This window comes from Puntigrus tetrazona, chromosome 2 (assembly GCF_018831695.1).
Source record: "Puntigrus tetrazona isolate hp1 chromosome 2, ASM1883169v1, whole genome shotgun sequence".
Taxonomy (NCBI): Eukaryota; Metazoa; Chordata; class Actinopteri; order Cypriniformes; family Cyprinidae; genus Puntigrus; species Puntigrus tetrazona.
The window spans coordinates 6,217,139-6,361,317 of NC_056700.1; the positions used below are offsets into that span (position 1 = coordinate 6,217,139).

A 144,179-nucleotide genomic window follows, 5' to 3' on the forward strand; every position below is an offset into this window, starting at 1 on the left:
TGTTTTCCTTTTCGGTCACGTGACTCATCAGTCTGTCCAACGAGCTGCTTTGGGAGCTCCTGTTTACTGCTTGGTCCATCTCATAACGACCTACAGATAAAAGCTGAAAACAGCTATACCTGTGCTTAGGCTTGTAAAACAATGGACTAACGAAACAGAGACAAACTTACAAACCTGTTTCTCTCTCACCTTTGGGACTGTCTTTGAAGCTGCTGCCACAGAAGCGGTAACATCATATATCAGTTTCTGTGAGGACATATGCATTCCTACCAGGACTTATTTAACTTATAACAACGACAAACCATGGTTCACTGGTAAATGGCGTGCTGTTCTCCAAATGAGGTTCGCTTCCCAAAATACACTTTTAGACTGAACTGAGTGTCTTTCAGGGTTTGACTCTTTTTGCACAATGGCACAGTCTGCCAACGAGGCTGTCCTTGGTGGTTCAGTGGTCCATCTCATAACGACCTGCAGATAAAAGCTGAAAACCGGGTTCGATTCCTGGCCAATGCTGTAGAAGCATTGACTATGCAGTGGCAGAGACAAACACAACCTGGTTTAGCTATCACCTTAAAATTGAACCTGAAATTAAGTTCTACTCATAAAATACCTGCGAATGTCCTTGTGTTTTTTTAATTTAATGCATTGGTCAATATTACCTTCCCGATAGAGACTGGAAGAATTCTATAACCTGCCACAAACCATGGTTCACCCGTGTCCGATTCGTGCCAATTCTGAAATAAAAAGGTTTCCATTATTTCAGAATTATTAGTCTTTAAAACTCTTCTTAACGCTAAAGCATGTTTTGCTTAAGGAACTTTTGTTTTCCTTTTTGGTCACGTGACTCATCAGTCTGTCCAACGAGCTGCTTTGGGAGCTCCTGTTTACTGCTTGGTCCATCTCATAACGACCTACAGATAAAAGCTGAAAACAGCTATACCTGTGCTTAGGATTGTAAAACAATGGACTAACGAAACAGAGACAAACTTACAAACCTGTTTCTCTCTCACCTTTGGGACTGTCTTTGAAGCTGCTGCCACAGAAACGGTAACATCATATATCAGTTTCTGTGAGGACATATGCATTCCTACCAGGACTTATTTAACTTATAACAACAACAAACCATGGTTCACTGGTAAATGAGCGTGCTGTTCTCTGAAATGAGGTTTCCTTTTTTCAGAGTTATTAGTCTTTTAAACTCTTCTTAACGCTAAAGCATGTTTTGCTTAGGGACTTTCGTCATCCTTTTTGGTCACGTGACTCATCAGTCTGTCCAACGAGCTGCTTTGGGAGCTCCTGTTTACTGCTTGGTCCATCTCACAACGACCTACAGATAAAAGCTGAAAACAGCTATACCTGTGCTTAGGATTGTAAAACAATGGACTAACGAAACAGAGACAAACTTACAAACCTGTTTCTCTCTCACCTTTGGGACTGTCTTTGAAGCTGCTGCCACAGAAACGGTAACATCATATATCAGTTTCTGTGAGGACATATGCATTCCTACCTTACTTATTTAACTTATAACAACGACAAACCATGGTTCACTGGTAAATGAGCGTGCTGTTCTCCAGCGGGGTTAAGCTTCCCAAAATACACAGACTGAACTGAGTGTCTTTCAGGGGTTTGACTCTAGCACAATGGCACACCCCGCCCACCAGGCGGTCCTTGGTGGTTCAGTGGTAGAATTCTCGCCTGCCACCTACAGATAGACCGGGTTCGATTCGGCCAATGCTGGTAGAAGCATTGACTATGCAGTGAGACAAAGAACACAACCTGGTTTAGCTATCCTTAAAATTGAACCTGAAATTAAGTTCTACTCATAAAATACCTGCGAATGTCCTTGTGTTTTTTTAATTAGCATTGGTCAATATTACCTTCCCGATAGAGACTGGAAGAATTCTCGCCTGCCACGGGAAACCCGTGTCCGATTCGTGCCAATTAAATAAAAAGGTTTCCATTATTTCAGAATTATTAGTCTTTAAAACTCTTCTTAACGCTAAAGCATGTTTTGCTTAAGGAACTTTTGTTTTCCTTTTTCAGTCACGTGACTCATCAGTCTGTCCAACGAGCTGCTTTGGGAGCTCCTGTTTACTGCTTGGTCCATCTCATAACGACCTACAGATAAAAGCTGAAAACAGCTATACCTGTGCTTAGGCTTGTAAAACAATGGACTAACGAAACAGAGACAAACTTACAAACCTGTTTCTCTCTCACCTTTGGGACTGTCTTTGAAGCTGCTGCCACAGAAACGGTAACATCATATATCAGTTTCTGTGAGGACATATGCATTCCTACCAGGACTTATTTAACTTATAACAACAACAAACCATGGTTCACTGGTAAATGAGCGTGCTGTTCTCTGAAATGAGGTTTCTCTTTTTCAGAGTTATTAGTCTTTTAAACTCTTCTTAACGCTAAAGCATGTTTTGCTTAAGGAACTTTTGTTTTCCTTTTCGGTCACGTGACTCATCAGTCTGTCCAACGAGCTGCTTTGGGAGCTCCTGTTTACTGCTTGGTCCATCTCATAACGACCTACAGATAAAAGCTGAAAACAGCTATACCTGTGCTTAGGCTTGTAAAACAATGGACTAACGAAACAGAGACAAACTTACAAACCTGTTTCTCTCTCACCTTTGGGACTGTCTTTGAAGCTGCTGCCACAGAAACGGTAACATCATATAATCAGTTTCTGTGAGGACATATGCATTCCTACCAGGACTTATTTAACTTATAACAACAACAAACCATGGTTCACTGGTAAATGAGCGTGCTGTTCTCTGAAATGAGATTTCCTTTTTTCAGAGTTATTAGTCTTTTAAACTCTTCTTAACGCTAAAGCATGTTTTGCTTAAGGGACTTTCGTCATCCTTTTTGGTCACGTGACTCATCAGTCTGTCCAACGAGCTGCTTTGGGAGCTCCTGTTTATTGCTTGGTCCATCTCACAACGACCTACAGATAAAAGCTAAAAACAGCTATACCTGTGCTTAGGATTGTAAAACAATGGACTAACAAAACAGAGACAAACTTATAAACCTGTTTCTCTCTCACCTTTGGGACTGTCTTTGAAGCTGCTGCCACAGAAACGGTAACATCATATATCAGTTTCTGTGAGGACATATGCATTCCTACCAGGACTTATTTAACTTATAACAACGACAAACCATGGTTCACTGGTAAATGAGCGTGCTGTTCTCCAACGGAGTTCGCTTCCCAAAATACACAGACTGAACTGAGTGTCTTTCAGGGGTTTGACTCTAGCACAATGGCACACCCCGCCCACCAGGCGGTCCTTGGTGGTTCAGTGGTAGAATACTCGCCTGCCACGCGGTAGACCCGGGTTCGATTCCCGGCCAATGCTGGTAGAAGCATTGACTGTGCAGTGGCGGATGAGAACACAACCTGGTTTAGCTATCCTTAAAATTGAACCTGAAATTAAGTTCTACTCTTAAAATACCTGAGAATGTCCTTGTGTTTTTTTTTTTTTTTTTAATTAGCATTGGTCAATATTACCTTCCCGATAGAGACTGGAAGAATTCTCGCCTGCCACACGGGAAACCCGTGTCCGATTCCCGGCCAATTAAATAAAAAGGTTTCCATTATTTCAGAATTATTAGTCTTTAAAACTCTTCTTAACGCTAAAGCATGTTTTGCTTAAGGAACTTTTGTTTTCCTTTTCAGTCACGTGACTCATCAGTCTGTCCAACGAGCTGCTTTGGGAGCTCCTGTTTACTGCTTGGTCCATCTCATAACGACCTACAGATAAAAGCTGAAAACAGCTATACCTGTGCTTAGGATTGTAAAACAATGGACTAACGAAACAGAGACAAACTTACAAACCTGTTTCTCTCTCACCTTTGGGACTGTCTTTGAAGCTGCTGCCACAGAAACGGTAACATCATATATCAGTTTCTGTGAGGACATATGCATTCCTACCAGGACTTATTTGACTTATAACAACGACAAACCATGGTTCACTGGTAAATGAGCGTGCTGTTCTCTGAAATGAGGTTTCCTTTTTTCAGAGTTATTAGTCTTTTAAACTCTTCTTAACGCTAAAGCATGTTTTGCTTAAGGAACTTTTGTTTTCCTTTTCAGTCACGTGACTCATCAGTCTGTCCAACGAGCTGCTTTGGGAGCTCCTGTTTACTGCTTAGTCCATCTCACAACGACCTACAGAGAAAAGCTGAAAACAGCTATACCTGTGCTTAGGATTGTAAAACAATGGACTAACAAAACAGAGAAATACTTATAAACCTGTTTCTCTCTCACCTTTGGGACTGTCTTTGAAGCTGCTGCCACAGAAACGGTAACATCATATATCAGATTCTGTGAGGACATATGCATTCCTACCAGGACTTATTTAACTTATAACAACGACAAACCATGGTTCACTGGTAAATGAGCGTGCTGTTCTCCAACGGGGTTCGCTTCCCAAAATACATAGACTGAACTGAGTGTCTTTCAGGGGTTTGACTCTAGCACAATGGCACACCCCGCCCACCAGGCTGTCCTCGGTGGTTCAGTGGTAGAATACTCGCCTGCCACGCGGTAGACCCGGGTTCGATTCCCGGCCAATGCTGGTAGAAGCATTGACTATGCAGTAGCGGATTAGAACACAACCTGGTTTAGCTATCCTTAAAATTGAACCTGAAATTAAGTTCTACTCATAAAATACCTGCGAATGTCCTTGTGTTTTTTTTTTTAATTAGCATTGGTCAATATTACCTTCCCCATACAGACTGGAAGAATTCTCGCCTGCCACACGGGAAACCCGTGTCCGATTCCCGGCCAATTAAATAAAAAGGTTTCCATTATTTCAAAATTATTAGTCTTTAAAACTCTTCTTAACGCTAAAGCATGTTTTGCTTAAGGGACTTTCGTCATCCTTTTTGGTCACGTGACTCATCAGTCTGTCAAACGAGCTGCTTTGGGAGCTCCTGTTTACTGCTTGGTCCATCTCACAACGACCTACAGATAAAAGCTGAAAACAGCTATACCTGTGCTTAGGATTGTAAAACAATGGACTAACGAAACAGAGACAAACTTACAAACCTGTTTCTCTCTCACCTTTGGGACTGTCTTTGAAGCTGCTGCCACAGAAACGGTAACATCATATATCAGTTTCTGTGAGGACATATGCATACCTACCAGGACTTATTTAACTTATAACAACGACAAACCATGGTTCACTGGTAAATGAGCGTGCTGTTCTCCAACGGGGTTCGCTTCCCAAAATACACAGACTGAACTGAGTGTCTTTCAGGGGTTTGACTCTAGCATAATGGCACACCCCGCCCACCAGGCGGTCCTTGGTGGTTCAGTGGTAGAATTCTCGCCTGCCACGCGGTAGACCCGGGTTCGAATCCCGGCCAATGCTGGTAGAAGCATTGACTATGCAGTGGCGGACGAGAACACAACCTGGTTTAGCTATCCTTAAAATTGAACCTGAAATTAAGTTCTACTCATAAAATACCTGCGAATGTCCTTGTGTTTTTTTTTTTTAATTTAGCATTTGTCGATATTACCTTCCTGATAGAGACTGGAAGAATTCTCGCCTGCCACACGGGAAACCCGTGTCCGATTCCCAGCCAATTCAATAAAAAGGTTTCCATTATTTCAGAATCATTAGTCTTTAAAACTCTTCTTAACGCTAAAGCATGTTTTGCTTAAGGAACTTTTGTTTTCCTTTTCAGTCACGTGACTCATCAGTCTGTCCAACGAGCTGCTTTGGGAGCTCCTGTTTACTGCTTGGTCCATCTCATAACGACCTACAGATAAAAGCTGAAAACAGCTATACCTGTGCTTAGGATTGTAAAACAATGGACTAACGAAACAGAGACAAACTTACAAACCTGTTTCTCTCTCACCTTTGGGACTGTCTTTGAAGCTGCTGCCACAGAAACGGTAACATCATATATCAGTTTCTGTGAGGACATATGCATTCCTACCAGGACTTATTTGACTTATAACAACGACAAACCATGGTTCACTGGTAAATGAGCGTGCTGTTCTCTGAAATGAGGTTTCCTTTTTTCAGAGTTATTAGTCTTTTAATCTCTTCTTAACGCTAAAGCATGTTTTGCTTAAGGGACTTTCGTCATCCTTTTTGGTCACGTGACTCATCAGTCTGTCCAACGAGCTGCTTTGGGAGCTCCTGTTTATTGCTTGGTCCATCTCACAACGACCTACAGAGAAAAGCTGAAAACAGCTATACCTGTGCTTAGGATTGTAAAACAATGGACTAACAAAACAGAGACAAACTTATAAACCTGTTTCTCTCTCACCTTTGGGACTGTCTTTGAAGCTGCTGCCACAGAAACGGTAACATCATATATCAGTTTCTGTGAGGACATATGCATTCCTACCAGGACTTATTTAACTTATAACAACGACAAACCATGGTTCACTGGTAAATGAGCGTGCTGTTCTCCAACGGAGTTCGCTTCCCAAAATACACAGACTGAACTGAGTGTCTTTCAGGGGTTTGACTCTAGCACAATGGCACACCCCGCCTACCAGGCGGTCCTTGGTGGTTCAGTGGTAGAATACTCGCCTGCCACGCGGTAGACCCGGGTTCGATACCCGGCCAATGCTGGTAGAAGCATTGACTATGCAGTGGCGGATGAGAACACAACCTGGTTTAGCTATCCTTAAAATTGAACCTGAAATTAAGTTCTACTCTTAAAATACCTGAGAATGTCCTTGTGTTTTTTTTTAATTTAGCATTGGTCAATATTACCTTCCCGATAGAGACTGGAAGAATTCTCGCCTGCCACACGGGAAACCCGTGTCCGATTCCCGGCCAATTAAATAAAAAGGTTTCCATTATTTCAGAAATATTAGTCTTTAAAACTCTTCTTAACGCTAAAGCATGTTTTGCTTAAGGAACTTTTGTTTTCCTTTTCGGTCACGTGACTCATCAATCTGTCCAACGAGCTGCTTTGGGAGCTCGTGTTTACTGCTTGGTCCATCTCATAACGACCTACAGATAAAAGCTGAAAACAGCTATACCTGTGCTTAGGCTTGTAAAACAATAGACTAACGAAACAGAGACAAACTTACAAACCTGTTTCTCTCTCACCTTTGGGACTGTCTTTGAAGCTTCTTCCACAGAAACGGTAACATCATATATCAGTTTCTGTGAGGACATATGCATTCCTACCAGGACTTATTTAACTTATAACAACAACAAACCATGGTTCACTGGTAAATGAGCGTGCTGTTCTCTGAAATGAGGTTTCCTTTTTTCAGAGTTATTAGTCTTTTAAACTCTTCTTAACGCTAAAGCATGTTTTGCTTAAGAGACTTTCGTCATCCTTTTTGGTCACGTGACTCATCAGTCTGTCCAACGAGCTGCTTTGGGAGCTCCTGTTTACTGCTTGGTCCATCTCACAACGACCTACAGACAAAAGCTGAAAACAGCTATACCTGTGCTTAGGATTGTAAAACAATGGACTAACGAAACAGAGACAAACTTACAAACCTGTTTCTCTCTCACCTTTGGGACTGTCTTTGAAGCTGCTGCCACAGAAACGGTAACATCATATATCAGTTTCTGTGAGGACATATGCATTCCTACCAGGACTTATTTAACTTATAACAACAACAAACCATGGTTCACTGGTAAATGAGCGCGCTGTTCTCTGAAATGAGGTTTCCTTTTTTCAGAGTTATTAGTCTTTTAAACTCTTCTTAACGCTAAAGCATGTTTTGCTTAAGGGACTTTCGTCATTCTTTTTGGTCACGTGACTCATCAGTCTGTCAAACGAGCTGCTTTGGGAGCTCCTGTTTACTGCTTGGTCCATCTCACAACGACCTACAGATAAAAGCTGAAAACAGCTATACCTGTGCTTAGGATTGTAAAACAATGGACTAACGAAACAGAGACAAACTTACAAACCTGTTTCACTCTCACCTTTGGGACTGTCTTTGAAGCTGCTGCCACAGAAACGGTAACATCATATATCAGTTTCTGTGAGGACATATGCATTCCTACCAGGACTTATTTAACTTATAACAACGACAAACCATGGTTCACTGGTAAATGAGCGTGCTGTTCTCCAACGGGGTTCGCTTCCCAAAATACATAGACTGAACTGAGTGTCTTTCAGGGGTTTGACTCTAGCACAATGGCACACCCCGCCCACCAGGCTGTCCTCGGTGGTTCAGTGGTAGAATACTCGCCTGCCACGCGGTAGACCCGGGTTCGATTCCCGGCCAATGCTGGTCGAAGCAGTGGCGGATAAGAACACAACCTGGTTTAGCTATCCTTAAAATTGAACCTGAAATTAAGTTCTACTCTTAAAATACCTGAGAATGTCCTTGTGTTTTTTTTTTTAATTAGCATTGGTCAATATTACCTTCCCGATAGAGACTGGAAGAATTCTCGCCTGCCACACGGGAAACCCGTGTCCGATTCCCGGCCAATTAAATAAAAAGGATTCCATTATTTCAGAAATATTAGTCTTTAAAACTCTTCTTAACGCTAAAGCATGTTTTGTTTAAGGAACTTTTGTTTTCCTTTTCGGTCACGTGACTCATCAGTCTGTCCAACGAGCTGCTTTGGGAGCTCGTGTTTACTGCTTGGTCCATCTCATAACGACCTACAGATAAAAGCTGAAAACAGCTATACCTGTGCTTAGGCTTGTAAAACAATGGACTAACGAAACAGAGACAAACTTACAAACCTGTTTCTCTCTCACCTTTGGGACTGTCTTTGAAGCTGCTTCCACAGAAACGGTAACATCATATATCAGTTTCTGTGAGGACATATGCATTCCTACCAGGACTTATTTAACTTATAACAACAGCAAACCATGGTTCACTGGTAAATGAGCGTGCTGTTCTCTGAAATGAGGTTTCCTTTTTTCAGAGTTATTAGTCTTTAAACTCTTCTTAACGCTAAAGCATGTTTTGCTTAAGGGACTTTCGTCATCCTTTTTGGTCACGTGACTCATCAGTCTGTCCAACGAGCTGCTTTGGGAGCTCCTGTTTATTGCTTGGTCCATCTCACAACGACCTACAGAGAAAAGCTGAAAACAGCTATACCTGTGCTTAGGATTGTAAAACAATGGACTAACAAAACAGAGACAAACTTATAAACCTGTTTCTCTCTCACCTTTGGGACTGTCTTTGAAGCTGCTGCCACAGAAACGGTAACATCATATATCAGTTTCTGTGAGGACATATGCATTCCTACCAGGACTTATTTAACTTATAACAACGACAAACCATGGTTCACTGGTAAATGAGCGTGCTGTTCTCCAACGGGGTTCGCTTCCCAAAATACACAGACTGAACTGAGTGTCTTTCAGGGGTTTGACTCTAGCACAATGGCACACCCCGCCCACCAGGCTGTCCTCGGTGGTTCAGTGGTAGAATACTCGCCTGCCACGCGGTAGACCCGGGTTCGATTCCTGGCCAATGCTGGTAGAAGCATTGACTATGCAGTAGTGGATGAGAACACAACCTGGTTTAGCTATCCTTAAAATTGAACCTGAAATTAAGTTCTACTCATAAAATACCTGCGAATGTCCTTGTGTTTTTTTTTTTTTTTTTAATTAGCATTGGTCAATATTACCTTCCCCATAGAGACTGGAAGAATTCTCGCCTGCCACACGGGAAACCCGTGTCCGATTCCCGGCCAATTAAATAAAAAGGTTTCCATTATTTCAGAATTATTAGTCTTTAAAACTCTTCTTAACGCTAAAGCATGTTTTGCTTAAGGAACTTTTGTTTTCCTTTTCAGTCACGTGACTCATCAGTCTGTCCAACGAGCTGCTTTGGGAGCTCCTGTTTACTGCTTGGTCCATCTCATAACGACCTACAGATAAAAGCTGAAAACAGCTATATCTGTGCTTAGGCTTGTAAAACAATGGACTAACGAAACAGAGACAAACTTACAAACCTGTTTCTCTCTCACCTTTGGGACTGTCTTTGAAGCTGCTGCCACAGAAACGGTAACATCATATATCCGTTTCTGTGAGGACATATGCATTCCTACCAGGACTTATTTAACTTATAACAACAACAAACCATGGTTCACTGGTAAATGAGCGTGCTGTTCTCTGAAATGAGGTTTCCTTTTTTCAGAGTTATTAGTCTTTTAAACTCTTCTTAACGCTAAAGCATGTTTTGCTTAAGGGACTTTCGTCATCCTTTTTGGTCACGTGACTCATCAGTCTGTCCAACGAGCTGCTTTGGGAGCTCCTGTTTACTGCTTGGTCCATCTCATAACGACCTACAGATAAAAGCTGAAAACAGCTATACCTGTGCTTAGGCTTGTAAAACAATGGACTAACGAAACAGAGACTAACTTACAAACCTGTTTCTCTCTCACCTTTGGGACTGTCTTTGAAGCTGCTGCCACAGAAACGGTAACATCATATATCAGTTTCTGTGAGGACATATGCATTCCTACCAGGACTTTTTTTTTTTAACTTATAACTCAGATCCTTATAACTCAGATCCTTTCTGTTTATCAAAAACCAGTGAAACCTTTTCAGCTTATCTTTATATTCAGCCAGCAACAGTATTTCAATGTATTACAAACCTGGTTCTCTCTCACCGATTGGACTGTCTTTGAAGCTGCTGCCACAGACACGGGAACATCATATATCAGTTTCTGTGAGGACATATGCATTCCTACAAGGACTTTTTTTAACTTATAACTCAGATCCTCTCTGTTCATCAAAAACCAGTGAAACCTTTTCAGCTTATCTGTATATTCAGCCAGAAACAGTATTACAATATATTACAAACCTGTTTCTCTCTCACCGATTGGACTGTCTTTGAAGCTGCTGCCACAGAAACGGTAACATCATATATCAGTTTCTGTGAGGATATATGCATATCCAGGACTTTTTTTAACTTATAACAACGACAAACCATGGTTCAATGGTAAACGAGCGTGCTGTTCTCCCATGGGGCTCGCTTCCCAAATTACACCGACTGAACGGAGTGTCAGACGTCGCACGAGCGTGCTGTCTTTCAGGGGTTTGACTCTAGCGCAATGGCACATCCCTGCCACGTGGCAGAAGCATTGCCCGTGCAGACGAGAACACAATCTGATTTAGCTGTCCTTAAAATTGAACTGGAAATTAAGTGCTACTCGTAAAATACCTTCCAATGTCATTCTGTTGTTTTCATTTAGCATTGGTCGATATTACCTTCCTGAAAGAGATTGGTAGAATTCTCGCCTGCCATGTGGGAGTCCCCTTTCCGATTCCCGGCCAATGCAAAAAAAAGGTTTCCTTTATTTCAGAATTGTGAGTCTTTAAAACTCTTCATAACGCTAAAGCATGTTTTGCTTAAGGGACCTTCGTCTTCCTTTTCGATCATGTGACTCAGATCCTTTTTGTTTATCAAAAACCAGTGAAACCTTTTCACAAATACAAATTATTTGATCAAAGATCAGAACCCAGAACCTCTTTGACAGAAACCTGGCTAAAACCAGATGAATTCATTACTTTAAATGAGCCTACCCGTTTAAAAGGTAAAGGGGGAGGTGTTACTACAATTTATAACAATATTCTTAGTACTTCTCAGAGGGCAGGCTTTAAGTATAACTTTTGAAGTATTTGTGCTGCATATTTATCTAGAGAAACACGTGCTAGTAAATCCACTGTCATGTTTTTACTGGCTACTGTATACAGGCCATCAGGGCACAACACAGATTTCATTAAAGAATTTGCTGGTTTTCTAACTTTGTTAGTACTGGCTGCAGATAAAGTCTTAATTGTTGGTGATTTTAATATCCATGTTGATAAGGAAGAAGATGCATTAGGATTAGCATTCTTAGACATTCTGAACTCTGTTGGGGATGGACAACACGTGTCAGGCCCTCCTCATTGTTGAAATCATACTCTAGATCTAATATTGACACACGAAATGGATGTTAATATGGTTGAAATTCTGCAGCAAAGTGATGATATTTCAGATCACTATCTAGTCTTGTGTGAACTCTGTATGGCTAAACCTGTAAACTCTGCACCTTATTACGTATTAAGTATGGTAGAACCATCACTTCCACTACAAAAGAATGCCTTCTAAGTAACCTCTCTGATTTATCTCAAATCCTTAGCACATCCAATACAACACAAAAACTTATATAACAGAAACTATGCACTCACTTTTTTTCTAACACTTTAGATACAGTTGCTCCTTTATGCTTAGGAAAGATGAAAGAAAACAATCTGAATTTCATGGTATAATGAGAACATCCGCACCTTAAAGAGAGCAGCCCAGAAAGTGGAGCGCAGGTTGAAAAAAACTAAATTAGAAGTATTTTGTATTGCCTGGCGGGAGAGTGTTCTATCGTACAGAAAAGTATTAAAAACTGCTAGATCTGATTATTTTTCGTCTCTTTTAGAAGAAAACAAACACAATCCCCGGTAATGATTTCATGAATTACTTTACTTCTAAGATTGATACTTTCAGAGATAAAATTGTAACTATGCAACCGTCAGCTACAGTATCACATCACAAAACTATAGATCCCCTGAGGAACAAATGCACTCATTCTCTATTATAGAAGAAGAAGAATTGTACAAACTTGTTAAATCATCTAAACCAGCAACATGTATGTTAGACCCTATTCCATCTAAACTATTAAAAGATTTTTTTCCAGAAGTCATAGATCCTATTTTGACCATTATTAATTCATCATTGTCATTTAGGCTATGTCCCCAAAACCTTCAAACTGGCTGTAATTAAGATCAATCAAACCAATACAGATCAATCTCTAATCTCCCTTTTCTATCAAAGATACTAGAAATGGTAGTATCCTCACAACTATATTCATTCTTAGAGAAAAATGGTATCTGCAAGGATCTCCAATCAGGATTTAAACTGTACCATAGTACTGAGACTGCTCTTATTAGAGTTACTAATGACCTGCTTCTATCGTTATTAGTGCTATACTTTCTTAGTGCAGCGTTCAATACTATCGATCACAACACTCTCTAGAGACTAGAAAACTATTGTGGTGGGAGGAGCTAATGACAGAAAATACAAAATAAAGTGTCCAGGGAAAAGTGTCCAAAATAAACAGGGAAACTGGTGTCCTCGTTGTGCTGCAGGGGTAGTGCAGGTAGGGCAGTGTTCAAGGGGGAAGGGTCCAGGTAAGGGGCAGAGTCCGGCGGCCACACATGTCCCCTCTGTTGAGGGTCTTTTGGCAGGGCGCGAGAGGTGGTGGCTTCTTACCAAGGCTTCTCCTCCACTTCTTCCAAATGGCAGTCAGAAGGGATAAACAGCCCAGCATCCTGGCCCGTCAGTGGTACAAATGTGCAGTCGTCGCCGGGACTACGGGTCCGATTGTTCGCTTCTCTGGCGACGTGGCAATTCCCTCATGCTCCCTTCCTGGACCCACGAGGACACCAGCGTGCAGGCAAGGGGGAAGAGCCCGGTGTCTCAAGGAGAGGCGCGCTCAGCATTTAACTTCGCCGTTGATGAGGCTCAATTTACTTCAAGTGTGCCTTGTCACACGCTGCCAGACCTGTCCAATACCACGACCCTCCTCTCACACACACCCAAGCCTGGTGAAGGACGGCAAATAAAGGACGAGGTGATGGTAACACTCAGGCAGCCGACTCATCACACTATTTTGGCATTAGTGGAAGCACCTTAGCATGGTTCAAATCATATATATCTGATCGCTATTAGTTTGTAGCAGTAAATGAGGAGGTATCAGATCCCTCACAAGTGCAAGGCTCAGTGCTAGGGCCATTACTTTTCAACCTATACATGTTACCTCTGGGAGATATTATCAGGAGACATGGTATTAGCTTTCACTGCTATGATGATGATGATGATTTGACACAAACTGTAACATCGGACAATGCACAGATATCTTTACCAGCCCCAGTGAAACCACTAGATTGAAGAGACAGTGCTCTCTTGGATTCAGATTTTTTTTGTCCAAGGAGCATTCCTTCTCATAAGGATGAATTTGCAAAAGACTTGGGTAATTGAGACTGCATATATTACAAAAAAGGCAGATTTTGTTTGTAGAGCTCTTGTGGAAGCAAACCACTTCTGATTTTTGAAGGAATCATTCTGATATTCACCCTCCTACCTCCTGAAGGTAAAGTTTCCTGAATATTGCTAAACACCGGATCTGTGAAAATTTTCATTTGCTTCTCAACAAAATCCACAAAATCAAAGAATGTAATCTGATTGTGACTTCATTCCTTCAGTTCAGACGCAACAATTGTTCATTTATCTTTTAATTTAAAAGGAAGCTTTGATGTTAGAAGTGAGATTTAACTCATTCATGTAGTGAATGTAGTAATGTAGTAAAAAAAATATTTTCGTAGTTTAACTTGTTGATTTAAAATATGCTGTTTAACTTGAGAAAATAAACATGAAACAGTGTTAATGTTCATGAAAACATGTCTCTGTTTGGAGGGTTAACTGTGACATTTGTTTTGCAATGTAATGCTGACTTTGAAAATGTTTAGTTGATTTAATTACAAATTTAATGTTAAAATATATGTTATATTGTTACATTTGTATAATGAACATTGCCATTGCATTGAGAAATAATGAGAATGTGAAATATGTTTAATATCAACTCAAGCCAACATACATCGCTCTGCACCATCCAACAGGGGACCAATTCCCTTTAATTTAGTTAAATCACTGCTACATGCACAGACCCATTGATGTTTATGTTTAGCATTTGCAGTTTTGCCTGTGTAGGAAAAGTAATAGAATAACATTGCTGTCGACTGTTTAGAAAACAGTAATTCATAAGTATTTTTAAAATGCAGTGTCACACTTTAACATTTCAGTGAGGATCAATTAATTAAAAACATGAACTTACCGTTGGTACATAATACATCTGGAAAGTCTGTAAGTGAATTCCTTTGACTTTTTTGTTGCATTGCATACTGATGCTGGTTATTCAAAAAAGGCAAAACACTTGTTGTTTGCCTGTAACTCAATACATACAGAAGATCTAAATGAAATTATTTTGTTCAAGTGAAGAAAATTATTTAACATCAATGAACCAAACCTACATTTACACCTACAAAACTTAAATAAACCAGAAAGTGTTACCTTTAAGGCAAACACTGATTACACTGTTTGCTTGATTTACTTCTTGCATCGCAAATTTGATATTAAACTTTGCCATCTTACATGGAGTCTATGAGGGTCCCCTATTGGATAAGTAGAAGTCAGCCACAAGTTTTAAGAAGTCACATTTGGCGTGTGTTTAAAAAAAAAAAATCTCTGCCCATGAACTATTGCCACTATTTGTGTGTGATTGGTGTGTATATATATATATATATATATATATATATATATATATATATATATAGGTATTTTAAATGTAAGTTTTCAGCAGTATTAAGTGTTCATTGTCTCAATTATATGGTAATTTATACACAGTTTATCCTGTCAATGCTAAATTAACAGTTTAAGTAAAATACATGCATTGCTTTCCAGCATTTCAGACTTATTATTTTTTGTTTTTATATATAAACATCTAAAGTGCTGTCCATTTAAAACCAGACACAATTATAGATGCATAGTGTCACGAATGAGGGGTCTGAGGCGTGCGGATCCATTTGCAGACTTTTATTGAGCAAAGGCATGGTCAAAGCAGGCAGGCGTCAAAACACAGCAAACAGGAATATCAGAGGCAAGGCAACAACAGAATCCAAAAACAGGCAGAGGTCGGGTCAGGCAGCAAACAATCAAGAGTATCAAAAAACAGGCAGGGTCAAAACCAAGGAATCAATAACTCGGAAAACACAAGGAAACTCGGGAACAACAATAGTGCAGGCGAACAATGCAACCTGCAGGTGAGGGGCCTGCTACAGCATTTATAGTCCAGGAAGAGGAAGTAGCAGCAGAGGGAGTGATCACCGATCATCCAGAGGTAAGGGCTCCCTCTGCTGGCTTGGTGACACGTAGGTCCAAACTCAAAATTATATATTGATTAATTAATTATCACACTAAAAACTTTCATCTCCCTTTCAGTCAGTCACTCAGAGTCACGTCAGATATGACAGATGAATTGGGATCTCACTTCGAGAGACAAGTATACTTTGATTGTATTAAAATGATCCAATGAACATTGGCATGTGCTGATTGCATCCAACTGCAGCTGATCTCAGCATGAGTATAAATGAGCAGCAGTCAAACCTTCACCTCGTGGTCAGACCTCTCATTTCTTTGGACTGAATACCCCTGGAACAGGTCTCCAGGCATGCTGTGCTGGCATTCACGGATGCCTCCACAACCTGCTGGGGGGCCACATAGAACAGGCACACAGTGTCAGAACTGTTGTGAGCTGCACTTGCCAAAGAATGGAGACTCCATTCCCAGATGGTTCAGCTGATTTTGAAGTGTTTAGGAGCCACTCAGGTAGACCTGTTTGCTTCTCCAGAAACCTCTCACTGCCAGTTGTTTTTCAGGACAGCAGGTCCTGTTAGTGGCCAAAACTCATGCTCCTTGTGACAGCCCCTCTTTGGCCAATTCCTCTGAGGAACTTCTGACTCAGAGGTGACCCTAATTGACCCAGCCCAAGGGGTAGCTGACACCATTTCTTCAGCAAGGGCGCCATGCACAAGACGTGCCTATGCTTTGAAGTGGAGCCTGTTCATCAAGTTGTGTTCTTCTCAAAGAGAAGACCCATGGAATTGCCCAATCATCAATCATTTCAATCAATCATTTTTATTTATATAGCGCTTTTAACAACACAGGTTGCATCAAAGCACTAATCATGCAATCATGCTGACTTTTGCAGCATGGGTTGGAGCGAAGGCTTTCTTCCTTCATGCTTAAAGTTTGTGGCTGCAATTTGCTGCAAACTACAACCCCATAGATGGGAGGTATATGGATAAGAAGGACCTGATCATCATCTGAGCACTAAGATGCTACGTTGACCGGACACAAAGCTTCAAGACATCAGACCAGCTCTTTGTCTGTTACGGAGGGGAATGCCGTCTCCAAGCAGAGGATGATCCACTGGATAGTGGATGCCATTACCCTTGCCTCAGTTAATGGGCCCACTCAACAAGAAGTGTGGCATTGTCCTGGGCATTGGCTCGTGGTGCCTCTGTAAGAGCTAATTCATTTCTTGAAACCAAATATCTGCCATGCAATAAAACTAATCTGAGAAGAGATCTCCAAATGAACGAAGGATTTCAAAAAGAGAGCAAACAACACCCTCGTTCCCTGTTGTTTACGAAACCCCTTTTCACTTCTGCTCTTCCTGCCTCCCCTCTTACTGCCCAAAAGACTTGGCTCAAAGTTCATTAAGAATAAGGCATTATATACACCATGTGTCATATTGACCTGTTGTTTATATTTCACGTTTGGTCTCATTTTAAAGTTCTCCGTGTGATTGGTAAATTAGTCTCAATTTCACAGAAATCACTTGTATTATGGAAAAGATTAAAAACTTTGTAGAATTGCGTTCTGTTGAGAAGTGGGTGTGTCCTTCTTTAAGGTCTCTGAAAATGTGACCCTTGGAGCATGGGAACCTAAAAACCAAAAGGAATTTTTATGGTTTTACAACCGTTCTGAAAACCTCATGGTCTGGTCTGAGTATATAAGGAGAGTGACAAAACATGACAAGGCGTGATTCTGTAGCCCGTAGTGATCAACCCATAGTGTGGATGTGTCTCCATACACCACACTATGTACTTTCTAAAGGTCAGGTATGCATCTTTTACTCTAGGTTTATATTTGAGAATTTGATGTTTTGTATTGACATAAATGTAACTCTGAATTGGATTCTAAATGTTTGTGTAATTTGCATGATACAACTTTACCTGACTAATAATAATAATTATTATATTTGACTTATTACGACTCTCTGAATTTTTTTTTTCACGAGTAGATTATTGTGTAGTCCAGTGTGTCCATGGTATTGCGGCAGGACAGAGCATAAGTAATGCATGGTATGGCGAGGGCTAACCATTTTGAAGCTTTTGGCTACTCTGTTACTATCATTAACACAGTGAAGTTGTTTGGTATTTTGTGGTTAAATAATTAAATTTCCTCTTCGTTCAGAACATGCTGGTGGGTAGTTCACTTAAGACATTATAACCACACTTCACCCTCTGAGTAATGTTGGAACTGTCCAGCCATGTCGAGGGGTTCAAGTGAAATGGCCGCATGAATTCCTAAGCGACAATGGCTCCGCAATGAAAAAAGGACTAAATTAAAAAGTTTTCAAATATATTTCAAATATCTAAATTCTTGCACAATTGTACATTTGTAACCGAGACGTTGGTTCTATTAATGTGGGAATGCTAAAAGACATTCAGTTTACACAATTGTAAAATGTTGAGCTGTAAAATTGGCTCTGAGGTGCCCTGTTAGTTGTGTATGTAACGACGCCAAGGTCCCCTCATAGAAAGATAGGCAAGTACACACATACACACACTCTTTCAGTTGGCTATAACCCTTAAACCCTAAATGTATGAAAACATAGAATTTTGTTTTGGTTTTTTTCAAGTATCTGTTTGTCTGAAAATCTGTGTTAAGGGCATGCACCCACAATCGAGAAGTATTTTACTTTCTCAATAATAGTTAACAACATATAGTAATTACTGCATCTCCTCCTGTTCAACATATTTTCATGTAGTTTCATAAACCACATGCAACTGTAATTTTCAAACCGGTCTCACAGGTTCATTCCAGTGGACATGAGGTATCTTGCCCAACGAGTTATGCTGTTCTGCTCACCTTTCATTTGCCATGTTTACAAGGAGCAGACATCACAAAGACACCTACAGTCATTGATATTAAGACTCTTTCGTTTCACATCAACATGATTAGCAGGGGTTGTTTTATTTGAAAAAGGAGAGTGGAAAACCTCTGGACTATTTTGGTTTTTGCCAAAGGAAGGGGAGTCCAGGGCTTGACCAGGGCTGGTGTTTACAAAGACAGGAGAAGAAGAGGTTATGTGCAGTGGTTTGATTAAGACTCTGTTATCTCTGCTTCTGTACTTTACCATTAACTGTAAGTACAACCTCTCAGCCACCGTGCATTACAGTAGGGGGGTATGTGACATAATACATTGTATTACAGCATTTCAGTCAGTCTTTTAATCTAAGGTCATATTTCTGACCATCATTAGTATTACCAATTACAACAACATAACACTGTTTACAGAAATGGCATTGTATTTATTGGTCATGGATCTAAAATTGAGTTTAGCATTTGGAAACTGTTCTAATAATATATAAAACACATAGTACCAAATATTTGCATAGTTTTCTGATGCTTATTTACAATAATTACGCAGTCATATTTTTGTAAATTACAATAAATGTTAATATTTATCTCAACATTACCTTCTTTAGCTTTCATTGAAATTATCCTGAATGTTAATTTTGGCACTAGTATAATGATAGTTTGACTTCTAAACATGCTACTTAGTATATATGTGTGTGCATGTGTGAGTTTAACGTTTTACCAAATGTATGACAAATGTTAATACTGGTCATTCATTTAAGATTCAAGTTCACTATCCACAACTCTGAATGTCTCAATGCATTCTGTAAACATGATGCACATCCTGAAATGGAGCCTCTTGCAAGCACCCTGTTCCAATGTCAACTATTCTGTACAATTTCAAGGGTAAGCAACCCCCAACCCCCCTCTTCAAGACAGTTTTGAGAAAGATAATGTTGGTACTTTGTTGATTTTATAAAATAAAACAGAGTCACCTAAAGGCAGAATGTATTCCTAAGCATTTAGTCTCCACCCATCACTTCAAGCTACCAAGTTAAAGATCATGTCATCAAGCAGTTATTTCAAAAAGACTTTCTTAATTTGTCAGCTAAACAAAAGAATGAACAAATAAATACATACATACATACATAGTTAATGAATACGTAAAGGTTTTTTTAATTACAGTGTTAATTGTGACTCGTGTCTGATAAATTTAATTACTCATCTCTGTTTTTCAATGTAGGGAGTATGAGTTATACAATCTTAATGGAACATGGGTAGATGCTTTTGACTGCCAAGAGATCAGTGAAAACAGGTGTGACCTCACCCATGACTTGGCCTCCAACTCTGACTACAGTATTCGCATAAAAACGAACTGTGATGGCCAGAAATCATGGACACAACTACCAGCGACCTTCAACAGAAGAGAGAGTTAAGCATTGTTTTTACTAAATCTGAGAAATGAGAAATGTCTGAAATAGCTTAACTGGAACACATCCTTTTTTGTGTATTTTATAGCAGTGTTACTGGTTCCAAAAATGATGATGAATGTGGATGGGGATCCTATCCAGGTGGATTTCAACACAACTCTTCATGATCTGAATGTAATGCTTAAAGTCTGGAAGGAGGGGGCAGAACTGAATGTGAGAATCTTTTCAAAATTTAATTTTGTACCCATTATGTAATGTAACATGTCTGATGGATCTGCTAACAAATGCCTGTGAACCTTGATAAAGCGGACATAATATTTTTCTAGCTGTAAGTAACAGATGTAGCCTGTTTAGAGGATTGCACTTTTTTATAAAACCGTTACTAAAGATTCTTTTATTAAAGGCGGACATTACCGCCTTGATGTAACACTGGAAAAAAATTATAAAGCAATTCACTTTATAGGTAAGCCTTTGTGGATTGTTGAGCCTTAATGTTTTCAACCTGTCACAAAATTATCTGTGACTTCTCTTATTAAACAGAATTTTAATTATAGCATTCTTCAGTTGGACATTCAGTTATGTCAACTTCAGAAACATACTGTGAATACTACTAAATGGAAGATTAAAATTAAGGTAAAAATCATTTTTATTTTGACATAAGGTCATGAAGGATTTGTTGTTCTGTGGCTCCCTCATGTGGACAATATTACTATTATTATCTTAATTTCTGAAACACATTAATAAAAACAGGCAATATTTTTTTAATTATTACAAATGTTTAATGATTCCTGATGGCATACTCTAACATTAAAACTCAAATTTGATGATTTTAACAGTTAAATTAACAGAACGTTTTTTAATCAGCAATGATTGATTGTTGTGTCATTTGTTAAATGGTAATTTAAAAATTAAAATATAAAAAGAATAAAATAAAATAACAAGAATCTTTTATGACAATAAAAATTATCATTAGCAAAAATTAAACATTAATTTCAAAGTAAAGCACTTTAAGCACCTTGTATGAACCCTGGTAATATTGGTGAAAGAATAAAGAGCAATAACAAGCTTCAGGAGTTAGCGTTGAGAAACACATTGCAGATTTCTCAGCGACCGCAGAACATCTTATTTGTGAATGTGATATTGCTCAACTATGGCACTGACCAACCTTTTCAGCAGAAAAAAAAAGAAAACAGGCTTTATGAAAAGTGCAACCTATTGAATGGAGTGTGTATCTCTGTCACACATAGCCTTCTATTTATTTGTATAAAATACAATTTGTTGTCAGTACAAACTAAGACTTATTGTGACATGATGGATGTTGTGGCAGGCCTCCATTCATGTGATCAGAGCTTATCCATACCATTTTTCCATTGCTGCCCATCGAGGGAAAGAGAAGATGTGCTTCAAGGCAGAAGCACTATTAGAAGCCATTAACAAGAGCTGCAGCATTGACACACAATGTGTCATCATACCTAGTGAGTAATCACTGTAGGATGTAATCATTTGATAAAGGAAATTACTTTAGCTTGTGTCATTCCATCTCTACAAAATAAGGCATTGGAAAGACAACTGTGAAAAGTATAGGCAAGATTAAAAATACAGTAATATATAATTCTGAGCTTGTTCACATTAACATTGGATTTCTTTCTTAGAGCAGACATCTGACTATATGAAGCTGGTGATGGTGAGCATCGCTGTAGCTATAGCAGTTACCGTGGCTTTTATTCTGGGATGGCTGTCTACACATCTTGGTCCACAGATCAAACAAATCATTTGCCACCAGGAGAACATTCCCAATGTGCTGGTAATTGTGTTCAAAATTGTCTAGATATCTGAATAAGATCTTTTTTCTGTTATAATATAATTTACTTAGCACAACTGCAAACCAAGGTCACTGGAAATGTATGCCTGTGCCAACATTTCAGCAAAATGAATGATTACATTCTTGCACATCTTGTGTCTTATGGAAGTGATACCTATTCAAAAAAGTAAGTTGGTTCTGTTTTACTGCCTCTATTGTGAATTTCAGCTGGAAACTACAGTGAATTGTATATATTGGTACGTCTTTGAAGTTTTGTATAAATGTAGGTACAGGTACAGCATTTTTTTTCCAATGAGCACAGGTTTATCTATCTGACCTTGTTCAAAATACAAGCAAAAAAAAACACAACAAACCACCATTTCTAGATGTAATGACTTACATTATTTGGAAGAATGACTGCTTGATCTTTATTTTTCCAGCTTGATGACTGGACCACCAGAACACCCATCCTTTGTACTGATGTTTCACTGGAGCCCATAGATCCACTTTTGCTACTCCTCTCAGCAGAGCATCAGTGCACAACGGTGCAGTTTGGAGGGAACAAGTTAGACCAATGAGTTGGACTGCAGGACATAAGCTAACCAAAACAAAACAAAAAAATGACTGTGTGGTATATATATATATATATATATATATATATATATATATATATATATATATATATATATATATATATATATATATATATATATATATATATATATATATATATATATTGTACATTACTATCATATTAAAGGCTGCAATTAACAACAGAGCCCAAATGATCCACCTTTTATCTTCAAGGCATAAGTAAGGCAATCTACTGGAGTGTATAAAACAAGCCAATGCACATTGGGATGTGCTGATTGCATCCAGTTGTAGCTGATCACAGCATGAGTATAATTGAGCAGCTAGTGAAGTGCACATTCAGGTTTTCGCTGAGGAGCAAAACTGGTGACCTATCGATATGTAACTAGAGTTACATAACCGAGGCAATCCTTGGTCATTCTGTCATGTTGATGACCGAAGAATTGGGATCCCATACAAAATGCCATGGATGCTGCCCCTTCCAGTGTCATGTGGTAGCCTCCTCTGTCTGGCCAGCTATGGTTGTCATAGCACTACTGACTCAGTAAGACTGGGTAACATTGTGAACGTACCCTGTTCTACTTTGGACAGGAATACTGCGGAAGTCCCATCCTTCAGGAGGTTTCAGAACACTTACTCAAATGGACAATGTTTAATTGCATATGGAAGGTCTGCTGGGGTGCACAGGTTCTTAAGACTACCTGTGGAACTATACATATGGGATTCTTTCAGGTCACTCCATATGGACCCCAGCCCTCTACCAGTTCTCAAGGATTCAATTAGTGAGGGCCTGGCAACAGACTCTTCCACATCTGGCTGCTGAGGGGACAGAGGAGCTCAACAGGGTCTGGTGTATGGACACTCTGGAGCAGTTAAACTGGGCCTCTCAGTGTCTTTATTCATTCGAGTTGAGAAAACAAGAAGATATCGGCTAGACACAAGGGCTATAGAATCTAGAGAACATGTTAGCGGTTGCCCAGCTCGCAGCTCTTCAGATATCTGACAGCAAGGAGCCACAAGCCAATGCCAAGGACGACATTCTTTGGAGAGCAGAATGATCATAACCACTCTTATCCAAAGTGAAAAGCTGAATGTTCACTGCACCAGCTGGATGCAATCAGTAATGTCATTGGCTCATTTTTATACACTCAAAGTAGATTGGTCTCTATAAGAGATCCCGAATCGTTGGTCACCGATGGGACTAGGGAGTGACTGAATGAAAGGGAACATAATATAGGGTAGCTTTATGTTAACTTCTGAATGTAATTCTAAAATTATATTTCTCCTCATTTACACGTATATGTCTGACTTGTTTTCCTGACAGATTAGTTTAGCACATATCAGGGTCATATCATCATATCATATACAGAAAGTCTCCATGACAACCCATCAAAAAGTAGGATGTACTTCTCAATGTAATATGAATAGTATTATTAATAATACAAATATTATTATTACAAATTAAGGAGTAATCCCAGAATTTTGTGTTCTTTCTTTTAATTTTAACAATAAACATCTTTTGTGCAGCTCTTTGTTCAAAAAATCTAAATTTAATACACATTAAAGTTAGTGATTAATCCCTTCATTTGACTACCACAGTTTTTTTAATAATAGCTTTGGGAATAGTGCTTTTCTGCGCCCCCTCTTTGCTCTAGTGTTCTTATAGTGCCCTTATGTGCCCATTAGGCCTGTGTGGTAATCTGGCTAAGAGTGCAAATAATAATTGCTTGAACGTCAGTAGTATTTAGACTGAAGAAATTGGTATTGAAATATTTTGGGTGGTGTGTTAAATTGATCAGGTCACTTGGCAAATAGTTATTTATATGCAGAGCAAATTTACAGCGTTTCGCTGGCATCAAAACTTTCTGAACATATTGTAAAAATGGTTAAAAAAAGGATTTCAAAAGCTAAAACGTATGTAACCCTCATTCCCTGAAGAAGGGAACGGAGACATCACCTCAAATGACCGACAAATTGGGATCTCGCTTCGAGAGACCAATCTACTTCGAGTGTATTTAAACGAGCTAATGAACATTGGCATGCGCTAATCGCAGTGCTTCAGTTCTCAGTGCTTCTACCCTTTTGATGTGAGAACACAGAAGGATACTGGTTCCACACATAGACTATAAAATCTAGTGAACATGTTAGGGTGCGCCCAGATCTACAGATATCGCCATAGCGTTTACTGCAGATGCATCTTCACCACAGGCAGCTTAGGCACTGTTGTTCAAAGCCGACGAGTATCCAGAGGCCCACATCCACAAATAACCGCATCCAGAAATACAGAGGTGTACGTTGTCTGAAGCAAGACCCATGCTGTCTTCCAAACCGCGGCGAGTTTACCAGACGCAACGTCTTTAAAAAGACACACCCGCGAACGCCCTTTTAGTGCTGAGGCAATGAGGGGATGGTCACTTGCACACTGAAATACCTGTGACAATCTGATGTCTTGAATGCCTTTGAGTCTCGCTCCCTGTCTGTGGCAATGATTAGTGTATTGATCAGTTTCTTTCTCATCTGTTTGAATGAAGGCTGTTTTTTTCCATCTCCAGGAATGTAAGCAGCCAGCAGTGGGAGGCAGCACGTCTTATTTTTTGTGGTATTCAGTCCAGAAAGGTTTTTTAGTTTTCTCTTCCTAAACTGTTTGTGAATCGTAAAACTGATCAATGAACATTTTTTGATGCCTGAGTGTTGGAATGCCTTCTTCCTAGGTCTGGTCTTTGTCCCTCAGGGATCAAAACTCCTAAAACTAATTTAATTTACACTGAATACAGGATATTTTTGTTGTCTGAGACCATTAACGGAGATGTGCAAGGCAATTTTAACCCAGAACAGCATAAATCTGTAATCAAATAAGCATAAGCATTTTTTTCATTTACAGACCTCCCAGAACTCTCTGTTCTTTGCATACCACAAAACCACACATTTTCTCCTCAAACCAACACTCAAACTTCAATCAGTTCTTTCCAATTTCTATAAAAGCAAATATATTTAAGGTTACAGATAACTTCCTATAGGCCTCCTATATGTTTGATGTGCATGGAAATTGTATACCCGGGAGCCACAGCTTTTCTTTAGAAATATAGCACATAGTCTTAGAGCATGTACTTGACTAACTGGGGCCCAGGTCAGGAATCAGACAGCCAGGCTAAACTGTATGCTAACCACCTCATGTCACAAAAGTCAATTAATTATCAGCACATAGAGTCTCTTTCACCTAGATATCACACTATAAAGATTGTGTCTGTTCCCTGAAAACGAAAAATCATTGTCAATCTAATTTATGGGTAAGAATCTAACTGATTTTTTACAAATAAAAAACAATTATAATACAGAGAAACATATGACAACGCTTGGCTTACTTAATATCAGATCCCTTTCTATGAAAGCACTTTTTGTAAACGATATGATCATTGATCATAAAGTAGACATGCTTTCTTTGACATAGACCTAAAGCCAAATGATTACATTATTCATAATGTATAAATTAGTATACTCCCCCAATATTACTGTTATAAACATTAGCCACATCTACAGGGTAAAGGATGTTGCTAAGTTTATAGAAATATCTTCAGCATTACAAAGAAGTCATGTTTCAAGTGCAATTTGTTATTATTGGTGCTGCTTAATATAACGTTATCCAGAAAAAGGTTTTAATGATTGTAAGTTGCTTTTGATAAAATTAGGGATGCATGATAAACATTGCTTGATATATAATGCAAATTGCAATTGATGGCATTTATAGCCAATTACAGAACTGGCTTTACTGAAAAAATGTGCATTACATATCAGCCAATGTTTATTGTGCATCCCTAGATAAAATTGTAAATTGCTTTAAATAAAAGCATCTGCTAAATGACTAAATGTAAATAGAAATCACTTATGATGTTTGTGCTAGCTACAGGTCACCAGGACACCATGTAGGCTTTTTAAAAGAATTTGGTGATTTTCTATCTGTAGTACTGGCTACAGATAAAGTCTTAATTGTTGGTTAGGAACCTAGGCATTGTGTTTTTTGATAGTAATCTTTAGTGATTAATTATCACGATTAGCGGACAATCTTGATCAGGAACCCTTTTTAGTGTTTCCTTCTGCTGCAGCACGCAGACTGCTCCGGTGCTGATGTAATTTTTCAGGATTGTATCTGTGCAGAAATATTGAAAATAAAAGCATTAAGGAATCATTAAATGTGTTCTGTCTTGCGAAGGAGAGCAAAGTGGTTTTGGGTGGAGATTTCACAGACAGGAAGCAGCCGAGGGGGAGAGATCCTTCTCTGGGGCTTGCATTTTCTGCTGCTGGTAAACACCCACTAAACAGACAAGGAATGAGAAAATGAACCTATGAAACGTGACAGTACCCCTCCCCAGCCCATCTTACTCGTTGATTGTAATCATCAATAAGGGAGTGACCCAATATGTTCCTGGCAGGAACCCAACTTCTCTCCTCTGGAACGTAACCTTCCCAGTCCACCAAATATTGGAATCCACGTCCCCTTCACCTCGAATCCAGAATACAATTCTCTGAATAATTAGGTTCCCCATCTACAAATGCAGTGGTGGAGAAACCAGGGCAGGCGTATTAAGTTACAAATGAAAAACGGGTCTGATTTTGAATACATGGAAGACTGGGTGAATTCTCCTGTACGCTGGAGGAAGTTTAAGGCAGACTGCCACCGGGCTAAGAATCTTGGCAACAGGAAATGGGCCAATAAATTTAGGGGCTAATTTATTACAGACGGATCAGAGGGGAATGTTTTGAGTAGAAAACTTTACTTTTTGACCAACAACGTTGATGGTAGGCTTTGACCGATGGCGATCAGCTTTAGCCTTGGTGTGCTCCCTCACCCGGAGTAGAGTCTGACGAGTTCTAGTCCAGGTGCAGAGACACCTCTAGATGAAGGCGTGGGCAGAGGGAACCGCGACTTCGGATTCCTTACTGGGAAAATTAGGTGGCTGGTAACCTAAGCTACGCTCAAACTGTGAGAGGCCCGTGGATGACATCGACAATGAGTTATGCGCGTACTCAACCCATAACTGTGATCCACGTCAGTAACTGCTGTCTCCTTGACTGAAGGTAATTTTGGCAAGGGAATAAAATGTGTCTTCTTCAGGAACCGGTCCACTACGGTTAAAACAATGGTATTGCCCAGAAAGGGCGGGAGGGCGGTGATGAAATCTAGCGCAATGTGGGACCAGGGTCTCGAAGGAACAAACAGGGGTTGAAGTAACCCCTCTGGAGGTCGACTGGAAGTCTTACCACTACCACAAACTATATAGTGGATATAGTGAGAATCGTTTCACCAGAATCCACCAGAATCGTTTTTTTAACCAAAAAAATGGTGCGACTGATTCCTGGATGACAAGCCACGTTGGAAGAATGACCCAATCATGTCTGACCTTAATCTCTCCTCGGCTGCACTCGACCACCTGAATGCTGTCTTGATGGAGGTCAAGGCAGTCAGAGGCGTGACTAGTTGGCTGAAATTGCAAATGAAACACCGGTAAAAATTGTTGAACCCAAGAAATCTCTGCAGGGCCTTGTGAAAATCAGAGGTTGGCCAATTTACCACAGCCTTAATCTTATCAGAATCCATGCACACCACCTCAGGCGACACAATGTAACCCAAAAATGAAACCGACTATGCATGAAATGCGCATTTCTCTGCCTTGACAACAAGCCCATCCTCTAACAGCCTCTGAAGCCTCTGAAACCCTTGATGCCGACTGATGGGAAGCTTAATCCCACTGTTGTAGGCGTGAGTATACACGCAGGGCTAGTTTAACCAGTCCTTCAAAACTCAATTTTCCTGCGGATGTGATCCCCTAGTGCATGCAGGAAGATGTCCCACTGCCCCCGCTCATTCCATCCACCCTCGGCCAACCAGGGTTCAGAATTCGATAGAGTAATCAGAGACGTACCATTCAACCTGGGGGAGATTGGCAAGTCTTCTTGCGCCCTGCCACTGCACAATCAAAAATGGCCTCCATGTATGCCGACATCTATTGAAAATGAAGAACAGTGGTGATTCTCCCATACTGCCGTGCCTCATAATGCCACCTTGCCCATCAACAGGGTCAGTACACCAGTGCTACCTTGGACTCTTCAGTAGCAAATGTTTGTGGCTGTAGGGAAAAAAACATGGAACATTTAATCAGAAAAGCCCTGCACATATTGGGTTCCCCGCCATACCTTTCAGGAGTTGGCAGGCAAGGTTCAGGGCATGGTAATTTTGTCCATCCTGGTAATTCATACGTCCTGTGGAGTTTACAAGGAAGTTTTATAAGTCCATGTTTTCCACTGAATCCATAGTGGTCAGTTCCTAATGTCACAACAGACTAAGAGGATTCAAGTGCGGTTAAACAGAATTTATTGAAAAAGAATAATATGGCAATTCCAGGAAGTTAATAGTTTCCGAGTAGGGAAATCCAGGAACTGGAAAGCGAATCAACAAGAACCCAGAACACTGGTGTCCACACAGTGGAAAGGCAGCCACTAGTCCAGTGAATAGCGCACACAATAAATAGTGAATGTGTGAACGAGCCATAGCTGATCTCAATCAGCTGGCTCACTGAGGGCACACCCACTAATCAGACACAAAACAAGCAAGGAACGAGAAAATGGACCTACAAAACGTGACAATGATGGTGTATAAAATGTATTTTAGATAAAAAAATAAACAACAAATAAGAATAAAAAGTATTAACCAAGACCTACCAAGAGGTCACAAAACTTTTCCAATGTAAGCTAAATATTAATAGAACTTATATTATAATTTGGTAAAACAAATCAAAGTGTTGCACATTTTTATCAACTTTCACTTTTTAATACTTGGTTGCAAATCCTTTGCAGTCAATTACAGCCTGAAGTCTGGAACGCATAGACATCACCAGACACTGGGTTTCATCCCTGGTGACGCTCTGTCAGGCCTCTACTGCAACTGTCTTGCAACTGGTCCCTTCTTTTTCTTAGGGCATTTTCCCTTCAGTTTTGTCTTCAGCAAGTGAAATGCGTGCTCAATCAGATTCAGGTCAGGTGATTGACTTGGCCATTGCATAAGATTCCACTTCTTTCCCTTCAAAAACTCTTCGGTTGCTTTTGCAGTATGCTTTGGGTCATTGTCCATCTACACTGTGAAGCCCCGTCCAATGAGTTGTGAAGCATTTGGCTGAATATGAGTGGATAATATTGCCTGAAACACTTCAGAGTTCATCCTGCTGCTTTTGTCAGCAGTCATATCATCAATAAATACAAAAGAACCAGTATCATTGGTAGTCATACATGCCCACGCCATTACACAACCACCACCATGCTTCACTGATGAGGTGGTATGCTTAGGATCATGAGCAGTTCCTTTCCTTCTCCATACTCTTCTCTTCCCATCACTCTGGTACAAGTTGATCTTGGTCTCATCTGTCCATAGGATGTTGTTTCAGAACTGTGAAGGCTTTTTTAGATGTTGTTTGGGAAACTCTAATCTGGTCTTCCTGGGGGATTGACACACATACACCTAACTCTTGGAGAGTTTTCTTGATCTGATTGTTGTGAAGGGTGTTTTCTTCACCAGGGCAATAATTCTTCGGCCATCCACCACAGTTGTTTTCCGTGGTCTTCTGGGTCTTTTGGTGTTGCTGAGCTCACTGGTGCATTCCTTCTTTTTAAGAATGTTCCAAATAGTTTTTTGTCTCTCTAATGGGTTTGTTTTGTTTTTTCAGCCTAATGAAGGCTTGCTTTACTGATAGTGACAGCTCTTTGGATCTCATCTTGACAGTTGACAGCAACAGATTCCAAATGCAAATAGCACACTTGAAATTAATTCTGGACATTTCATCTGCTCATTATCATTGGGATAATGAGGGGATAACACACACCTGGCCATGGAACAGCTGAGAAGCCAATTGTCCAATTACTTTTGGTCCCTTAACAAGTGGGAGGCACATATGCAAACTGTTGTAATTCCTACACCATTCACCTGATTTGGATGTAAATACCCTCAAATTAAAACAGTCTGCAGTTAAAGCACATCTTGTTCATTTCATTTCAAATCCATTGTGGTGGTGTATAGAGCCAAAAATATTAGAATTGTGCCGATGTCCCAATATTTATGGACCTGACTGTAAATACCTTGGACTTTCTCCCATCGGACACTGAGTATTTTCTAGCATGTATCACTGTTTCAACTGATAGCTACAGAGCTTACAGAGCCAGTTCTATTTTCCCTAGTTAGTTTTCCTAGTCTGTTTTCCCTGTGTTTTGATTCTCGCCTGTGTATCTAGGGTTCTTCTCTTGTAGTGTTGCCTGCATTATGTTTGCACCTCGACTGGACTCTCTGCTGATTGTGTTTACTCTCATTTCCACATTTACTGAATAGACAGTTGTTGTTTTTTTTCTTTAAGAAAAATTAAGCAATGTGAACACTTGTATACTATACACTATAAGTGCCATACACTATAAGAACATCATGCTTGTGATTCAACAAATAGTCAAATACAGGAAATACATCAGATAAGCAGTTAAGTGATGTGATGATGAAACAAGACTTTTGTATTCCTACCTAACTAATTAGCAAATAATATGCATATTTTGATTGAACGTAATAATAATAATAATAATAATAATAATAATAATAATAATAATAATAATAATCACTTTATTATAATAAATTGTAGCAAATTAGGTAACACTTTACAATAAAGTTATAATTAGCTAACAATATGAGCTAAAAAGAGAATGCATTTATTAATCTTAGATATTGATAATTTTTGTATTTAATAATACACTATTAAAATGTAAAAAAATGTTTAGTCTGTAAATGATTTAATGATCCTGAGCCAACATGTACTAACAATGAACTAACAATGTTGTATTTTCATAAAGTTAATAATACATATTGTAACAGATGTAGGCCTATTGCTAATTGTTAGATTTTAACTGTCTTTACTGTATTTTTGACGAATGTATAGGCTAATGCAAATACTGGAAATAATAATAATAATAAACGGTTTAAAAAATTATAGTAATTTTAACTATAAAATTACAAATATTTTTCACAGAAAATATTTTTCTACACATTGTTTATTATTGATGTTGATGTAATATAACAATTTAAATGAGAATATTTAGCTATTGCTATTATCGGCGAAACGCATTTTAGCACTGATTTTACCGGTAAACAGTAGCGCCTTAATCCTTTTCACCATGAAACAAAACGTATCATAACCCCGTGATTTACAACAGTCTGAAAAAAATATACTACAATGTTTCTCACAACCTATTTAGTGAGTTTATTTTGCAGTGGGCTGTTCTGTAATCTATGAGCGTACGGGCTAGATCGCATGACATCATAGCTCCATATAAAGACCAGACCACCTGATGTGTTAAAAAAGGAGGAGAAACCAAGAGAGACGTCGTATCCCTGACGGTTCCTCCGGTGTGAAGATGGCGGTCCCAACTCAAAGCAGCCGGACCGGATCCGTTAGCAGTCTGGGAAACAGTCCAACCGCAACACCGGGCGGCTTAAACAACAACCACAAACTGTGGTGCTGTCATGAGCTTGATTTCAGATCCGGAATGAAGATCGAAGAGCTCAACCGACTCATCCATGAATTCAGTAAACAAGACCAACGGGAGTATGATGACCAGAGGGCACTGGAAATACACACCGCCAAGGATTTTATCTTCTCCATGCTAGGTAGCATCTTCTGTTTAAAATATTTTTTTAAATATCATTATTATTATTCATTACGTTCACCTATTTTTCGTTATTCAGTTTTATTACGTAAAAATGGTAGAATCTGATTAGAATTACAGACAGAAAATGCACGAATAGCTATATTTTACCCATAATTATGTGTCATAGGTTTTAGATAAAGAATATGAAATAGATTTATTTACTAATTATTGCCCTGCCCAAGGTGGGTCGTTACAATCCCTGCAGTGTGCTTTGTGCCAACATATAAGTATTTTACATGATCCAAACACTGAATTCAGTTTGGTATGCTCTTAAGCTGGTTTATGTTTGACCTGTTGTGCAATAATTCTCCCGTAGCCTCGTGAATGCATGTTACTGATCTGTTGTGTGACAGGATCAGAATGATTATGTCCATGATGAAACCCCCAAATCACTACATAGAAAAAGTGAAGAACAATTGCTTACCAGCTGAAAAATCAAATAAAATAAAAACATCAATAGTGCACAGGGCAGACATAAATGTATAAAAACTGGCTTTAATATCAATAACCATAATTCCTAACGTAATATCAAACCATTAAATATGTGTGTTTAATATGTAATAATTTGTTATTTCATATTAAATTATTTTATTATTTAATTTTTTTTCAGTGCTTATTTAAAAATATTCTGACACCGGGGTGGTCTAAGACAGATTTAATATTGTGACTGTTTTCTACAGAAAATCAATAGGGCTATGTGCTAGGTTTTTATTTCCAAACTAGGCGGAAGTGGGTTGAGGTAGCATTCAGGCTGTTGTGGGAACCTCAAATCCATTGAGGCAGAAGTAATGTACAGCTCTCTTTTTCTTTCTGTTCTCACACTTTCATTCACTGCCATTCAGCAAAGACTCATAGCAGGAGGCTGGCTGGCCTGCAGTGTCTGTGTATGCAAATGAGACAGATGGAACAAAAGTGACACTGAATATGTTTGAGAGTTGTAGCCTAATCTAGTCTAGATTTAAAGAATGAAAGGGAGGAGGGGTGAGGGAACAGGATAAAGGATGGAGCAGGATGAACTTAAAAAATATTTATACATACACTTCGCTCTGCACATTTTGTATGCAGTCATTACTGCTTCAGAAGTTTGTTTTATTTGACCGTAATGTTCCATTCAAAAGAACATTAAAGTGTGCAAGACGTGACTGCTATTCAAATTTCATGATTGCAGTTAAATCTTCACAAATGCTGCAGGTAGTAGTGTAGTGCAAGACAGTGTTCTTAAGTGAAGTATACTTCAGCTGATTTCCTGTGTGCAGGGAGTACAGAGCAGTGAACTTGTCAATTGGAACAAAGTTCATTCAAGAAGCTCTCTTCTAATCAGCTGGTGATTTAAATCACATGCACTAAAAAGAGACATGCAAAATATGCAAACAGAGTGGTCACAAGGAGCAGGATTAAGAACTGCTGAGTGTAAATACTTTAATGATATTATTTTCTTCCAGTTGTTTATTAAATTAAATTGTTTACTTATACTGCTATTAAGTAGTTCGAATTATTAGAACAGCTTTGAACGGTTTGATAAATTAAGATATGGACAGCAAAGATATATAATGCAGTATTATAACAAAATAGAAGAAAAAAAGCATTGTTTCTTTAATTTTATCCATAAAAATGTAATTGCCCCCACATTCTGGAAACTATTAAAATGGCTACCTTTCTGTAAAATGAATGCAGTGTTGAAAGGTGAAAAAACCAATACAGTACAAAATCTTGATGACTGAAAAAAACAGGACTTGGATCCTACTAAAATGTTGTGGGAGGACCTGAAAGAACAATTTATGCTTGTATGATCAAGTGAGCTTGACACAGATCAGTATGTGAATTTGAATTTTTTTTTTATAAGGAGAAGCTGTCATAGGAAATGTTCAAGAGAGATTAAAAATATACATTAAGTGGAAAAAGAAGACAAAGAACTTTAACATATTAAGTGATTTCAAGGGCACCGAGTCAAGCTGTCTGATTCAGAGAACAGCTATAAATATTTGAGTGCATCCCATTCCTCAAAGGAGACAGATAAATCTCAGCTTGGAGTGGGCCTGGATGGAGAAGAACAATTATGCATTCATGAGAACATTAAATAGCTGGCTGCATCTATACTCAGTAATTGATTGTATGTCTCCATCTGCGCTCTAAAAACTAGTATAGATGCACAATAGAATGGAAACAATTCTAAGGAACGTCACATTTCTCCATTATTGATCCTCCGCTTTTTTTTCAAGTGCTGGTGTTGACTTTCAGGTCCTCTTATTGATCCACTGAAAATAGATTCCAAAGGAGAGTGCTCTGCTGTCTGCAGTTAAGTAGAAGACTTTTGGTCACGTGAAAGGAAGTGTACAGTAGCACGGTGGTTTGAAAACGTGGAGGGGCAGCATTATCTTATAATGTTTAGTTAGGCTTTGATTAGCAAATGTAGAATGATTCAATTAAAAAAGTAATGCAATTTTATTCTGCTTGAAAAATGTAAACAAACAATGTACAATGCAACCAACAAGCACACTGATAATTTACAGTAGAGAAACCATGCTCTTCATATACATGTGTACATATATTAGGGCAGTCAGTCAGTCAATCAAAAAAAAAAAAAAAAAAAAAAAAATTATTACACCACTGACTTCCATTGTAGGACGAAAATACTATGTAAGTCAGTGTTGAACCAAAACAACCTGCTACAAGCTTTCTTCGGCAGAAAGAAATTCATACAGAGTTGGAAATACTCAAGCTTGAGTTTTTGGTTGAACAATTCTTTTTTAATGGGGTAGACATTACAAATTGCAGCTTTAGAAATATTTTATTTGTTTCAACATAAAATTAAAATTGATTACACATAAACATGTAAGCTACAACAGCCTAACATAAACTATGTAACATAAAAAAAGATCATACAATAAAAGTGATTGGTAACCAAAACAGCTTTGTTATTGTCTTCAAAATGCCTTCTTTTATGTTCCAATGAGACAAATTTAAAATGTATATATTTATACCCCTTAATAATAATAATAATATATATATTATATACAACAGCAAACAAAAAGTTAAAGAGACTTATGTTTTAGGCACCATATTGCCTGCTTTTGCTTTTTTTTGTTTTATTATTCCAAACATAGGCACAAGCAGTTTTGCGTCTCTGAGTAACATAACTCATTCTTAAATGAATCAACCAATTGAATGACTAGGTTCAATCACAATCGCAATGCTGCCATTGACCCTGGGTATGGCCCTCGGTCTAGGGACTATTTAACTACACATACGTTTCAAAACAGTCAATCCACTGTAAACTGCACACAGCTTGTCAATGAGTTTAGATAACTGATATACAATCCAGTTAATTAATATATGGTCAAGAAGTGTTTAAGGAAGCCATGTTCATATATAGTCTTTCCTGTGTTGAAATGCCCCCTGCTGGTTGGATAAGTTTTGTTAGACAAGTGATACATGTTTTTGAGTGATGAAAGCTTTAGGTGCAAACTAATAAACATGTTGTTCTCTAACATATCAAAGTCTCTGTCTCCATAACAAATCCGATTAGTTAATCCCAATGTTGTTCCAGGGTCAGCAAAGATGTTTATTCAGGAACATGTCATACTTCATAATATATATAGTTCATGTCAGACATCATAATTTTTTTTTCCTATTTCTTTTTTAACAACAGATTAAGTAAATTGTAAATTGTGATTTACAAGCACATAAAACATGCCGAAAATTATGTAAAGACATAACGTTGGAAATTTGTTTTAGGTGTCGCCAAGGTGCATCTGTGTCCTGCTGAAGCACATCAGATAAGAGATATTATGATTCTCCAAAAAACTAAAACTTCATTCAAATAAACTTTTTTCAGTCACCACACTAATACTGCATCCCAGCACACATTTTCTTCCCCATATTGATTGATGCTGAAGTTAATAGGTGTGTTCGACTTGAAGTGGAGCTGCAGCGACCGATCGGTTGCAATATTTTCAATTATATTCCACAGTCACTGAATCAATGATAAACTGACTTTAATTGAAAAATTTACTGTTTTACTGTTTACTGTTTTACTGTTTAAAAATTTACCTCTTTTTAAAGCAGAATTTTGTTTCCACTACTGACACTATTTTCATGTTTAACATTGTTAAACTGCTTTAACATAATTTGTATTGTATGTAGTGTTATATAAAAAAGATGACTTAACTTTGTTTTGTGTCTGTTTCAGGCATGGTGCAAAAGCTGGACCAAAAATTGCCTGTCGCAAATGAGTACCTATTGTTGTCTGGTGGTGTGCGAGAAGGTGTGGTAGACATGGATCTCAGTGAGCTTGGCATCTACAACCGTGGCTCCAACTATGACATGGCCTTCACCCTGTTGGTTCCTGCACTTAAATTGCACGACCGGAACCAGCCTGTCACACTGGATATGCGCCACTCAGAACTTGGTCACTCTTGGCTTAGCTTGCGACTTTTTGACGAGGGTACCATTAACCGTTGGCGGGACTGCTGCACGCTTACTGATCATCTGAATGGCACCACCAACTACTTTTTCTCACCTACACTGGTAGCTGACTGGTTTCAAGAAGCTGTTGGACTTGTACTTGCAGAGTTACAACGCAAGCCACAAAGGGGCACCCCACGAGTTGAGCGAGTTGAGCGCCACAACACACTACTCACTATCGTTTTAGGTGTAGGCAGCAGCCGCATGCTTTATGACATTGTTCCTGTGGTGTCTTTTAAAGGCTGGCCAGCAGTTGCTCAGAGCTGGTTAATGGAGAACCACTTCTGGGATGGCAAAATCACAGAGGAGGAGGTTATCAGTGGCTTCTATCTGCTGCCTGCCTGCTCAGCCTCTGGTTGCAGAAAGAATGAGTGGCGTCTTTCTTTTGCCCGCAGCGAAGTTCAGTTGAAAAAGTGTATCTCACCAGGCCTTATGCAAGCTTACCAGGCATGTAAGGCAATAGTTATTAAACTACTAGCCCAACCTACATCTATCAGTCCATATTACTTGCGTAGCATTATGTTGTGGGCCTGTGACCGACTACCTGCAAGCTATTTGTCACAGGAAGAATATGTTGCGCATTTCCTGCTAGGTCTCATAGATGACCTGCAGCACTGCCTTGTCAACAAGACCTGCCCTAACTATTTCATCCCACAGTGTAACATGTTGGAGCACCTGGGTGATGAGACTACTATGTTTCATGCTCGTAAGCTAGCGTTGGTACGTATGGATCCATCCGAGCACCTGCGCTCCATTATTGAGCAGGCCAAGACAGCCAACAGACTGACTCAGGAGATGCAGCGTTGTGGGAGTTCCTCAGGACTGCTCTCTCCACTTGCGGATCCCTCCATAGTTGATAACCAGCAACCAGATGACCGGCTGGCCAAGAAGCTACAGCAGTTAGTGACTGAAAATCCAGGGAAGTCTATCTCTGTGTTCATCAACCCTGATGACGTCACACGACCTCACTTTCGTATTGATGACAAGTTTTTCTGAAAAATATGGTCCATTTTCACTTCTCCTCGGCTATAATGGTGGAACCTGATGGGACACTTTCCAGAAACTGGAGCTACGTCCCTATGTCTTTAAACGTCAGAACACAGTATTTTTTGATGGAAATGTTCTGCAACAGCTCTATTGGACTTGCCTTATTAAGAGGCAAATCTATACCATTTGCATCTGCAAGCATGGTGGTTTTCATGTTTCGTCTAAGAATAAAAGTCAGGCCAAGTGGACAACGATTTACATAGTAAATGTAGTATATGTCCTCCAGGTGGTATGTTATTTTGAACCCATTTTAAATGAATGATATATTCAGACATTGTTGTATGTGTTTTGCTCCTGTTCTGACTACACTTTGCCGGCACCTTTATGTGTTATTGTTATATCAATATAATGCTGTTTTTAAACCTGTCCAGTTAACTTGCCTTGTTATGTATTTAGAAGATACAACAGAAGAATATGTCAGAGAAGACAAACCCTTTCTATATATAAGGGATTGAAATCATATTCCTTTTAAGTGCAATTAAAAAAAGAGAGGTTTGAGAGGTTCTTATATTGTCAAAAATTGTTATTCTAAGAATGCAGAAGGGGTGTGGGGCCTGTAACCCTAAAACTTTCTGATGTTGGAGAATAAAAGAATGTTGTTTTTATTTTATTTTATTTATGCATTGTTATTATTTTTTTATTGAATAAATTAAAGTGACAAGCAGCAATCCGATATAAGCCCACTTATCACCAGTGTTAAGGGTGTCGCTAACATAAAAATCTGTCATGAAGTTTGTACTTTACTGTAGCTCAAAAATTCTGGCTGTGTTGTTCTATCAGTAATTGAAGAATACTACATTGCTTTGACAATTGGTTTAGATATTTGCTTAGTTTGTTCAATATCAGTCCTTTAAAAATTTTAACGCAGAAGTAAAACTTTACAGCAAGACATAAAGCAAGACATTCAAAAACACTTTTGCATGTAGGACTAATTTCTTTTTCATCTCAAACCTTCGATGCTAATTTCAAAATGTCTTTTTAGGGTTACTAACAAGAGGCTTTGACAATTGACAATACAGTTATAAATAGAGTCTAATTCAGTTATTGGAGAGAGAGATTAACTGTAGTTAGTCTGTGAGACTGAGTTCAGCATCAGCGTCTCTACTAATAGCTAAATTGTAACTTTAGCTGTTTCAATAACAGAGACTTTACCACTTAAATAGAGATGTGCAACTGAGAGAGATCATGTAGCTTTCAGCTGTGAAACTGTTTTATAGTAAATCCACAGGGTAGCACTGACAACGAGTTTCTGTGTGCGTGTATGTCTCTGAGTGCGTATTAATACTATATTGTATGTGTTTCTATAAGGGAGAGTGCGGAAGAAAAAAAGCGCATGTTCCATCAATAATAAAACAATTTTGTGGAATAAACATTCTGCATTTTCATCTTGTTCTTAGGTTACTTTGCTGTTGTAGGATGTGAAATAAACCAGGTCCTTTCAAAGAACCTTTGAAATACCAGACTGATTTAAAAAATGAACGATAGTTTGGCCTCACATTTATCGCCACAGCATACTGCCACATTTTCTGCACTGTACTGTGCTTGTTTCATTCTGCTGTTCGCAGATACAGTGGACTCCCCAAACATGTAAAGTCAGCATATTTTGTGACATAATATCCTAGCCTGCACGTTTCCACATAACCACAACACCCCAGTTCATGATATTAACTAATTGAATCTACAACACAAATAGACATATCTGCTATAACCTGTTTCCATGGTATTTAATGTTGACGTGTACTATTAAAATGTTATGTACCCAGAGATCCTGAAAAAAATCTTTGAGAGGTCATTAAAACTGACCTTTGTATTTGAAATGTCTTTGAACCTCTCATATCAGAACATTGAACTAAAAAACGTGTAGCAGCATCTAGTTCTTTTTATAACAGCAGATGTAACATAAGCTGTTATTCCCATCACTGTACACTGCTGATGCTGCAATTCCTCATGTTTTGATCAATGGGGCCATTACAGTATTGTGCAGGGTTGTGTGCTATTCTGAACTGATCTGAGAGTCTTTTACATTCAATTTCTGAAGTTGAAAGAAGGATTTAATTGTAATTTGAATGTAAAGAAGTTAAAAAAAGGGATTTACGCATTTAATTGTCAATATTTCATTATGCCTTGTATTTGGGGTGGCTATCTAATGATTTCAGTTTTGTTATTTTACAGTACAAATAAGCAAAATACAAATTTACAAGAAACTAATCCAACACTGAAGTATTTGATTGAACTGATTGCAAATGCAAACTCTACACCCAACACATGAATTGCCAATTCATATACTGAACTCTGCATATCTTATTCAGAGTTTAGATATTTAAAGTCTAAATATATTACTTACGCTCGCTTAAATTCAGTCATACAAGGGAATTATTGACCTTAGTGTTCACTGTGCTGCATGCGCAGTGATTATTCAGAAGTCCGGTCTCTCAAACCGCACAAGCAAAGACTCTTCAGCACCACAATAAGTAAACATATCAGTCGAAAAAAATGTAATGCTCTCTCTCTCTCTCTCTCTCTCTCTCTCTCTCGATCGAATGTTCGGGGTACAAACTCTCTCATACTCATTCATCAACACCGCTGTGTTACGACTGCTCTCCGCTTTTAGACTACAGCGAGGTTCAGCACTCTCTCTCTCTCTCTGCCCTCTCGCAGAAGCATAGACGCATCCCGTAACTGCAACCACAAAAGATCAAGAGGTTCCTCCAAAACACACTACGACATGGATAAAGGAGATAAAGGTAAGAAACTTAAAGCCACTGAGGTGTTTATTATTATGCTGGGAGAGAGTGAATGCGCTCTAGGGCTGTTTCAGGAAAAGTGGACTGCGGATCTGGTTCGGGAAGTGTACGGAGCTTGATGTGATGCTCAATGCAGTATCCGGAATTTAAAAAGCTTGGCGAACTGCGAAGGCTACTGTACATTTGGCCATTCCTTTGGAAGGGATCATTGTTAATATTACATAGTTGGTGTTGAGTGAGGTGATCATGTAAAACATGAAGATTAGCGTTAAAAGTGTGTGCCAAGATACAGCGGCGACTGTCTGCTTCCTCCTGTGCAGATGCTGAGCAAGTAAAAATCCTGCAAGCGTAGCACACTGATGTAAGTTGGTATATATATATATATATATATATATATATATATATATATATATATATATATATATATATATATATATATACACATATGCATGTGTATATCAACTAGAGCTTGTGTTTCCTTGTGGGAAATTATTTCTGCCAACTAAGGGCTGGGCAAGGTGCTACTATAAAAAGTGCTGTCTGTCCACTTTTAGGGAATGTGTGTGATGGTGCATTTGTGGCACTGAATCTGCTAAAGAACAGCATATGATTTACAACAGAAATTCCAACAAAAAGCAGAAATTTCAACTCTCTCCATGGCCATGCAAACTGCAATGTCATTTAATAATTTTTGTAAAGACCAGTAATGTTACTTTTCACTGTAAACCCCTATGAATTCAGAATACTAAAAATATTTGTAGCCAATGATGGAAAATAGTTTAAGCAACTCAACTTTTAACAATCAAGTAAAAAAAAAAATAATAATTGCTTACTTTACTTTTAGTTCTAGTTTTACTTTTTTAAGTGCACTCTACTTAATATTATTGTTTACCATATGTAATGTTTTTAACATCTCAATTATTTAAAGTGTTACTTCATTAACTAATTAGTAGTTTTTTTATTTTTATTTTTATTCAGCATTTGTTTTTAAACGTTGTGACTTTGTGCATCTCTGAATGTCAAACACACTGGAAGATGATCGTAGTGTCCGTGATCACAACCTCAGCAGGAAAGGTTTGTATGGCTTTTGTATGGCTCACCCAGTTCCTCCTGGAATAAGCACATGAGGATGAATATGTAACTTTAACTCAAGACTAAAAGTAGACAGTTGAAGCCTTTACAGTTGAGGTCAAAAGTTTACATACACCTTACTCATACGCAAATATTATAGAAGGTTCAAACCCTCACTGATGCTCTAGAAGGAACACAGTGAAGATGTGTATAATTTTTGCATACAGAAAATACTTACCAGAAGACAAAATAATTTAAATTTACCCTGATGTTCAAATTTTAAATTTTACTTCTTAATGCATAGTGCTTCCTGGAATGTCAGTGAGCATTTGAACATTTTATTGGTTACCTAATATTTCCCAAAATTGTCTTTAATGTGAAAAATATGGATCTCAAAATCATACAGTCATTGTTAGAAAGGGTTTAGTATACAAAGATGCTGGAAAACCAAATAATTTGAGGAACCTGAAGGATTTTTCTGAAGAATAGCAGGCAGTTTAACTGTTCAGGACTTATGAAAAACTATCAATAAACTAACAAACAAACAAAACATAGCCGTGAATCATTCAGATGTCCACACAATATTAAGAATCACATAAGGGTCATTTTTATAAATTGAACTATTCTTTTTTTATTGTGGAATATATATCTGATATAAAATACAATATACATCTGATGTAAAATGTATTATTCAGGTGTCACATGTATGGACTCTTTTGTTGTTGTTTTGTCTTCTCCCATGTGTGTTCACCTGTGTGTAGTTAATTTAGTAATTTCCTGTGTGTATTTAAGTCCAGTGTGTTTGTATTCAGTTTGTCCGACTTCGTCTTTAATTCGTGTGGTTTTTGTTCGGTCTGCCTGCTTGCCTCTATATTGCTTTGTTCGCTTGAAGAGGATTAAATACTGTTAACGTTTATATTCTCGTTGAGTGCTCCTTCTATCACGCCGTGACATCAGGTCAGTAATAGAAAACATGTATTTTGTATGATCACTCTTATATTGGAAATATAATTAACATTTTTAATAATTAACACTTTTGACCTCAACTAGGTTTACTGCCAACATCAAATCTATTAATTCACTTAATTCTTATTTCATGTCTTGAAGAAAATTCTCCTCATACACACTGGGAGAGCACGAAGGGCTCATGTCTTGTTAACGTCACAAAAAAACATGTTAAACAAGCAGGGCAAGTTTTTTATATAGACAGTGATGGAGGTAGTTAGTGTTTGTGAATTTGCACTGACCTGAAGACGAAACTTTTGGAATGTCATGCAGAATCTGTGAAATATTGCTAGTGTATGTCCTGCTTTCTGCATGATATTTTTATTTTAAACAATGCAAATGCATTTAATTTAGATTTTTGCCACCTGGAAAAAGAGTAAATATTAAAGTAAATTTGCTTATCTAGTAAAAGTATCTTGTAGCAGCAACATGAAAAATGTAGGACTATGTTCACTGGAAAAAATGTTGGATAACGGTAACATTAGTGTCCTACTTTGACGTTAACATACTGCAAGCAGTTACACTACAATAACATTCAAAATGCTCATTCAAAAGCACTTGGTATATACTAAGCTTTCTGTAAAAACAGTGCTTTAAATGCTAATGAGCTTCTCCATAGAGTGTCAAGCAGCTTTGAATATGTGCTAAGTAGAACATATTAGAAAAGGCAGTTTGCAAAGATTCATAAAAAAAACAACCTTTTACTCACTTCTTCTGTAGACAAAGCTGGATCATGAATGATTCACATGAACCTAGTTGCATTCAGACAGATAGAGTATCAGCACATTCCATTAAAAAAATGAAACTAATATTATTTCTTTGCGTCTTCTGTGGCTCAGTTGTTGGGAGTAAATGATGACTACTATATTTATTACTATAAATGGTGATCTTATGTTTCACTGCAAGCTTTGTGCACACCTAAGAAACAAAACTCCTGGTGTTAAGTGAACACTGCTGGGAGTATTTGGCTGCTATAACTGCAATTTAGGTCTAATTAGAGAGATGTTTTTAAAAGTAATTTTTGTCCAAAACTTTTTTAAAAAGTTTTTCATTGAGACACAAACATCAAGAATCAGCGTGAGAATCACAATAATGGAGACCATCAAAAAAGCATGTTGTAGCCAATCAAAACTCATCCATGGCTCCCATCATACATAGCTGCATAAATAAATTGTGAGCATGACTGTTTTTTATTATTATTATTTTCTTTTATTTTTGCTGTTTTGTGACTTTTTAGTAGCTTGTTTTGTGATTCTCAGAGTTGATCTGATTCTTGAAGTCTTGAGTCTGTGCCTAAAAGAAATACTTTTTTTTTGATCGAACAACTTGTAAGAAATCATTTTAGCATTTATGGTAAATACGGAATATGTTGATGTAGAGTCACAAGGTTGTTGTAATTAATAAAAGTTAAGTAACAAAGAAATTTAATAATTCAGGTAAAATAATCAGTTAAAAGTTACTTTTAACACTTTGTAGGATGGAGCCTTATATACAGTGTTCATTTAACTCTACGATTTTTCTGTGTATATATACGCACACTTTCAACACCCATTTATTTTCAAACAACAACAAAAATGAATTTTGTATCCTGATGACCCCCTTAAAACAGAGAATAAAAAAGACCACAAGGAGATACTCTGATGCTTTTTGCTTCGTAGCGCTGCCGCCATTTTGGGGTGAAAATTCCAACTGGACAACAACACAGATACACAGAAACAGACAGAATAACAAATGAAAGAGAACTCAAAGTGGAATAAAAGAACACAGCATTGGGCAATCAACTGCAAAATGTGTGACAGTAAAAATATTGGCTCATTTTCTTAAAGACCCCAAAAAGTGATTATTCACAAAAGTGTACTTCAACTGTTTTTAGTTTAAATCTTTTAATGAACCTCGGGTCCTAACCATAGAAACCCTAATAATGATTTATATGGATATGTCAGTTTTATGACAGTTATATTGAGCTTATGCATCTTTACACATTTGTAATGGGCTTGGTACACAAGATGGCGCCGACGAGCTTTGGCAATGCGAGTTTGTGCATACTTCTGGTCTTGCATCTTTCGCATTTGCTGTAAGGGGAAACATCATATGAAACTTGCCTAAATAGGTATAATTAATGTTTTTCAAATGAAAAAAGTGGATAATGGTATTTTAAAGAATAAAATGAGAAAACATACTCCTTATATTGCACACCTCTATGTGGAAATTCAAGACACAATGCAGAGATTGCGTTGATCTCTTCATTCAAACACGAACCACTCAAATTTGCCAAACTGTACATTTTGGGAGAGTTAATTTGGTTCTGACTGCTATTTATAAGATCTTTTATAAAGATAAAGGTTTTTGTGCATTTATTTTCAGATAAAACAAATCTTTGAATTTATCATGTATTAGTTGTAGCCTTTTTTCGTTTACAGTATTCCTTTAACAAACATTAATATAAAGCAATAAAAAAATTATATTGTCCAACATTATAATTTTCTGTCAATAATTGAATTTCATATGTTAGTATTAATTCAGCATTTCATGATCACTAGTCTAGTGATTGCAATTGTTACTGTTGTCATCATTCAGGCTGTAAGCTAAGTCAGCTAAAAGTGGAGGGCCACATTGCTTTCACCCCAAAATGGCGGCTGCTGTTAAAATGGACAATTCTATTAGCTTTTACTTATTTTAAGTATAAGCTCTTTGCTTAAAAATAACACTACCATTTAAGAAGAAGAGTTTACTCAAAAATGTTGGGCCACACAAAAGTAAAACTAAATTAATTGTTCAGAAAATGTTCAATAGCTTAACAGACTTTAATTGCAGTGTTAAATTACACCGTTGAAACTTGCTTCAGATTTCTCGCGGTAAAAAACTCTAAAATCGCCAGTGTTTAGATTTAACATCAGTGAAAGGTATTTTACTGTGATGTGAGATGAGGTTATGCCACACTAATAATAAACAACAGTAAATTACTCTCAAGACTATTAAGGGAAATATCTGCAATATTAACTGGTAAATTACTGGTAACTAAAGGAATAAATGAAATCACCTTCTCTGTCCACCATAAAACTCTTTAGTCTGTAGCATTACATGAGCATTGGTTGTGAAATGCTACTGGCTCTTGTGTATCTCGTGACCGATCGCATGATTTTCGGGATCATTTTCAGTGATTTAAAACCATGTTTTTACTCTCTTTGCATAAAGACATTGTACAGCTTCAGAAGGACATGGAATGCAACGCAACTTGTTTGTAATGCTTTTATACCGCTTATAGTCAGTTTTTGCAATAAATACCCGTGACTGCACTCACATTTGCCTGTGTGTATTTTATTGTTCAGAACTCGGTAGGGTTAGGTACTTTAATGAGAATATAAATTCTATCTATAAATTTTATACAAACACATAAAAATCAATATTAAGACAAACAACTGATGACCTTCACATTGAAAAATGTTAAACGGGTACCCTGTGCATCAAAAAATGATGCCAAAGAGTCCTGACCTATGTCCTGATAGACTTAATCCCAAGTCGAAAACGCAGGAAGGCGACTCTCTCATTCACCGTAGTGAACTCCCACACATGGTGGATAAGCTGGGGGGCTGCCTCTCACTGTGAGCAGTTACTCACTGTAATGGTACTAAGACCGTAAAATACTGGCAACACTGTTGCAGATAGTCACTGTATTGGCATAGGCACAGTACTATACTGGCAACACTGTTACAAGTTAGTCACTGTTACAGATGCTTTACAGTAACTAGCTGGCAACAGTGTTGCCAGTTTTTTTACTCATGAAAAGCCTGGTAAGGTTTAACAGTGCAGGGTTAATTTTAAGAAAAAATGTGCTACCTAAAATGTATGTGACCCATACTTGGAATTTGTTCTGCACAAATCATATATTTTTATATTTCTTATGATTACTTACCAATCTACTTTGCTCTTGCACGGAAAAGAAGAGTGGGGTGAGCAGCAGCTCATTATCATAGGCATGCACTGAAATGGGTTGTTGTGAACAGAGCTGTATTTGACAATGTATATTGCAGACGTTTCATGACGACCCTAAAGAATCATACCAACTTATAGAAAATGCATCTGATTTCCACTTTAACACACAGCCTACACAAAATCAGACTTTCTTTAAGATCAGTCTGAGGTTAATTACAGATATAAAACAAAAAATAGTTTAATAGCTATGATACTGTTCTTTAAATGAAATTATTCTATAGTTATATGTTATAACTGGTATATTTAGCTGTATTGAGAGCTTTTGTTCTTATTCTTTGTTCTTATTCTTATTCTCTGACATCTTGTCAAAACAGTCACACAGAAAAGGCAGGGACAGAAATGTGCTAAGTGCTGTCATAGTGCAAAGGTTTTCACTGTCTTCTCAGCATCATTAAGCTTGTCATAAGTCTGTTGACCTACACATCTTCTTTGTCTTTTTTTCTCATAAATAAGTATGCTCAATCTAGTATGCTTTCTATCTTGCTAATTTAATTTCTAATATATTATTTACTAATATAATTTCTCCCTCATCTCTGCAATTTCTTCTGTTTGTCCAGCAGCAATGTTATTTCCAATGTGTATGTTTCATTGTCATGTTGTACATCATATTTATATCTATTTATTTGAAAGCTTAAGTATTGATAGAATAACAGATGTAAATTTAAAGAAACATCTTTACATGATTAATATGCATACAACAAAAAAAAATCAGAACCTTAAAAAATGCTTTGCTTTACATTTGTAACATTGTAACAGGACTGTCCTTAAATGTGCTAATAAATCAGTCTAGACGAGAGGGGCATGGTTAGAAGAAACTTTGCTCTGTTAGCAAGAAATGATCCTTTCAATACCACAATGTAAAACTATCCTGATCTATTTGCCCTTTACTTGAATTTACTTGTCCTTTACTTCACCATTCTCTTCTCTTCTCTTCTCTTCTCTTCTCTTCTCTTCTCTTCTCTTCTCTTCTCTTCTCTTCTCTTCTCTTCTCTTCTCTTCTCTTCTCTTCTCTTCTCTTCTCTTCAGTCTGTTTTTCTACTTACCTGATTCTAACATCAAACAAACTGGCTTAGCCTTCTACACAGTTATTTTTTTGAACTGCTAAAACACATTTCTTAAAACCATCTCTCTTAAACATAAATACAAATTACCAAACTAATTTCACAAAACCTCTGACTCATTCACTTTTCACCTCTACTCAAAATCAAACAATCAATAAGACTAAAGCAGTAACGCTTTAGATTACAACCCGCAATGTACTGCGTAAGTAAACAAAATATACAGTGTACCTTTTTGTAATTATAGTGTACTATTCAGTACCTCTCTGTAGGTATAAGAGAATAATATGCAAATTTGGGGTAATAAAGTGGTAATAACCTGTAAAATTACAAATTAGTACTGTCAGTCAATCAATCACTTTTATTTATATAGGACTTTTAACAATACAGATTGTGTTAAAGCACTGAACAGTATTAAATAGGAAAATAGAGAGAGAGTAATGTATAATGAACAGATTAAACACTTTTCTATTAAATGCAGAGGCAGTCTGCATAATCAAATTGACAATAATCACTAGGAATTTAATATTCTCAACTAAGCAAGCCAGAGGCAAAAGTGGCAAGTAACCAAAATCCCATCCATCACAGAATGAAAAAAAAAACTTTACAGAAACCAGGCTCAGTTGGTGGCCAGTTCTTCTCTGGCCACACGACCAGCAATTAATTTCTAGTTAAATTTTAAACGCAGCTATGTCAGATTGCGTAAAGGACTTCTTTTTTTGTGTGTGTGTGTGTGTTTGTGGTTCTTGTGATCATCTGCTGATCCACCATCTGATCTGAATCAGAATAAGAAATAAACAGACAAGTATTAGTGTAGATACCATTCTTTTTACGAGTACATTGTGTGTTCTTTAAGAAACTGCTGAAAACTCACATCTTTCAGCAATACCTGACCTCATCATAAAAAAAAAAAAAAAAAAAAAAAAAAAAAAAAAATACTCTCACTCTCACTGTCTCTGTCTCTCTTCTTATCCCCCTTGTTTATTCCTTCCCTTCTGGCATGTACTAATTTGAACACTCCCTGTGACTGGGTGTTATAAGCACTTACACTGTCTGTTTGTCTCTCTAAAAAAATGAATCGCTGTTGTACTCTCAATTGTAAGTCGCTTTGGATAAAAGCGTCTGCAAAATGACTAAATGTAAATGTAAATGTTATGGGGAGTGTTCTCAGTTCTTGCTGATCTACTTAATGCTGCCTAACTATCCTTTAATGAATTTGAATAATAGAAGCATATTTAGCGTATTATTTAAACTGTGTGTCAGACTGTGTCTGCTTCCCAAACAGATTTAGGGAGATTGTTCCACAGTGAAAGCTAACACCATCTCCTGATAATATCTCCCAGATGTAATATGTAAAGTGTGAAAAGTACTGGCCCTAATGCTGAGCTTTGAGGTACTCCATATTTCACTTGTGATCAACATGATACCTTCTCATTTACTGCTACATACTGATGGTGGACAGATAAGTAAGATTTGAACCATGCTAAGGCACTTCCACTAATACATAGATTTCTAGTCTATTCAAGTTAATTTTGTGGTTGATAGTGTTGAATGCAGCGCTGAGATACAATAGCACTAATAAAGAGATACAACCATGATCAGATGATAGAAGCAGGTCATTGCTAACTCTAATGAGAGCAGTCTCAGTAGTATATTACAGTCTAAATCCTGACTGGTATATCTCACAGATATAATTTTTCTCTAAAAAGGAATATTGTCACCAACAATTAAGACTGTATCTGCATTTGTCATGTATTTTCAGTTAGAAAATCAGCAAATTCTTTAATAAAATCTGTGGGGTGCCCTGCTGGCCTGTATACAGTAGCCAGTTCAAACATCAAAGGGAATTTTATCACTAGCACATGTTTCTCTAGATCAGTGGTTTTCAACCTGTGGGCCGCGGCCCCCCAGTGGGCCGCAACGGTATTGCAGGGGGGCCGCCAGTTATTATCAATAGAAATAATAATATTGCTAATGTACGTAAAAATGTGTAGTAATAATTAAATATCATAATTAATTAAATAACAAAAAATAATAATAAACTGTTACTATGCGTTTACCCGTTTATTCAATAAAGACTCAGTACTCAGTATTCTGAGTACTCAGTTACTAACCCGACACAAATAACAGGTTCATTAAAAATTTTTTGCAGTGGGCCGCGGAAACATATGTGTTTGGTTGTGTGGGCTGTGAGTTAAAAAAGGTTGGGAACCACTGCTCTAGATAATGTTATATGCAACACCATAAATTCAAACTATTTATACTTAAAGCCTTCCCTCTGAAAAGTTCAGAGAATATTGCTATAAATTGTAGCAACATCTCCCTCTTTACCTTTTGAATGCAGCATATTTTTTTTAGCAGTAATCTTGGGGTATAGACTCATTTAAAGTAATGTATTCATCTGGTTTTAGCCAGGTTTCTGTCAAACAAAGCAATTGTAGGTTATGATAATGGATCAAATAATTTATATAAAATGCTTTTGTAGAAAGGGACCTGATTTACAGTTATTTACAGTATATCTGTAATTTGCTTCTCTGTAATATATCTGTATATTATATCTAATTTTTATTTGTTGAACATCAATTAAATTGTTGGTGAAAGAAGTCCCTATGTGCTGAGAGTGAACTGCATTCTGTGACATGAGGCAGCTAGCAGATGGTAGGTTTAGCCATTCTGTCTGCTTCCCGACCTGGACCCCAGTTAGTCAATTACGAACTCTAAGACTATGTGCCATATTTATAGAGAGAAGAGTGGCACCAAGGGGTGAAGACCATCTCTTTTTAACAGGTTCAGGTAACCATCTTACTGAATTTACGTTTAGCATTAGCCAGCACTTTTAAATTTGCCAAGATGTCAGGCGCTCTGGCCTCCAGTAAACATTGGACTAGGGTGGCTGGTGTCTGTATTTTTACATTCCGAATAATAGAATTGTGCATTACTAGAGCTCTTTCATCAGGTTTGTCGGTGTGTTTGTCACTGAGTGGGGAGAACTTGTTTTGTTCTTCAACTAGTGTGCTTCACAATTACCCAGTTGCCCTGCTGTAACCAAACAATGTACATGATTCACGGAACTATTCGCATCCAAAGCAGTAACCACAGGCTTCACATTATTACAGTCCTCATTTAAAGTTTGGATGTGTGTCTCTTATTCTGAAACCTTTTCTGACAGCCTAGCTATTTCCCTGCATTTATCACACGTGAATCCCTGGCCACTGACAGAGAGAGTTAAACTATACATGTGGCATGCGGTGCAGGTGACAATGCAAGCAAAAGCCATTTACTCAGTGTTCAGGAACAGTGTTGGCAAGTCTGTGGTTGGGGAACCCCCCTCGAAATATAGTATTTACTATAAATTTACTAAAGTATTTTTTCACATGGAGTGGGCTAGTTTTAATAATTGTGCGGGTTTTGTTGTGAAAACCTGGCAATCCTAGTTATGAATGTGGAGGACATGAAAGAGTACATGCAGCAAGTCCAGTCAAATGTGAAGGGTTCTGTATGCAACAAAATCCGTGTTCTTTAAGATGGAAAAGTGTGGTAAATAGGAAAAAATGTTCAAAATGTGTTTGTTTAAAACATGACTTAGTGAATGTGGTGATGGGGAACTGGAAACGGCTTAAATGGTACTCGAGACAATCAAGTTGGTGTTATCAGAGCTCATAACATGTGTCGAAAATTACAAGAAAAATTGAGTGTAGAGAGATTTTTGAAACTGGCTGAATGTGTTCTTTTACAGCTGTAGGGTTGTGTGCAAGTATGTTCTCATAACATTGTGTGGTGATTGAAACCAGACTAGTCAAAATTATGCTTGAGGATGTGGATTAAAATGGTTAAAATAAAACATGCTAAAATCAATCAATCATTTTTATTTATATAGTGCTTTTAACAACACAGGTTGTATTAAAGTACTGAACAGTATAAAGTAGAAGAATACAATGATAGAGCTTTATAATCACGAGATTGTTATTGTTATTGTTATTGACAATTTGTTATTAAATGCAGAGATGGTCTCTGTAATCAGTTTTGACAGAAATCCGGTCAGTTTGCTAAAATTAATCCTAACTTTCAGTGTTTTTTACTGTGTTTGACATGATGGTTTGGCCATAATAGCCATTTAGCCATAGCCATAACTTTGTCAGTGGGTGAAAAACAAAAACAAATTGAGTAAAATATGAACTTTGTTGTTAAAAAGATTTTCAAAAGAATTTGCTTTAATTTTGAAAGTCAGGGCTGGCAAACTCCAGTCCTGGAGAGTTCAGATCCAACCCTAATTAAAACTCACCTGCCTGTAACTTTCTAGTAACCCTTCAGACCTTGATTAGCTTGTTTAGGTGTGTTTTGTTGAAGCAAAATTCAGGACTGCAGCTCTCCAGGACTGACGTCCGGCACCCCTGGTATAAGCTGTATAAGCTGCTTTGCTTTTTTCTCAACTGGTGTAATATATTTTTTTATTTTATTATCCGTTTCCTGTGTTATTACAGTTGTCATATTGTGATTTAATTAAAAAACCCAAATTTAAAATTTTATGGGTCTATAACTTAAAAATGCTACAGCAAAATGTCTGAAAATATGCATTGTTAGGCAGGTGCACTGGGAATATGATCTCAGTGGAACTTTTAACTTACCATCAAAAGAAGCTGAAATATAGCATTTAAAACTGGGTCAACATGTTGGTAATTTGTGGATCGTAAAAATGCTACAGTAAAATCACTTATTATTTTAAGTATTTTTAATATCAATCAATTTTGTTGCCCTGACATCTAATAAATAAATACTAACCAATCTGTTCATATAATCTTTCTAAATGTATGTGTGTAAAGTCTGTGCATATAATAGGCATACTATGATTAAGAATCTATATTTGATGCTTTACTGTAATAAACAATCAAATTTTGGTCTAATGAATTTATAGGATACAGTATAAAGATACCTTTTCTGATTCATTTTGCTGTTTAAGTGTTGGTTTAACAGAAATCATTTTGATGCATATGAAAACTCAAATCTTGATGCACAAAAAAATAAAATCATTTGTAACTTGCTTTGAATAAAATAATATGCATAAATGTAAATGCAATGCAAAACAAAATGTTTTGGTTCACCTAATTCTGCATTTCTGTAAAATGTACAGCAGGTTGTATGATGATTCTATCCTTAATAGTCAGGATCCTGTTTTCCTGAAATCTCCTGTAACAGACAGTGTCACAACATGTTTTTTATTACTGTGCAGTAAAATAATTTAGATTTTAATAGCATCTAGCATCTATAAAACTGTGTTTTTCCATCTCATAAATATAGCCAAATTACGACCTATGCATTTCAACATCAAATGCAGAAATGTTAATTCATGCGTTTATGACCTCAAGGTTAGATTATTGAAATGCTTTTTTGGGTGGTTGTTCTGCACGCTTGATAAACTAATTTCAGCTAGTCCAAAACATAGTTCCTTACTAGAACTAGGAAGTATGACCATATTAGCCCCATTCTGTCAACACTGCATTGGCTCTTTATCAAATATCGGATAGATTTTAATATCTTGTTACTTATTACTTACTAATTACTAATTACTAGTTACTAATTACTCATAAAGCCCTGAATTGTTTAGCTACTCAATATTTGAGCAAGCTTTTATCACATTATAGTCCTGCAGGTCAGCTGCAATCTCAAAACTCTGGCCGTTTGATAATACATAAAATATCTAAATCGACTGTGGGCAGCAGATCCTTTTCCTATCTAGTACCCAAACTCTGGAACAATCTCCCTAACACTGTTCGGGAAGCAGACACACTCTGTTATTTAAATCTAGATTAAAGATACATCTTTTTAACCTAGTCTACACATAACACACTAATACACTTCTATTATTCCAATCCGTTAAAGGATTGTTAGACTGCATTAATCAGATCAGCCAGAACCGGGAACACTCGCCATAACACACAGTGTACTCGTTTACATTGTAAAAGGAATGGCATCTACTCTAATATTAGTCTGTTTCTTTTTTATTCTGTTTCTCAGCTTGTATCCAGATCAGATGGTGGATCAGCACCCAGTGATGACGTTCATCTGAGACCAGAACACACACACACACACACACAGACAGACAGACAGAGACAGAGACAGACAGACACAAAGTCTGTTGCACAATTTGACATAGCTGCATTTAAAATTGAACTGGAAATTAAGTGCTGGGTATCCAGCAAGAGGAGAACTGGTCCCAGCTGAGTCTGGTCTCCCCTAAGGTTTTTTTCTCTCTATTCTTCTGTATGGATGGTGTTTTGGTTTCTTGCTGCTGTCGCCTCTGGCTTGCTTAGTTAAGGCGCTTTTCAAGATTTGATTACAGAGACCATCTCTGCAGTTAAAAATAAATTGTTCAATCTCATCATTATAATATTTCTATCGTTGTATTCTCCTATTTGATACTGTTCAGTGCTTTGATACAACCTGTATTGTTAAAAGCCCTATATAAATAAAAGTAAAAAAAAAATAATAATAATTTTACTATTTATTAGCAAAACGTGTTATATTGCTAGTCTGTTCATCTCTTTAAAAAGTCAAACTGTTTTGTGAGTTAGTGAAGCAGCTAAAGGCTAATTTAGCAACATTATTAAGTTAATGGAAGCTAGGGTGACCTATGTGCCATTTTCCCGGACAGGTCTTGGCCAGGATTTTTATATTGCTTTGATTCAAAGTACCCTGAGAGCGTTTGGAAAACACAAGTAAACAATGCCATACACCGATCTGACTGCACACGCAAACAAAGCCAAAACCTGTTATTAGCACTGCTACGACGGAGTCTCAGATAAGACTCCAATACACCTCCCATGCAGATGACAATATTACAAACTTGAAAATAAAATACAAAAGATGTTATTAACAGTGGTGTTTTTTTAACTCAGACTTTCTCAGTAGTTTGATATTAGCTTTTGGTTTTATGTCAACGTATGTCTGTCTGTGACCATCTCTAAAGTTACATACAACAACATCGGTACACACATTTATAAGTTAGTTAACTCAGGCTAAATGAGATTACTATGATATTCTATGATATTTCCTGCTAACAAAAACAGCTACAAACAGTCTAGGCTGGTCTTAAGTGGTTTAAGCTGAAAGTAGCTGATTTTTCGCTGGTCTCTCAGCCTAGACTGGTTGTAGCTGTTTTTTTAACATGGTACACCTCCGATGTCGAAGACGAGTTCCAGACTAGAATCCTGAGAATAACAAACAAAAGAAGTACTAGAAAATACTGTGTAAAATCTCCACCAAAACAGTGGTGTTGCCTAAAGCACTTCAGTATTTCACCTTAATTCACTGTTTTATGTCACATGTTAGATGAGCTAACCTGCCTTGAAGGGCAGAAAGATGTACAATCGTGTTTCTCAGTTTACCTAGAGTTTATTTCGACTAGTGTAGGTGACCTTAACTTACTCATTAGTCGATGTTGTCAGTGTTTTGGCGGCATTCTAGACGTAAGTCAGACAAAAGGCTTCAAATCCAGGAAAAACATTGTAGCTTTGCATAAAACAAAAATAATATTCTAACCTTTATGTTCAGTTAACAGAGCAACATTCCCATTTGTCCTTTTACAGTATTGGAGAAATACAATAGTGACCATATATTTTCCCATAATCCTTTGCTGTTTAGAGTAAAATACTCTATACACATTTTACAGTATCATACTGTCTATATTATAGTAAAATGTAAAACTGTTCAAATTGAAAAAATCGGTTAAAGTGTTGGCAGCATACTTACCCTCTTCTAGCAGGGTGTCAGGGATCATCTTCTGGACCATTGCCAAGTCAGCAGTCTTCCCCATTATTGTGACATCAAAGAACAAGAGATACCAAGAATTTCTATTATAGGGATGGTAAATTAATGAAACTCAAATATAAGTATTGTAATATTTTGTGATACTGGATTGTGACTTTTATGAGCTGTAAGCTCTAATCATCAAAATAAAAAAATAAAAAAACATGTTTAAAATGTTTTACTTTATGTGTAAATAATCCAAAATATACATGAAAGATTCACTTTTTTAAATGCTGCAAAAAAGTTTTTCACAATATTTAATTTTCTGAAATGTACCTGTAGTCACATGTCATATTTATAGATCTATATATCTTCTAAATGGTACAGTTAAAGAATGATACATACACATACTAATAATAATTATTATTATTCCCATTTTAAGCTCGTTTTCATTCTCATCTTAGTGTTATTTATATTTTAAAATAGTTTATAGTTTGTTTCTGAAAAAAAGAGATAAATATAGGGACAGTTCTTAAATTAATTTTTTCCTCATTTTTTTATCCTACAAAGACTCAGACACTAAAAATGAATGAAAATAGACTGAAAGAAAATTAGTCAGTATGGAGATCATCTGAATTTAAGGATGCAGCTTTATTTGCCTCCCTTATGTTCGCATAATTACGATAATATTAGATCAAATATTTTTTTCTTTTTATTATAATCTGGCACACTCATGCTCCCAAAAAGTGATTAGGAGTCTGATTCATTTCTTGATTAGTTCTTCTGAATAGAAGAACCAGTTCAAAAAATGATTCAGATGTTAGTTTAAAACGTGAGCTCTGTCTGTGTTATTGTTAATATTTTGTTTCAGTGTACAATTTGTTAATTTTTGTGCAAAGCATGCAGTGGATACTTTTTTATGACCTTTAAATCCTGCTGTCAAATCCTGGGAGATTAGGTTCCTTTAATCTAAAAAAACAAAACACAAGAATCAAAAAATTATAATAATCAGATTTGAACAGCTCTACTCACGACAATGGCAGACCAGGGGCCTGTTTCATGAAACAAGTTTACCAAATAAGAGTTATTGCTATTGATTTTGTTCAAAGTCAGACCAACTAAAATAAGTCTGGTTTATTGGGTAAACCTGTGTCCTGTACCATGATGTTGGGCTAAATAAATTCAGGGTTGGTTTTGAGTTAACAAAACCAAACCATTCCAATTTTGGTACCATGAAGCCGATCATCAGCTTTCTCTGTCAACTCAGGCTTGATCCTGAGTTAATAGAGTGTGTGCAAATATAAATGAGTGACATTAGTAATGAGCAGCCAATTACATCACTTGAAACTGTGATTCACTTTTCATGAGAGTTGACAAATCTTTATTTGTCAACTACTCAGAGTTATGTTTGTTGCTATTAATTCTAAAACATATATATATATTGCATATGATCTATATGTTTATTTTAATTAAAATTTTTAATGATTCACTATTAAATAAAGCTGGTTTTGTAATAGATTTCTGAGATAATAATTATATAAATAATGTCAAATTATTTAATTTTAAATATTTAATTTGTGTTTAAAAGTGTTTTTATTATGTCGCGTCCTTTAAGTTTGAGATAAACTGGAGGAGTGGCTTTATTGCATCAGAGATGTGGCACTTTGCTTAAAGCTGACTGGTCAAATTTGTGTCAGTTTGAGATCTCTAAACCAGAACATAACCTGCCCTGGAGCAGGTTAGCTGTGGAGCCTAAGTTACTAAGGCAACGAACAATGCTAAAATTCAAACTACTGTCACGGTGCCTAAAACCCAAAGTTGCCACAAACCAGACAAAACTAACTTTGCCAGCTAAACCAGCTAAAATAGTACAGGCCCCTGTTTTATGTAATGGGCCCTGGAACAAGGCAGACAATAATAAAAACACAGCATGATGGGAAATGTAGTCTATTACCAGAACAACATGCAGGAACACAAGACACAGGAATGCCCTCTAGTGCCTCACAGTGGTCCAGACAACCGGAGTTATGAATTATTATTTTTATGTATGCCACTCAGAAAACAACAGTTTTTAAATGCCTTTAGGGTGTCAAGAACTGAACAAAAAGTCCTTTTTTGTTCCAAAATGATGCAACTTTGAAACTAAATTTGAAATAGATACAGCTAATACCATATCACAAAACATAATTCTCCTTCCACCTCATTTCGGTCCTGAGATATTGAATGTCAAAGAAGACTAAATAGAAAAATTTCCATTGAGCACATGAATTTCTTTCTTACATTTTATCAACTATTTGCAGCAGAAAAATGTCCATGAATACTATTTTCCCCCCTAAAAGTACAAAACGTTTTCTATTAAACAACATCAACCTTTTGGCTCTCCTTTGTGCTACAAAGTGAACAGAATTGCATACATCTTTATTTAAAAAGATAAGAAAACAAAAGTTTTGATTAATAATTGAACAAATTATGCATAAGTGTTTTCACACATGAACACTGTGTGTAGGGCATAAGTGACAGAAGAGCTGTTGGTTTTGAATGATATGTGTAATGTAGAGAACTGTGTTTAGAGTTTTTCCTGTTTTACAGCAGTTTAAAGTTTAAAGCATGTAATATGCTTGTAGTTATGCAGACTTGGGCTAAAGATTAGGAATATGACTGAATGGTTTCCCTAAGTGAGCCTCAAGTACCTTAAGCAACTCAAGGGCCCTGTCTAAGCGTTTTTAAAAGCCTGTATTATTCTAAAGCAGTGGTTTTCAAACCTCTCCATGAAGCACCCCCGGCACTGAAAATTTTGATGTCTCCCTACATCCGACACACCCATTTTAGGTCTTGCAGTCTCCACTATTGACCTGATGAGTGCACTCAGGTTTGATAGATGAGGGAGAGATACAAAATGTGCAGGGCAGATTCCTAAATTCACCCTGCATTCTTTGTTCCCGGTACCAATAAGAATGTAAAAAGTAAAAGCTGACCATCTTCTGCATGATTCCAGTTTTTGAAGACTGAAGAACTGATTTTAAACCGTACAGGTCAGGCCTGCAAGGAAATTTGCCAAAATTGGCAAAAGTGCCGTGGTGAATATTTGAAGAGCTCATTTGAAAAAAAAAAAAAACCCAGATAATCCTGTTTTTTCCTTGTGCAATTAATTTCATCTGCAAGTTGGGTTATTTTGACTAGATTAAAAATAACTTAAAAAACAGCTAATAAACGCAATAGAAAGATGATAACATAATAATAATAATAATAATAATAATAATAATAATAATAATAATAATAATAATAACCAAACATGATTAAAAAATACATGTGACGAACATTTCTCCTGGTTTTGATAATTCAACTACACTACTTCAGTTCCATCTCCGTCTGGCCGGTGAAATTGTTGACCCTGCAGCGTCCTCTAGCGTTCGATACAGCTCAAGGCAGGTGCGAAACTTCTTGACCATGCGCTAAAAAAAATCTTTGTCTTTAAATGTAGGCTGCATCTGACGTAGGCTCTACGCCTCATTTTGGCTCCCTATGGGCACGAAACAATTGGCGTTTTAACTAGCTATTTATGCCGCTGGTTACCCCGTGTCGCCAAAAAAAAAACATTGCGCGCATTACCTTATCAGCGGCCACCCTGTCATTCATTCCTGCAGTTGAACTTCAGCGTGCACGGGGCACTCGTTTCACGTCTGTTAGTAAAGACCGAGGCATTCGCAAATCACTCTAACGTCCTTGCGCAGCCTGCATCTGGAGCTAACTATGCTAAGGCGAGTACTTACTAGTCTGCTACTGGAAAACAAGTAGCAAGATGCGCTCGAGATGCCTCACTCGAGGCTCTCTTCTGTTGCCCTTCGCTATTTTTGATGCTCCGAACACAGCAGCTGCACTGTATAGCTACTCGAGGGGCTCATACTACAGTCACCCTCTGTTGTGATCCTGTGCTCGTTTGCGTGGATTGACGAGGGATCCACACCAACTCAAATCAATGAGGATTCTGAGGCTTTTCCTGAAGAAAGGAGCGCATATGCTGCAGTGTCTCTGTGGACAACGATCGGAGCCGACTACAACCACCAGCGGTGAGACATTTAGCTGTGCATGCTCTCCGTTGAGCGATGAAAAACGCTCTCATTGGCCGCTGGCGCTGGTGAGCACATCTTCCGTGTCTGCGGTACTATGCGCTACCACTCCAACGCATTTGTGCTAACTTGTTTGTGAGGGCTCATGCGACTTCTTGCGACCACTCATGTCATTCCATCTCACATCTTACGATACGAAACGCATCTCTATCATGGTCGTGAGCACGACCACTGCTGCACTCCCAGCAGTTTAGTGCCGAAATCCGTGTCAAGGACATTCTTATTGGTACCGGGAACAAAGAATGCAGGGTGAATTTAGGAAACTATTGATGCATATGCAGCAAATGCGGTCTGCGAAGCTACGCCAGACATACACTTCCCGAGCTCAGTTGAGGTGAGATGAGCTTTCTAAAACAGGCACCGGCAAAAGAGCTGGAGTGTCCTCCAGGACAGGGAACTTCTGCACGTCATTCAGCACCCTGGACAGCAACTCAGTTCCGCATCGCTCCCAACTCTGCTACAACTGACACTCGCCTCCTCCAGAATAGCTTGTGCTTCTCACTGCACATTTCAAACCATCAGAAGGCCCGTCCTTTGCAATCATATCGTAATGTGTGTCTATTATATAAAGTTTCATAAGAGCATTTCTTTTATGCATTTGTATAATTTACAATCTATTTACTACTCAGAAGATGTATTCCGATCTGTTCTATACTTACAAAGAAGATATACTACATTAACCCGGCAATCATAGTATTTACACAAATCGAGATCTTTAAAGGCATCAGTTTTTTGTTCACAAACAACCTAAAGAAAAGGAAATTCTGTTACGATGTACTCACCATCATTTTATTGCAAATCTCACTTCCTTTATGGAAGAAGATGATACCCTCAGTCTCAGTTTTTATATTCACTTTCATCGAGGCTGTCATCTTGGCCAACATCTCCCATTGTAATAAATAGCGGGTAAACATAAACATCCTTATTATGTACAGGTACAAATACAAAAAAGAACTGCCCGTAAATAATTTAAAATGAATAATGTTTAATTAAGCATTATTTCTGCACATGCCGCATTTACAAATGCATGCAGTAAAAGAGAGTGTTCATAACTCTTACGCTGTAGCTATATAATCCATCACTTCATTAGGCTTCACCTTCATTAAGCCTCTGCTGACCTATACACCTTTACCTTTTATTAATTATTTTGAAGGCAACTAAATGGTGCACTAGAGATGGGCAATCGAGTTAGTGACTTCAGTCTTGACTTCTGACTCGACCGGAAATTACTCCAGACCTGACTCGAAATTTTTAAATGAACTAGAGGTTTTTTTTAATACTTATATAACCGATTTCAGAGATGGTAAGTAATGAACTACAAATACTTGCTTACTGTACTTAAGTAGACTTTTCTGGTATCTGTACTTCACTATTTATTTTCCCAACTACTTTTTACTTCTTACATTTTTAAACAAACATCTGTACTTTCTACTCTTACATTTTCAAACCAGGCTTGCTACTTTACTTTGCCTAATTTGACTTTACTCGTTAATTTACTTTATTTTTTGATAACAAATCTATAATAAATCATGAATCAGTTCGTTTTGACTGGCAATGCGATTTGGCTCTCGCACATTCCGTGTCTCCGCCAAAAGGTTTCTATTGGTTTCTATCAGAAATCAATGCAATACACTCGAGAACGGCGCGGATCAGACCGGCAAAACTACGGACTTGTTCATGGCTTCAATAGCAGGTCAGTTTAATTTGTAAATAGGCACACAATTAGCCAAATAGTACATTTTCTGGCTAAAACCATAGATTTTTTTAAATATAAATACACACTCTACATTTCAAAATGCTGAGTACCTTTTTCTACATATACTATCAAAACACAGCAAACCTAATTTAAAATTGAGTCATTCAGTCAAAATATTAGCACTAGTTTTCTATCCAACAGGAACATATAGTCAATCAGTTGATGATTTAAAAAAAAAAACACATTACTTGTAATGTTAATTCTACCTGCATATTATAGACAATGTGAAAACTTTTTCATTACTTTATAGAATGTACAATAGATAAATTTGGTCCCTTATGGAAATATTAAATTAGAAACTTTCCAGTGGATGAGGGTTGGATGGGAGCTGATGCCAGTCATCAACAAAATCACAACATTCATGGCCTTTGGTTGCAAGCTTGTTTCCATCATAGAAAAAAAAAAAAAAAAAAAAAAAGTCTGTTCTGGGAAGTGTATGTTTACATCATGCAGTTCAGACTTCATCAGAGTTGTGAAAAACTGTAAATCCACAATTGCAAGAAAGTCAGAATTATAAAAAAGTCACGATTACCTTTTACTCTTTATATTTCATGGTAGAAATATGCTTTCATAGGTTCCACATGTGTAAGGGGAAAAAAAACAAACATAAAAAACTGCACAGTACAACATACATTCTCACTGTTCTCTTCTACCTCATATTCTCATTTTTCTTGATCCAACTATTCTCTCTCTCTCGTAACTGTTCGGCCCCCTCTTCTAGGCATTATTTCTCTCTCTTTCTCTCTTTCTTGCTAATTTCAGATAACAGTGTTCTTTATCCACAAATAAATTAAATATTTCTTTTTTACTCTATGTTCTTGATTAAAAGAGCTTGAGCACCTGAGTGTTCCAGACAGGAATAAACAATTTTTAAATATTTCAGTTATTTGTTACTTAAAAACACTTATCAGTTGTTACAATATTTTCTCAAAACTTTTGATCTGCTGTTGTTGCGGGACTAGACGCTTTATACTTTATACTTTATACTTTATATTTAATTTCTTAATTTCTGAGATGCTGTGCCAATTTTAAGCTTTTGTAAAAATGATAAGAAAAGATCCATGATTTTGGTATGGGGTAAACTTGTGTAAAAAGAAATTTTAAGCATTTTAGAAACATGTTAATTGACTGAATATTTTGTATGAAAGCAGCAAACAATGAATTGTGTTAATGCTGTGGTTACAACAAATGGATGTTGTACTAATTGTGTTTAGAGTTTTGAAAATGTGACTACAGATTGGACAAAAGGATGTTAGCAACAGAAAAAAACTGTAATGATAGTCTACTGTAAAAACTAAACTAAACTGAACTGAACTAAATTACCATCATGACTTAAAATGTTGTATAATAAATGACATAATTATTATTTACTGTAAAGTTACAGTAGTAATTCAGCAGACAAATGTTATAAAACATTGTTTTATAATACATTTAGAAGAAGCTAGTGCAGATAAGGAAATTCAGATCAAAAATCATGGTTACTAGTTAAATCACAGCAACAATAAAATGAACCATGGTTTTACTACACTAACTATAGTGTAACCATGAAATGTGTAGCAAAACTATTTTAATACTTCTAAATGAAAACTGTTATAAAAAAACGATTGTTATCAATGTGAAAAATAGAAAAAGAAAACAACACCTAGTCATATTACTTGATTGAATTAAAATGTTTAAATTGAATTAAATAATGCTACTATCTTTAAATAATACACACTACTTTAAATTGGACTAAATAAAGTTATGTTATTGCAAACAGTATACAATGAGGTGGAGACAGTTTTTGTTCATAAAACAGTTGGCTGATAGAAAAAGTGACAGGCACAAGAAAATTAGTGAGAAAGTAAACATGCAAAGTCAAATGCACAGATAATGAAAAATTAAGAAACTGAAAAGGAAAATAGAAGTAAAAGTGCAGTTCTATAGAAAACATTTATTTTGCATGGCCCCAGCCTAATTATGCAATAAAAAAAGAGAGAAAGAAAAGGGTCCATGGTTTATCCATGCTTTCAGAATTTATTGAGGATGTGTATGGCCTGGATGAGTGTGAGCTTTCCCTGCATGAAATTTTGTCCTTTCCTGTTCTACAAGTCCTGGCCTGTTCTACATAGTTGTTCAGTCATGATATGTTAATTAGCTAACAAAACATTAAATAAATGTTTTTTCGTGTTAATGTGTCAATATGACATGAGGTCCAGTCACCAGCATGACATTAAAATGTAGTAATGCGTATTTTTTTCTACACAAGCCCATACTTCTTTACTTTAACTTGAGTAAAAAAGTGTATTCAGTACTCTACTTTCACCAATGTATTTTTAAACACCAGTATCTATACTTTTACTTGAGTGAAGGATGTGTGTACTTTTGCCTGACTGGTTTTCAAAAGGTGGACAGCTTCCGCTCCCCGGCATCTATCAGGACTGCAAGCCGTACCAGCAGCACCATTTTAAATGAGCAGCTTGTCAAAACAGTGGAGAGGATCACATAACAAATGCTCAGGGTTGTTTATGAAAAATATATTTTAGATGTTCAGTTATTTTAACAACAGAAACACTGTGAGCAGCAAAATTATAGATTAACTGAAACACAACAGAAAAAAACAGTGCTTCAGTTCTTGCTGTCTATCAGATGTGATTTAGCATTCTGCAAATTTAGCAAATTGTTGTAGTTGGCTTGGAGAGAGCTTAAACTTAAAAAAACATTTTTTGCTCAAGATAAGAAAATTTTTCAGCAAGCCTACATTATGCATTGTAGCATTGTGTATTAGAGGTAAAATAGTATAGATTTCAGGAGCAAAAAAAAAACGGAAAAAAACTAAACAATACACAAAAACAAAACAGTATTTTCATGTGTCTTTGCATGTATCCAAATGTAAAACTACAAACCTCTGCTTGGAAAATATAGAGGCCATACATCTTGGTACCCTTGACTTAGATTAAAACATAACAACCTGGATGTACATTAACCTCTGTATTTATTCATATATTTTATATATAAGCTTCCTTAAATAGGAAGATTTCAGTACTTGAGGATTGAATGGAACTATTTTAGCCAACTAAACGATTTCATTTGGACTGGCGACCAAAGATTTGACTCCAGCAATAAAGACTTCAGACTTGACTCTGACTTCAAAGACTTGGGTACATCTCTGTTGTGCACTGAGGACCAGTTCTATTCAACTATGCTGCAATACATACAATCTCTTATAGGCTGACTGGGCAACTTTGGGAAATGTTGCCGTCAACAGGCAACCAGGTGATAAACAGGGCCCATGACTGATCTAAAATATCCGAATGGAAATTTGTTACCAATTTTCAATGGGAAAGTGCCCAAGCAATGTTGTTCAAAAAAAGTCGCCCTATGTATCATCAACATCTTACAGTATTTTTTACTGCTTACTCACATATCAAAGTGCACAGAAAACAGAAACACTGAACCCAGTGAAAATATAAAATAGTGAAATATAGTAACATATTGTAGCAATTTTCATCTCAAGCTATTATTAACTATAAGAAAACTACAGTAAATTTATTAAAGTTAAACTAAATGTTTTTGATAAAATTATGATTAAAGATTTAATGTACAAGAATGCTATTCTGTAAGTGATTTTTATTTATTTATTTTTACCTAATAGATATTTTACCTGAACGACTGATGCCACAACTGACTCCAGAGGCTCCAGTGTTTCTAGTCAAATTAACACAGATTTCACATTAGGTTATCATCTCAGAATATAAGTTTTAAAAAAGCACATGGCTCTATAATGCCTTCAGTTGACAGTCTTGCAAAGATACATGTTAGCTACATTAAAGCTACAGATGGGCATTATTTGAATGGGTTCCTATGGAGACTGGAACAGAAAAGCATCAAATTTTAAGTTAGAATTTATAATGCCGGCGCTCATCACTTACTCAGGAGAAAGGTCTATTATACAAGTCTTTGCAATGTATTTTGGTATGTACTACACACGTTGTAATATGCAACACAAAGTTTTCTAAAATATCTTACATCATGTCTCTTAGCCATTATTTTGTCTAATCAGGGGCCCTTGAAAGAGTAATACAACAACAACAACAAAAAAAGGGCCTATACCATAATTAGCTATATATTTTACAAATATAGTTAAATTGAAAATGCAATGATTGTATAATTTGTTTTAGGTGCTTCTCAAAATGCTCGGTATATGAAATGGTACTTTGCCCCTGTATGATTGTCTTTTAAGTTCCAAAAGTCTCCAAAAGATAATGAGTGACAGTCAGAGGTGGACAAAGTATGCAACTCCATCACTTCAGTTAAAATACAGATCGCTGAAAAACATTGCTGATAGGAAAAAAGAAAACAAAATTAAATCTGCTTCAAATCCTAGCTACACAACTCTAACTGTAATATTTTTGTTTAATTTAGTTGTTGTAAATAAGGAAGAAAAAAAAGTACATTTTTAACAATTCTAACTTTCAAAACTGCTACATAGCAACAGTGTTCTACTTCAAGGAACTTGATAGACATGTGAGAAGTATGGTATTTGTCTTTTAAATGTAGTGAAGTTAAAGTAATACGTTTCTAGAAAAAAAAATACAGATAATCAAAAAGTGTACTTAAGTACAGTAATCAAGTAAATGTACTTACCACAGTTACAATTTGCCTCTGTTTTGCATTTTTTATACTAATGTAGTTTGTATAAAACCTGATAATCGTTTTTAATGCTAGCATCACTTTTAAAAATTTGTGCTTCTGTGAAAAACAGAAAATCCATGTGACCTAGGAAGGAACAGTACAGAATCTTAAATATTTGTTTAATTTATAAATATTATAAACCATAGATTATAAACCATTTTACATTATAGGTTTGTTTGCCATTTTTCCAAATCCTCAAGCTTTCAGGTTTAAATATTTGATTTTGAATCTGAGATTTAACATGTGTTTGTCTACTTCTGGACTGTACCATTATATTCCATTTTCTTTGTGCAATTATCCAGCCATCTCTTACTGCATCACTTTTGCTTCAATCCTACAACACAGAAATACAAATAAGTACACTGCTATTGTGTTTAATTGTTGGCTGCTGTGAGACATACTGTATGTTCAGGGTTCACCTTCAGCTTAGCCAGCAGCATGAGCAAAAATGTACTGATGAATAACTGCGTGCTCTATCATAGGGATGCTTCACTCCTCAGGCCCCATGTCTAAATTGGGTTTTGAAACCAGGGCAGGAGTTCTCAGGAGCATGCTCAGGAGACATCACGCACAGATCACCATGTCTGCCATATGCAATGAGCTGTCACCCCTTGGTTGAATTTGCTGAGAGAATTTGTCATGGGAGAATTCTAAATTGAATGCACCATGTCTCGCAAATTATGGAACGTTTGCATAGTACTCGGAACATACAATATAAGTATATACTTGATTAATGCTGTTTAAATATTTGACCATGGTAAAGCACTTGATCTATGCCCTTTGCGTCATGCAGTGGGCATAAAAACATTAGCAATATTATGATTTAATAGTGGAAACCCCTACTGTTGGTTCACCTGATGGAGGTGCATAACGCAACACACTCTCATCACATACAGACATGCACGTGTGCACACCCACACAAAGAGCTGATATGTGCATTCCCATACTGTGAACACTAGGAGGCAATATTTCTTAGAAAGTTGTCTAAACATGTTCTTGGATTTAATGCTCCTGATGCTTTATCGCTTTTGGTTTGAATGTGGAATAATTTTAGTGATGCAAGGCTTTTGATAACTGTATTGGACTTTATGCTTACACTTACATCAGTGATTCTTAATTAAGTCTCTGTAGTTGTTGTGCTTTAATTCTATTTTAAATTCAGACTCTGTGTATTTTTCATATGGTGATTTCATATTTTCATATTCAAATTTCCTGAAATGTCATTCACTATGTTTAGCTGGAATAAATGTAAAACTTTTTTAGAATACTAGTTTCCTCTGGATATTGCATTTGTCATGAAACAGAAATACTGGCAACTAAAAATCAAATGTTTGTTGCAAAGGCACTTGTTATCAGGGACATGCACATTCATTTTGAGTGGCAGTGGCCGAAATTTCTGGGGGTGGGGCAGTTATTGCTTGGCAAATGGTTTGCTGTGTCACTATGTACAGATTCACATATAATAATTGAATTTAGGTGTACTGGTGTATTGTCACGGTCTGGTTGAGTGAACATGTCCTGAATACTTGCTGACGATCAATAATAGTTCAGTTTTCAGGCAAGTTTTTTATAGGTCTAGAATTGCATGGATCTCATTCTCTCTCAAACTGTGTTATATTGTGACAACTATCATGTACCATTTTGTTTTAAGAGCTGCTTTTGTGTCAGAGATTAATGAAAACAAAATGCTTTGTGTCATTCGGTTAAATTCCTGAAATAGGGGTACTTATACTTTATGTATATATTATATACTATATTATATACTATATACATATGATTATGATTATACATAATGTTCTCATGATTACCTTACTTTTTTTTTTACATTTAACAGTTTCAATAATGTATGCTAATTTATATTACAGTAGTTAGCTAAACCCTGTCTTCCAGTTTTGTTATCAGAATCTCCACAATATTTTCAAGACCGTTAATTCAGACCAAGTACCTTTAACAAGAAGAGCACTGAAGTGCCACTATTGTTAAAAGCCATTGTACTGTTGATGCAAGGAGATGGCTGGAAGTGAATTCCTAGCCCCACATTAAATTTGGAAAAGGATGAAAGAGCGCATTCCCAGACTGAATATTTAATGCTGCTATTTTGCACGAGGCAAGAGGCTTTTTGTGTCAGAGCCACGTGATCCACCCACTGCAGTGTCAGAAACCAGTGTACCCCCGTATAAGAACACGAACCCCCCACCCCACAAAATCGTTCTGCCCCGCGATGAATACCCTCTGAAAACCCAGTGCTAAAGAGGTTTGCAATTTAGTAAGGCACAGTGCATGACACAAATGCAGCATTGTTGTGTTTTGTGATAGTTAGATCTGTATTCCTAAAGGGGAGCTGTGTTAATGCATTAATTAAAATTGATAAAAAGAGTTAAAATTACATATAAAAAATAATTGTGGAGAGGCCGGTTAATGGATTGTGTAAGCCAGACTATAATGCACTGAACAATACAGTGACAAACAGAAGATGATCTGTATCATTGGGGTGTATCTTAATCAGAGTAGTAAACAGATAGGCAGACAAGTAATAAATTAACTTAATAGATGAGACGCAATAACAAGCAGAATTAGAACTGAGATCATTCTGCATGTACCATATTGACACATAAATAATGGCCAGAGGTGATAGGCCTATGTCTTCTATATGTATATATATATATATATATATATATATATATATATATATATATATATATATATATATATATATATATATATATATATAAATACTCTTTTACTTGCTCGCTCCCGTTTACCCCTGCGAGTTTCTCATCCAAACCTCAATCACGTATGATTGCGTAGAGAGGAGGGGGAAGGGGGGTAATCACACCCCATTCACTGGCTCAGTGTCAGTGTGGAAGAGGCAGCTCTAGTCTCGATCGTACAACGTTCGCTTTAAACGGTTTGGCCAGGACTCGCTGTGTTCTCGCTGTGCTAGACACTTGACGTTTAAAGTCTTTTCGAACAAAATAAGATATTTCGACGTAAAGAGCTATGCTTTGAACTCTACTAGAAGCACTATGAAGAGCTATAAAATAATGTGGACAGCCCAGATGTTCCGTGAAGTTGTGTTCGCGCCACTCACACCCGCCTATAGAGCCTGAGAGCGTGCGTTCTTGTGTCATGGGCTTCATTTATTATGTGGATTCATGCAAAGTTATCTGGAATGAACTAGACATGTGGATCATGTAGCAGTCCCTTGAAAGAGGAATCACGCGTCTGCTGTCTTCGGCACCTGGAATACCTGCGTGACAGGTTACCTATGTTCACATAGGACGTTTTTTAATTGTTATTTTTTTTAATTTCGTTATTGTTGCTTTTTCGCTTCTAAGATGGAGAACGGAAAATATGCTTTATGTAATCGTGTGTGAAACTCACAGACGCCTGGTAGATCGCCTGAAAGGGGAATGAGATTTCAGTCCTAATTCACAGGATCCTCTGGATTTTTCGCAAAGAATTGGAATGAAATCTGGCTAATTTTGCGCAGACGATCCAGTTTTGCTTATTTATTGTTACTGGCTATTACGTTGACAGCTGCAACCGTCGAACGGCTTGTTTAACTGAATACTCGAGATGGCCGCGATCGCCAGTTCTCTGATCCGACAAAAACGCCAGGCGCGGGAATCCAACAGCGATCGGGTATCTGCCTCCAAACGCCGCCCCAGTCCCAGCAAAGACCCCGGCTCTCTCTGCGAGCGACATTTCCTGGGGGTCTTCAGTAAAGTCCGCTTCTGCAGCGGCAAGAAAAGACCTGTTCGCCGGCGACCAGGTCAGTGCTGGATGCTTTTTAAGACATCAGCCCCCACCCGAAGCCTCTGCTGCAGTCTACAGCTCCGCTGGAGGAACATATATCCTCCACTGTATTATTTATTTATTTGTTTATTTATTTGTTTATTTATCCCCGCAAAAAATCCCACCTGTTTCATAGCTCACGTGCTGTCTATTGCTATTCACCAATCGATATGCCATCCTAACAATCTGACTGCATAGTCGTTTGATGTTGATATATCTGATATGTTTTATTAATGTTATTATTACTGTTATCAATTAACTCAGTGGCTGGTATTTTGACATTTTGATGAGAGGCTGTGTGAAGAAGAAAAACCCTTATGTTTATAGTGCAACACTGCAATTTAGTAATAGCCGGAATCCAGTGGCACTGCAGTGCACCAGGGCATTCACAGATGAAATGTTTAATGGTAAATGTTTGCCTGAAAGAAGATCCAGTTTAAACTGCATGCTGTTTTGAAATGTGACAGAACGAACTTGAACCAGCAATAAACAAGTGACCAGCTGGTCATACCATCTTAAGCTGTTCAAGCCGGTGTCTACAGCAATTAATACTCACCTTAGACAAGCTAGAAACCACAGCTACCAGCTTAAACTGGATTTTTCAATAGGGACTGCTTTACTGCGGTATAGGGAGGGATTGTACACTTGTTTTATTGAAGGACATGGTCACACTTGCCCAATGGACCATGCTATTGTCCTTTTTCGGCTCACATAAAATGGAACAAAGCATGTAAAAAAAAATACAAAGCTGTCCTTTCTTCCTTCTCATGATATAGAACAAGCACATCCCCTCTTCCCAACATATGATCAGTTATTTGACGGCTGTTGCTGTAGGATTTGTCTGTAAAAATGTTGTTTTTCCTTCTCCCCCGTAAGATGCACCCTCGAAACCTCCACAGGTGTCCCGTAAGGGCGTCAGGCTAGGTCAGTAGCTCAGCCTCCATCCTTGTGCTGTGTCTTCCAGTTACCCACCCCATTTCGTGCTCATGGGGGACTAGCTCCTGTCTAAAGGCAGTCGCCAATGTCTGCCTTGTCCTTGTAGTATGCTTCTGACTATTGTTCTATCTCTCTGTCTTTGTGTTATTTTTATGTACAGTATGTCTTCTCTCTGTCTCTTCCACTGTTTTTCTTTTGTACCTTCTTTACTCCCCTCTGATCCCCTACTTATTATGTTTCTGTCCCCATTATTATGTGTGCTCTGCCCTCTCTGTCTGTTTCCGTGCAGTGAGGCTCATGTATGCTCTGTGCTGCTGATGTTTCATGTTTCTTCTGTCAGTTGTGGTGACTTAAGTAGTTGAGGATACCATTCACCATTTCATGATCATGACATCATTTATCAGCACATCCAATTGTAACTGTTTTTGTTCATGAAATGGGGCGATATTAAACAGGTATGCTTCAACTGAATTATATTTGCAAGGGGAAAGTATGCAAAGTGTTGATACAAGTATAACATGCATTATCCAGGTGAACACATGGTCAAATCCACACTCACATACATTCCTATATGAGTAGAGAAATGCATGAACATTGATCTCACACTAACTAACTAACAATAATGTAAGGAACAGGTCATATTTCACCATAAAAAATCAAGTGAAAATCGGGATTATTATTATTTACACAAATACATTTAATACATTTTTACATTTAGTTTTTTTACAATATTAATTTATTTCATAACTATGCATTTTTTTTTAATCTTTGCTATGTAAAACTCATCCTCATTACTGAAATTTACTATATTATACTATATAATCTACTATAGTCAATCAATATAATAATTAACAATAATATTTGTTGTACTTGTTGTGCTATTAAAAACATTTTCTTAAATATTTGACTTTATTAGAGATGTAAAAGCTATAAAAACTCTCTAGATGCATTAGGAACAATCATTTGAAATGACAGAAAAAAAGCTTAATCATCATGAACAATGTTACAGCTGGAAAAAACCCAACCCTTAATAGTCTTTTACAGTGTCTATTATTTATTTATTGTTTGTTTGTTAGTCTTTGTTTTTGCTTCTGGGGAAGTATGACCTGGCCATGTTTTCAAGAGATTCAGCACACACTGACCCACATACATGTATTAAACCCAAAACTTTCTCCCCAGGTTAGAGTCATTTCCTATGGGGTCCCCTATGGCAGATTTTATTTATAGATGTGTGGATTCTGCATGTGATTTAGTAATGTTCTTCCTAATGGATGTAGACAGGCTCGTTCGTGTGACTGATGGTCCTTCCAGCCTGTCAGAGATATTGGGTCTGCAATGGATAGATGGGGCCGTAGATGAATAGCTGATCATGACCATCATGGACATTCACAACTCTTCTTAGCTCTGGTATTGAAAGCTGTGAGACTTTGCTGCATGCCAGGTCATCCATGTGGACTCTTCACTTCTCACCTCTCAGGCCTGTCTTTAAACATTTATTGTACCTGCTTGTACAGGTCACCACTCCACCAGAAAACACCTGTTATGGCTACAGCTGGTCTTCTAAACTCCAGGTGTCCATAGTGAAATTGATTAATGTGGTAGCAGAGAGCAAATGAGCTTTATCAACACAGCCATTCACAAGTACATTCACTGCCATCACTGGATAAGAAATCAAAAACTTATATAAAATAATGTATTTCTTCTTGCCAATCTTTTGTTTTTTCATGCTGAAAAAAATTGTTGGGGTGAATTCTGATAAAAATGTGGGTTGGGATGGGGCTGTGTGTTTATTTTCCAGAGCCGCAGCTGAAAGGCATTGTGACACGTCTGTTCAGCCAGCAGGGTTTTTACCTGCAGATGCAGCCAGATGGAACCATCGATGGCATCAAGGATGAGAACAGCGACTACAGTAAGTGATTGTAACTGCACCAAATGTGCATGCAAAGCAAAGTTCATTGTACCACGCTAATTACATATAGGAGAGAATGTCACACTTTTTACCGAACAATCATTTACGAAAGTCTGTTTCTGTACAATCCTTCAGCACAGTTCTTAAAAAGACAGATGAGAAATAAAAGAAAAAAAAAATTTCATTAATTACTGCTGAATTCTTACAGGTTTGCAATAACATTATAATTAATTATAGATTTTTTTTTTTTTTTAACAAATTAACTAAAATAATTAAGTATTAAACATTTCTTGCAAGAAAGAGTGGACATTTTTGCCTTATTATTATAGAGAAAACCATTTCTGTCTGATAATATATTACTGCTCTAATAATAAAAGGGCACCGCTATTTAAATTTATTTAATTTTAATAGCAAATTATCATTTTGTGGTAGATGAGTTGAATGAGATTAAATTTAAAATGTTCGCAGCATCACTCTCTTTATGAGTCACCTGCTTCTGTTCCAACAAGCCAACAAGCTTATAAATAGAGTGGTTAAATGTGTAAACCGTATGTATTTCCTTTAAAAGTTTGCAAAGTCTTCTGTAGAAGAACTTACTGCCTAGAGCAGAGGGTTTCCAACATTTTTGTTAATTTTATTCCGGAAGGGAATGGCTACTTACTTGATATAAAGATTATGTGTGGATCTTTTTGCATTTTACTTTCAAACTTTTTTTGTAAAAATTACTTTGATATCATGGCATAATAAATATTAAAGTTTTCTCACAAGCATTTTTAATACAACAATGAATTAATTCTTGAAAATGTTTAAAAACATTTTTTAATGTATCGGCTACTTTTCCTATCATATGATAGTGATATCTATCATAATATTCATTTACCGTTAATGGGGAATAAAACATACTAGACCTGAATATAAATGACCTGAATCTAAATAATACAAGTAAATACAACTAATTTGCAATTGTACAACTACAATTATTTACTTGTGTAAATACAACCCATGTAATCCATTTTATATTTTTCTGATATTCTTTTTATTTATTTATTTATCTTTATTTATTATTTATTTATTTATTCTTTATTTCTTTCTTTATTTATTCTTTCTTTATTTATTTATCTTTATTTATTTAATGGATTCTGTGTTTTGTGATTCAATCCAAATTTTTACAGGAATAGTGTTTAATAAAATTAACGGTTAAACAATTGAATAAATCTTTTAAATATGTAATAAAATAAAAATAAAAAATGTACAACAGAACTGTATACATTAATAAAACTAGGCTGTATGATATTCTTTAAAATATTATAATATTTTTATTATTAATTTGACAGTTACTTTTTAATAGTAATATATTTCTCTCATAACTTGTTAAGTTAAACCAAACTTTTGAACCAAATTTTGTGTTTTAGTGTGTACTGTATTTGAAGGTAAACCTTTGGAAGATGAAGTTCATGTGTTCATTTCGTCAGTCATATCTTTTGACTCCATGTGGACTGTCTAATGCCCACTGACACAATGTTGAAGAACAGTGGTGTAAACTTCTAGACCAAACATTTTAACTAAAGTTGTATCCTCACTCATCCACTAACACTCTGATCTGATCCACTACTACTGTAATGTTGTTATTATTTTTAATATAATAACTTTTTTATTGTATGTGTATCTTCTTCTTCTTATTATTTATTTTCATACAATGGAAGTCTATGACTTCACAGTTGTAGAGATGGCCATATACAGTATAGTGATAGCGCCACAACAAGTTCAAAAATCTAGAAAACTAAATCTAAATCTAGAAAAAAATAAACTTAGCATACTCAATTACTCTCAATTACTCTCATCATGCTTATCACATTCAGTGGCTTACAATAAGAGTTCACCTCCCCCCATCTTTTTGTAAAGATTCTTACAAAAATGCTTATAATTTTTGAAAACATTGTTGAAATGATGTTGTTGTTTATATAATTTAATTATCTGGGTTATTCCAATTGGGACAACGTCTCATTTGATATTCTCTTTGAATGAGCCATATTGATGTAAAGCCTGCAGTATTGTGGGTTCGGCTTTATAAAATTCTGTGTAATGTTAAGTCATGTGGAACCAAACACAAATCACAATAGTCATTAGTCACAATAGTCAAATAATGGCTGGATTTAGATCTAAAGTAACTTTCTTACCTTTGTTCTAACTTCCAGATTGTACAGTGAGTAGCCATGTCTGCAATTACTATTTACCATAATACACGTTAAGTTTTTATTGGTTATATACAGCAAGATCTTTAAGTACAGTCAAGTGTGTCATTTTACAATAACAGTTTACAATATTTATAAATTAAGCTAACATGCATAATTTTCATTATCCTAAAATATGTTGTTATATTATATTATATTATATTATATTATATTAGTGCCCTTAAGGTAACTGTAAAAGAGCAGAAGAGACGAGAGGTATATGGATCCAAATGCAGAAATTAATTAAGAGACATGGTCAAATAACAGGCAGGATCAGACAATGGCATAGAGAAATAGACTAGAGAAACAAGGTATAAATAGGAGAATGGATTTTTAAAAAAAATGTATTTATTAAATGCGAAGATGGTCTGTGTAAACAAATCAGTGATGATGGCTAACATCATTAGAAATTAAGTGTCCCCCTCTAAGCAAGCCAGAAGTGACAGCAGCAAGGAACCAAAACCCCATCCTTGACAGAATAGAGAAATAAACCTTGGGAAAAACCAGGATCAGTTGGGGGCCGGACAACCAGAATTTAATTTTCAGTTCAATTTTAAATGCAGCTATGTCTGATTGTGTAAAGGACTTATTATGTTTGTGTTTATGTCTCATTCTAAAGATCTGTCTATGGGGACATTCATTCATAGACAACTGGACTAGTTTTTCGGGCAGACCTGACTTGTTGAAAAAGAGATGGTCTTCATCCTTCCTGGGGTAGTGCCACTCTCCTCTCTGGAAATATGGCACATAGTGTTAGAGCTCACTTGACTAACTGGGACCCAGGACAGGAAGCAGAAAAACTGGCTAAACCGACTGTCTGCTAGTTGCCTCACATCACAGAAGGCAGTTAATTCTCAGCACATAGAGACTCTTTCACCTAGATATCACATTATAGAGACTGTCAATTTAATTAATGTTCAACAAATAAAAACTGTTTATAATACAGAGAAGCAAATTATAAAAGTTGACTTGCTGAATATCAGATCAGTTTCTGCAAAAACACTTTATATAAATGATTTGATCAACGATCAGAACCTAGATTTGCTCTGTTTGACAGAAACTTGGCTAAAACCAATTACATACATTACTTTAAATTATTACTGCTATAAAAATTAACCACAAAAGGTAAAGGGGGAGGTGTACAATTTATAACAATATTCTCAGTACTTCTCAGAGGGCAGGCTTTAAGTATAACTCATTTAAAGTTGTGGTGCTGCATATAACATTATCTAGAGAAACTGGGGCTAGTGATACAATTCCTTTATACTGGCTACTGTAAACCAGGGCACCACATAGATTTCATCAAAGAATTTGCTGATTTTCTAACTGAGGTCGTACTGGCTGCAGATAAAGTCTTTTAATATCCATGTTGATAATGAAAAATATGCATTAGTATCCACATTCTTAGACATTATGAACTCCATTGGGGTTAGACAATACGTGTCAGGACCTACTCATTGTCGAAATCATACTCTAGATTTAATACATTCACATAGAATTGATGTCAATGGTGTTGAAATTCTGCAGCAAAGTGTTGATATTTTAGATCATTATCTAGTCTTGTGTGAACTCCATATAGCTAAAACCCTTAACTCTATATTAACACCTTAATACAAATATGGTAGAACCATCACTTCCACCGCAAACGAGTGCTTTGTAAGTAATTTCCCTGATTTATCTCAATTCCTTAGTGCATCCAGTGCAGCAAAAAAACTTGATGATGTAATAGAAAGTACAAACTCTTATATACAATATATAAGAGTAATACAATTGCTCCTTTACACTTAAGAAAGATAAAAGAAAACAATCTCACTCCATGGTATAATGAGAACACTCGCACCCTAAAGAGAGCAGCCCGGAAAATGGAGTGCGGGTGGAGAAAAACTAAACTAGAAGTATTTCCCATTACCTGGCAGGAAAAAGTCTATCGTACAGAACAGCATTAAAACTGATAGATCTAATTATTTTTCATCTCTTTTAGAATAAAACAAACACAACCCCTGACATTTATTCAATACAGTGACTAAATTTACGAAACATAAAGTGTCAATAGGTGCTCACTTTATGTCCAAGATTGATACTATCAGAGATAAAATAAAATTATGTAGCCGGCAGCTACAATATCACATAAGAAAGTACGCTATAGATCTCCTGAGGGAAGATTCCACTCGTTCTCTATTATCAAACAGCCAGAGTTTAGAGAATGCAGCAGACGTGCAGTACTATAATGTGATAAGAGCTCGCTCAAGTATTGAGGAGCTAAACCATTTATGGCACTAATAATTGACAAGACTATCATTGCAGTGTTGACAGAACCAGAATAATACGTCATACTTCCTGGTTCTAGTAAAGACTCTAGCTGATGCGCTTTGGACCAGCTGAAGTTTGTTTGCAGAACAACCACCCAATAAAGCATTATAAAAGTCTAACCTCAAGGTGCATTCTGCATTTGATGCAATTTAGATATGTTTTTGAGATATAAAACAGTTTTTCAGATGCTAGAAACATGGTTTTCAAAGGAAAGATATGATACTTCCTCATTTACTGCTACAAACTGATGGCAGTAATTTAAGTATGATTTAAACCATGCTAAGGCACTTATACTAATGTCAACATAGTTTTCTAGTCTATTCAAGAGAATGTTGTGGTCAATCATATTGAACGCAGCGTTGAGATTCAATAGCACAAATAAAGAGATACAACCATGATCCAATGATAGAAGTAGGTCATTTGTAACTCTAATGAGAGCAGTCTCAGTACTATGGTACGATCTAAATCCTGACTGAAAATCCTCACAGATACCAAATTTCTTTAAGAAGGAATATATAACTGAGGATACTACTTTTCCTAGTATCTTTGACAGGAAAGGAAATTCAAAATTGGTCTGTAATTAACTAAGTCTTTGTAGATCAAGATGTGTTTTGTTCAATGAAAGGCTTAAAATCCAATTTTTATGGTTTTAGGGACATAACCTAACGACAATCATGAATTCATAATAGTCATAAGAGGATTTTCTCGAAGCAGCCCTTTTAATAGCTTAGATGGAAGAGTCTAACATACAAGTTGTTGGTTTAGATAATTTAACAAGTTTGTACAATTCTTCCTCTCCTATAATATGCTCCATAAAAAAGCTATCGCTGGGAGAGTGATAAACGCTATGTAATACTTAGCAGTCAGTGAGAGAAAGTCTAAAGATATGTTTGACTTGAACCCAGCTAGAAATTTTTAGTTCTAAAAATGTTGTAAGATACCATGAAATGTTATAGCAATATTTTTAGCAGGTAGTTTTATTTTTGTTCCTAGAATATTCTCTCAAATGGTTGTATAACTTTCTTTAAACACATTCTAAAAATATTTATTTATAACATGTTGGAACATCATTCCCTAACATTCTTACAGTGTAGGTGGATAGTTTTATTTTGGTCCTCAGAATGTTCTCTCAAATGATTATTGACCACATTGTTAAAACAATATTCCAAAACTTTCTTTCAATGTTTTTAGTGGGTAGTTTTATTTATTTTTTAAAAACATTCTCTAAAAGTAACATTCTCTAAAAACACAAAAGTTATGTGCTGACTTTCTATAAATGTTAAGTCATAACTTTATTAGTTGTTCGTTGTATTGTTCTCTGAAATGGTAGTGTAACATTCTTTAAACACATTATAAAAAATGTTTATTAAAAATGTTGCTAGAACATCATTCCCTATTATTCTTTTGTGAATGAGATCAGAACAGTCAGACATTGTGCTTGTCAGGGTGGGGTTTGTGAGAGACGGAGCACTAGACGAGAATGCTATAAACATAAATCTTTTAATCTTTCCAAATACGAAATAAACAATGTAGGTACAAATAGGCAGGTAGGCAGGCAGGACATAAACCACACGTATTAATGTTGACGATCGGACAAACTGAATACAAATACACTGGACTTAAATACACACAGGAAATCACTAAATTAACTAGACACATGTGAACACACTAAGACAATTAACTGAAATGAAAAGTAGGGCACACAGAGCACATGGCACACCCCGGAAGGTACGTTCTTGCACCTAAAGTAACATCAAAAACTTAGAAATTGGGATAACGGATCTTGGGAGGAGGTTCTGGTGGAGGATGGGCCCGGGAGTCCAAGGAGGAACAGAAGGAGGGAAGACAAAGGAGGGATCAGGAGCATGAGGAGATCCGTGGGATCCAGAGCACAGCCCAGAAGATCCACGGTGGAGCTGACAGAGGGAGGAGCCATGGAGGAGACTGAGGCGGAGAGCTGAAGACCCAGGGTGACACCGAGGTGCTGGAGGACCTAGGCGATGCCACAGGCTTTGGCGACCAATGCGGAGATGGGGGACGAGAAGGACACAGCGGAGAGAAGGGAGCTAGGAGCCAAGGGGGAGCCGACAGGTCTACCAGCAGAGGTGGAGTCCAGGACTCGGAGCCTGGATGATGAGGCGAGCGATCCTCCACCCACAACGGCGATGGAGACGGGCAGACCCGTAGCAAGCCCCAGATGGTGAGCTGAGGATGAGCATAGAGGCTGCTGGGAACCATCGATGGCCGATGGTAAGGGTGGGAGGGTGGGAAAACTTGACACGTAGACACTGGAAGGAGCGCTCAAGGCGCGGGCACTGGAGGAAATGCACGTGGCACGGGCACTGGAGGGAGCTCTTGGGGAACAGTCTTTAAAGGGCGCCCTTGGGGAACAGTCTCTAGGGGTCGCTCCTGTGGGAGGGACTCTGGACGGCTGGACGGAACCAGCGGGCATTCAGGACGGCTAGACGGATTTAGGAACTCAGGATAAAGGGGAGGTGCCAGGACTACTTCCAGATCCATGTCATCCAGCTGAAATCTATGTTTTACGAACGAAACAAAGTCACCTACATCTTGGATGCCCTAGGGATAAACAGATAAATATCTAAATATTTTTTTTTTGGATGACCTGTCCCTTTAATGCTTATTTCCCATTTTGAAGTGCTGAACGATTATTAACTTTTTAGTTCAAATGACCATTAGATGAACCATTAGATTTCAAATGTTTTCAAACCTGTCAACAGAAACACCTAATTCAAGTCATCTTTTTAGTAGACTGCAAGAACTAGATCGGTGTGTCTGATAAGCATAAAAATTGTGCAGGGCAGAGGGCCCTCTAGTACAGGTTTGAAAAACACTGCACTACAGTATATGGAACATATTGTCTATTAAGTATGTATTTTGCCTTAATTTACTCCTAATGTACTAATTATTAATTTTTGTAGCACTTACATTTAGGTATTGGGTAGGATTTAGGGATGTAGAATGACATGCAGAATAAGGCATTAATGTGCGCTTTAGATACTAATGAACAACTGATATAATAATAAGCAACTAGTTAAAAGTGAGAGTTGAACTCTAATATAAATTGCTATTAATATTACCTAGAAGGTAGGAAAGGATGAAAACAAAGCTGTTATTCAAAAGCAGCATTACACCCAAATTTATTTGCAACTGTCATATAATTTTAAGAAAGTATACAGATACAGCCCCAATACTGAAAAATGTTTATATCAAATATGTTAAAATATCCTCAAAAACTTGTGAGATTTTGTCAATGCAGATTTAGTTATTTCAGAAATTATTATCCTCAAAACATTATTATTATTATTATGAATGGTGTTTTGATTCCTTTGTTATTGTGCCAACTCTATTTCAACATCCCTAAAACATCCACAAAATTTGTAATGCAAAATACTTTACTTAAAAGGAATGTTTTATAAAAAGCATTTTGTCATTTAGTCCTCATAATTTCCTCAAAACATTTTAAGTTTTTACAATAAAATGTTCCTCCAGTAAAATTAAGAAACCTTGTGCCAATGTTTTATAAATGATTATAGTATGTTTTATCTCACCAGCATCCTCAAAACATGCTCATGTTGCATGTGTGATGTTCTAGCTTTGTTAACATGTCACATTACGAGAAAGATTTCGTCATCTCAGGCCCTGGGTCTGAGCACATAAAAGGTTCCTCAGGATGATACAGTTATGAAAAGAGCTGTTTCTATGTGTAAAGAACCTTTAAAGAACTGTTTTCGTGCCTCAATAACGTCTGCCCACAATGTTAAGTTTATGACCTAAAGACATGAGCACATTTGAAAATAATGTTACATTTGAAACTTGAATTTGAAAATAGTAAAACTTACCTCTGCTATACTCAAAAAATATAAAAGTCAGATAAATCTTAGGTCATTAGCAATGAATCTGGATCGTCTACAAATGAGGCCAGACCACCTGCTGGTGATAAAATCAGAAACCTCTGAACCAAGCGCATTTGAAATGACTTATTAGCATAGATACAGTGGTTTGATCCTCTTATCAGATGCGTTTTTGTGGAAAGAAACCCTTTGCTAGATACTCTTCTCCACAACAAACTGTATATTTGCAGCTGTGCAACACACTCCCGAAGAGTTCTGTGTTCAAATGCACGCAATAGGCTAATGCTTGCCCTAGCAAAAGTAATTACCATAAATGTGTCCGGAAGAAAATAGTAGGAAGATATTTAAAATTATTTACTAATTTATTATTTACTAGTTCTGTGTCACAAAGATGAATTTCATTACTCGCTATCTACTCATTGACTCCTTAAGGAAGAAGTTACCTTTATGGATTACGATTGGGCTATAATGAAAAAGTTTTGGTTTTCAACGTTTTACATTTCGTTAAGTGGTACTTTAAAGCTGTCTATACATATATTTATCATGACTTTTTCCTGAATTTCAGTTCATTTTTGTAAAGCACACCTGTTCAGAAAGTCATGATCATGATTGTTTCATGGATATTAGTACACACAAATAAAAGTAGACCCCTTACAGTTCCGAATTATTTATTACTCTTACACTTCTTTAATGCAAATTTGACCTCGGCCTGGTCATTACAGGGCCTAAATTGAAGGCCTGTAGCGTCCAGGGCTAAACTTCATTCAGTAAATGTTAGTTTACTGTGATCTACAAGTGATCTACAAACATACCCTATAATGACAATGTGAAATTTATAAAAAATATTAAAAAAAAAATTGTGTACATAAAAATTCACAGCCTTTGCCATGGCACTCAAAATTGAGCTGAGGTGCATCCTTTTTCCACTGATCGTCCTTGAGACATCTCTACAGCTTGATTGAAGTCCACTTGTTGTAAACTCAGTTGATTGGATATGATTTGGAAAGGCACACATCTGTCTAAATAAGGTCCCAGTTAACAGTGCATGTCAGAGCAAAAAACAAGTCCAAAGAATAAGCCGCTGAGACAGATTTGCTTGAGTGGGCCACATGTCCAATCTAGAAGATCAGGAGAGCAGGGCCTTAGCCAGGGAGGTAACCAAGAACCCAACAGTCACTCTATCAGAGCTCCAGCATTTCTCTGTGAAGAGATGAGAACCTTCCAGAAGAAAAACATCTCTGCAGCACTCCACCTCAGACCTGTATATTTGTAGAATGGTCAGATGGAAGTCAGATGTAGCACATAACAGCATGCCTAGAGTTTGCCAAAAGTCACCTAAAGGAATCTTAGTCCATGAAAAAGTAGTTGAAACAGAGATTGAACTCTTTGACAAATGTTATGTCTGGAGGAATCCAGGCACTGCGCATCACCTGCCTAATACCATCCCTACAGTGAAGCATGGAGGTGTCAGCACCATGCTGTGGGGATGTTTTTCAGCTGCAGGAACTGGGAGACTACTCAGGATTAAGGGAAGGATGAATGCAGCAATGTACAGAGGCATCCTTGATAAAAACCGGGACCTCAGACTGGGGCCCAGCCACAGCCCAGACTTAAACCTGATTGAACATTTCTGGAGAGATTTGAAAATTGCTGTGTACCAATACTCTACCTCCAAGCTTGAGAGGTACTGCAAAAAATAATGGTAGAAACTGCCCAAAAACAGGTGTTCTAAACTTATAGAATCATACTCAAAAAGACTTACGGCTGTAATCGATGCCAATAGTGCTTCAATCAATCAATCATTTTTATTTATATAGCGCTTTTAACAACACAGGTTGTATCTGCACTGAAAGTGGTGCTTCAATGAAGTCTTGAGCAAATGCTGTGATACTTATGTTTTTCTTTTCTTTTTTTTAAATGTAAAATATTTCAATCAAATTCTTTCAAGTCATCATTATGGGGTATTGTTTGTAGAGTTGAGGAAAATTTTATCATGATCATTTATCATTTTATTAATGAAGCACTATGAATCATTCTGGGTGCACTGTATAATGTTCTCCCCATGTGGCTAAGAAAATGTTCTTCCTTTTTGTCACCTTTTAAACATTATACCAATGTTTTATTGAATACATTATATAATCTGTTATCTCAACAATATAATGTAGGTGCCAGAGATGTTTGGAGTCAGGCAGGCAAGGTCAATAAATAAAATAAATTAATAAATAAAAAAGTTTTCACAGAATCTTGCAAAAGCAGCATATTACAGTGGCAATGGCAAAGCAGTGTATTGCACATAATAACCTACATAAAGACTATGATCACAACAACAACCTTTGTCAGGCATCTACATCTGAGGAGATTACAAAGAGTGTTGTAATGTGGAGCATCTTCCCAGGTTTAATGGCATTCTTTTACTTCTATGGCAGGAGTCAAACCTCTTTATGTGGAAATTGTGGTCCTATTAGTGAAAAAAGCAATAAAGACTGCCTCTCCAGCTGAAAATGAAGGTTTTGCAACCCTAATATCATTGTACCAAAGAAAGGTGGTGGGTTTAGACAAATCCTTTAGGTTAAGCATACTAGTACAAGATCCACCCCTTGGGCTGTCCCTGTTGCCTTGTGAGTCCTAAAATGGGCAATGCAGCTGTAAAGCCTAGCCAGCAGAGGGAGCCCTCGCCAGAGTACTAGCTGGGCTCACTCCCCTGCTTCTTCATAGGCCATTTCTTTTTTGAAAGCCATATAAACAGAGACCCTTCATGTGTTCAAATGTGATGTATTGCCAGTCTCATCTGCCTTACAGAGCGTTCTTCTGATTATTTTCTGACTGCCTGTTTGTTTTCCTGTTTCTCGTTTCTCGATTCTTGGATTTGCCCTTTCGGTATTGTTTGCCTGGTGTGGACTGATGTATTGGATTTGACCCATTGCCTGCCTTGTGACTATTGTTTATTGTATTTTCCCTGTACTCGTTGAAAGATCGGACTGCCTCTTTGATATTGACCTACCGCCTGCCTTAACATTTCTGTTTGCTGCTTGTGATTTAAATAAACGACTGCATATGGATTCAACATCGGCTTCCGCCTCCTCGTTACAGAATACTTCTCCTCCCATGAATCCAGCAGATGTTTCTAATCTGCAAGCGGTGTTCCCTTATTAGAGCGAATTACTGAAGAGCTACCAAGAGCAACTCACAAAGCTTCAGTCAGTCAATGAACATCTCACGCATTTCATCCAAGCCCTTCCTCCACCCTCAACCAAGATGGTAAGCTTTGCTCTTCCTGAAAAGTTTGACAGTAGCACTGAACAGTGCAAAGGCTATTCGTCAAGTTAAATTATACCTTGAATTTCAAGATGGCAAGTTTGAGATGGAGGAGAAGAAATGTTCATTTATGATAACATTGTTACAGGCAGAGCAATTGATCGGGCTGCAGCTGATTGGGATTCTGACTCGAGATTGAGATATTCAACAGATTACTTCCTGCAACAGCTTTGTGAAGTCTTTGAATATCCAGTGGGTGGAAAAGATATCTCAACACAACTTTTGAACCTCACTCAAGGTAATTGTACAGCATCTGAATATGCCATTGTTTTCAGAATGCTGGCAGCACAGAGTGGATGGAATGATGTTGCTCTAAAAACCTTGTTTTATCGTAGTTTAAAGCCTAAACTGCAAACAGAACTGGCTTGCAAAGGAGAGGAGCTGTCTTTCACGGATTAATTATCAAGCTAGATAACCTCATGAGGCAGGCTCCTCAACTGTCTAAGAAAGTTTTGTGTAGAACCCCCAAATCATCCCAAGTCTCAGGATGACAAACCCATACAGCTCTGTCTCTCACAGCTTCCTGGCATCAAAATCACCTATGTTTCTACTGTGGTGGAGCAGGACATCGCAGTCTGGGATACCTGCACAAGCCCTCTTCCACCCTTGTGAATATTGAATGTTTCTCATTTCTAACAGAACACTAACATTAACTGTCACCATCCTAACTAACAACATGTCCATTAATCTCACAGCCATGGTAGATCACGGAGCAGCTCTGAATCTGACTGACTGTAATATCATCTCTAAATTTAACATATCTGTACATCTCTGCGCTCCACCTATTAAGGTCAAAGCCATTAATAATGCCCTTATTGGTGAAGAGATTGCACACCAAACCCAAACCATCACACTCCACGTTGGCCTTTTCCATTGGGAATCTATTTCCCTGTATGTTGTAGATTCCCCTAAGCAGAAGATAATTTTAGGCTTCCCTTGGCTATCAGTTCATGACCCGAATATTTCTTGGCGTGATGGTGAACTAACAAATTGGTGTACATTCTGCCTTAACCCGATGTCTTCCCTCCAACCCCATATCAGTGTGGAGAGTCCAGAATCCAGTCAGTCTGTAAAAATCCTTTCCTGTTATCAAGATCTGTCTGAAGTGTTCAGCCAATGCAGTTACCTCCACACAGACCTGGAGATTGCATCATAGGCCTTCTCTCCAATGCCTTCTTCTTCTTCTTCTTCTTCTTTTTCCACTTATCCGGGGTCGCGGGGGCAACAGTCTAAGCAGGGATGACCAGACTTCCCTCTCCCCAGACACTTCCTCCAGCTCTTCCGGGGGAACACCGAGGCGCTCCCAGGCCAGCCGAGAGACATAGTCCCTCCAGCGTGTCCTAGGTCTTCCCTGGGGCCTCCTCCTGGTGGGACATGCCCGGGACATCTCCCTTGGGAGGCGTCCGGGAGGCATCCGGCACAGATGCCCGAGCCACCTCAGCTGGCCTCTCTCGATGTGGAGAAGCAGCGGGTCTACTCCGAGCTCCTCCCGAGTGACTGAACTCCTCACCCTATCTCTAAGGGAGCGCCCAGCCACCCTACGAAGGAAACTCATTTCGGCCGCTTGTATCCGGGATCTCATCCTTTTGGTCATGACCCAAAGCTCATGACCATAGGTGAGAGTAGGAACGAAGATTGACCTTCTTCACCATGACAGACCAGTACAGCGACTGCATTACTGCAGAAGCTGCACTGATCCGTCTGTCGATCTCTCGTTCCATCCTTCCCTCACTCGTGAACAAGACCCCAAGATACTTAAACTCCTCCACCTGAGGCAGGAGCTCCCCACCAACCTGAAGGGGACAAGCCACCCTTGTCCGACTGAGGACCATGGCCTCAGACTTGGAGGTGCTGATTCTCATCCCAGCCGCTTCACACTCAGCTGCAAACAGCCCCAGCATACACTGTAGGTCTTGGTTAGATGCAGCCAACAGAACAACATCATCAGCAAAAAGCAGAGAAGCTATCCTGTGGTCACCAAACCAGACCCTCTCCAGCTCCCAGTTGTGCCTAGAAATCCTGTCCATAAAAATAATGAACAGGACCGGTGACAAAGGGCAGCCCTGTCGGAGTCCAACATGCACTGGGAACAAGTCTGACTTAATGCCGGCAATGCGAACCAAGCTCCTGCTCTGATCATACAGGAATCGGACAGCCCTTAGCAAAAGGCCCCATATTCCCAGAGCACCCCCCACAGGACACCACGAGGAACCCGGTCGAATGCTTTCTCTAAATCCACAAAACACATGTGGACTGGTTGGGCAAACTCCCAGGAACCCTCCAGTATCCTAAAGAGGGTATAGAGCTGGTCCAGTGTTCCACGTCCAGGACGAAACCCGCATTGTTCCTCTTGAAGCTGAGGTTCAACTATCGGACGGATTCTCCTCTCCAGTACCCTGGCATAGACTTTCCCAGGGAGGCTGAGGAGTGTGATCACCCTATAGTTGGAGCACACCCTCCGGTCTCCCTTCTTAAAAAGAGGAACCATCACCCCGGTCTGCCAGTCCAGAGGCACTGTCCCCCACATCCATGCGATGCTGCAGAGCCGTGTCAGCCAAGACAGCCCTACAACATCCAGAGACCTGAGGTACTCCGGGCAGACCTCGTCCACCCCTGGTGCCTTGCCACCGAGAAGCTTCTCAACAACCTCAGTGACCTCAGCCAGGGTGATGGTTGAGTCCCCGGGTTCCCGGCCTCTGCTCCCACAGTGGAACACGTGTTGGCTGGATTGAGGAGGTCCCCAAAGTATTCCTTCCACCGCCCGACAATATCCCCAGTCAAAGTTAGCAGGTTCCCGCCAGCACTGTAAACGGTGTTGGCAGGGCACTGCTTCCCTTTTCTGAGGCGTCGGACAGTTTGCCAGAACCTCTTTGAGGCCGTCCGATAGTCATTTTCCATGGCCTCCCCAAACTCCTCCCAGACCCGAGTTTTTGCCTGCACAAGCACCCGGGCAGCGGTCCGCTTGGCCCACCGGTACCTGTCAGCTGCCTCAGGAGTCCCACGAGCCAACAAGGCTCGATAGGACTCCTTCTTCAGCTTGACGGCATCCCTTACTTCCAGTGTCCACCATCGGGTTCGGAGGTTGCTGCCACGACATGCACTGGAGACTTTACGGCCACAGCTACGGTCGGCTGCGTCGACCAAAGAGGTAGAGAACATAGTCCACTTGGACTCAATGTCTCCAGCCTCCCTCGGGATCCGGTCAAAGTTCTGCCGGAGGCGGGAGTTGAAGATCTCCCAACAGGGGTCTCTGCCAAACGTTCCCAACAGACCCTCACGGTACGTTTGGGCCTGCCAAGTCCCAAGGTGGTGATCAGTTGACAGCTCCGCCCCTCTCTTCACCCGAGTGTCCAAGACATGCGGCTGGAGATCAGATGATACAACCACAAAGTCGATCATCAACCTCCACCCCAGGGTGTCCTGATGCCACGTGTACTGGTGGACACCCTCATGCTTGAACATGGTGTTTGTTATGGACAGACTGTGACTAGCACAGACTTTCAACAACAGAACACCACTCAGGTTTAGATCAGGGGGGGCCTCCCAATCACGCCCCTCCAGGTGTCGCTAGCATCACCAACGTGAGCGTTGAAGTCCCCCAGCAGGACAATAGAGTTCCCGGTTGGAGCACTTTCCAGCACCCCTTCCAAGGACTCCAAGAAGGCCGGGTACTCTACACTGCCATTCGGCCCGTAGGCACAAATGACAGTGAGAATCCTCCCCCACTCGTCCACCGGGTTAAACTCCAACACATGGCGGCTAGGCTGGGGAGCTATGAGCAAGCCCACACCAGCCCGCCGCCTCTCACTGCGGGCAACACCAGAGTAGTGAAGAGACCAGCCCCTTTCAAGGAGATGGGTTCCAGAGCCCAAGCCATGCATGGAGGTGAGCCCGACTATCTCTGGCCGGTATCTCTCGACCTCCCGCAACTAGATTCTGAGTCCAGGGGTTGGGTTGTCGAGGTCCCCGCCTTCGACTGCCACCCAAACCACAAGGCACCGGCCCCTTACGGTCCCTCCTGCAGGTGGTGGGCCCACGGGAGGATGGCCACGGGGCAAGACTCGGCCACCAGGCGCTCGCATGCCGGCCCCGGCCCCAGGCCTGGCTCCATGGCGGGGCCCCAGCTGCGCCATACCGGGCGACGTCGCGACTCCATTTAGTAAGGTATACCCATTGTCCAGAACAGAAAGCCAAGACATGGAGGAGTACATTACTGAAGCACTACAATTAAGATCGACTTCTCCATCCACTGCTGGTTTCTTCTTCGTAGAGAAAAAGGTCTCAGGACTCAGGACTCAGGCCTTGCATTGACTACAAGGGACTCAACAATGTCACCATCAAGTTTCGCTATCCGTTACCTTTAGTCCCATCTGCTCTAGAACAACTACAAGAAGCTACCATCTACAAAAAATTGGGTTTAAGAAGTGCATACAACTTGACCAGAATCAAGGAAGGTGACGAGTGGAAAACTGCATTTCTCACCACCAGGGGGCACTAGGCAAGGCAAGGCAAGGCAAGTTTATTTATATAGCACATTTCATACACAATGGTAATTCAAAGTGCTTTACAAGAGAGGGAATAAAATAATTACAAGATTTAAATAACAATAAAAGAAATTAAAATAAAATAAAAACACTGATTTAAGATAAATTGAATTTAAAGCAAAAAGAGATTGATTTAAAACAGTTTAAAATAAAAGAAGCAAACAGTTTGGACGCAGCACAGTGCTCATTCTGTAAATGCACAACTAAACAGATGAGTTTTGAGTCTGGATTTAAAAGTGACTAATGTTTCAGCACATCTGATCTCTTCAGGAAGCTGGTTCCAGATGTGAGCAGCATAATAACTAAAAGCTAAATAAACTAAAAGATTCTCCTTGTTTGGTGTGAACCTTTGGTATTTCTAACTGACTTGATCCTAGTGATCTGAGTGGTCTGTTAGGTGTATAAATAGTAATCATATCTGCAATGTATTTAGGTCCTAGTCCATTGAGTGATTTATAGATGAGTAAAAGTGCTTTAAAATCAATTCTAAATGTCACTGGAAGCCAGTGTAAGGACCTGAGGACTGGTGTGATGTGCTCTGATTTTCTGGTTCGAGTCAGGATCTTGGCAGCAGCGTTCTGGATGAGCTGCAGCTGTCTGATGGTCTTTTTGGGAAGGCCAGTGAGGAGACCATTACAATAGTCCACCCTGCTGGTGATGAAGGCATGGACTAGTTTCTCCAGGTCTTGCCTGGGCACAAAGCATCTGATTCTTGCAATATTTTTTAGGTGATAGTACGCTGATTTAGTCACTGCTTTGACATGACAGCTGAAACTAAGGTCGGTCTCTAGAATCACACCAAGATTCTTGAGTCAAGGTATGCATTCACCTTGTGAACTTCATCTTTATTTCCAAACGCAATGACCTCAGTTTTCTCCTTGTTTAACTGAAGAAAATTTTGGCACATCCAACTGTTGATTTCATCAATGCATTGGCAGAGTGAGTCAATGGGGCTGTAGTCATTTGGTGATAAAGCTAGGTAAATCTGTGTGTCGTCAGCATAACTGTGATAGGCAATTTGATTCTTTCTCATTATTTGACTTAGTGGGAGCATATACAGGCTAAACAAGAGCGGCGCAAGAATTGAGCCTTGTGGCACTCCGCATGTCATGGACGTCCACTTAGACTTATGCTCTCCTATACTCACATAATAACCCCTCCCCTCTAAATATGACCTGAACCAGTTTAGAGCCATTCCAGAAAGCCTGACCCAGTTTTCCAGTCTGTCTAGAAGAATGTTATGATCGACAGTGTCAAACGCAGCACTAAGATCTAGTAGTACCAGCACTGATATTTTACCAGAATCAGAGTTTAGGCGAATATCATTTATTATCTTAACTAACGCTGTCTCTGTGCTGTGGTGCAGTCTGAAACCAGATTGAAAATTATCCAGATAACCATTTGAGTTCAAGTAGCTGTTCAGCTGATTCAGAACTACCTTTTCAATGATCTTGCCTATGACCGGAAGATTTGATATCGGTCTATAGTTACTCAATATACTGTTATCAAGATTTCTCTTTTTCAGGAGGGGCTTAACAACCGCAGTTTTCAGGGAGTTTGGAAAAGTCCCAGAGAGAAGTGATGTGTTCACCACTTCTAAGATGTCAGCTTTTAAACAGTTAAACACGCTTTTGAGAAAGGATGTGGGGAGTGTGTCAAGACAGCAGGTTGAGGATTTTAGGTGCTGTACTACTTCCTCCAAAGTTTTGCAATCAATTGCTTCAAAAACACACATAGTGACTCCTTTTTGAAATTGTGGTTGAATCTGACATATCTCTACATCATCTGATGTTTTAATCACCTTTAATTCACCTTTCGATCTTCTCAGAAAAGAATGAGGCAAACTCATTGCATTTGCTGTCAGAAAGCATTTCACTGGGAATCTGACTTGGGGGGTTTGTCAGTCTCTCAACCGTAGCAAAAAGAGAGCGGGTGTTGTTCAGGTTACTATTTATAAGGTTTGAGAAAAACTTCTGTCTTGCTGTGGCTAATTCCACATTAAAAGCATGCAGGCTGTCTTTATAGATGTTATAGTGGATTTCAAGTTTTGTCTTCCGCCACATCCGCTCAGCCTTTCTGCATTGCCTTTTCATGATCTGCACTGCTGTTGATTTTCTCCAACATGACTTTTCTCTGCCAGTCTTCTTACTGACTTTCACAGGTGCAATGTCATCCATGACATTCTTAACTTTTGAGTCAAAGGACTCCAGGAGAAGATCAACGCAGTCGGCAGAAATGCTTGGCATTGAAAAAAACAGCCTTCATAAATAGCACACTTGTGTTCTCATTAATGCATCTCTTTCTGACAGTGACAGATCTGGATTCAGTGGTAGCAGAGATCAATATATCAAAGAAAATACATAAGTGATCAGACAGTGCTACATCCTTGATAACAATGGACGAAAGCTGTAAACCCTTACTGATGAGTAAATCTAGCGTGTGCCCATGGTGATGTGTAGGTCCATGCACATGCTGAATCAGCTCAAAAGTGTTTAAAACAGTTACAAATTCTTTTGTAGTTTTGATTTCTGCATTTTCTATGTGGATATTAAAATCCCCTGCAATCACAAAACAGTCAAACTCTGAACAAATCATTGATAACAATTCTGTGAACTCTTCAACAAAGGCTGGAGAATATTTTGGAGGCCTGTAAATAATGATAAACAGGATGCGTGGAGCACCTTTCAACACAATCCCTAGATATTCAAATGACAAGTACTGACCAAATGATACTTGTCTGCACTGAAAGACATCTTTGAAGTGAGCAGTAACCCCACCCCCTCTCTTGTCAACTCTGCAAACATTCATATAAGTGAAGTTGGGAGGGGCTGTTTCATTGAGCACTGTTGCACTGCAGCTTTCTTCAAGCCATGTTTCATTTAGAAACATAAAATCCAGATTGTAATTATTAAATCATTGATCACAAATGATTTGTTTTTTTAGTGATCGAACATTTAATAATGCTAGCTTGATGGTAGTACTTTTTGTTTCTATAGCAGTCTGAGTTTGTTGTCTAATGGGCCTCAGATTAGATTTGTCAGCTGTACGGCTTGAGAAGGCCTTAGACTTTCTATCCTGTAATAAGACGGAGATAGTGAGAGACACACTGGGTTCCCGCTTGTTTTCTAAACATCCCTGAAAGTTTTTGCTGTAGTCGCGGGGACCCGAAACACATCACTGAGAGCTGTTATCAGTTGTTTTTGCTTTATCAGCTGCAGATGGAGGAGGGATGGCCTGGCGTTGTCGCAGCGGCCGAAGAGCTCTCGCTGGAGAAGGGCGAGCTGGGCCCAGCGGCCTTGGAGGTGGTGGTGCCCGCCGTTTTGTAGTTGATAACTGGGGGCTCGCAGCAAAGGAATGGGAGAGTCTGGTTTTAGCGTACACCAATTCCTCCATTTTTTGTGAGAAGCTGAGAAGTGGCGATGCTGGAGAGAGGGATAATGTCTCTGGTAAACAGAGCATTGGTGTTTCCGGTGGCAGAATTATGCTGTCCTGGCTTCCCTGGCTGATTACCAGAGAGTCGTCCTTCGGCTCTGAGTCCTGAAGCCGTTGTTGTGCGTCACATTGTGTCTGTGATGGGCTCTGCGGGCGGGGCTCAACCGTGATAGTGTCCACAAACAGTGCTTGTTGTGGCTCTGTGGTGTTTTCAGTGTCCTTGTGGGATGTGTCGACCAGATGATGACTCTGAGGCTGATATGTCGTCATCCATACTTTGTCCAGGTGTGTGTGTGCCATTCATGTTGAGTGGACTGGCACACTCTGCTGATGGATGACGGAGTGAAAAATAGATGTTGTCCTTTAACACTCTCGCACCAAGTTTGTTTGGGTGAAGGCCATCCAGTTTAAACAGTTGTCTGTGTCCCCAGAACAGATTAAAGTTGTCGATGAAGTTGACTCCTTTTTGACTGCAGGTTCTTTGTAGCCAAGTATTCAGTCCAAGCAACCGTGAAAACATGTTTGTTCCCCTTGCTGGGAGTGGTCCACTGATGAACGACTGGACTTCAACTCTTTGAAGTGTTTCGATAAGTTCACTGAATAAGTTCAACTCCTCTTCAGGAGTTCTGACTGCTCCTTACAAATGTCATTCTTCATTTGTAGAAGAATGAGGTATAGGGGCGGTACTCTCACAAAGGTCAGGTCAGGTCAACCAGGAAAACTACATCCCTGTGCCTTTTTCTCCAGGAAACTCACTTCAGCTGGCAGAAATTATGATGCGGGGAACAAGGAACTACTGTCCATGAAAGTGGCTATTGAGGAATAGAGACACTGGCTAGAGGGAGGCGTGCATACCTTCCAAGTGATCACAGATCATAAAAATGTAGAATATATCAAGAGCGTCAAATGTTTAAACCCACAACAAGCCTGATGGTCATTGTTCTTCACTTGGTTCCAGTTCACAGTCACTTATAGCTTATAGCTTATAGTGATTATAGCTTAATCACTTATAACAACGGTAAAGCGGATGCATTTTCCAAACGTTATGATAGTCATAGTCAACCTATCGACAATGAACCCATTCTACCATCATCAATTATCATTGAACCAGTATCTTGGGACATTATGGAAGAATTGCAATGAGCTCAACAGCATGAACCATCACCCCCACAATGTCCACCAACAAGCAATATGTGCAAAATCATGCAATGGGTACACACATCCCTCAGTGCCCTGCAACCAGGTATATCTCACACCACACAGCTGATCAGAAATTCCTTCTGGTGGCCTGAAATGAACAAACAGATCATGTCATATGTCAAATCATGCCAGGTGACTGAACCAGGAAATTGGACGTTATTTACGGTCTTATTGTAGTACAGAACAACATCACTGGTCTGAATTCCTGCTCTGGGCTGAGTACGCCCAGAATTCATTCACCCACTCATCTACAGGTCTGCGTCCTGAGGTACCAACCTCCCATGTTCCCGTGGTCTGGTGAACCCTCCTCAGTACCTGAGAGTGAGAGGGTGTGGCACAGCGCACAAGTCCATCTCCAGTGGGCCATAAGGACTCAGGAAATCCAGGCCAATAGATGACGTCATCCACACCCTCTTTATCAACCTGATCAACGGGTCTGGCTCTCCACGAGAGACATAAATTTGTAGCTACCAAGCAGAAAGCTTAGCCACAGGTACGTTGGCCCTTTTAAAATTAGGATAGAGCTGCCTGCTAATGATCATATCTCATCCTCTTTCCATATCTCCCTCTTGAAACCAGTCCACCTGAACGCTGACGCCGGCCATGAGGCCCCAGAACCACCACCACCTCTCGATATTGACGGGGCTCCCACTTATCAGGTGAAGGAATTGGCGCTGAAGAGGGGGGCAGCTCCAATATTTGGTGGACTGGGAGGGTTATGGACTTGAGGAGAGATCATGGGTAGCTGCCCGAGACATTCTGGATCCAAGCCTGATCGAGGAATTTCATAGAGCCAGACCCAACCGACCAGCACCACAACCACGAGGACATTCATGCTGAGCTTCAGGAGTCGCTCCTAGAGGGGGCGACTCCTGAAGCCACCCCTCCTGAAGCCACCTCTCTGCTTCTTCATGGGCCATTTCCTGTTTGAAGGCCTTATAACCAGAGGAATGAAATGAATGTTTAGAGAAAGAGCCACCAAGTTCCAAGATAAAATGAAAAAACAGAATCTGAAGACATTCTTAAGCATCAAAACAAATGTTAGAGTAAAGCAAACACAGAAGAAAGAGATGGTCTTGAAAGCTGACAGAAATCTCTTTGGGCATATGATCTTTGCTTCGCAAAGTAGAGAACTTCACATTAAAGATGTGCTGGCTTATCTACGTGATACTGGAGGGAGTTTTAGGTGGACTGCCACTGCACTATGGACCGTGGTGAGAAGAAATGTGCCAGTGAATTTGGGAGCAAGTTTATTACATACGGAGTGGAGCGGAATGTTCTTGGATGAAAGCCACAGTCTCTCAGGCTCTTTTCCAGGTGCGACGGCATCTCTGGAGAAATGTGTAGGAAGAGGAGACCACGACTTTGGATTCCAGACTAGGAAAGACAAGTGGCTGATCAACTGCTGTCTGCTTAGAAGATGGTAATTTGGGTATAGGGGATAAAATGAGCTGCTTTCAAAAACCAGTCCACTACAGTCAAAACTGCCATATTGCCCAGGGAGGACAGGAGGTGCAGTGACGAAATCGAGCACAATGTGGGACCAGGGTCGCGACAGATCGTATGATTGAAAATATGAGACAGCACAAACAAATTCTCAGGAAACAGAGCAAGAAACAACAGGACAGGAGCACAAGGTAAATCCAAGGATCTGAAAATGAGAGGTAGTGTTACAGCAATCAATTGAAGGACATTGCTCTGGAATACAATGTAGTGCAGTAGAGAAAGGTGTTAAAACAGTAAAACAGCCTTGATAATATTCATTGTAGACCAGTGGAAACTAGCAGAGAACTGAAGGAAGCTTCAGAACAAGCAGCTATTTGCAACCTGTGGAGAGATGCTATTGTCTGACAAATAAAGACCGGAATGGTGTTGAACAGCTGAAATCAGTAACATTTTATATAAACTACACACTATGAATCATTAGTAAATACTCAGTTCATGCTTTATAAACCATTATATATATATATAATGTTCAGTAATTGTATTTTCATACATTGTTAATGATCAATTTATAATTATTATCTTATAATTATTATTATCTTATTTACAAACCAGTTATTTAGGAGTTGTATAATAAGAACATTTAGAAAGTCTAAATAAATGATTAATACATTATTTAAATGTACATTAATAAATTGTATTATTTAGAAACATGATTATAGTTGCTTACTGTATTAAAATGCTTTATTAACACATGTTCCTACTGTAATTCATGATTAAGTCAGGTAGCTATAAAACATTTAGTAGTTGGAAGCCGTCTGTTTTTGTGAGCTTATCTAAAGTGAGGACTATTTATACTTTGTAAATCATTTACAATGGAGATGTAAAGGCTCATTTATATTCCAAACAGAAGTTAAACAAACACAACACAGAGGGATACAAAACACAGAAATAATATGCAAAAAATTACACTGTGCAACTGTTCCCTTGATAAATAAAGCTCTCCAGTTTCATAGAAAAATAAATGTCTAGTGTACAGTAAAAAAAAAATTACATCTTGAAATGAATAGCAAAAACAAGGCATTTATAGCTGTATTTATAAACAAAAAATTTATGTTGGGACAACATGTTGTTAACAATGCTTACTTAATAATTCATAGTGTATAGTTATTATAAAGTGTTGCCCTGAAATCTTTCCATGAGGAGGTGGATACACATATGTATCCTACATGCAAATCATTTTAGCCAGAATGGCTATCAAACCACAGTTATTATGAGTTACAGACGTCATGATTCTTTGTCTTGGATGCTGTAAGAAGATAAACTGCCCCCCTTATCAGAAATCTGGCACTCAGAATCAAACAACATCAGCAACTTTGCTCAGCTTCTTGGAGATGACCTATGTGATGCTTGTATAGGGATACATGCCTTTACAGGTTGTGATAGCACAAGTGCTTTTGCAGAACAAGGAAGGCTTACCGCTCTCAAAAGAAACAAGATATTCCAAGAGTCCTTCAAATCCGTGGTAACATCCTGGGATGTATCAAAGGAATTTTACAGCAACATGGAATAATTTTTCAGCAGGATGAGGGGATAGACTGGATGAGGGGATCCCCAGCACCAATGGCTGTTCTGGAGCTTATGGCCTGCAAGTGTTCATTGACCTGCAAGCTTCCAAAGTTTTCTTGTCTTGCCAACAAATTAAAGTGCACAGAAATGTGCAAGCTACAATCCTGCAGCAATCAGAGAGAGGAGGAGGTGAAGGATACAGGCTAGAGACTAGTTGAATATGATGATGATGATGAATAAGCAGAAACAGTCTGCAAAGACCAAAAAAGTTCATTAACAATGTAGAATTGTTTTTCTTTGTATGACATGTTCTGATCAAATAAAGTTACAAGATGTTTTCATTCTTTAGCTCAACGGTTAGTGTCATTGAAGGCTGATTTCTGTGACAAAGCACCCACTAACAAAAGGTTATCATGCTGTAATATCATCTAGAGATATAGTCTTAAAAAAAATCTAACTAGAATTTGCCACCTTGGGTAGTACCCAAGTGATAAATGCTGCCTGGGCCCATGGACTATATTATCTACCCATAAATTAAAAATAACATTCATGCGTTTAATGCGTTATTTTGACATTACTTTACTTGAGGGGGCCCAATAATATTTTTTAAGTCTGTTTTTGACATTATGTCAAATATCTCTTGGCAGTAGTTTTGCTTCAATTTTACTGAATATCTACATAACTACATAACTTTGTCACTTATGAATAATGTTATGGGATGTTGTGAATTTTATGTATTTAAATTTTTTGAGATGTGCTCCATCCAGGGAGGTCAATTATTGTACACATAATATGTATTATTCGTTTGGGGCTGACAATTACATTCATTAATTCAGTTAAATGAAGAAATTTAATAGTATCAATATTTTAATGTCTGGCAATGTATCTCAAAACCCAGTATGTCGCACTGCTTCAAACTGTACTGCCCTCAGTCTAATTGAGAACATATACCAGATGGAAGCTGAAACTGAAGGGTCAAAGTTGCATAATGTCAATACACAACTCTAACAGGGGTGGTAACCAAAGAACATCTTCAGGTATCATTAATACTCTTCGTCTCAATAGCTAAATAATATGACCTATTACCTTTAAATCATTCTGTATCTAAGACCATTCAGCTCACTTTAGCTAGTTGTAATAAACCCTATTCAGCTCCTAGCTGTGTTTTACAGTATATAATACATTCATTGACCTATCTGAATTATAAGAAACTAATTTAAATGGCCGATTTTAGTTTGAACTGGAGTTACTGTGAATTTTACTGTGATATCTGTAACGTCTTTCACTTCCCCCTTGTATATTGACAGACTCTATTAAAATGATGAGAAAATGCTTGAAATTTTTTACAGTCATTTTTACAGTGATTTTATCACATTCTAAATCAGAAACCATATTGTTTCTCATTGGAGAACCTCTCCAATGAGAAACAATATGGTTTCTGATTTAGAATTTCTTGAAGCTGAATGTTATTTATGAGCTGCAGGTGTGACCGATCTCTGGTGATGAGTGCAGACAGGTGCACTGCGTTGGTTGCCAGGGCGACGCTGATCCACTCTCTGGACGCTCCTCACAATATACACACACATATACATATACACATACACACACACTCACTCACACACATATATATAGTCCCAATGGTGATTTCAGTGCTCTATGGTGCTTGCTTGCTCGCTTGATTGCTTGTGCTCTCTCTCTCTCTCTTTCTCTGGTGCAGTGGGTCCATGCTGTGCTCCATGGGAAGGGGCCGATCGGTCACACACTGCTGTCTGAAGGAGGACAAGAGAAATCACATTAGATTGTAATCTAATGGAGTCAGTGCTCGACTTCTGGTGTGTCTGGCCTTATATAGTGAGGCTAGGATGAGTTGCAGGTGTGACCGATCAGTGATCACTGTGATGGGCGCTGTCAGGTGCTCCTCATCCGTTTCCAGTGTGACACTGATTGTCTGCATTACAGTTGGTTGTAGATTTTAAATGTTACAAAAACAAAAAAATGTATACCTTCAAGAAAGTCAAATTAAATTAGTTTATAGTCTCTGTGTGCCTTTTGTCGGAACTGAGCTTGCTAAAACCTCTTTTAAATATGCTGCTGAGACCTCAGATTAGGGACCTCAGATTAGAATCTTCTCCAAAAAGATGAAGCTACAAACCTTGGTTTCTTATAATCATTTTAAGTAATTATTATGTAACCTTGATAGTAACCAAACGAGTTTTGGTCTTGGTACATGTTGGTCTTGTAATAATTGCCGTAACAACGATGTTTAATTGTGCGTACAAACTCGGCTACCTATCTGAGCCAGGACACTCCTGGAAAAGAGATTTAAATCTCAGTCCTTTCCTTGTTAAATAAAGGTGAAAGAGACTCTGGAAGATCAGAGGAAACGTGAAGAGACTCTGGAAGAGTATGGAGGAGTATATTAAGGAGCCCCTAGAACAAGTATATATTTGTTCTTAATTGTATGTTCTTAGTGGCTAAGAAGGATAGAGGATTACGACCCTGCATAGTCTATCATTCACTAAATATTTTTGGCATTTTTAGCCTTTATTGTGACAGGACAGATCAGAATTGACAGGAATCAAAGTGGGAGAGAGAGAGGGGAAGGAATCAGGAAAGATCTTCAAGTCTAGATTCAATCAGATGCTGCCTGCCCTGAACATAGTCTTTATATTGGATTATTCTTTTGCTTCTTCCTTGGATTATAATGTATAAGGTTATCGATTCTGCCTGTTTGTGAGTAAAGCCTTGTATTTAGATCCTCAACTCTGTTGTCACAACTCCAACGTTACTAGTAGTAGGTTGGTGGCAATATTTGGTAACTATTTACAATAAAAAAAATGTTATTAAATAACATTTTGACATTGATGAGTACTTCTGAAAAGCTGCTCTGAACTAGATGCAGCTAATTCATTTGGAATTGTTTTACTCAATTGGACCACATGGCCAATTCATTGGGACCGATGGAGGAATATAGCCCATGTACATTTATTATAACTCATTCTTTATACATTTACGCAACCTTAATAGAGTAGGGGGACCATGATGTCATTATTGTGTATAAATACAGATTTTTTATGTAAGAAAATACATATACTCTGCCCCAGATAAGCAGAGGAAGATGGATGGAAGGAGAAAATACTATTATTGAAGGGTGACTTTTGACCTCTCTTCCAATTGGTTGCTTGTACGGGTTAGAAAAGGGTGGGGTGAAAAGAGATGTGATGTGATCAGACGTGTTTTTTTAGTTAATCAGTGAAATAAAAGTGCCTCAATTCAAAAAGAACATTGTTATTGTTTGGCATTTCTGGCAAATACATAACAGTCACTCAAGGTAACATGGTTATATTCATAACCTGGAGGCGTTACTTTTCAGGAACTTTGAGCTGTGTCACAAGCTTTGGGAACAAGATACCAAAGCTGCTGAAATTACAAATACCTGACCTGTATGTCTGAGAGGACTGAGAAACCTGGGGTCCTACTCAATATAGGCTATAGAACTGGACAAAGCTAGAGGGAGTGAACCAACCCACAGTGTTGCAGATGTCCAACATTAGGACACCTGCAAAGAGGCCGCTGTACCCCTAGTGGAGTGAGACTTGACCCTAATTGACCAGAGGACTCATAATTGTGATTATGTAACCTTGTTGTAATTGTGATTGTCTCAACAAGCAGCTAAAAGTCTGCTTAGAAGCAGGGCATCCATCCCAGTGCACACAAGCAATTGGTCCGATTTTCTCCATAGGGTAGCTCTACAGACTCGTGAGTCCCAGAAGGGAGGAGAATTAAATGCAGGAGTTCGATGGGCCGTGGTGCAGTGGTGGAGTCATTAGGACTGTAACCTGCTCAAGGGTAGAGGGAAGCTTTCATCATACCAGGCGCAATGTCCAAAAATAAAGGGACCACCCAAAGGGATTTCTATGTAAAATCTAAAGAAAGATCTTATAATATTAGATTATAATTTATAATCCAATGAAAATGATAGAGGATTATTTCCCCAACATGGTTATGTGTTGAAGAAACTGCAGTACTTCATCATTACAAAGGCAAACTGTTATAATATTTTAGTTTGTCCAGTCCAATTAAGCATGATTTTGTTCCCTATTAGGTTTTAATGCATTTAAATATATACTATATATTTTTCAAACAATTCTATGTAGTTTAGCGTTCAGGAAAAAGACTTTGAATAGTGTATTTTTGTTTGAGTTGCAAACTATTCATCTTACCTCTTGGCATTACTTGTTGGACCACTTTTGTAGAAGTCATATGCTATACAGTTTGGTCCATATATATTAATAATTTGACACAGTTTTCATAATTTTGGCTCCATATGCCACAAGAATAGAAGCAAAATAAAGGTGAAATTGCATATAAACAATTTAAACAATAAGGGCCTGAGCAAAAATATAGCATAAAATGCTTGAGATATACAACCATTTTTATACTCAGACCTCCATTTTAAGTATAATTGGACAAATAAATATAATCATAAATAAAATTTCATTTAGTAATGTCTTGTTGGAAATCTTTTGCAGAAGATTTTAGTATATTCAAATTTTTACCTTTTTTAACTTCTTACAAATCATACATTTGTACTATGAAGTGCGATCCAACAAACTTTGCAGGATGTGGTCGAGTGGAGGTAGAGAGTATATCTATGTACACTTCAGAATTCATCCAGCTGCTTCTGTCCTCTTCTGTCATAGCATAAATAAGCACCAGTGCACAAAATTGATTTGTTTTGATTTTAAAGTTTTGCAATTGTCTTTTTCGTTTGCATGGATAGCTCCTTTGACTGCATGATGTGGGTTCACAACAACAGCTTCCAAATGTAAATGGAACACTTAGAATCAACTCCAGAAAAAATATGAAGAAATAATGAAGGAATGATCTGCACCTGTGAAAGAAACAGCTTTTCAATAAATTGGCAAATTACTTATGGTCCTTTGAAAAAGGGGCAGACACATTAAAGAGCTTTATTTCCTTAAACATTGATAGTACCCTCAAATGAAACCTCAGAGTATGCACATTAAGTCCATATTCATTATATAACTGTAACTTAAATATATTTCGGTAACAGCTAAAATAATAAAAATTGTGCCTGTAACCAAATATATAGGAACCTAACTGTATGTTGTAAAAATATTAACATCGATGTATTAATGGATATATATTATTATAGATTATTATAGATATTACCTATATTCTCCTTGATTAGATCGCAGTCTAGGCAAAAGGTTTACCTGTTTACCTTCATCATAAATCAGTAACCCAATTAACACCTTTTATAGATCACTAGTTTCTATCAGATATGCTAGATTAGCTAATAGTTTATCACTTTTCCCAGTGTGGTTCAAGCAGTGCCAAACCTATTGTTTTGTAATGTTTACTCTTTGTTTTGTCTAGCTCTTTTCAATCTCATCCCCGTTGGCTTAAGGGTGGTGGCCATTCAGGGAGTCAAAGCAGGTTTCTACATCGGCATGAATGCAGAGGGATTCCTCTACAGCTCAGTAAGATTCTCCTTTCTTATATATGTATGTGTATATGTTGCATAATGTTGTTTTCTTGGAAGTCATTTATTTTGTGAGCTCAGCCTCATTTGCATAAAAAAACTGAAAAACATTGCATTCCTGCAGAAAATCTTGCCTTTATCATTTTGATTCAGTGGTTAAAGTTTTGCAATGTAAAATCTAGAAAAATCACTTCTTATAGTATGGGTTCTAAGGCATGTAGACTTAGCTATGCTAAGAGACGTATGTTCTTACCATCACCCGGACGTTGAAACAGGTTTGTGGAAGTGTTGGAGTGAGTTGCGGACTTTTTAACAGCTGGTTAGTCTAAAAGGAAAGTAATAATTTATTTGGCAACACTTTACAATACAGTGGCACCATTATGCATTAATACATAATGCACAGATACTAAACATACATAAATTCATTAATTAATAAATAGCTATTAAATGCATCATATTGTATTTATTCCCTATAACATATTTTTTTTTGTGCTCCTATTATGCCATTTTTAAGGTTTCTAATATTGTTTTGGGAGTCTCCTACAATAGGTTTACATACATGCAAGGTGAAATAATGTTTTTGTTTTCTCAAAATATTAAATATGTTTAACATCATTTTCTAGTGATTCTCAAATTATTAATTTAATGTCAAATGGTAGTGCAACAGTGCAATGGCGGTTTCCTGTGGGGAAAACATGATTCCTATATTGAATTCTTATGTTGGTATAACATCTACAGGCTGTAAACTAAAGTTTATCCCCTGTAACCTTCTTGTTACGTGTAATTACAGTGTAAGTATAAAATTAAACTATTTTAGTTATGCTACAATATATATGCTATAGGTTAATATGAATTATCTTTTATCAACTATATAACTACAGATATTTTAGTTTTTATATTATATTTTTAAGCTTTAAGATATTAAGTTTTAAATGACTTACTACTTTAAGGGAAACTGCCTGAAAACTGCATTTGAAAAAGAAATCTTGATAGCACCATATTGAGCAACTATAGACCAATATCATATAGGCAAGTAATTTTCACCTTTTTATCAGCTAGTTGTTTTTACCGTTTTATCAGCTGAGCAACTGCTCAAACTCAAATGGATACCCTGATCACTTTTAATCTGGTTACCAACCACGCCATACCACTCATTAAGCTAATAAATTATATTCGCTTTGGTTCTGATTCTGGCAAAATGTCAGTACTTGTACTTCTAGAGCTTAGTTCTGCATTTGACACTGTTAATCTTAACAAACTTCTAGATAGACTGGAAGACTGGGTCTTGCTTTTTAGGATAACATTCAAATGGTACATGTCATATTTAGAGGTTACTATGTGAGTATAAAGTAGGTAGGGACAGACTGGCCATCGGTAGCACCAGAAGAATTCCTGCTGGCCTGGCAGCCAATATGGCCTACTAACCTACATTTTTTAATTGTTGCTTTTGTTGCGACAAATCACAAATCAGTTAGTCTTGACTTGCAAAGCAATTCGCCTCACCCACACTCTGCACATCAGTCGAAAGGATGCAAGACTCAAGAATGGAGTGAAACTGTTCAATTTGAGGAGAGAGGACAAACTGTCCTGTTCAGGACTTCAAGTGCAGGTCAGTTTCATCTGTAAATAGATTATTGTAGTTTTGTCTGTGTTTAGTTAAACATAAGACTGCTAGCAAATGTTAGCAGTAGTGAATTAATTCCTGCAAAATTAGCAAAAGAATATAAGTATTGTAAAGAGTAGGAATTTATCAGATAAATATTTACAGAAAATGTGTACAAATATTCTACAGCCTCACTGACTGTAACAGAAGCAGACTCACACAGGAGGTAGGTAAAATGACAAATAATGTTTATTTGCACAGATCTTTAACTGGAATCACAGTGATACTGAGCACAGTCTATATTTTATACAGGAGCCAGGAGTACGGAGAAGACTAAGGAGATCCTTTAGACACACAACATAACCACTAGAGACACTAGAGACAACTGTGACTGAAGGAGAGACACAAGAGGTAAGTAGCGAGATAAGTAATCCAGTAATACTTTGTAGGAGTGAGGAGAGGAGGAGAGAGTCCACTTCATGACTGAAATGTGGTGTGTGCTTTTGTAGTGCTCCTGATGACTGTGTTGATGAGGTGCAGGTGTGGCTAGTTAGCACTCAGGTGATAGGGATCACTGTGATTGGGTGTGGCAGAACCTGGCGGAACCGTGACATTACCCTCCCTCCACGACCCGCACCTAAGCATTTCTTGGTGCTGGGTGATCTGGATGCGTGGAGTGGAATTCGTTCAACAGAGTGTGGTCATCAAGCATGTCATCTTGAGGAACCCAGGATCTTTCCTCAGGACCATAACCTTCCCAGTCCAAGGTACTCCAAACTGCCACTGCAATATTGAGAATCCAATATCTCCTTGACCCTATATATGGAGCCGTTTATAGTAATGGAGAAGGGGGTTCTTCAGCTGGGCCAGGTGTGAAACGTGGAATGTGGGTTGAATGCAGTATTGAGTTTGTAGGAAGTTTGTAGGTTACCGGGTTTCCCTGTTCCAGGATGAGCAAGGGGCCAACAAACCTGGGACTTAATTTCCTGCAGGGCAGGCGCAGGTGCATGTCCCGTGTGGAGAGCCATACCTTCTGTTGGAGATGATGGTGAGCCTCGTCCCAGACACTCTCACTTTCCCGTAACCAGTAGTCGACCACCGGAACATCTGATGGCTTACCGGACCACAGGAACGGGAGAGGCTTGAAACCGAATACGCATTGGAAGGGAGTGAGACCAGTCGTAGCTTGTCGAAGGTAATTCTGGGCTTAGTCGGCCCAGCCTAAGAACTGGTTTCAGGAGTTCTGGTGATCATGGCAGAATGTACAGAGGAATAGCCCCGCTTCCTGGATTTTCCTTTCCGTCTGTCCATTTGTTTGGGGATGATACCCCGAGGAGAGGCTGATGATGATGCTGTAGCTTTCTCGGCTTTTAGGAAAAACTGATAGTCATGTAGCCTCTTTAGAACCTCAGCAACATGCCTCTGGTGCTCTGTCAAATTCTTGGAGTAAAATAGGATATCAGCGGTATATATACTATCACAAACTTGTGTAAGAAGTCTCTGAGAACCTCGTACATGAAGTCCTGGAAAACTGAAGGTGCATTTACTAGACTATATGGCATTACAAGTTACTCATAGTGGGTAACAAAAGCTGTCCTTCATTTGTTGCCTTCACAAATTCTAATAAGGTCATATGCACTGCAGAGGTCTAATTTTGTAAAGATGGTGGCACGTCTTAAATGTTCAAGGGCGGCGGGCACGGAACTGTTATTGTATTGTATTGTATAACTGTTATTTTATTGAGTGATCTGTAATCAATGCACAGCTGTAAGCCTCCATCCTTCTTGGCCACAAAGAAAAACTGGAAGCAGCAGGGGAAGTGGAAGGACGGATGTAAGCCTGTTTGAGTGCCTCCTTTATATACTCCTCCATGGTCATACATTCAGGAAGCAAGTGTGCGTAAATCTTCCTGGACTTCCACGAGAGGATGGGATTATGCCTTACCAACCATGGGCTCCCTAAGATGACAGTTGTTGTAGAGTCCTCCAGAACCAGTAAACAGATCTCCTCTGAATGCAATTTGTCCAATCTGCAAATGTAGTCCAGCTTGCTGTCGAACATTCCTTCCGTTTAATGGTTTTCCTGTTACAGATTGGACTTGGTAGATCATGTTAATGTTGGAGGTTGGTAACTTGAGCTGGCAGGGGAGGGTTCCTGCAATGAAGACAAAATGGTGAAGCACGAAATGGTGATCCACCCAAGGAACAAGATAGTCGATTCGGAGAGATCTATGCCATTCTGTGCCATTGTTTGGATACCACAAGTGGACATTGTATTTTTTGCAATTTTTCCAGTGGACTGAGGAATTCCATATACAGACTGAAAAAAGAAAGAAAGTGAATCGTATTGTTCATTTGTGAGCTGTTTTGAGTTTTCATTTATTCATTTATTTATTTTCCTCTTTCCTGTTGTTTTTCCTAATTTCAAATATATATTGCCTTGCAAGAGTTAACTTTTCCTGGTTTTGTCTTTTATATGACACAGTAATTCTGCTCTCCCTAAATGAACCTTGAGTTTTGGTCCATTATCCAGTGATCAAAAACTGTAGTTTGTTAATCTGGGTAAAAAGAGTAACTACCGTAGGCTGTTACATGTGCTTATATAGTGCTCTTGCTGAATGTGCTAATGAGGTGCAGGTGTGGCTAGTTAGAACTCAGGTGAGGGAGAGCACTGTAATTGGGTGGTGGCAGAACCTGGCAGATTCGTAATATTACCCCCTTCTCCACAGCCAAATCCCTCAACGTTGCAGCAGTCTCCCTCTTCCTCTGGGTGCTGGGTGGTCTGGATACGTGGAGTGGAACTTGTGCAGAAGAGTGGCCTTAAGAATGTCATCTTGAGAAACCCAGGACCTTTCCTCAGGACCATAACCTTCCCAGTCCACCAGGTACTCCAAATGGCCATGTTGACAATCGAATATCTCCTTGACCGTGTATATCAAACCGTCCTCTGTGAGCAATGGAGGAGGGGACTCTTCTGCTGGGACAGGTTCTGTGGGGAGAGGAGCAGGTTCAACATATGGTTTCAGGAGTGAAATGTGGAACATGGGGTAAATGTGGTATTGAGTAGGGAGTTGAAGTTTGTATGATACCGGGTTTACCTGTTCCAGAATGGGAAAGGGGCCAACAGAGCTGGGACTTTATTTCCTGCAAGGCAGGCGTATGCCCCGTGTGGAGAGCCATACTTTCTGGCCAGGATGGAAGGTGGGTGTTTCAGTAGTCAACCGGCATGACATCTGACTCTTCACCGGACCACAGGAACAGGGGAGGCTGGAAATAGAGTACTGGGAGAAAGTGAGACCAGTCGCCGTCGTCAAAGGGAGTTCTGGACATACTTGGCCCAGCCTAAGATCTGATTCAAGGAGTTCTGGTACGGAGGAATCGCCTGACCTCCTGGATTTTCCTCTCCGTCTAAGATGGCTTCTACCCTTCTACTGGGAGCTCGGTATTAGGGTGTACAAGGAGAGGTGCATTTAAAATGCTTGTTTCAATGTGGCAAAAGCTTGAGATGCTGCTGGATTCCAGGACAGAGACTTGGGCTTGTTTCAATAAAGATGTTAATGGGCTGGTGATGATGCTGTAGTTGTTAATGAAGCGGTGATAGAAATTTGCAAATCCTAGGAATCTTTGGAGTTCTTTCATGGAAGTGGGCTCTGGCCAGGAGGTGATTGCTTCAACCTTCCCCTCATCCATCTGCATGCATCCGTTGGAGTCAATCACGTATCCCAGCAACTAGATGAAAGTTGCAACCTCTCAGGAACAACTTTGTAGAACCTTCGCGATGTGCCCTAGGTGTTCTGTCGGATCTTTGGAATAAATTAGAATATTGTCAATATATACAATGACAAACGTGTGGAGAAAGTCTCTGAGCACCTCATGCATAAAGTCCTGGAAGACTGATGGTGTGTTGACTAATCCATACAGCCTCACAAGGTACTCATAGTGGTCTTCCACTCATCACCTTCTCAGTCTCTGATCTAGTTATATGCACTGCGGAAGTCTCACTTTGTCAATATGGTAGCTCCTCTTAGATGCTCAAGGTGCTGCAACAGAATGGTGGAATTTAACAGTTATTTTGTTGTGAGATCTGTCCTTCTTGGCCACGAAGAAAAAGCTGGAAGCAGCAGGGGAAGAAGAAGGGCGAATGTAACCTTGTTCAAATGTAACTTGCCTCCTTCACATATTCCTCTATGGCCGTATATGGTCAGGAAGCGAGAGTGGGTAAATTTTCTCATGGGCACTGGCTCACCTGGTATGAGTCAATGGCACAGTCCCATGGCTGGTGTAGTGGTAATTAAGCTGTTCTCTTGGGGCAGAATACTTCACTAAAGGGGGTGTAACATTTTGTTCAATTCACAGACTTTTAATGGAAGTGGAATTAATCTGTAGACTTTGAGGAACAGTTAACAGCAAACAGGGGAAGCATTCTAGATGTTTTTTATCCCACTTAAGGACTTCCCCTGTCTTCCAAGAGAGGAAGAGATTATGCCTTACCAACCACGGGCACCCTAAGATGATGTCTGCTGTAAAGCCCTCCAGAACCAGAAAACAGGTCTCTTCCCGAGTGTAATTATCCAACTGTTTTGCCATTATGGATTGGACTTGGTAGATTGTGTCGGTGGTAGAGGTTTGTAACTTGAGCTGGCGGCAGAGAGTTCCAGCAGCCCCTGGGTCAGCCTTCTCTGCCACTCAGTTGGAGTCATCAGTTCATGAACAAGTTGCATGGGTTCTGGTTGAGGCTCTGGAGGGCTGGTAATCTCTGGCTGATGGAGGGTAGAAGTGCTCGCTAAAACATTGTAAACTGATTGCATATGGGCATGCACTTTTGATAGTTCGCTAAATACTGCAATTGACTAGAGGCAAAGAAGTGCTGATGGTGACCAGTGAGGGAGCGGTGACTGAAGCTGTGGGTGGTGGGTGTAGAGAAACTACAGAGAGAGTTCCTGAAATGGATTGTCGGTGCTCATGCAGTTCTAGCGGTGTTGGTCCAGGCTTCTGTAACAGACGCAGACTCACACAGGAGGTAGGTAAAATGATAATGTTTATTTGCACAGATGAGCATGAAAAGTCAATGGCAGAGGAATTGGAGTATATAGTTCTTTGAAAGTCTTTAACAAGAATCACAGCGATACTGAGCACAATTTTTATCTTTTATCTCGTGGTGTATGCTTATAAAATGCTCTTGATGAATGTGCTGAAGAGGTGCAAGTGTGGCTAGTTAGAACTCAGGTGAGGGAGATCGCTGTGCTTGGGTGGTGGCAGAACCTGGCAGATCCGTGACAAAAATAAGTTGTACAGTTTGAGATATCATTCTAGTATCTGATATTATTCACAGCCCTCAACATAGCCCCTACTGAGTTTGAGTTTGACACCCGCATGTCTAGAGTTAGGCATGACTGAGTGTGTGTGTATATATATATATATATATATATATATATATATATATATAAAATAGTAGTACAGCTTTTTTGGAGTCTCTGCCTGATTCACGTATGAATCATTCTTTTAAACTTAATGAATTTTTTTTAAAGTTAAGTGAATTCATTCAAATATCAGATTCATCTGGTTCACAAAATCACCTACTCAGTGATGCAGATGATTGCCATGTTTAAGGGCAATTATGAGTGAAGAACATCTTATTTTTATCTTTACATTTTTCAAGTCTTTCTCTTAAATTATTAAAGTCATGATCCTAGCCTGTGTTCCCAAGTCTTGTGTGTCATACTCTTATTTTTAAATGTATTTTTCACCCAGTGTTCAGTGCCTTTAGTTTTACCTCTGCTGCAAATGTGTTGAAGGAACTCCTTGTTTTGTTTTTCCTATTGTTGTTGAACTGTTCTTGTTGAATTGATCAATTACTCCCCACCTGTTTGAAGTTCTCCCTAAATGTGTCCTATAGTGTTTATAAGCCCATTCTGTTTAGTCCTTTTATCTGTCCTTAAATTATGTTGAGTGTTACAGACTCCTATTTGACTCCTGTTGAATTATTATTAAATCCAGTATTGTACTTGCAACCCCCGAGCACTATTGGTGCACTGTAGTTACTATGATTTCTCTCTCACTGTAATAGATCAGTCAAGCTAATAGGTTCACTACAGGAGAACAAAAATGAGTAAACCATGTTAATAAAAACAGACAGACCAGGTAAATGACTTAAAGGTGTCTTTTACTTTTTAAGGTTGAATTGATGAAAATATAAAATAAATTAACAAAAGAAAACAACTGAATTATACATCCAAGGAAATGATCTTTCTTTTTTTTCTTTCCTTTTGTATTGAGCTCCTTTCTATTTATTAGATTAAAATAATTTTATTGTACTATATTTTGTATTTTATATTTAAATTCTATTTATTTATTTACTTTTTAGTTTAGTGTTACTGGTTTATCTTTTTTTTCTAACTTTTCTTAGTTTTTTGAGCTTTGCTTATCTTGTAATAAAAAAAATTAATTCATTTAAAATGTACAAAACTAATATTGACTACACCTAAAAATGGGTCCTTGTGAATATTGAAATCACATTAATTTTATTATTTTTGCTGTTTTTAGTTGTCATATCAATAACCTTATTTGCAACTGCATTATTAAACTGTTTGCTTAATATGAAATGATAAAATGTTGTTCTTTTCTTTGTGATTTCTTTAAAATAAACAACACTTCTATGATAGTTTAATCTTTACTTGTCATTTAAAGTCTAACTGATGTAAAGAAAATGCCACAAAAGGAATTTTCTCTGACATGCTCTGACTGACAATAGAACAATAAAATACACCAAAAATGCAATATCACTACAAAATGAAACAACTGTATTTGTTCGCTGTAATCCAAATCCACTGAGAGGAACACCCCCAGATCTAAGACTTTATTTGGCAATCTTTCTCTCTATTCCTAGTGATTGTAAACAGTAAAATGTGTGCCTGACTGATGCACTCATTACAAATTTAAATGTTGCCACTTCAAATGACACGTTTTACTGCAGGATACTCAAATACTCATTGGCTCTTGCCTGTATTCATCACAGATTGTGACATGCCATCTTTCTGGTTAGGTGTATTCGAATGATGTGAACTTGTCTTTACAAGTTCATGGAGAGAGGATCAGGACAATTATGAATATTTCTGTATGTATGAATATTTTCAGTCATTAACAACATAAACTCCAGCAGAGAAATTCCAGCAGAGAGGACTGTGGCTGCAAACATTGTCATTTTTACAATAAATGATTGGAATTGCATTTATCTGTATGTCATGTTTTTCTTATACTGTACAGAGATAGGTAAGAATTGGATTAGCGACTTTCATCACTTTGAGATACACTTTGCATAATAAATAAGCTCAATGTAAAATGCATAAAACGTTGGTTTCACTTTTAAGTAGTTAGATTTTTGTATATAACCTTTTCAGTATGTTGTTAATAATCTTATAAACCACAATATCAGCATGATCTTGTGTTATTTCTTCATCACTTCCTGTGAACATTCAGTGGTTTGAAAATGCCCAGAAATTGAGAAACGCCCGTTTTTACTCTGAAGAGACCAAATGGCTCTGCAGGAACAAATTTGCCATCAAATTGCTGATCACTGCCATGTGTGTATCTTGCAAAATGCGTCAAAAAGTCCTACACAATAATAATTTGATTAAGGCATCTACATATCTGTACTACACCACAATAATTAAAATTAAAACTAAAATAATTATTGTTGTCTTTGTAATGTAACCACTGTGAACCCAGTAGCAACTGAATGCTACCTCAGATAGTTGTACAGTGTGAAAACCATGATGATCTGATTATTTTGAAAATCAGTGTGAACTCGGCATTAGTCCTCCTAATGTACATTGATTTGTTAACTGCTGGTTTGTGTGGGGGTTTGAGTCTAACTCTATAAGGAGTCACGCTCCATTATTTATCATGCTTTCACTGTGACCTACTTGACAACACTGACAACTGCAACTTTCTCTGTACTTCAAATGCATGCATCTTTAATTAATGCAACCCAGGCACACTGGAAATACGTGCCTCAAAATACATTTCAGCAATACAGTTTTTATCATGCTGTTTGATGTATTACAGCTGTTAAGAGTTCAAAAATCTGTGTGATGTCATTAACGGTTAATGCTCTATCATTGGAAATATCACCTACACCAAACCATAAACCTACCATGAATTTTCACATTTGTGTTAACAAATGCTAAAATTATATAAAAGAATTTGGAGATGCATATTTGAGCTGTTTTGTCAAACTGCTTTGCGGGGTTCATCCTGGAGCTCTTCATCTCTTAATTTTAATTTGCCATTTTTATCTGCCATCTGGTGATAATAGTGCAGTAGAAGAGTCAGGATTTTAGTTTTAGTTTTATCACTTACATAATGTACAGATACACACATGCAGACAGCACATACTCTGAATGCAAACCAGTATCAGCCTCTCTGTTCCTGAGTATATTAGATCACAAAATAAACTGGGTTGCATAAAGCTCTTCAACACTAAATTTGGGTACTGTACTACCTGATGAAATTACTGCTAATTAATAGCTTGTCGAGTCTTCCTTTATTTAATGCATTTCCAGTAGCATGGTCATAGTTTTAACTTGAATGTGTTGTGGATGATTGACTTGATTTTGGTACCATATTTCGGCACTTTTTAGGATATTTTGGATCAAATCCGAGAGCTTTCTGACCCTGCATGTACAGAAAATTTTTGAATGAATTCACTTTTGTTTTCTTGGCACACAAAAAGCATTCTTGTAGCTCGAACTAATGATAATAAAGGCCTTACTACATTTTTGGCTATTGAACAGGGTAGATTCATTGCTGAATAAAGTCCTTAGGGGTTTGGAATGACATGAGAGTAAGGCTTTTAAATTTAAATTAAACTGACTAATTAAACACTACAGATAGTAACAGTTATTAAATGTTATGTTAGTATTTTGGATAAATATCACTTATTCATCATATTATGTGGACATTAAATGCTGTCCTTTACTTTTCCTTCAGTCACTGAGATGGAACTGTGTCCTTTCCAGACTCCTAATGTGAATGAGGCAGCTGTCTAGACACTGCCGACCTTATCCTTTGAATAATAATGACTTGTCAGACAGAAAACTTCATTTAGTTTAAGCAGCATCTTCCTTCATTTTCTTTTACACCAGATGTGTCAGGGCTTTTCTCACAAGGCCTTTATTATATTACGCACTCCAACATTAATAGTGCCATATTCATCAAGGCATTAGGCTTTTTCTACATATTTTTTGTTATTTTACGAACTCAACAACAGTGCTGGGGAAACTTACTTTTAAAAGTAATATATTACAATATTGTGCTACTCCATAAAAAAAGGTAATTACCGTAATGCCTAACCAGCAGAGGAGCCGTCAACCAGAGTACTACCTGTGCTCAACCATCAGACTTCCTCTGCAACTACTTCCTGTTTGAGGGCTTTGAAGGCTTGGATGTTTGTGAAGTATTGCCAGTTCACTCTGCCTTACTGAGTGTTATTCAAGTTAATCTGCCTGACTTCCTTGTGTATGATTCTGCCTTGTTCTCTGTTTACAATTCCTTGGGTTTGCCCCTTTTGCTCTGTTTGCCTGGTTTGGATTGTATTATTGGTTTTGACCCACTGCCTGTTTACAGGCATGGTCTTTTGGATTTGCCCTATTAAACTGCCTAAACAACTTTGCCTACCGTCAAATCCAGCGGAAGTGTCCAGTCTGCAAGCGACATTCACCTACCAGAGTGAGTTATTGAAGAGCTACCAAGAGCATCTTATTCAACTCCAAGCAGTCAATGAACACCTTACACATTTTATTCGAGCACTCCCTCTTACCATGCCGAAAACGGTAAGCTTTGCTTTTCCAGATAAATTTGATGGCACTGCAGAACAACGCAAGGGCCTTATTTGCCAAGTCAGAGTGTACTTCGATCATCAGGGCGAAAGATTTGAATCAGAGGAAAAGATGTATGCTTTCCTGTTAACATTATTGACTGGCAGAACGATCGATTGGGCAGCAGCCATTTGGGACTCGGATTCACAAATTAAATACTCACTCGATTATTTCATTCAACAACTCAGAAAAGTGTTTGAATACCTCGCTGGCGGCCAAGATATTTCAACCCAGATTATTAGTATCACTCAAGGCAACTGAACCACCTCCGAGTATGCAAGTGAATTCAGAACTCGTAAAATGAAGAAAGGGGACCCCCTTAATTTACCCACACCAACCAAGCCTGAGACATGCCAAGATGTCAAACCCTTGCAACTCAACAGCTTTCTGAGTGAGAGAGAGAAAGACACCGATGATATTGTTTGTGTTTTTACTGTGGCGCTGTAGGCCATCTCAGTCTTGGATGTCCTCACAAACCTCAATCCACAACTAGGGTGAATATTGAACACTTCTCTCTGCCCTGTAATAAAATTTTCTCGTTAACCATTAATCTTAAGACTGACAATTTATCTCTTGATTTGACAGATGATAGATTCCGGAGCTGCCCTGAATCTGATTGATAGTAGCATCGTCACAAAATTCAATATCACCACTCAACCATGCATTCCACCCATTAAAATCAAGGCTATTAATGACGCTCTCATTGGGGAGGGAATCACTTATCAGTTTTCACTCTCAATGTCGGGTTGTTCCATCAAGAATCCATCACATTGTACTTTGTGATTTCGCCCAAACATTAAGTCATTCTGGGATTTCCCTTTCTATCCATTCATGACCAGCTTCACGTGAAGGTAGAAAAGTGTGAGTTCCTTGTCCACCAGACATCATTACTGGGATGAATTGAAGGTCCAAGCTGTCACCGAATGGCCTCAACCTTCCACAGTCATGGAATTACAGAGATTCTTGGGCTTTGCAAACTTCTATCGCCACTTCATTAGGAACTATATTACAGTAGACATCATTTCTGGGATGAATTGTAGGTCCATGCTGTCACCGTATGGCCTCAACCTTCCACACTCAAGGAATTACAGAGATTCTTGGGCTTCGCAAACTTCTATCGCCGCTTCATTAGGAACTATAATACAGTAGCGTCTAATTCAGAACATGTTATGGTGGCCAGCCATGGCAAAAGATATAACCACGTATGTCAAGTCCTGTCCTGTCTGTGCCCAATCCAAAACCCCTAAAGAATTACCCTCCGGCCTCTTTCAACTATTACCTATCACACAACGCACTAGGTCCCATTTACCCATAGACTTCGTCATGGATCTGCCTCCTCCAACGACTTCACTACCATTCTGGTTATCATAGATTGATTCTCCAAGTCATGCCGCCTCATACCCTTGAAAGGACTACCCACAGCCATGGAAACAGCCCATGCCTCAGCACCATAATTATAGTTATTTAGTTACTTTTTATAGAAAGTAATGCATTACATTACTTTTGCATTACTTTTTAATTATGAACATGTCTTAATTGCTTGTTTTTAATATAATACGTTCATTTTATAGCAAATGAAAATCCTTTTTGTACCAAAAAGTGTAATGAATAACCCTCAGACTGAAGGAAGAGTAAATTCTCATCTTCAGTGAATGCAGAAGTTCAGCACTGTTCAACAATAAAAAAAGCACAATTGTTATCTTATCTAAAGTAGAACTGAACTAAATCATCAAAGGTCAGCCGCAAAGACATTGGTTCATAAAATGGGATTAGATACATTTGTGTTATTTAACATATTATCGAAGGTTTGTGTCATTCTGAGTTTGCATTTCACTGTTTTAATTTATCTTGACGAATAAATCTTTTTTTTTTTTGTGTGAGAAGAATTAATGCATGTTGACATTTAGTCTAGAACTACAGTAGAATCATGTTCACATCACACACAACAGCTCTGTACTTCCAATTTCTACCAACATGGTGACAGGAGACTTGTCAGTAAATAAATGGGGGGAAAAAAGTAACTAGCATTACATTTTTGATAAACTAACTCTGATATTTTTTTGTAAATTAAAAAATAACGCACTACTACGCAGTAATTATTTTAAAAAAATTATTATAATTATTATTATTATTATGTAACTTGTATTACTTGTAATGCGTTACCTACAATGGTGCTCAACAATATGTATTATATTTCTTAACTTGATTCTATTAAGTGCATTGAACTGCTGAATTCCAACTAAGGTGGTCTATAATACCTGGAGAGCACGTACATTAATCCCAATGGTAGTTGTTGGCTATTCAGACATCGGGAAGAACAGTATAGAAATTCAAATAATTCATTTTTGACAAAGACTAACGTCAAAAATCTATTTATACCCATTATTTTCCAATTTTCAATTTCATTTTCTAAATCCTGCTCTGAAACTTTCAAATAAATAAAGCATTGTAACAAGCTGAAATTATTTGTACTTTTTCATGTAATTGTGTGTAACCATACACTTGTACTTAAAAAAATATATATATATAAAAGTAAATAAATATAAATGTGTAAACAAGGAGTATATATACTGTAACGGACCCGCTCGTTTAAAGTTGCAACATAAAAGACGGTCAAAGAGGGATGTCTAATCAAGTACTTGTTTTGTCTCATAATTACAACACAAATATTAGTAATGAAAAATAAACGTTTAGAGATATTTAAAGAAAATAAAGAACAGCAAAACTTGAACTACATAATATAAGAAATGCACAAAAGAACCAACAAGAAATGAGCTAAGACAAAATGAGACACTCTTGAGGAATCCATCACACCAAGAGTGCCTACCAGATAGCAAAATAGCAGGTTTAAATACTTTAACTAATGATCAATTAATGGGTTTAGAACCAATCAAAATCTCTCGCTCAACTCTAATAAGATCACGAGGCTCAGGATTTCAATGTAGAAAACATATACTGGATGAGTGGAATGTTTACCTGACATAGCACATTTTCAAATGTGTCAGGTAAACAGTTGGAACAGATCACCATTTGTGCATGTTTTTTTTTTTACATTACTGATATAAATACTCTCACAAACCTTTTCTTTAGGACTCAAAGGTTAAACTGCGCAAAAAAATCTTCTTGAAGCCTAGTGCACCTATTACAGAATAAGTTCATTGTAAGTTCATTGTTCATTCATTTATACATTTATTTATATTTTTATCCTTAGGAGATGTTCACGCCTGAATGTAAATTCAAGGAGTCCGTTTTTGAAAACTACTACGTTATCTACTCATCCACCATGTACCGCCAACAGGAGTCGGGTAGAGCCTGGTTCCTGGGCCTCACCAAAGAGGGTCAGGTCATGAAAGGCAACCGTGTGAAGAAAACCAAACCCTCTTCACACTTTGTACCAAGACCAATTGAAGGTAATTCTATATATTTATTTACATTTAAAATTGCTTGCCTCATGTGTAATATCAGTACACATTTTATCACAAAACTTTAAACCTTTTCAGCTTTTGAATGAATATAATCATTATAATCTACTCTAAACGATCTCTGAGCAGTTCCTCTAAACTGAAGTGTATTACGGACAGTACGCCCCCCTTCCATGACAATTTGAAAGTCTCTTATGTCTTTTTACCAATTAGGAAACGTATATTTACAGAATTACACACTTTGTGCGTGCATTCAGAGGGACATATCTACTTAGTGGCCAGGGGTGGCAGCAGTCTCCCTGAAATAATGTTGCAATGGCGGATCCTGACATGTGTAGGTGGCTGCCTAGGGCCGATTTAGGCAGTTTTACTTCCAAAATTTAAATCCAATCATTCAAACCACTTTAACTGGACAAGCGTTTTTTTGTTATTATTATTGCTCTGGTTATTATGCTAAGGTGTTCTTATGCAGTTGCTTAGGTACTCAGGGTGGTGGCTAGGGTGTGATGATGATACCAAAGACTTCTTGCCATTATGAGTGTTATAAACAAAGCCCCGTGTCTCTGTGACATTTAGATTTGAAGATACAACTTTATGTTTATGATTGCTAGGAAAATGTCAATGGTCAAATGTCTCATGTTTCTACAAAATTCTCACCCAGAGCTATGGACTGTCAAAGTTGGCTGCAATATTAAGTTTACAAGATTTTTAACCCCTTTTTGCTCGCTGTACAAACATTGTATGTCCGATCACTTATAAAAGACTGCATGATTTGACACCTCTTTCGTAGGTCTGTGACAAATGGGATGAGTTACATGCTAAAGTATATATGGAAACTGTAGGAAGAAGTAGTAGTATTTGAGATGATAATAGAGATGCTTCATAAGTATGTGAGATTAAAATAGTGCTATGTTTCACAAGCACCACTAAAAATAACAAGATATGTACATTTTCTAAACAGAATTATAAATAACAAAAAAATAAATAAATAAGAGGACTTATATGTATGACAAAAAAGAAAGGAAAAATAAAAAGAATTGCTGCAAGTGATGCAAGAAGAGTAAATTTTCCCTTTGAAATAAAATAAATCTGATAAATCACGCACAACAATACCAAGAGTGTGTTTAATGAAAATATCACTAAGATTTTTTTTATTTGTAATGAATGCAGTCAAATGTAATGAATACTAATGAACTGATATGTTTGCATATTGCAGTTTGCATGTACAGAGAGCCTTCACTCCATGAGATTGAAGAAAAGCAACGCTCCAGGAAAAGCTCAGGAACCCCAACAATGAATGGAGGCAAAGTGGTCAATCAGGACTCTACATAGCAGGGCTCAAATAAAGGAGGCTACAAAAAGAGTGACCCCTTCCCCTTGCTCTCGCACCTCCAAACACAGGAATAGTACAACACGCTACAATAAGATAACAAACTGAACTCTTGCCTGAGAAAATGTTTAGAAGAACACGGGGGGAGAGAAATATATGTTACCGTTCCAATCAGGAGCTGAACTCACATTTTATGCAAAAAAGTTAAATGGACAGTCATTTAATTTTTAAAAATATTAATATTATTTGGGGTTCATGTTGTGAAAAATGAGCTTTAAAACATTGTTTTTTTATTTTCATGTGAATGCTCTAGCACCTATTTATGCTTTTACTGTCAAATTGGCAATGTTTCTCTTTTTTGCTCAATGTCATTATTTCTGTTTGTGAATATTATGCAGATTTGATCAAGTGTTTTGGCTTATTTTATTAAATTAATTTATTGTATTGTATTACCTGAGAGCTAAAGGTAAATGCACTTTGTGAATACGGGAGGGTGAATCTAGAATGTATGCTCAGATATTGTAGAAGTTTTTTGGATCATTTTTGGAGCATTTCACTGCTTATTCATTTTGGTATGAGGTAATATCCACCTTAACACTTCAAAATTCTTGCTGCCTTGATGCACATATGTCCAGCACAAGTACACTGTATGTGTGTATGCTCAACACCTCCAAAGTGCATCTTGGTTTAAGTTTGAGTGGGACACAATGAACAGCTAACTTTTGGATAACAAGTAGATTCCCTGTCAATTATCCACAAATTCCCTTGCACTCAAGCAAACCTAAAAAATCTAAAAAAAAACAACTCAGGATTCCTTAGTCCTGAAAGTGTGATGCTGACGCCAACCCTGTCCAGTCAAAAGCACAAAGAAGGCCAGTTGTTTTGCCCCTGTACAGAGTTTGCAGGAAGTTGGCCTGGACAGAGTGGGTGAATTGTGAAAAAGGTGGAGTCTGACATACACAAGTCTTCCAATAAAAATGGCATGAGAGCTGTGCCCAAGTATGCAGCAATGAGGTGCAACAAAACAAAGAGACTTTAAATGCATAAGTCATCAGAAAGTATGTTTGTAGTTAACTGAGGAATGAGGAATTAATAATATGTATAAAGAGTGTAAAACAGGCACACAATGCAAAGACTGTCCAGATGAACTGGGTTACCAGAAAAGAAAACTCTGTAAAAACAAAACTCTTTATTTTTCATGTTTGCAAATGTTTTCACCTTAAAGAAATCAATCATATATGCATTATGAATAATGAGATATTTAAATATGCATTGATATTATAAACAGGATGAAATTAGGATTAAGAATAAAAGTATGATAATTAAAGCTTTAATCCCTGTGTGAATAGCTTATTTTAAAAAAGATTCCATTGAGCATTTTTAGTATTTACATACAGTAACTGCATTCAGTGCTGGCACGGGCAGCATTTAAAATGCATTTACACAGAAATCAAAATGGCAAAAATAGTAAATTATTATTATAGAAAATATTTTAAGCATTGGAGTACTAATGACACTCCCCACTGCATTACCACAACATTAACTTCAAAATCTGACTGTCAGCTTCAGGATGTCAAATTAATACAAAACTAGATAAAACTAACATGGTCTTTCTTGGGTGTCACTGTAGTGGCAAAAATTATTCTTAGGTAACATTAATTAATTAATAACTAAATTATAGTTCTTTCTACAATTAAATGAAAATTAACATTATATACATGCACAGAATATGTTTATATTGTTGGATATAAATTAATTATTAAGATTAATTATTATTGCCATGAACCACACCTCTGTGGCTCTCCCTCCCCTGAGTACTAACCATTCCTGAGCTGCAATTCCCATCATATCCCACACCTAGGTCTGATTACCTGCCCAGATTTATTTCATTATACCCCTTATATAAACTGTGCTCAGACACAAACTCAGTGTGAAGTCTTATCCTTGCCCTGGCTGATAATCTGAGCATTTCTCATTACTATTGATTCCCTATGTTTGATCTTGGACTGTTCTCTCTACTTCTGATTGATTGCTGCCCGCCCCTTGACTCTATTGCCTGGACTCCTCGACTCTGATTGTTTTCTGCCTGCCTCAACTCATGTCTGGTATTGTTCACTATTCTTTGTTTATCTCTGATATTGCTGACACTGATGTTGACTTCCTGCCTGTTAGACCATTCTTAATAAAGAGCTGCAAATGGATCCAAATGTCTCTGACTCTGCATCACTGAAGACTTCTCCACAACAGGACCCAGCGGCTCTTCATCACCTGGTGACCAAGGTCTCGTCCCAAGCAGCCATGCTCACAACAGCTTCTAAAACTAACCACGCTGACTGAATTAATGCAGCTGTGGTTTCCAGTCAAATCAACCCAAGCATGAGTCCTAACACAGCTTTTCCCGGGTTGTCGCTGCTCCACAGTTTTGATGGCAATCCAGCCAAATGTAAGGGTTTCCTGTTGCAGGGCTCCTTATTTATTAATCAACAACCAAACTTGTATCCCACTGACGAAAGCAAAGTGTAATTTGTGTGCTCATTGTTGACTGGGAGAGCGCTGGATTGAGCTACCGAAATGTGGGAGGGCAGACGAATGAATTTCCCTTTATACTCTGATTTCCTACCCGGAGGGTACCCGGGGAACAACTGCTTTAGTTACGGCAAGACAAAAGCACCAGGGGCCACAGATTGCACACTACCTTTCCGTACACTTGCAGCACCTATTGGCTGAGGACAGGATCATCTTATGCTGATGTACCACAAGGGGCTTAACACCAAACTTCAAGCTCAGCTTGCCTGCCACAATGATGTAAACACCTAGAGCAGTTTACGGAACTCACCATTCGATAATCTACATCAGTTCCACAAGCCTACAAACCTTCTTCAACCAGAACCCATGCAGATTCTTTTTTTTTTTGGGATGAATAAAAGAAGATATGTTACTTCATTTGAATCATTGTATGAACTAATGTATGTAAATATTAAAACACATAAGATGGTTTAAATCCTGCATGTTCAATTTACCTCTATATGTATAAATGGCAGAGACGTGGTTTTGTTTACTACACAAATACTGACGCACACGTGACCTCGCAGTGATTTTCAGCCTCTGCATCTCACTACATTATGGCATGAACACATGCACTTTATCTCCAGAGATGCTGTGAGTCACTTCATGTGAATTTTACCATTTCATTTGAGAAAACTAGCATCATATCATACTGTATACACACAGAAACTTCACAACAACTTGTCAAAATAAATGTATGGTTTAACAACAGAAATATATTAGTTTTGTATTACTTTTGTAGAGTACATATTCCATTCACAGTTAGATGTAACCACTTAATTGTAAAAAAAAAAAAATACAATTATTAAAACCTTTTAAAGAAATATTTAATATTAGGAATATTTTTATTATATATGTATTTACAGTAAAATACTTTTTGTTTGCCAAAAATAAAAGGGTTTAATTTTCATTTGACTAAAAATCTGAAAAAAATAAAAATAAAATTTTGTTATTACAAAAGTAAAGTACTGTAAAAGGTACCGTTGGATACCAGATACCGGTACAACAATGTGAAAGGTACCCAATTCTACGGCCTTTCTTGGTGCGAACGACATAGCCCAACCATTTCCTGGTCCATTAAAGAGCTTGTACACTGGGGAAAGAACTGCCATCAACACTGCCTTTCAACCTTCTCCCATGATCCGTGAGTAAACAAACCACCCACCGATTCCCCTGAAATTTCAGTGGAATATCAAGATCCGGTGGCAGTTTTCAGTGAAAGGGAGGCTACACAATTTCCACCACATCAGCCATATGACTGTGCCATTGACCTTCGACCAGGCTCCTTACCCACCAGGGGCCGCATTTTCCCCCTTTCACGCCCCGAATCAGAAGCCATGAAGTCCTACATAGAGGAGGAATTGGAAAAATTGGCTTCATCCTTCCATCCACATCACCTGCTTCAGCAGACTTCTTCATAAAGAGAAGAGATGGAGGACTTCATCCCTGCATACAGCCTGTACAACATCACAGTGAAATATTGTTATCCCTTACCCCTGGTTCCTGCAGCATTAGAGCGACTCTGATCCGCAAAGTACTTCACTAAATTTAATCTGCAATGCAATGCATACAGCCTTTCCAACAGTCCTCTCATGTTCCAAGCCTTTGTAAATGAGAACTTCAGGGACATGTTGAATCAACACCTCATTGTCTACATCAACAATACTCTCATCTACTCGGAGGACTACCCTTCTCAAGTACAGCATGTAAGATCAGTTCTTCAAAAACCAACTCTATGACTGAAAATTTTTTAGTTTTACCAAACCCAAGTGTCGTTTCTGGGCTACATCATTTGATCATAATGATCATAAATTATCAAAAAGTTCAAGCAGTAGTTAACCTACCATGCTGAAAAAGATGCAACTATTCCTTGGATTCACCTAATTTTATTGGAGGTTCATCAGCATCTTCAGCACAACAGCAACGCCTCTCACTTCACTCATAAGGAAAGGTACCCATCCTCTGCAATGGACCCTCGAACACATCTGGGCCTTCCAGACAGAAGTTCACCACAGCTCCCATCCTTCATCACCCTGACACTGAGAGGGAATTTACAGTGGAGGTAGATGCTTCCAATACTGGAATAGAGCAGTTCTGTCACAACACCATGGTAACCAAGCCAAACTATCCAACTGCGCATTTTACTTTAATTGAACTGGAAGTTAAGTGCTGGGCGTCCGGTCAGAGGAGTACTGGCCCCAATGAGTCTGGTTTCTCCCAAGGTTTTTTTTTCTCCATTCTGTCATGGATGGGGTTTTGGTTCCTTGCTGCTGTCGCCTCTGGCTTGCTTTGTTGGGGACTTCTAGTGATTATCATCACATTGATTACAGAGACCGTCTCTTCATTTAATAACAAATTGTTCTATCTCATTATTATACATCCCTATCATTGTATTCTTCTAATTTATACTGTTCAGTGCTTTCATACAACCTATGTTGTTAAAAGCGCTATATAAAAAAAAAATTGATTGACTGATTGATATAGACTACCTCTGAGGCAAGTCATTATATAAATAATTTTATACAACTTTTAATGTGGCATTGCATCTCTCCAAAAAATTGGAGGTGTCAGAGTGTCCTCATAATGCTTTATTTTTTAATTTATGCAAAATTCTAATGACTGAAAATGCTTTATGCCAGGTTTAGGTAAGTCCAGTGATACCATCCAGAATTTTAAGGCACTCAAGCAGCAAACCAACTTGACATTTTAGAATTGCACTTCTCTGCCCTTAATTCTCCTTGTTGTCATGGAAACAGACTTTCCCTACTGTCTGTAAGGAGAAAGAAGAGGAGATGGAGGGGGAGGATGGCTGCTTTCAGGCAAATTATTACTTCTTTTTGTGGCAAAGAGATTGAGATTGTGTTTGTGATTGACTCCTTCTCTTTTCAAATAGTGAATGTCTCTCTCTCTCTGTGTGCAAAAGAAATGGAGAGAAACACATAATGTGACCCCAACGTACACCAAAACTTACACTCTCTGATCAAAGACATTTATATCAGTACCAAACCCCAACAAAAAATGCACTTTAATGTATCTCTCTGTTCCATTTTTATTTAGTCCTGTGTGTTCCTTACATAAATCTGGAAACAGTCTTTAAAGCTTTGACATTTGTGATCCATGATATTTCTGAGTTACATAACTTAAAAAGCCATGCAGAGCCAAGTTGAACTGATTCTGTCAGTGCCATACTATAACATAGGATCCTTTGTACCTTAAAGCGTCAAGACAAAAAACCCTTCTCTGTCTGCAAATCCCCCTTTTTTGGTAACACTTAATAATAACTGCACACTAAAAATCATTAGGTATGGCAATTTACACTTACTCAGCCCACCAAAGTGTGATTGGTCTAGTCATTATTACAAAAGACAGTCATTTGATGTCAGCTCCAGTGGTGCAGATTGTATGAATAGCAGTCTTATTTTGATGTGATTGACCTGTTTTCGAATACGTCTTCTAACAGAGGGGGCTGTACATTCGTTTCAAATCATTACAGATCACAAGAACCTGCAATACATCAAGAGTGCAAAATGCTTAAATCCACCCTAAGCCTGCTGGTCATTATTCTTCACCCCATTTCAGTTTACTGTCACATATAGACCCAATAGTAAGAATGGTAAAGATGATGCCCTCTCCAGATGTTATGACCACCACACAGAGAATCTTGACAATAACCCCATTCTTCCACCATCCGTCATTCTAGCTCCGGTATCCTGGGACATGATTAAAGCGAGCATAGCAGCATGAACCATCACCAGCTCACTGCCCCCCTAACAAGCAGTATGTACCATCAGCCTACATCAGTGAATCATCTATATCAGGGAATCATGCAATGGGTCCACACATCCCTCAATTCTGGACACCCAGGTATTTCATGCACAACCCAACTGGTACATAGTCAGCAATCAAGGCACTCAATTCACCTCTCTGGAAAGCTTTCAGGAAACAACTTGATATTAATGTCCACTCCCTCACTACCAACCAGGACAACGGGTCTGGCTCGCGACGAGAGATATCAAGATGCGGCTACCGAGCAGGAAGCTCAGCCCCAGGTATGTTGGCCCTTTTAAAATTCTAAAAAGAATTAATGATGTCACATACAAGCTAGAGCTTCCTGCTAATTATCATATCTCTCCATAATTTAATTTCTCCTTCCTTAAACTGGTCTACCTGGATGCTGACCCAGTTTATGAGGCCCCAGAACCACCACCACCTCTAGATATTGACTGGACTCCCGCTGATCAGGTGAAACGACCATGGACCTGAGGAGAGATCCTGGGTAGCCACCCGGGACATTCTGGATCCTTTTTAGTTTGACTTTTGTTCCTGTGTATGATTCTGCCTGTTTAACTGTTTCTTGATTCTCGGATTTGCCCCTCTGTATTGTTTGCCCGATTGGACTGTGATACTGGTTTTAGACCCTTTGACTGCCTCCTTGCATTCGCCTTTTGGAATTCCCCTGTATATGTTGACGGATCTAACTGCCTTTGTGATTCTGACTCTCTGCCTGTTTTGCCTTGCCCCTAATAAACGACTGCACATGGATTCTAACACAGCCTCTGTATCCTTGTTACATCCTCTTAGACTGAGAAATTAATATTATTGATATAATAACAGATATAAATTGCATTACAAGAAATTAAACAAAATAAATTAAAATATAAAATAATAAAAATTTAATTTAATGTCTAAAGCATATACATATAGCACTTCAATAAAGCAAGGAACATACTTAATATAATTTACTTAACTTAAAACTAACAAGTTAATCTGAGTTTTGTCTGCTTAATTAAATTGAGGAAACCCTTTGGCTTGATAAAGTAACCACAAATTATTTTATTTGAGTGATTCATTACAATTCACTTGTGATTGATTTAATGTAATCTTATTTTGATTTCTTTCAAGCTGAAAGACTAATAATTTAATTCTCAAAAATTGAGATCTAATTAAATTTTATCTTAACTGTAACATTCAAATATCGAGGAATGGCGACACTGGTTAGAGAGGGTCTTCCACACATTCCAAGTCATCACAGATCACAAGGTCAATATCAAAGGTGTTAACGTCTGAACCCACGCCAAGCCCGCTGGTCCTGGTTCTTCACTCGCTTCCAGTTCACTGTAACCTATAGACCCGGCAGTAAGAACAGTAAAGCTGATGCCCTCTCCAGGCATTATGACCATCATGTTGAACATTTCACTCCCGAACGCATACTTCCCTCGTCCGTCATCCTAGCTCCAGTCTCCTGGGAAATTAATTGATCACATTTACATGTAATCATTTAGAAAATGCCTTTATTTGGAAGTTATGTACAATAGAGGAAAAAGTAAGAAAAAGTAAGAAAACCAATATATAAAATTTCCTATCATGCAAAGAAAAAAAAAATCTACTAATTAGGTTGCATCTAGTAAAAGGCACTCAAGAAAGCATGCCTAAAGCGCAATGCTTTATGGGTTGGTAGTTTTCCCCTCATTGTACTCACACTCAGTCTTGTACCTTCATCTTCAGCTGAAAGTGTGTAATCTTTGATTCATCTGGTTGGTTTGGTTAATGGGTTAGAACGCTTTAATGAAGATTAAAAAAAAAAATTCTAAAACTACTCCCAAAAGAAGTGGGTGGGCACTAATGTACTCTGGAGGCTGCATTTCACTAATGGTAATTTCTAGACTTCTCTACTCTGTCTGGAGCAAAGCTACTGAAGTGTGGTAAGTAACATTTAAAATAATTTAAATATATTTAGTGTTGATGGATTGTAAAGTTAGTAAGAGTTAACATTGTTGGAAAGTGAAATGTTAAAAATGTTGTTATACTGAAATCTAGTACACTAAAGTAAATGTTAATCGATTACATTTAGATGGCATAAACTGATGATATAAATGAAGATATTTTATTTATTTCAGGTTAAGTACAGGGATGTACAATAGGATGATTTTTTGATCGTGGACGATAGAAATGTGTCCACGATCTGCTTTTAGAGAAATATCGACATCCTGCAGGAAAGGGGAGAAGAAAATCAAGTCAGCAATTTTTTTCATTTACAGTGTCCTTGTGTCACCAAGCCAGCAGAGGGAGCTCTTACCCCTGGGTGATCTGAGATCACTCCCTCTGCTGCTACTTCCTGTTCCAGGACTATAAAAACTGTAGCAAGCCACTCACCTGCAGGTTGCATTGTTTCGCCTGTTCTATTGTTGGTTCCCGAGTTTTCCTTAGTCTTTGTTCTCTTGGTTTTGACCGTGCCTGTCTTTGGATATTCTGATCGTTTGCCGCCTGACCTGACCACTGCCTGTTACTGGATTTTGTGTTTGCCTCGCCTCTGATACTCCTGTTTGCCCTGTTGGACGCCTGCCTGTTTTGACCATGTCTTCATTTAATAAAAGCCTGCAAATGGATCCGCACGCCTCAGACCGCTCATTCGTGACAGAATGCAACCTCACACCAGGATCCAGCGGCTTTTCACCTGAACCATGGCCAGGTATGCACCTTGCAATGTCTTTGCTAACCCTCAAGCAGGGCACCCGATCACTTGAGGATTATACTCAGGAATTTCTGGACCTGGCTTACTTCTCTGATTTACCGGACTGTTTGCTAATTGAATTTTTTCACGAAGGAATAAATCAGCCACTCAAAACACAACTTGTTCGAGAGGGTCCACGTGAATCACTTGCACATTTTATTGAGTTTGGTTTAGTGACTGTGGGGTCAGCTCTCACGTTGGGTATTATGGAGGAAGAAGACACTGCATTAATTCCCAAGATGGCTGCCGCCTGCCCAGCGCCGCTTCCCAAGATGGTCGCCGCCTGCCCAGCGCCGCTTCCCAAGATGGTCGCCGCCTGCCCAGAGTCGCTTCCCAAGATGGTCGCCGCCTGCCCAGAGTCGCTTCCCAAGATGGTCGCCGCCTGCCCAGAGTCGCTTCCCAAGATGGTCGCCGCCTGCCCAGAGTCGCTTCCCAAGATGGTCGCCGCCTGCCCAGAGTCGCTTCCCAAGATGGTCGCCGCCTGCCCAGAGTCGCTTCCCAAGATGGTCGCCGCCTGCCCAGAGTCGCTTCCCAAGATGGTCGCCGCCTGCCCAGAGTCGCTTCCCAAGATGGTCGCCGCCTGCCCAGAGTCGCTTCCCAAGATGGTCGCCGCCTGCCCAGAGTCGCTTCCCAAGATGGTCGCCGCCTGCCCAGAGTCGCTTCCCAAGATGGTCGCCGCCTGCCCAGAGCCGCTTCCCAAGATGGTCGCCGCCTGCCCAGAGCCGCTTCCCAAGATGGTCGCCGCCTGCCCAGAGCCGCTTCCCAAGATGGTCGCCGCCTGCCCAGAGCCGCTTCCCAAGATGGTCGCCGCCTGCCCAGAGCCGCTTCCCAAGATGGTCGCCGCCTGCCCAGAGCCGCTTCCCAAGATGGTCGCCGCCTGCCCAGAGCCGCTTCCCAAGATGGTCGCCGCCTGCCCAGAGCCGCTTCCCAAGATGGTCGCCGCCTGCCCAGAGCCGCTTCCCAAGATGGTCGCCGCCTGCCCAGAGCCGCTTCCCAACATGGCCGCCTGCCCTGCAAAGCCTCCAGTGCCCGCGCCTCGTGCGCCCCGTCCAGTGCCCGCGCCTCGTGCGCCCCGTCCAGTGCCCGCGCCTCGTGCGCCCGTCCAGTGCCCGCGCCTGCGTGCGCCCGTCCCAGTGCCCGCGCCTCGTCGCGCCTCAAGTTATCCCACCCTCCCACCCTTGCCACACGTCGACGATGGATCCCAGCAGCCCCTGCACTCATCCTCTGCCCTCCACCTGGAGCTCGCCACGGGTCTGCCAGTCTCCATCGCCGCCGTGGGTGAAGGATCCCTCACTTCATCGTGCCGCCTCCGAGCCCCGGACTCCACCTCGGCTTGTAGACCCGTCGGCTTCCCTTAGGCTCCTAGCTCCCTCCGCTCCACCGTGCTCCGTCAATCCACCAGCTCCACCAGGCTCCATCGTCTCTCCGGCTACGCCTTGGTCGGTCGTCGACCATCCGTCGCCTCAGGATTCCACTCCTCCAGCTTCGCCTCATCCCTCCATCCCTCCGGCTCTGTCAGGCTCCTCCCTTCCCCCGGCTCCACCTCAGTCCTCTGTCGCTCTGGCTCTGCAGCGTCCTTCTCGTCCCCCGTCTCCGCATCAGTTGCCGAAGCCTGTGGCGTCGCCTAGGACCTCCAGCGCCTCGACGTCACCTTGGCTCTTCGGCTCTCCACCTCCGCTTCAGTCTCCTCCGCCACCTGCTCCGCCGCCGTCGGTCGGCGCCATGGAGTCGATGGCTGTTCCTCTTCCATGGCTCCTCCCTCCGTCGGCTCCACCGTTGACCACCATAGCTGGGCTCTGGATCGCCTCCCGCTCCGGACACCTGTCTTCTCCCTGGCTCCTCCCTCCGTCTCTTCCTCCCTGGACTACGTTTGCTGACCCCCTCCCGGAACCCCCTCCCAAGCTCACAGTGTTTTTTGTTTGTTTTATGGAGCACCAGGAGTCGCTCCTAGGAGGGGGGCTATGTCACCAAGCCAGCAGAGGGAGCTCTTACCCCTGGGTGATCTGCGATCACTCCCTCTGCTGCTACTTCCTGTTCCAGGACTATAAAAACTGTAGCAAGCCACTCACCTGCAGGTTGCATTGTTTCGCCTGTTCTATTGTTGGTTCCCGAGTTTTCCTTAGTCTTTGTTCTCTTGGTTTTGACCGTGCCTGTCTTTGGATATTCTGATTGTTTGCCGCCTGACCTGACCACTGCCTGTTACTGGATTTTGTGTTTGCCTCGCCTCTGATACTCCTGTTTGCCCTGTTGGACGCCTGCCTGTTTTGACCATGTCTTCATTTAATAAAAGCCTGCAAATGGATCCGCACGCCTCATTCGTGACACCTTGTTACATGTAATATGCACTAACTGTAGTACAAACTGAAGTTACATGCAGTAATTTTAAACCAAACCATAATACTATCGCTCTATAGTAAGGTCTTGTTAAAAAAATGTTACTCTGTTAACAATTAGTACACTGTATAAATATATGTACTTATTACTGAATTGCACATGGCTCTGTAAAAAAATCTTGATTTGATGTTAAAGAGTTGTGTGCACAGTGCCATTTGTTCATGGACTGAAACATAGATGTTAAAGAGCTGTGAAACATGGCACTGACATTCAAGCATTGCTCCCCCACTGCTGTTTGTTATTATGGGAATGTGGGGGGAGTCGCGGAGTACGGCTATAAGGCGATGCCCCGGGTAGAACAGTCTCTCGCCACCTATCTGTCCCCCGGTGCGGCGTCGTCTTTGAAAGCTCCGACCTTACCATCAAAGCCGCTGAGAACAACGTCGGCTTTGGTGGCTAAGGGGTACGTGGCAGCGGGTCTGGCTGGGTCTTGCATGCACACTATGGCAGTGTTGCAGGCATATCAAGCCGACCTGCTGAAAGAGGTCGACGAGGGAGAGGGGGTCAGGTCCGATGACATTGCAGAGCTGCCTCGGACCGCTGACCTCTGCCTCCGCATCACTAAGGAGTCTATGTCATCCCTTGTGGCCGCGGAGAGGCATCTTTGGCTGACCCTGTCCGATATGAAAGAGAGGGACAGGGTCTGCCTATTGGACGCCCCCCTGCAGCCTTCTGGCCTATTCGGCGACTCTGTCAATGAGGTCGTTGATAGGTACCAGGAGGCCTGTAAACAGGCGGCGTCGTTCAAAAATGTCCTCCCGCGTCGATCTCAGGGGGCATCGGGACGAGAGATGCCCCCACCGCATGCCAGCTCCTCATACAGGCGAGTGCAGAAACAGAGCGTCGCCTCTTGTTCCCCCCCCTAAGAATCAGCAGGGGGCGAAGCGGCACTCTGGGCCAGGGACTTCCGGGTCCAAAGATCTGAGGGTCTTTCTGGACAGGAAGTCCTTGGCCAAAAAGCCCTGATATGAGTGGTCCAGGGCTTCTGAGGGCTGCCCCTCCTGGGGAGGATCGGGTTATGCCTTGTCAGTCGGTACCCGTTCCTCCTCAGGGCCCTCAGGGAGTAACTCCGCTGTCTCTGCCCTCGTGCCAGAGTGCGGAGCCTTCCAGCACGTCTCCCCAGCCGAATTCACCCGAGGGTGCATCACGGCCGGGGAATGCGCCACCCCTGCGGGGGTCCCGTTTACAGCTAACCCGGCGTCTGCCTGCCGGTCAGCCGCTTCAGGCCACCAAGTTACCTGTATCTCACACTCCAGAGGTCAGCCTCGAGAGGCTGATTCCCTTAGTAGATTATTTAGCAGCGTGGAAACTTCTGCCAAATGTATCTCAATGGGTCATACAAACGATAGAGAAAGGCTATCGAATTCAGTTCGGTTTTCCACCACCGACATTCAGGGGAGTCACACCGACAGTAGTCGGCCCCCAGCAGGCTCTGGTGATGGAACAGGAAGTAGAATCCCTGCTCAGGAAGGAGGCCATCGAGGTGGTCCCTCCTCATGCTGTGGAATCTGGGTTTTCCAGACGCTATTTCATTGTTCCGAAGAAGGACGGGGTGTTGCGTCCCATCATAGATCTGAGGGTCTTGGACCACTTAGTCAACAGACTGAAGTTCAAAATGCTTACCATCAAGCATGTGGTGACTCAAATCAGATCCGAGGACTGGTTTGTTAACATAGATCTTGACGCATACTTCCATATATCCATCCTTCCTCAACACAGGAAGGTTCGCTTTCGGGGGCGTAGCATACCAATATCGAGTACTTCCGTTCGGCTTAGCACTCTCACCCCGCACATTTACGAAGTGTATGGATGCAGCTCTGGCTCCACTGAGACTCCAGGGCATCCGCATACTCAATTATATTGACGATTGGTTGATATTAGCTCAATCAGAGCAGATGGCAGTTCAACATCAAGATGTTGTTCTGTCTCACATGGGGGAGTTGGGTTTGAGACTGAATGCCAAGAAGAGTGTATTGCGTCCCACTCAGAGGACCACATACCTAGGCGTGGTGTGGGATTCGACCACGATGTGGGCATGATTGTCTCCTGCTTGTGTGCAGTTGATCCTCATGTCAGTCAAGAGAGTCAGGGAAGGCCAGTCATTCACTGTCAAGCAGTATCAGAGACTGCTGGGCCTGATGGCAGCTGCGTCCAACGTGATACCTTTTGGCCTGCTGTACATGAGACCCCTACAGTGGTGGCTCAGAACAAAGGGGTTCTCCCCGAGGGGAAACCCACTTCGCAAGATCAAAGTGTCATGCCGTGCAGATTGTGCCTTAGACTTGTGGAGGAAGCCTTGGTTCCTGAATCAGGGCCCAATGTTAGGAGCTCTATGTCGCCACACCTCACTTGCGACGGATGCATCCCTAACCGGTTGAACGGCGCCTGGCCCACGGTCTGTGGAACGATCACCACCAGAGGTGGCATATCAATCTGCTAGAGATGTTAGCTGTATTTTGTGCTCTGAAGCACTTCCTCCCAGACCTGAGAGGTCACCATGTGTTGGTGCACACCGACAATACAGCGGTGGTCTCTTACATCAACCACCAGGGAGGACTGCGTTCGCGCCCCTTGAACAAGCTGGCGCACCAGATCCTTGTGTGGTCCCAGGACAAAATCTGCTCGCTGAGAGCGACCTACATTCCTGGGCATCTCAATATGGGAGCCCGACACCCTGTCGAGACAGGGGTTGAGGCCGGGGGAATGGATGCTTCGAGCACTGGACACTTATGTGCGCAGAACTGCGTCTCTGCAGCTGAGGCTATCCACCTGGCCTATGAGGCCTCTGCACTCCCATGCCCTCTCAGGGTCAGAGCGCATTCAACTAGGGGTATGGCGGCCTCCAAGGCCTATCTTTAGCGGTGTGCCCCTCGGGGACATCTGCAACGCCCTCCACTTTTGCCCGGTTTTACAATCTAGACATGAGGGCCGCCCCTGGCTCCTCAGTCTTATCCTGATGGGTGGTCTGAGGACCCCTTTTCAGGCAGGGCCTTGGAATTATGGCGGCATGGGCATCTCATTCTCAAAGCGTTTGTGACGCAGCTCGAGTTCCTGAAGAGGAACGTCTCAGGTTACAGATGTAACCATGGTTCCTCTAGGAAACGAGACGCTGCGTCCCGATGCCATACTTCCCGCACCCGCTTACTTCACTACAGAGGCTGGCGCCGGCCTCGCAGAGCGTGTCTTTATACTTCCTGGTCGGTGACGTCATCTCGTCCATGACGTCGCTCCCCTCCATTGGACAGATTTCACACGTGGTTCAGAGCGGCTCACGCTGAAGGCGTTCCCAAAGCGTTTGTGACGCAGCGTCTCGTTCCCTAGAGGAACCATGGTTACATCTGTAACCTGAGATGTTCTTTGCTATGTGGGCCATATCTTACCCCAGCCGGAATTTTGGTTGATCCAACTGTGAATCATCGTCAGGTACCATGATTGAATCAACATTTAGATTTTGCAAATTGGATAAATGTTGATATTATGATGTAATTTCAACGTTGAAATCACAACATTGTTTCACTGTTTAAATTGTGATGTTGTTTCATCATCTTACCTTCAGCATTGGTGAATTAAGGTTGTTCTGTAGACTGGATTAATATTGATATTGTGACCTCATTTTACTGTTGAAATCACAACGTTGTTTCCCCTTAACATTGGAGAATTATGTTTGCTCTAAAGATGTTGGATTAACATTGAATAACCTTTCAATTTTACAAATTGGATCAACGTTGATATTGTGACATTGATTTCAGCATCTTACCATTAGCACTGGTGAACAAACTGTTGATTTTGCAAAATGACAACATAACGGTTCACCATCGTGCTTTCAATATGGATAAATACACAACTGCACGTTTGAACCTAATTAGCATTTAGATTAACACTGTACACACACAAATTGTAAAAATCACAAGACTGGCAGCAATGTCATGACAGTCATCTTCAATAAACTACATGCTCAATTTTGCTAAATAGTTTTATTTTGGAGACATGTATAAAACACAAAAAAATTATTTTAAAACTAGTTTTGCATGGATGTATTGTTAAAACACTGTAGAACTGGTAGCAACATTTTTGCAATCAACTTCCATAAACTACCACATTTTTGAAACATACTGTATAAGGATGAAAATAATCTCAAACTTTAGCTTGGATGTATTTTTAAAAATCTATACAATCTAAATACAATATTTAAGGACTTGTTCCCTAACATGCATATTTTTGCACTGCACATTCAAGGGAAACTCCTCTAGGTTTTTGAATGAAAACAATCTATTATTTAGGTGTAAAACTATAGATTCTGTGAAAACATATTACATCTCAGTCTCATTACAAGACTATCACAATCGCCAGTTGGAGTGCCCACAAACAACGTCAAGGGGTACTTCACCCTGCATTGTCTGGGTTTGTCTGTGTTGCTTTAAAAACTTCTATGTGAAGTATGTGTGTTTCCCATTGTCTCTGTGTTTCCTTGTGCCATTGCCCTTATTTGTTATCATGGTCACTTATTAACTCCTCCTCCTTGTTATCTCGCCTTGTTGTGTACTTAAGCTCTGTTTGTGATTCTGTCCCAGCCGTGTTAAACTTAGTTCCCATAAAGTGTTTCCCTGTGTTTCTTAGTCTAGCCTTGTGTTTTCTGTGTATTAGCTTACCTGTGTACCGACCTTCACCTTTATCCCAGATTATTGCTCTGTTTCACTCCTTCTTGGAGCCTGTTTGCCAATCACCCAACCCTCGAACGAACCTGTGAGGCCTTGATGAACAAACACGAACCATAAAAGGGGGAATCGCTCTAAAATCAGGTCGTAAAACCGCGCATCCTCCGCACCCCGGACCATAAAGGCAATCAAGATGGTCTGCAGAGCGATGCAGAGCGCCACAAAGTCTGCCAAATGTTTTCAAGAGACTGTCGCTGCAGTGAGCTCGGCCAGTCCGAGCGTACCCACGTCAAGATTGGGACGATTGAAACGCAACATCTGGTCGACAGCATGATAACCCGTTCTGTGCACTGACCCGGGACCAGTTCTACCAAGCCACCAAGTCAAAAGGTGATAAGACTCCCCCCGTGAATCAACGTGTGTTCAGGACAGCCTTACATTTCAACCCCCACAGGGAGGTTTGCTCTGTCCCGATATACATTCCTTAAAAGCGCGCCTTTTTCCTTTTCTCTACAACAAAGGAAACTGCCAGGACACCCGTAAAACTACTAAATGAACAATCTAAATACTTTCTTTTCGAACAAATATAGGTTCAGTTGTAAATGACTGTCTAATAAATGTTTTGGGATGTATGTAGAAACCGCTGTGTAATCTTTGAATAATCCTCTAACAGATAGCGTTCCATAAGTGCTAGATAATGCATGTTTGATATCAAATTGAAGCTGATGATGTTTCCAATATCGTGGTAAAGGAATATGTGTGTTTGTTCAATGCACAACAGTGTATTCTACGTATAAGCTTTTGATAAGGAACAGAATGCAGAATTTCAGTTCTAACTGGGATAAAATATGCACGAAACCGGAGTCAAAAGCAGGCGTGGACACGCCCCTTCGACCTCGGGATTGGACAACTGCCCAGGGCACGGCCCAAAACTTGCACCTCAAAAGGAACAGGGAGCTCCCTCCGAGAGAGAGTTTTTCGGAACCACCAGGAGTCGCAGGAGAATTCAGGGCGCTGCAGGAATTGCCAAGGAAACTTCGGAACTTGGAGAAGTTAGAAGACTCTGAACGAGAACGACCCGATACCCTCGACTCCGGTCCGCTCCGTTACATCACTCCACGGACACTCACTGCCCTTTCTGTAACCAACTCGGTTCATCCAAAGCGAACCACCGAGCTAGAGAGACTCCATTCGAACGGCCCGGGAAAGCCCAACCGCGTCATCCCACGGACGAGCCTGACCAATCAGCAAGCCGGGATTTCCCCAGACAAACCGAGTGGTAAAACTACCTTTTCATCTCTCTACTGAATCGGCGCAGACACATATAAGCAAAGCTAAACCCTAACTTTGCTTTGTTGGTGCTCTTAGTGCGATCTCAGAACTAGCTATCAGACTTTGGACAGACAATTATCCATTTTCCCTTCCAACCCGTGAATGTGTGTATGAATGTATGTGTGTGTGTGTGTGTGTGTGTGTGTGTATGTATGCTTAGTCTTCTCAGTGTAGTCTTGTCAATTAGTAGGTACTGATTAATAAATTTTGTTTCATTATTACGAATTTTCGTTTGTGTGTTATGTGATTGGAAAGACAAACTCATGCCCAGATCCGTTGCTACCTGCTCGAGGTAAAGCTAAAATCAGATAAATGAGTAAAGTCCAATTGATTTATTTTGCTGATCACAGAGTAAATTCATATTGGTAACATACATTTAAATTGCCCTAAAACGCTGGACGTATTAGGTGATTTAAAGGTATATTTGAATTGCATACTAACGTGAATCTTTTAAGGTTCGATTCCCCAAACTTGAATTAAGAGCTAATTCAAATGATAATTCATAATTATCATAATTAATAAAAAGGTATAATCCTACAAACCTGACCCAAAAGTTCCAAGTTGAATCTCTAACGTTACCAGAAATGTCAGTGCAGTGTAGTAGATGATCTAGCTATTCTTTGATATTCAGTAATAAACAGAGTATGTTATCTTTGAAATGATTATATTATTAAAATATGTTAACACTGAATGTTTGGCATTTACTTTAGAAAAAAATGTGCATTGTGCAACATTCTATAGGTTCTGTACTAAAAATTGTTCACCTGTTTCGAGTCTTTGGGTTTGAGTCATTCGTTCCTGATGTGACAGCCCCATAAGCCTATCCAATGCAGTATCTTACTCAATCAATGTCACAAACAAGACCCATAATACTGCATACCTCCATCTTCCAGAAATCACCAGCCCTCTAGAACCAGAACTTGAAACCATGATACTGGACTCCGGCAGACTTTCTTCTGCTGAAAGGCAGAGGAGGCTGATTCAGGGTCTGTGTCTGTATTGTAGAGTTGGAGGGCATATGCGTTTGTCATGCACCATACATCCCAAGAACTCTCTGTTGAGTGTCATTTAACCGATTCCAGAAAAGATGTGTCCACTCACTATTTGTGTAATGCTTACTGCCTCTGACTTCTTTGTTACAGTCACTGCCATTCTCGACCCCATGTAAGATTGAAATTTAATCTCCAGTACCCTCAGATCTCTGATCTGCCAGTTAATTCCTCGTCCAACGAAAGTTAGTATCTGTTAATATTCCTCCCTGCTACTCTGAATTCAGTGATGTTTTTTGCCCCAAAAGAGCCATTATCTTACCACCACATTAGCCATATGACTGCGCCATTGACCTAGATCCGGGGTGAGTCAGTGCCCTGTGGGAAGATCTACCCTCTATCCCTTCCGGAGAGTAAATCCATGGAGGAATACATTGCTGAGGCACTCGAACAGGGCTACATTAGACAGTGCAATCAATCAATCAATCAGCTTTTAACAACACAGGTTGCATCTTCTTTGTGGCTAAACTGGACAGAGGCTTGCAGCCTTGTATCGACTACTGATCCCTCAACAATATCACAGTCATCTACAGCTATTGAACACTGGTTCCTGGAGAGTGAAAGGGTCTGCAATTTGAATCTGAATCTGCAATGGGCTGTGCGGCGGCAGAAGTTTCAAGCCGATTGCTTGTGAAGTCTGGCTCTCCACAAGGGACATCCACCTGTGCCAGCCCTGTTGTAAGCTCAGTCCCAGGTACGTTGGCCCCTTAACCATCTTGGAACATGTCACACTGGTAATGTATAAGTTCCAACTACCACCTCACTACAGAATTCACCCCGCATTCCATGTGTCTCTCCTCAAACCTCATCAAGAAGCTCTTCCTCTCTCCACAGAGCCTGACAGAGGAACTCCCTTTTCTGTTGATCCTGGAGGAAGGCACCCACTACCAGGTCAAGAAATTCTGGAGTCCAGACAACGTGGTGGTAAGGTACTGTTACGGATCTGACCGGGCTCTTTAACACTCTCTCAAGATGCTGGGTTTGGGCTCCACTGTAGGGATCCACAAACCACTGTCCTTGAGTGAATAGCTTAGTTATGTTTCATATTAAAGACTGCTTCACTTAACATGACCAAGTGGTACACTATTTTAAAACACACAAAAAAATATGTGGTATATTTAAACCAGTATGGATATTCTAGGACACAAGTCATGACAGCTAAAAGAGAATCAAAGCTAAAAGGTACCGCTTACCTTTAATCATATACCCATCTGCATTGCATTAGATTTGAATTTATGAATTTTAGATTTGATTTATGTTGTTGTAATTGGAAAAATGTAATCAAATAAATATATTTAATAAATACATTTATTTAGTCTAATTTCATTTATTTACCTATTTATTCACGAGGAGCACCAGGCCGCACCAAGATGGAGGCGATTTTAGAACTGGCGCACTCCCATCCCATGGCTGGGCACCTAGGAGCCGCCAACACTCAACAACGGATCCGAGATCAGTTCCACTGGCCCGTCCTGGAAGCTGAGGTGAACCAGTTCTGCCAGGCATGTCCCACCTGCCAGAAATCCTCCACCCAGACCATTCATCCTGCTGCCCATCATCGAAGCGCCCTTTGAGCTTATCGGGATGGACCTGGTGGGACTGTTGCAGAAGTCTGTCCAGGGACATGAACACGTGCTGGAGATAGTGGACTATGCCACCCGCTACCCAAAAACAGTACAATTGCGAAAAGCGACAGCCAAAGCAATCGCCCGGGAGTTTTTCCTGCTTTTCAGCCGCGTCGATTTTTGGTGGCACGATTTTTTTAGGAAATTGAAAAATAGTTATTTACTTTATCTTCTAAAGTACAATAGGCTGCCAACGACAGACAACGGGTCTACAGATGCCAACAACCTTAATGTTGCAATGCACTTGTGCAAGTTGCCTTGTATACTTAACATAAATTTTGCATTTGAGAGGTCAAATAAAAAAAAAAATTGTTCCAGGGGAAATGTGCAGATCCAATACTACCAGTGAAAACCGTCTGATGTATCAATGCGTATTTTCATTGTCATGCAATCACCACAAATCTGACAAGACATTTTTCTTGCTAGAAGTCTATTTTTCTGTCGCCATTTTATGAGTCTTGCAGTAGTCCTCTTAGTTGGCTTGTCCTTAGTGTGAAAATAACTTTGTGCGAAAATGCATACTCTTAAGGGAGCGAGGGGTTCTCACTTAGCGGGAGTTTAGTTAACAAAAAAAAAACCTAACATTTTAATAAATTAATAAAAAATTGCAGGACACAACTACAGTACTATTATACTGTTTGTAAAGGGTGTCACTAGAGGATGCCAGATTTCTGTTTAAAAAATCTGCTAATAAATGTTCACATCATAACATAGGCTAATGCCAGTTTTTTTAAACTGTTAACAAAATAGTGACACATTGTTATAAATGCTAAATTTGTTATAAATTTACTACATTTTCTCGTCTTACAACCCATACAAAATGGCAAATCGGACTGAATATGAAGGAGGGTGTAAATATTTAGTTTAAATATATGGCATAGAACCCACTCTGACATTGGTTACATCATTTGACAACAGAAAAGAGGTAGAAGAGCCACCTGAGTCAAGTCAAGTCAAGTCAACTTTATTGTCAAATATGCTCTATGTACAACATACAGCACAGATGAAATTTCTTCCCTTCTGACCTTGCAAACATGCAGAATAAGAGATTAAAAAAATAAAAAAAAAATAAAAATAAATAAAAAATAAATAAAAATTAAAAAAATTAAAATAAAAAATAAAAACTAAAGTATAATAAAATAATGGTAAAGTATCTAAAATATAAATAGTGCAACATTAATTATACAGACATTAAACATACAGACAAGGCACTTGTTGGAATATTAAATTAAATTAAAGTGAGGTAGTGCGTTGAGGTGCAAGATGTAGACCCTGAGATTATGAGTTTATGTGGGGGGCGGGATCACAGTCTGAGGTCTGAGGCCTGAGGCAGGGGCCAGAGGTAGAGGTGAGTGAAGGGAGAGTGGGTAGGGAGTTGAGTCTCCTGACTGCCTGGTGGATGAAACTGTCCCTGAGCCTGCTGGTTCTGGCTCGGAGACTCCGCAGTCTCTTCCCCGACGGCAGCAGGTTGAAGAGGCAGTGAGATGGGTGGGTGGGGTCCCCTGCTATCCTGGTGGCTTTGCGGGTGAGACGAGCGTTAAAAATGTCCAAGAGAGGGGGGAGAGAGACACCAATGATTTTCTCAGCTGCTCTCACGATGCGCTGTAGTGCTGCGTACCACACCGTGATGCAGCTGGACAGAATGCTCTCGATGGTGCCTCTGTAGAAGTTCTGCATGATGGGGGGGTGGGGCTTTTGCTCTCTTCAGTTTACGGAGAAAGTACAGGCGCTGATGGGCTTTTTTGGCCAGTGATGCGGTGTTGTGACTCCATGACAGGTCTTCAGATATGTGCACACCCAGGAACTTGGTGCTGTTCACCCTCTCCACTACAGCACCGTCGATGATCAGCGGAGCATGCTGGGTGTGCGCTCTCCTGAAGTCCACAACAATCTCCTTTGTCTTCAGCCTGCATGGCCAGCATGGCCAGCCTGCTCACTTCACTCCTGTAGGGTGTCTCATTGTTGTTGTTGATAAGACCAACCACAGTCGTGTCATCCGCGAACTTGATGAAGAGGTTAGAGCTGGATGATGGAGTACAGTCATGGGTCAGCAGAGTGAAAAGAAGGGGGCTCAGCACACATCCTTGGGGGGCCCCCGTGTTCATGATGATGGAGCTGGAGGAGTTGCTGCCAACCCGAACTGCCTGAGGTCTCCCTGTCAGGAAGTCCAGCAGCCAGTTGCACAGGGAGGTGTTGAGCCCCAGCTGGCCCAGTTTATGGATGAGCTGCTGCGGGATTATGGTGTTGAATGCTGAGCTGAAGTCGATGAACAGCATTCTGACATGTGAGTCTTTGGTTTCCAGGTGGGTGAGTGCTGAGTGGAGGGCAGTGGAGACGGCATCTTCTGTTGATCGGTTGGACCGATATGCAAACTGGTAGGGGTCCAGGGCAGGGGGGAGGACAGACTTGATGTGGTGCATGACTAGCCGCTCGAAGCACTTCATGAGGATGGGAGTGAGTGCGACCGGGCGGTAGTCATTGTAGCAGGAGGGAGATGACTTTTTTGGGACTGGGATGATTGTGGTGGATTTAAGGCACGTGGGGACAACAGCCTGGCTCAGTGAGATGTTGAAGATGTCCGTGAGGACATCTGTGAGCTCAGCAGCACAGTCTCTCAGAACACGACCAGGGATGTTATCCGGGCCTGGGGCTTTGCGAGCATTTGTCCCTCTGAGACAGCGCCTCACACTATCAGGGGACAGTATCAACACCTGGTCACCAAGAGAAGGTGGTAGCTTCTCTGCTGGAGTGTTGTTGTCTGCCTCAAAGCGGGCGAAGAAGTTGTTCAGATGATTCAGCAGAGAGGTGGAGCTATCACAGGTCCGTGGAGAGGGCTTGTAGTCCGTGATGGTTTGGATTCCTCGCCACAGGTTCCTGCTGTCTCTGCTGTCACTGAAACAGTCTGCAATCCTCTTTGAGTACCGTCTCTTGGCCAGTCTGATGCACCGAGACAGGTTGGCCCTGGCAGTCCTTAGGCCCACCTCGTCCCCAGCTCTGAAGGCAGTGTTCCTGGCCCTCAGGAGCCTTTTGACATCTCCTGTTAGCCAAGGTTTCTGATTGGCCCGTATGGTGATGGTTCTGGTGAACCATGTTATGTTAAGGGGGGAGTACCAGGCCTCTGTGATTAAACGCAGCAAAAAATGTGTGATCACCTGGATACATACAGCAGCATTCTCACTCCGACAGAAATGGCAAGCCTAAAAGTACTAAAAGAAGTAAGTGGGTAAATCATAAAATATCATCTAAATATACTTCTGATGTATATGGGGATTTTAAAGCTTTAGCATGCTTAAAGTAACATTCAGCATGCATATGACATAGGCCTAAAGTCGCATTTGAGTCTTTTTTCTTAAAACTGCGAGTTTTGCCCCAGTTTGCATGTTTTTATATTTTTAAGATTTTTTTTTACTCATTCAAATGTCAGATAATGCTGATTTTCTTTTTTGAGTGTTAGTGATCTTTATTTAACGGATAATAAACAAGTGTTATTTATTATTGACATGATGTGTCTTTGCCACCCTCTTACCCTAACTAAGCATTGATTGCACCATAAATCTTAAACATAAGGAATAGTTTAACAAAAAAATGAAAGTTTCCTGCATCATCCAAGATTTTCTTTATTCTGTTAAATTTAAATAAAGATTTTTAAGAACAACAGCTAAGGTCAGAATTGAAACTAAGTGAACTTTTTCCAAATATGTAAATTATTCTGCACAATGTGTGTGTTGCATGTCTGTGTTTTATTGGTTGCTATCTCTTCACTTTCTCCTCTGTACAAGTTTGAAATCAAGTTTGAAAGCCACTGCTATAATCTACTCCCTTTTATCATGTCTCTGTTGCTTCTTTTTTGGATTGTGTTTCAGCCATAAAATAAAAATGTACTTATATTTACAAAATACAATTAAGTTGGTCTCCGAAAAAATTGGAAATCTTAGTACTTCTTCCAATTAAATAAAAGTTAAAGAGAATTACCAAAAGATAAATTCTTGATTTTATTGCATTTTACAAAATGTCACAACCTTTCTGCAATGATTGGGTTGTATCTATGTATCTATTGTTTTGCAGTCTGTACCTTTTGGTGTGTAGGTGATTAACCTTAATGTTTATTATTCTCAGGTTAGGCAGGTAGTGTCAGACTTACCTTATTAGCATTGTCAATTACTTACAATTTTTGTTAAAAGTCTACTTTGTGTTATGTTCTTCCTCAAAGGCCTAAACCACAAAACAATCTGGTCCTTGGTATAGGCCGTTTTTGGAATAAATCAAACTTCTTTTATTTGGTTACTTTTCCTTTTATAATAAACCATAATATATAGGCAAATAAAACTTCACCATTAAAGTACAGAAGTAAAGTCACACTTTCCATCAAAGGTGTAGACGTCTCTGGACTTATCAGTATCCAAATGGCAATTAGTGCATCAAGCTTTTATACGCCTGTTGTATATGTAGCACCCCCTCTCTTTGTGGAGTAGAAATTTCTAAGGGACTGCTCTTGGTTCATAAACAAAATGCCTTGTGATGTTGGATTAAGGCGCCCCTCTCTCTGATTATACCGTCCTTTCTCACTGTATCGTTCCTGGTCCTCCCCTGAAGCAACGATCGTCTCCCCATGCCAGACGAACACCCAACGCTTCTGGTGGCCTAATGTCCTCATCCTCCTGCTGGAGCAGGGGGATCATTCTCTTGAGGACCACTTGGATGATTGCGTGTTCTTTACGAATGGCACGCATTACCCGGACAGCTTACTGTGCTCGATTTACTTCCGCTGACTTAACACCTCCACTCGAGAGAAGCTGTCTGGGAATGGTCCTTAAAAGAGCTTTGTCCACTTACATCGAGTGGGAGCTCGTGTCATGTAATTCATTAGTGACTGTTCAGCCCGTGGACGAGATCGCCGTTTCGTCCAGCCATCCTGAGTCCCCGCTAGTCCCGTCCAGCCATTCTGAGTGTGCGCCTCCAGCGTTCAAAATCTTTGTTCAAAATCTGCAAAACATGAATAATTTGCATATATAATGAGCATGTACATTATATATAATTCATCTTCCAAACCACATTTTTGTTGTATCCTGAATAACACCCTGTATGTAACACCCTGTATGTTTAACATAGCTATCAGACAAACTTTTTTATTTTTGTTGATTTAAAGAAGAGATAATCCGAGAACCCTACAGCATCCCAGCTGGAGTCATCTGAAGATACATCATCAGATGACTCCAGCTGTGATTCATTTGCCTTCACGAAAGAAGAAGTATTATAAAAAAAAATGCAAAAGAGAAGAAATCAAAGAAAGCATGGGCCAGCAATTTCAAAAGAGGTACTACATGACAAGTTACCATTGTCACCTAATGCAGTGTTAGATAAGGTAGACATACAAAATGTGCAGGCCAGGAGGCTCTTCAGGACAGGGTTGAGAACCACTGACCTAATGTATTTACAGACATTTGAATTACAGAGTATTTGGGTTAAATTCATTTTAAGCCAATGCTATAGACTTAAAAGTACCTTATTTGTATATATTAGTGTTAGTAGTGGTAGCATGTTTGTCTATGAAATGATTTGTCTTTATTTGCGTTTCTGATTATTCCAGTAAAAACTTCTGAGTCTGTGTTTTTATACCAGAAAGTCTTCCAAAAAGTGGGTTAACAAAAACAGTTGTCTATAACAGCATGGGGATGGACTACAACACCGTTGTGGACCAAGCACCAATTGCAGAGCTGGTTGCTGTTAGCCATGACATGTTCAAAGTTCTGTTCTCTTAGTTAATAAAATAAGTTATTAGGGAATTTATCCACAATGACATATTTAACTATTCATA

The 144,179-nt window shown here is 39.1% G+C and overlaps 3 protein-coding genes and 2 non-coding genes across 8 annotated transcripts; all 5 read left to right on the plus strand.

Moving 5' to 3' along the window:
• Positions 1-3,287: 3,287 nt before the first annotated feature.
• trnag-gcc lies at positions 3,288-3,362 on the plus strand. The gene has a single exon. It is a non-coding gene; the product is annotated as a tRNA-Gly (tRNA).
• Positions 3,363-5,306: 1,944 nt separating this feature from the next.
• Positions 5,307-5,381, plus strand: trnag-gcc. Its single transcript has one exon. It is a non-coding gene; the product is annotated as a tRNA-Gly (tRNA).
• Positions 5,382-18,731: 13,350 nt separating this feature from the next.
• crfb16 (cytokine receptor family member B16) lies at positions 18,732-22,556 on the plus strand. The gene is made up of 7 exons (XM_043219558.1): positions 18,732-18,985; positions 19,483-19,606; positions 19,944-20,131; positions 20,219-20,343; positions 21,458-21,605; positions 21,783-21,934; positions 22,372-22,556. The coding sequence occupies exons 1-7, from the start codon at positions 18,928-18,930 to the stop codon at positions 22,507-22,509; spliced, it is 933 nt and encodes a 310-aa protein (XP_043075493.1). The 5' UTR covers positions 18,732-18,927; the 3' UTR covers positions 22,510-22,556.
• Positions 22,557-31,909: 9,353 nt separating this feature from the next.
• Positions 31,910-38,435, plus strand: mb21d2 (Mab-21 domain containing 2). Its single transcript, XM_043255183.1, has 2 exons — positions 31,910-32,210; positions 36,441-38,435. Exons 1-2 carry the CDS (start codon positions 31,958-31,960, stop codon positions 37,709-37,711), a joined length of 1,524 nt encoding a protein of 507 aa, XP_043111118.1. The 5' UTR covers positions 31,910-31,957; the 3' UTR covers positions 37,712-38,435.
• Positions 38,436-40,412: 1,977 nt separating this feature from the next.
• fgf12a (fibroblast growth factor 12a) lies at positions 40,413-120,434 on the plus strand. 4 transcript variants are annotated; one of them, XM_043217047.1, is made up of 6 exons: positions 68,784-69,708; positions 70,608-70,655; positions 72,466-72,576; positions 101,899-102,002; positions 116,693-116,891; positions 118,120-120,434. In XM_043217047.1, the coding sequence occupies exons 1-6, from the start codon at positions 69,513-69,515 to the stop codon at positions 118,233-118,235; spliced, it is 774 nt and encodes a 257-aa protein (XP_043072982.1). In that variant the 5' UTR covers positions 68,784-69,512; the 3' UTR covers positions 118,236-120,434. The 4 variants fall into 4 exon arrangements, with proteins under 4 accessions (XP_043073004.1, XP_043073000.1, XP_043072982.1 ...); XM_043217069.1 differs by lacking the exons at positions 68,784-69,708; positions 70,608-70,655 and adding an exon at positions 40,413-40,506; XM_043217065.1 differs by lacking the exons at positions 68,784-69,708; positions 70,608-70,655 and adding an exon at positions 58,878-59,443.
• The last annotated feature ends 23,745 nt before the right edge of the window (positions 120,435-144,179 follow it).

What these genes read in the sequence shown, in the direction of transcription:
- mb21d2 (XM_043255183.1), top strand. Translation starts at nt 31,958, where the DNA reads ATGGCGGTCCCAACTCAAAGCAGCCGGACCGGATCCGTTAGCAGTCTG. An exon ending in TTTTATCTTCTCCATGCTAG is followed by an intron (nt 32,211 to 36,440) that starts GTAGCATCTTCT and finishes TGTCTGTTTCAG; the next exon opens with GCATGGTGCAAAAGCTGGAC.
- fgf12a (XM_043217047.1), top strand. Translation starts at nt 69,513, where the DNA reads ATGGCCGCGATCGCCAGTTCTCTGATCCGACAAAAACGCCAGGCGCGG. An exon ending in AGGGATTCCTCTACAGCTCA is followed by an intron (nt 102,003 to 116,692) that starts GTAAGATTCTCC and finishes TTTTATCCTTAG; the next exon opens with GAGATGTTCACGCCTGAATG. An exon ending in TGTACCAAGACCAATTGAAG is followed by an intron (nt 116,892 to 118,119) that starts GTAATTCTATAT and finishes TGCATATTGCAG; the next exon opens with TTTGCATGTACAGAGAGCCT.
- crfb16 (XM_043219558.1), top strand. Translation starts at nt 18,928, where the DNA reads ATGTGCAGTGGTTTGATTAAGACTCTGTTATCTCTGCTTCTGTACTTT. An exon ending in TCTGTACTTTACCATTAACT is followed by an intron (nt 18,986 to 19,482) that starts GTAAGTACAACC and finishes CATTCATTTAAG; the next exon opens with ATTCAAGTTCACTATCCACA. An exon ending in GACCTTCAACAGAAGAGAGA is followed by an intron (nt 20,132 to 20,218) that starts GTTAAGCATTGT and finishes TGTATTTTATAG; the next exon opens with CAGTGTTACTGGTTCCAAAA.